General features: G+C 40.2%; 2 protein-coding genes and 1 long non-coding RNA gene across 3 annotated transcripts; 1 reads left to right on the top strand and 2 right to left on the bottom strand.

The window, feature by feature from the left end:
• Nucleotides 1-18924: 18924 nt before the first annotated feature.
• Nucleotides 18925-37507, bottom strand: CHMP1B (charged multivesicular body protein 1B). Its single transcript, XM_037908764.2, has 8 exons — nucleotides 37233-37507; nucleotides 30707-30804; nucleotides 27102-27248; nucleotides 24014-24082; nucleotides 23825-23932; nucleotides 22960-23003; nucleotides 21661-21733; nucleotides 18925-20805 (listed from the first exon to the last, which is right to left on the bottom strand). Exons 1-8 carry the CDS (start codon nucleotides 37246-37248, stop codon nucleotides 20761-20763), a joined length of 600 nt encoding a protein of 199 aa, XP_037764692.1. The 5' UTR covers nucleotides 37249-37507; the 3' UTR covers nucleotides 18925-20760.
• An 11219-nt stretch (nucleotides 37508-48726) lies between these two features.
• On the bottom strand, nucleotides 48727-60001 carry LOC122461714. The gene is made up of 3 exons (XR_006283826.1): nucleotides 59711-60001; nucleotides 59467-59601; nucleotides 48727-50440 (listed from the first exon to the last, which is right to left on the bottom strand). It is a non-coding gene; the product is annotated as an uncharacterized LOC122461714 (long non-coding RNA).
• A 9290-nt stretch (nucleotides 60002-69291) lies between these two features.
• Nucleotides 69292-92432, top strand: TENT5D (terminal nucleotidyltransferase 5D). The gene is made up of 3 exons (XM_043522931.1): nucleotides 69292-69622; nucleotides 78790-78912; nucleotides 86986-92432. Exon 3 carries the CDS (start codon nucleotides 87005-87007, stop codon nucleotides 88178-88180), a length of 1176 nt encoding a protein of 391 aa, XP_043378866.1. The 5' UTR covers nucleotides 69292-69622; nucleotides 78790-78912; nucleotides 86986-87004; the 3' UTR covers nucleotides 88181-92432.
• The last annotated feature ends 20035 nt before the right edge of the window (nucleotides 92433-112467 follow it).

Here is a 112467-nt window from a genome sequence, read left to right as displayed (position 1 = left end):
CATCTCTTCTGCAGACATCAGCATTTGGCTATAATTTTTACTCGCTGTCATTTATCATTATTTTGGAAATAAGAGACAGTGAGGCATTTTTCATACAGAACATTTTGCTGCATCCTGAATATTAATCTTACACAGTAAAGCAGAATGGAAGTTGATAGGAGGAGATTTCCAAAGGCACAAAATGGGAGTAAGGCTCCCAGCTTTCTATGCCATACTAAATATTCTATGGCTAAAATTGGTCCAGCTACTCCCAGGCACTCACCTGAATTTAAGGTGTAATACTATCTTTCACTTACAGTATATAATTCTACTTTTATGATTGAGAAATCATTTCAGTTTTATATGGTTAGTTAACAAACATCTGTCAGTGTATGAAGTAAAATAAACACAAAAACATCCATGTATAACTATGACTTGTCTATTGAGTGACTGACTCAATTATATGGTTACATGTGAGTAAAAATCATAGGCGCCGACTCCATGGGTGCTCCAGGGCTGGAGCACCGATGGAAAAATATTAGCAGGTGCTTAGCACCCATGGCAGGCAGCTCCCCAACAGCACCTCCCACCAGCGGCCTTGCCAATCAACTCTTCTCTGTCCCTCCCAGTGCCTCCTGCCTGCTGCTATCAGCTGTTCCGTAGCAGGAAGGAGATGGGGGGAGGGGAGGAGGAGCAGGGATGGGGCGTGCTCGGGGGAGAGGGCAGAACTGGGCGGGAAGAGGTGGGGTGGGAGTGAGGGCTTGGGGGAAGGGCTAGAGTGGGGGCAGGGCCTGGGGCTGAGCAGGGGTTGAGCACCCCAGGCAAAGGAAAAAGTCGCCTCTGTGCATGGCACTGAATCTACATACTAGAGGGACCTATTTCATGTCAAGTGTACCTACAACTGCATGAAACACGTCCCCCACCCCCCTTTGAACAAGCATGCTTTCTGGTTTATGAATTCTGCAACTGCCAAAAAAAAGCCTACCGTGCGCCCAATTAAAATCTGTCTATCCAAATTAGGGTTGTAGTTCTCTTAAAGTGGCTTTAGCTTTAGATCACAACAGCCTACATAATTTCTTCACTATGAGAAAGGTTTAGAGTCAGCGCACTAATACTGTACTACAAAGAAACTCTTCATTTGAATCGGTCTGAGAGACATACCCAACTCTACGGAAAGAGTTTAAGTAGTTGCCTCTCGAGTGGCATGCCACATAAATTTAAAGGACACCAACAGTGCAATTTAAAAAATATACTATTCTTAAATCAACCTCTGCTATGCAGTATGGACCGGATTCAGCAAAGCACTTGAGTAAATTTAAACAGGGCATGAGTCATCCCATTGACTGTAACGGGACAACTCTCCTACTTAAAGTTACACACTTACTTACGTGCTTTGTTGGATCCAAGGCTTAAGGGCAATTCCTAGCCCCGATATGACTGGCGGGAACTCTGACTTGGCTGGAGTTACAGCTACTTACACCAAGATTGAACTGGCCTGATTAACTTACATGTATGATTTAGGGTCTCGCCTCCTGAAGGATTTCTAAATGCTTTCCAAATACAGACCTGTCCCAGCACCATTATTCCCTTCTGGAGTGCAGCATGGGAACCATACAAAGCCACTACACAATAGTTTTTAAGAGGGACAGTGTAGTATAATTGCTATCTAATTAAAATGGTCGGAGAGGTTTTGTTCAGTGGCCCTTATTAAACATTGCTACAGCATTCTATAGTAATGGCCCACAAGACAGCCCTCTCACTGTTATAAGAAATAGTGCTTTGGACCATTAAAGTAGAAGCTGAAAAACAGCACATCCAGCAGCACAGAGTCTGTAATACTATAGGAGAGCATCGGTGTAGTACTAGCTCAGAAAAAATAATCACCAACGTTATTGTTTACAACATAGGGATTTTCTTAAAGAATCCCATCAAAGGACTGATTTGACCAGCTCCAATAAGTTTATGAGATCTGACTTGACAAGATCACTGGAGACTTACATATTTCTTCCATGGCTTGTTACACAATGTGCCAAATTCTAAGAACTTGTCTGTGATAAAAAAAAGGCAAATAGTCAAATAAGCTCACACTAATTTTGGAACATGCATCTGCTACCAGTTTTGGCTGGTGATGTGTCATATCCGAAAGGTGATTAATTATTTGTATGAATGGATGGGTGGATATTTTATTACTATTGTTAGGATGGGAAATTTAGGCTATGTCCACACTAGCACTTTTGTCAATAAAACTTTTGTTGGTCGGGGTTGTGAAAAAAACACCCCATGACCGATATAAGTTTCACCAACAGAAGCACCAGTGTGGTCAGCGAGTGCTATGTCAGTGGGAGATGCTCTCCTGCCAACACAGATACCGCTGCTCATTGTGGGTGGTTTAATTATGCCACTGGGAGAGCTCTCTCCCATTGGCATAGGGTGGCTACATGGATTCCTTACAGTGGCGTAGCTGCAACGGTACAGCTGTGAGATCTCTACTGTGGACATAGCCTTAGACTATGGGCGAATGTAAAGATCATGTGTGACTAAGCGATCCTTTTGGCTGAGATGACGGAGTTCCTGTGCTTCACAAACTGTGCCTTTTATTGTTTGTTTTTATATGGCATCCTGACAACCCTTTCCATTTCTTTAGTACTGTAAAGCTGATATCAAAGGATTATGATCAGAGGGTTGCTATTTGATAGGGTCCAGGAAGATTTGCATATTGACTTTAAGGCCAGAAGAAACCACCACGAGCCTTTTGCCTGGCTTTCTGCATGTTTCAGGCCACAGAACCTCACCCACCCACTCCTGGTTAATTGACTTTGGTCTTGGAAATTCAATGTTGTTTGAAAACACGTATTATTATATTGATCATTTATATCACCGTAGGGTCAGTAACTTGTGGGTCCCATTGTGGTAGGCATCATACAGTACATAACAATCCCTCCCCCAAAGAGTTTTCATTCAAGCATTGTTGGTGCACACAGCGGATGTGGTGGCATGAGAGGAGGGTGTTTTGGCAGTCCCTTTCTCTCTCTCTATATGTCTGCAGGCCTGATCCAACTTCCCAAGTAAACTGGAAACACTTTCATTAACTTCTGTTGCATTAGCTCAGGTGCTATGCACCTAATAAGGTTGACTTAATTTAGTTCAATGGGTAAGGTCTATGTAGAATTGGCACAGTCATTAGGAATCCCCTAATAACAATAAAAGCTGATCATAAGTAACCAATACAATCTTATCAGTGTAATTTCTTACACATTTTCTTTATGCATTTTCCTATCTTCTAAAGGAGAGCAGAAATTACAGGCAACCAAACAAAAACCCAACCCAACCAACAAATATCAGCTTCACATAAGCCAGGTACCATCACTTAAAACACAGAGTCTTTAGCATGGGATTGGTCCTATCACCTGACTAATCATATCTAAAAAGAAGAAAATTATATGATCAAATATAATAAAAATGAGTGGAAATGAGTTGAATTGCTTTGTTGAGTTTAGTGACCCTTCAAATATAGGAGTGTTTGGATACCATTAGGGTTGGATTAAGACTAAGTATAACTCAAATCAATACAAAAATGTTTTCGTAGGTTGATGCTGGGGTAAAATAATTAGGGATGCCTTCTTCCAAGCACAGGATCCAGATTTTGTGACCATTTCAGTCTTTCTTTAAGCTACTATGGGATGTTCTGGGGATAGACAGGTCCCTAGATTAATCACATATTCATGTGCCACCTACCCCCTAGTGGTGGTTTACTCAGATCGTATGCCTTAGACCAGGGATTGGCAACCTTTGGCATGCGGCCCACCAGGGTAAGCCCCCTGGCGGACCAAACCTGTTTGTTTACCTGCCGCGTCTGCAGGTTTGGCCAATCGCAGCTCCCACTGGCTGTGGTTCACCGTTCCAGGCCAACAGGGGCTGCATGAAGCGGCGCGGGCTGAAGGATGTGCTGGCCGCCGCTTCCCACAACCCCCATTGGCCTGGAACAGCGAACCGTGGGCCAGTGGGAGCTGTGATCGGCCGAACCTGCGGACGCTGCAGGTAAACAAACCAACCCAGCCCACCAGGGGGCTTACCCTGGCAGGCTGCGTGCCAAAGATTGCCAATCCCTGCCTTAGACTAACAGTGTATCACTGCTGAAGTATTCTATAGTTAACAAGAAGACACCGAATAGTGCACATTGCTTTGTCTGCATTAATCTATTTACACTGTAATTTTTCAACTGCTTTTAATGGCTGGTTCAGCTGGAAGCAACTAGTTGTATAAATTAAAGCCACATTTCTCACTTTTGTGTGCTGGAGGAGTTGTGGCATGTTTTGCCCCAGGATAGACAGCACTAAAAAAATACATTAAACCCTACTGAGGGACCCAATTCCAATATTTTTTGCCTGTGCTCACGTACAGCCTTCCTTTAAACCCCAATACTTGGATGGACTTCAAGGGGGGTGGTATGTTCTAAATTGTATTCTGAAGCACAGATGTCAACAGTGCATGGACTCATGCTGTTGGGAAGGTAGGATTTAGTTGGACTAAGAGTTTCAAATTGGGACCCGGGGCTGAGTGTTGCAACACCTAACTTTTAGGTACCTAGAAAATCACAGAAAGAATACTGAGATCCACAAAGCCTGAGTTAGGCACCAGGCTCCCTATGCAATGAACAGGGAGAGACAGGCAACTAAGAATGCAATCCACAAAAAGCCTGCAAGCTAGGCAGGGAGCCGCCTAAGCTAGCGAATGGGAGATGCTGACAGGAGCGGCATGTCCAAAGCCCCACCCCCTCACAGAAATAGTTGCTTAAGTCTGAGCCGCTGCAGGGAGATGCCTATCTCTGCTAGTTATCCACAAAATGGGAACTCCTCTTCTGAAGTCAGATGGCTTAGATGCCTAAGTCATTCCTTGCTAGACTGAGTCAGGTGCTTGTCTCACTCCACACAACAGGCTGATGATGGTGGTAGTGGTCACCTTATAACTTTTATCCCAGTGGTTTGAGCACTCACCTGAGATATCAGAGATCCCTGTTCAAATCCTCTCTCTCCCTCTCCCTGAAGAGGGAATTGAACCTGGGTTTCCCACATGGTAAGTGAGTGCTTTAACCCTGGGGATCAAAGTTCTAAGGTGGGCACTACTGAGACACTTCTGCTGGCACTCGAGTGAGTCACCTTGTTGCCACCTACTTCCAGTGTGAGGGAGTCTTGCCCATACTAGCTGGGTGTTAGCTCCCTAACACAACCAGCCTGGCCTCCACTCAAGCACTGCCCCCTGGGCTACACCAGCCCAGTATTTCCCTGCAGGTTGACAATAGAAATCTCAGCTTGGAGCCCCAAACCTTTCCTTCTCTACATATCACTGATAGGTCATTTAATGTTCTTGCTCACAGACTGTGTCAGATCATCCAGACACCGTTCCCTGAGTAGCCTGATTTGGGTAAAGTTTCTTGGCAGGGCTCTACCTTATGTTTAGGGGAATTCAAAAGTGGCAAAAAAGCTTTGCACAAATTAGGCAGGGTGAGAAATATTGAATAAGTATATTTTCCCCAGCAAAGGGAAGAATGGAATTTGGAGGGAAATGTCTCTTTTTCACTGGAACAAGGAAGTGTTGAATTATTTAAATGCATCCATGTTAACCTGGCTTTTCCTAAGCTACCAAAGAGACCGGTCTCATCTACACTTTTGGCAGTGTGGCTTCAAGAAGTCAGAATTCCTTCTTTTCCTCAGACCTCAGGAAAAGGTAACCCAGGAGTAAATCCTCCACAAGGAGATCTGAGGCCTGATAGCACTTATTGTTCACACTTCTGCAGACATTCTAAATCTCAGCATGTATTTCCTGTGCAGACTGTCCTATAACGTACATGGCTGAGGTTGTTAGAGGCAACCCCAACATTTGGAAGAGCTAGCCTAGGCCTTATTCACTTGTATAGCACAGACAATAAACCCAGCCTGCATCATAAAAATAAAGACATTCCTTGCCAGGAACAGTTTACAGTCTAAGGGAGACACCTACAGAAGGTGGGACTTGCTGGAAAACTAAAAAAGAAGGAATGACATAGAAGACAAACACAGACAGCCTGATTCAGCTCTCACTCATACACCATTGACCGTCAGGGAGTTATCTGTATAATTGGGCCCACAGTCTAACAGGTATCTCTAACTCTGACTTTTGATTACACAAGTAATTAAACTAAATATTTAAGGAACTAGGATTACATTAGTTATTACACCAGTTCACAGATATGGAGCCAGTTTGAAAAGTAAAGGAGTACTTGTGGCACCTTAGAGACTAACAAATTTATTTGAGCATAAGCTTTCATGAGCTACAGCTCACTTCATCGGATGTGACATCAATTTGTCTCAACTTTATTTGAGAAGCATAAAGGCCAGGATGAAAAGGCAATAGCTGAAAGGAAAACTGTGATAATTTAGAAGAAAATTCACTCAATGCATTTAACCTCTCTTCTGCTCATGCAGTATCCATTAACAGACTGAAATTTCCTCAGATGTATTCATTACTTAATTAATAACTCTTATCATAGAATCTCAGGGTTGGAAGGGACCTCAGGAGGTCATCTAGTCCAACCCCCTGCTCAAAGCAGGACCAATCTCCAATTTTTGGACCAGATCCCTAAATGGCCCCCTCAAGGATTGAACTCACAACCCTGGGTTTAGCAAGCCAATGTTCAAACTACTGAGCTATTCCCCTTTTGAATATTTTATTCTGCAGATGGATCATGAAAATCCAAAATTCAAGCTATAGCCCTTCATCAGGATTGGTCAGAGAAGGCACATGATATTATTTCTGTTCCCTGGTTAGATGAGCGCACTGACATCCCAGTGCAAAATATTTGCTCATGTAAATTTATCATTCAGCTACTGCAAATACACATGCACAAATCTGAAATTTCCTTTGTGCATGTTTTTTGGCCAGTAAAACAGAATCACTTAAATGAACAGAAAGGGGGGTGTCAAATATGCACAAAGCAAATTTATTTAAAAATTTAAAATAGTCACTGAACAATAAAAACGGACAGACCTTTGCAATCAAATCAAGATGATGGATCAATTTCTGCTCTTGGTTACAGTAGCACAACCCCAGTGACTTTTGTGGAGTTGGGAACGCACAGGTGTAGCTGACAGCAGAATCTGGTCCAATATCTATTAACATGAAAAACAAAATGCTTTGTGTTAACTGTACTTCTAAACTAATCTGCTCTGTCTCAGTATTTCTAATGCACCTATCACTATATTATTTAGGTGCCATGAACTTTATTCCTAAAAAAGACCAAGTGTATGTGCACGCAGCCTGGTAGCTTATAGCTACATGCACAATTTTGACTCCATAAAACCAACTGTACTGATACATTTCCAAAGTTTTAGGCATGAAGCTTGCAACTGTTGACACAATTCCCATTTAAGTCAATGGGAGGCTTAAGTTGTCAACCTCATAGTAGTCTTCACTGAAGTCAGGAATTCAAAAAGATTTGGGATGACACATCTTCCAGATAATTTAAATGTCCAAAATGGTCTTCTTCCACTGATAGGTCTGTCTTCTCAACGACGTGTCTATACTTTCCCTTGCTAGGTATAAAATCTGATCTGTTTGTGTTGCACTTTCTATAGCAAAAATGTGCGTTATGTGTCATTGCTGCAAGACTCTGTGCCCAACTTGAGAGACTGGAGGAATAGTACTGCTGCTTCTTTAACCCCGGAAAAGATAACACACAGAGTTAAACGCTTTCCCAGGTCCTTTGGAAATAATATGGGACCTGTAGATGGAGGTTTAAGGCAACACTACCATTTGCCCAGAGACTTAAATATCAAGTGAACTAACCTATTTATCACCAGTGAATTACACCAAATCAACAGTGTAACACACTAAGTATGCTCAACTGGGACCCCTAGGCACTATGATAATACAAATAATAGATAACCTTGCAGACTGGTTGTCCTTGTGAACTATTCATGCACTGGAACTTTGTTACATACAATGGTACACTGTCCTATTTGATACAATGACAGCCAATACAACTATTTATTGAATAGGGGGCAAAGATTAAAAGGGAAAAGAGCATCCCTTCAGAAAAGGGAGAGAGGGAGAGTACCAGGCAGTAGAAAAGCAGAGGATATGTCAGATAGAAGGGCCATCTTGTGTCTCCATTGTGTAATTTAGGGCCTGATCATGCATGCAAACATTTGACGCTTCAGTAATTTTATTAATGTGAGATGTGACTGTTCATGTGAGTTAAGTGACATTTGTTTGCAGGATCAAGCCCTAACACTACAAATTTATCTCACCCTTATAGAATCATAAGACTAGAAGGGACCTCAAGAGGTCAGATAATCCAGTTCCCTGCACTCATGGCAGGATTAAGTATAGAAAAGTCTGACAGGTTGTCATTTTCTGTTCAACATAAGCTATAGAAAAATTTTAACAAAACTAGAGAATTTAACACACAATTTTTTCTTTTCTATAGAATTCTACGGGATCGTTTTCAAAAAACAAAAACAAAACCCTACAGAAAGGTAAAGAAAGTAAATTCTTTAGGTTTAAGATGAACTTCTATAAAACCTTATTGGTTTCATCTGTATGAAATTCTATAGGTCTTTCCCTAAAAGCTATAGGCCAGCCTAAGGGGGACTCATGCAAATTGTGTGTGCCCAAAACCATATTTTAATGGAGGGGATGATACTAAGGAGGGGGCAGGAGCAGATCTAGGGGGTATGTGGCAAATCAGTGATCTGTAACTTCTACCCCACACCTTAGAACAGCTTTCTGCAGTTCCACGGATGAAAGACCCCTGAGGAAGGTTGTAGAGTGCCCACACAGTGGCTTCTGGGGGAACCAGGACTGAGTGCAAAGGTAAAGGAGAAGCCTGCATGCCCCCTCTTGGGTGCACATTTAGCCTGAAGCAGAATTTGACCCTATGCATGTAACAATTTTATAAGAAAGGATTTGTTTAAAAAGTTACATTTATTTCTAGAGCTGGTCAGAAAATAGCAGTTTTTTCCCCCCTGAAAATTTGCAGTCAAAAATTGGATTTTTTTAATAGAAAAAGTGCTGAAAACATAAAAAATTTCCATTTTCACTTGAGAATTTTCAGCCTTTCAGTTTTCTAGCTAAAAATTGAAAAAAAGCGGACACTTTGTGCCAAAAATTCTATTCAATCAACACTTAAATTTGCCATCTAAAAAATCTGACAGAAAAATTTTAGCCAGTGTTACTAATTTCCAATACACCTATTGCTTTATCCCAAGTGCTTATAACCTCTATAATGCAATGGTGGAATCTTTGAAAAGCTGACCAGATTCCCTCAGGTAGCTGGATAAATAATGCGTGAGTTAGAAACTGATCAAGGGATTTGGCAAAAGGTAAGGTAAAGATTAGTTCTGTGTTTTTATTTTTTGTAAAATCAGTATTAGAGAGTCACAGCTTTGCGTGTCCTTCTTCCAATTTAATAGCACCTTACTCCACAGATAGACTCAGTGACTGGAGTGGGATCACTCAGTTAAGGCACTCTTCAACGTAAGGGTACTAGAAATAAATAATCATACATTTATGATGCTAAAAATGTAACATTGAGGCATAGGTTGCTGTTGTGCTCTGTTACTTTTGTTTCCTATTTTGTTTCTCGCAGTATCTTTGAATTCTCTGCCTTTTATCAGTTTATGTCACAAACCCAAAGTTCTGAAAATGGTTATTTTTTGGGTATTTAATTGTTCTTTCAATAGCATCTGTATCCCATTACATGCTTTAGCTGAGTAGTGCACAGAATCATGTTGCAGTGAGGCAAAGGTCAGGGTAATCGTCATCTCCTTATTTTGTAATAGGTGGATTATTCAGATAAACAGCCATCCAAAGAGAGTGAACATTTTTCTGAGGATCTACAGAAAGGATTGTCAGTGTATCACATCAGCAGAAAAGGTAATTTATTCCAACTGGCTCTTTGGTACCTGCACATCTCTAACTAAAATAAAAAGCCAGCAGATGTTATTTCTTGCAGCTTGGTGCTGCATTGCAATAGGACTGGTACCTCACAACTGTGTCTCACTTTTAATATACTGCCCAGCATCAGTCAAGCAGTTTGGAAGCATCCTATATCAGTTCTGCAAAACAGAGCTTAAACGATTTACTGTCAGATTCTTTCAGCTCCTGTTAGGCTCCTGTTTTTCTTTTATGTGTGGTAGCAGAGGTCAGCAGCAGTAAGAGATGTATGCTTTCACTTTGTCTCACATTTGTTGCTGTCATTCTAATCCTGCCCAGGTCCCCAAGGAGCAACAGGATGTGTTCATGCTCAAAACCTTATATGCTAATTGATTTTAGGGAACCCATTAATCAGTTTAATTTAGTAGATCACCCACTAGGTTTGCTGTTCATTGTCAAAGGTAATTTAATTAAAACTCCAGAAGTGTGACTAACTATTCAGCCTTAAATATGTTTACCAGCTGCCTTGCAGTAACTTCCCCATGCTATTGTGACTGTGAACCAATCCTAACATAATATATGACCAAGTCATATACTATAATTAACTAATATATATATATATATATACACACACACACACACACCAGCTTTATAATGATACTGAAAAATAAGTTCAACTACTTTCTGGAGTATGTAATAAAATTCCATGTCTACACCTAGACAGTTACAGTGGAGAATAAAGCCTCAGAAAAAATAAAAGGCTAGCAAATGTTATGATAATTGAATTAACTGAGTGCCTATAAATTATATCCTTTAAAAAGAATCAAAGTTTTAAAGCCTCTGGAAATATATGGTATTTCCTGAGGCACATTTTAAAATAGTATCTGATCTTATAACTATTTGGCTCTGAATTTATTGTGAAATTGCTCAACATGAATTTCTCTCAACAGGGGAATGTTTTGTAAACAAGATATTAAAGCACCTGTGAAATGATGTTTCTATTTAAAGAAGGAAAAAATTAAATGGCTTTCTGAATTGCTTCCGGCTGACAAATCACGTTTTGACTTTTCACGTGTGTTTGTATCAGTCACGACATATATGGCTTTGTAGGAATTAAATGCTCACCAGTGATTCCATACTATGACCTGAGACAAAATAGTGAATCTGCCTAAGAGATTAAAGAAAAACAATCTGAAAACCTCAGGTAAACAAAACACACATCCCCTAACCTTTTACCTTCCGAGACCTAGGTTCACATCCCACTAGGTCACAAGCAAACAGGGAGCCTATAGTCTGTTTGACTCATATGAGTGGAGATTTTATATTCACTATAAGACTGTTACACAGGTTAGTATAATTGACAGTCTCTGCTCATGGGGAACCCTGTAGGGACAAGGACATAATAGGCTAGGAATGGGCTGCTTTGGCACCATTCTCTAAGACAACTTGCAGTCAACCACCTGCAGCATGGCCAGGTTACCCTCCTAAATCTAATTTAGGTGCACAGTTACTGACCCAACACCTCCTATATGCTGGTGCTTAAAGCCCCAGTTCTACAATTTGTTCCATATGGGCAAACCAGTGCCTCGACAAGGACTTCTACCTGGGCTTAGGGGTTTGCTTATGTGGAATTAACTGCAGAATCAGAGTCTAAATATGTATTTACAAGACTAGTTTAGGAAGCCTTTTAAAAAAAAATCTTGGCCAGTATGATTCAAGTCAGTGTTATTAGTTCATTCCTTAAACACATGCTTAATGGCTATCCTGAAGAGGGGCATTCTCCTGAATTGAGGCCTTTTAGGAGTGGAACTATTTAAAATTTCACTACTGGCAAACTCTGAGCAAAATCATATTTTCATGAAAAACCTCAGATTTCACTGTTTCCTATGAAATTGAGAAGCAGTTTTTACAAGACAGCTGCTTTGCCTTGGAAAGCTGAATTCTGCACCCAAAATGGTGGTATTTTCTGGGGAAATTGTGACATTGCACTTGAAGCAAGCTTGTAAAACAATTGTGCTTTGTTCTAAGATGGAAGTTTGCCATTTGTTGCCCAGGTCATTCTGTCTTTACTGGTGGAAATGGGCCAAAATTCACAAATTTTCACAAAAAAGTCAGCTTCCACACACACAATTTCACAGCGCTAAATGGATGGACTTGCACAGCTCTCGATCAGAGCAAAAGAGTATGAGCCACATTTATCCCAATCTTGCAATCATTCTCAGACTGATTTTATACCCACAATCTTATTAATCTATAATAATACTTCATACATGGAGAATCTCAAAGCACTCCACAAATAATAAGCCTTAGAATACCCCTCTCAAAAGGGCAGACTGGCACAAAGGTTAAGGGATGCACTTGTTACAAAACAAGCTAGAAGTGGAACTGAGGACGCCTGTCTCCTAATCTTCATCATCTAAAAGTATCCCTGTTTATCTGAATCCCACACCTATTCTTGCAGCTTCTGAAAATGGGATTTCAGTATATGAAGAGGGGGAAAAAGGAGAAGGTGGATGTTACCTCTGTTCTCCCAAGCTCCTCAAAACTAGTTTTGTTCCTGTTCTGTTCAGATGCAGAAGAAGGGAGGAGAAAAGACAGATAGAGAGCAAATAAGGAAACAATGGGATGAAAACTAAAGAGACCAGGAAGGCAAGGGCCAAAGAGGCTGACAGACATGTGCCACCCACAGGAAAAAGATAGTGAAGAGTTAAATGTTTATAGGTGAAGTCTAGCAATTAAGGCCAGATCAATATGGCTAAGAATCCTCTTGTATGGCTCACCTTGCCATATGGGGCTTAAATTATTATTTTGTATGTAATAGCTGGACTATGAAAATATCCAGTTTCCCTTTTGTCAAGAGAAATCTATTTAGGTGGTCACCAGAATATATAGCCCCCACCTAGAGCTTTAGAATACCTGTGTATTTATTACCAGGAAATTATAGATGGCAAATGTCAAAGGCTGTGTTGGAACACTAAATTATTTAGCCATCGTACTATTTAGCAATCGTACTCTCTCTTCACTATCTTTTTCCTGTGGGTAGCACATGTCTGTCAGCCTCTTTGGCCCTTGCCTTCCAGATCTCTTTAGTGTTCATCCCCTTGTTTCCTTATTCACTCCCTATTTGTCTTTTCTCCTCCCTTCTTCAGTCTCTGAACAGAACAGCTCATTACTGGGCGAGGACCTTGAGAGAGCAGAGGTAACATCCACCTCCCCCTTTTTTTTCCTCTTCATAGGCTACTCACTGCTAAGTTGAAAGGAAAAGTGCATAACACTGAATTTGTCTTTTCATGGTACAAACTTACCTTCTTCTAAGGGTATCAAAGAATGAAGCCAATCTTAAATCAGTACTGGCCTTGGTTGTACAGTATGCTCTTGAGATTTTAGTGAGACTATTGTTCTTGCTTTTAAGCACACAACAGTTTCTTTTTCTTTAATATATAAACATAGCCCTTTTATCTTTGCAGATCTATGTGATTTTTCTTTTGGGGATATTTCTAAATGTCATTTTGCATTGAGTAGATCTAATAATGATATGGTGTTTGGACAATTATGGCAGTGTAACCGGATAATCAATGACTTTGATATGTAGTTTCTGCCAAAGATCAGACTTTTTTGTTATTGAATATCCTCCTCCTTTCTTCTGGCATTAATAAATTAAGGCACCTGCTGTACAAATCAATAGAAGTCTGGAAAATCATCATCACTTAAGTGCTGAAACAATGCCCATTACAAAAAAGCGAGCAGGGTACATGGGACTTTAAAAGAGATTATATTTTTCAAGTTATTGGAGGAAAGGTTGACTTTACTTTTATGGACTTCATCAACTTCCAGGTCATATCAATTAGTTACAGCATTCTCCTGTAGACTGGAACTAATTTACAACACTCATGATGGAAATGTCTGCTTTTCCTGTGAGTTTCAAATCAAATGTTAGGACTTTATACAGATAATCGAAACTTTCCAGAAAATAACTAATTTTAGTCATTATCATTCCAGCAGTAACCTGTTTTGCAGCAACTGATAAAAAAATTCCATCACTACATTGACAAGGGCTAAGTGAATACCTACAGAGGAAAATATAAATCCCCATCTAAAAATTTTGAAAAGAATTTTTAAAAAAAACTAAAAAAACATTGGAAGTTCTTTTGAGTGCTTTCTTAACATTCCCTATCCCACTGCTGCGCTGTTCTAATATTAACTCAAAATGTTGGCTCACAAAATTCCATTAATTAGTAAGATAATTATATCAAGCAGAAAAGTATGGTCCTAGCATATCCCGTTTATGTAAGTTTTATGTTTCAGGGTTTTGCAAAATGATTGTTTCATCCTAATATAGAACTGGATCTTCCCAACAGACACCCACCTGTTTTGATTAAAAGGAGTGAAATACTGTCATACTCAGAAATAATTATTTTGATGTAAGGAAAAGGCTGAAAATGGACTCTGACCATATGCAAGACAAAATGTGGTTACATACCTGAACAGAACGGTCCACAACCATAAGAGAAAGCACTTTTGTAGAACACAGGTACAGTTTAAGTCAATCTGGTGCTTTTAAGAGCCTAAGTCCCATTGGTTTTCTATCTTTAAACTGTACGTCATTGCTGATTCAGCATGACTTGCTTAATGAAGAAGAGTAAAGGTCAAACTAAAGCCTGTTAAACTCAGTTATTGCATCTCCCTCCAAGTTAAAAAGGTTCAATTGACAATTGAAATTAGTTGCAGATTGCCCAGACAGGTCTTTCCCTTTATTTGAATGGTAATGGAGAGCTGCTTCCGATACAAGTAAGGCCACTGACCCTTCTTGTGGTCTTCCTGAAAAAAATACATCAGTTGACAAAAAATAAAAAGCATTGCACAGCTCACTCCATGGAGCTAAAACTAAACCTTTGCATGTGATAAATGCAAACACTAAAGAACAAATACAGTACATGTATAGACTTGGAGAACACTTGAACCAACAGCAAATGGGCACATTCTGCCTCCAACTAGTTTTAAAATGAAAAATCTATTTTAACATAGGTGACGCTTTCAAGCAAGAATATAATCATGCTTGCAGTATATACAATTGACTCAGCAAACATGCATGCATATTTCCTTACATAATAAGGATTGTCTAAAGTGTATTGTCACAGGTTAAAAGGATAAACTAGAGGGCAGCCAAAATATATTTCTAACCAGCTCTGATCAGCGTATCATTTAATCAAAGATTACACTTCAAAAATTCCATCAGCCCCTTTCGACCAGAAATATCTAGATCTCCAAGGCACAACTTAACTCCCTAGCTTCGGGCAAGCAAGGAAACAGCAAGGAAAAAACCAAAAATTTAATCTTGGACAAAAACAAACATTTTAAATAAATACAAATTACTTAAAGCATTATGCAACATATTTGCTGTTTGTATTTTGTATAATATTTTGGTGTTAATTGAAGAAAGAATAGTAAAAAGTGTAACTGCCTGTTTAACTTTGATACTATCAAGTAGGTTATGGCCCAGAGTTGATGTACAGTAGCTTTAATTGGTAAGAAACTGGAGGACAATGCACTCTGAACCATGTGTCTTTAGTTTGACATAACCATTTGCGTAGGACCCATGCAAAAATCAAAACCTTAGGCTCCCTCTACTGGTGCTTAAGCAACAAAGGAAAGAAAAGTTAAAAGCCAAATTGCTTTGCAGACAGACACCCCCACACCCCCAATGGCTTTCATATGGAGGACAAAAATCAATAGCAATTATCTCCCCTTCTGTCTTATGAGGAGGTTCTAAAAACAATGGAAACATTAAAAGCACAATTCCGTCCAGAATGATGGACGAAGTATTAATCACCTGATCAAAGCATCATAATTTATTATGAGAAATGTTTAAACTCTATGATGTTAGTTTTCATTTTTTATGTTTAATCATTCATAAGTAATCCCTCAAATGTAAGCACCATGCCTTTTGGGATGACGCCTACTTAACTCCTTCAGTTCTTACATTGAGATCCAGAAGAGCTTGATTTCCAAATTCTTTTCCGAGAGGAGAAACAAATACTTAAGGATATTCATGACATGATGAAATTTGTCTAGATACATATGCTGAGACAAGCTACAGTGAATAAAATTGTAAGGCTTGGGGCATGTTTGTTGTGCTACTGACATTTAATACTATTTTCTACTCCCAGTTATTGCAAATTGCGATTTTTTTTTTAAATGTCAGCATCAAAATGAAATGTGGCAGAGGTACAATCATCCGTCTCTCTCGTAAAATTTCAGCTTCAGTTTTCCATGTAATTGTGCTCTCTATTGAACAAATCCCACTATCTTCTGGCTGTACTGATCACCACACATACAATATCTACATCTAACCCAACACAATATCCATGCCTAACATAATTTTACCCCACTGCAGCCTGGGGGTACACTGGACGTTTATAAATATGATCAGACAAAAACATTGATGTGTCGGACGCTTAAAAAATAAATAAATCAAGCATAAATTGGAAAACCCCAGATATACAAAGGGACATACAATGCCCAGCACACCACCACCTAACTTTTAGGCCCTAGAAAAATCACTGGAGCAACAATGGGATCCATAAAAGCTGAGTTAGGCACATAGGCTCCATTTACAATGAATGGGAAGAGACATGTGCCTAAGAATGAGATCCACAAAAGCCAGCATGCTAAGTGGGGAACAACCTAACTTAGCCAATGGGAGATGCCAATGAGGGATGTGTCCCGAAACCTGCCCTTCTTAAAAAGTTTGGTGTCTGAGTCTGGACTGCAGGGTGGCACCTATCTCTGGTTACAATTCACAATCAGGATCCACAATCCATTCTCCTGGAACACTTGATGATGAATTTATTCCACTGGCACAAGATTCTTTTGTGATCTGAAATAGGCTGAATGCATTGTCATCCACTCCCCCCAACTATGAAGATCAGCCCAAGTTTGTTCCCACTATATGCTCCCACTATAAATTCTTACTTGGAACAGAAATGAAAGACCTTTTATTGGATATTTGAGTCTCCCATGCAAAACAGCACCAAAATATACTGAGCCTCTATAAAAACCTCAATAAATAAGCCTAATTCCATAATATGGAAAAAACCCACCTTGCTTTAACTTAAATTCATTAACATTCAGTTTTAAGCACTTCCAGGGACCCATTAGAAATAGAAAATCCACTAGTGCTAAACATTTCTGGATCCAAATCCCGTGTCATATACACATGCACTTGTGCTTACTAGGAGATAAGGAATAATGCCATTTTCCCAACATAGGGCAGAACATCTATACACCGAAGATGCTAAATATAAGGCAGGGCTGAAATCCTGACCCCACTAACGTGAATGAAGTTTTGACATTAAGGTCAGTGGGACAAGGATTTCATTCTACGCATTGAAAATACACACTTGCTGCTCAAATCAGCAAAGCATGGCCACTTCATACAATGGGGCCACAATTGAGCAGCACCAGTGCTAAATGGTGATCTAAATCATCCCTCAGATCTACTTACCTATTATGAATTGCTTTGAATAAAAAAAAATGACATGGGGAAGACTCTGCTAAGCATTTTGGAAAGGTTGGTTAGCACAGCTCTTTGGAGGACTTGAGAGCCATAAACATGTTCATCTAGCACATGTTGTCTGTGTTCATCCTAGCAAAAGAAAAATATTTAATTGGCTGCTACCTGTAGTTACAATCATTTCTTCATCCATTTTTGAAAAGCTACAGAAAGCTAAACACATTCACTTCACAAGGTAAAATGCAACATGCTCAAACAGCGAAATCAGAGAACGTGTTACTTGCTTCCTGGCTAACTTAAGAAAAGCCAGGAAGCCAGGAAAAGTTTAACATCAGCAACAGACTGAAGAGATTTAATAGTGGGGTTTAATGCAGGCAGAATAGGGTGAAGAACTGACTGATTCCAGGGATCCAGACCAAGCTGATAAATGTAACTGATTTAAAATGTCATTCCGAAGAAACTGAAAAAACTATTTAGCCCATTTTGATTCGTCTTTCCTACAATGTTATTCTGCTCATCCACAGACACGATGGACACAGTGTAAGAACTTAGATATAATGTACCTTGTGTTCAGCTGTCAATATCTTGTTTGGGACTTATGAACTGTTTTAATTCCTCCCAGATACACAGTTATCTCCAACATACTTTCAAGGCTATTTTAATTTTCAAAGCAGCTTTCTTTGAATGAGGAGGACAAGGAGAGGTAACAGTGCAAGTCTAACAGAACATTTTCATATGTTCTGTAAACTGTTATGTGAAAGATGAGACAATGTCTTCCAAAACACTGATTTTTAAGACATTTTGTTTAATAAAATGATTAGTCCTAGTGTAGTTCAAAAAAGAGCAGCCAGACTGCTACTGACATTCAGCCTTGACATTATTTCACACTAAACTGATGTTGTTTGATAAATTGGTAAATGTGCCTACTGCAAAAAACACTCAGAAAGCCAATACAGTTTCTAATCCCCGAAGTTCATTTCATGCTGATGAAAGGTGCCAGATTAACAGATTTAAAGACCTAATTCCTCTGTTTAGAGGCAGAACGGTTAGAACACATGGAGCTACAGTGCAGCGACTAGCATGCCAGGAAATTTTTTCTGAAGGGGTCGCTTTTATGAATGATAATAGTCCAGCATAATCAGTTAGTGGACTTTTTGAGACTGCCAATTAATGCCCATGGTGCTAAATTTTTTGTGAACACATGGATAGTTCAACCAAAAGCTGCACTGAGCTCACCAAGTCATTTTGCATTAAGGGAAAAACAGCCATCAGATAATGATGTTTGGTCATTATAGACCTGAGAGGGAAGAATCTCCATATTGCATTATCCAACTCCTGCCCACACAAACCGGATCTTTAGTTCCTACAACTTTGTTGGGGGGAAGATGTTTACATGTTTAGTAGGAATGCATAAGAATAAAAATGTTAAAGGTCACTCCTCATTTTCCAATCTCTCTGGGATATTTTAAAAAGAAAAATTATTTCATTACTGAAAGTAGCAAATAAAGTTAAAGGCTAACTTAGATTAAAAACCATCTGTTTCCTATTTTAATTATTCAAATTGGAGGCATTCACAGTTTGATAAATATATACAATGCATTAACATTACAGCAAGTGATACACATCAAATTGATAACCATTAGACAGTCAAAATAATTTATTCATGGAAAATAAAGATCAATCCATATTCCAGGAATTATTTTTCCCTGCTTTGATCTCTACATCAACAACCTAGGACTATAAACTGTACTTTATATAGATGACTAAGAGGACTGTTTTAATAAGATGAAAATACCACTTGGTGGACTATCTCAAAGTCAGTAAACTTTCAGTGTCATAGCAAGTACATCCCAAGAAACCTATGGATCCAAGATTGTTGCTTTGACCAACAGCAGTTTACCTTATTGCATGCAGATTTAACTATTCTTCACTGAGAATAAGGTTATATTTCAGTGAAGAATATTTTGTATGAACACTGAATGCTCAGTTATGTATCCTCTTGTGAAAGCCTCTAACTGTACTTGGAATACCTTTGTTATTTGAACAATTTCATAAATGGATTGGGTTTTCAGGATGGGTTTATATATTTATATATTTACAGAGAAATCCTGTTTGAATTATATAAAGATTTTTGCAACATTAGAAAGACCACAGCTATGTGAACCCTGCACGTCTGTCAGTAAAAAACTACTTCTAAAAATCGAATAAACCTCACTATAGCTTATTGTAATGAAGAGGTGTCACTACAACAAAAGAAGCTATAAAGTCATTAGGAGCCTAAGTACAGAGGTTTTTTAAAAAAAATCTGAAGAGTAAAATTTTGGCATAAATCACTGTTTTTCATAACATCACAGGTAGTTCTAACTAGAAATTTTTCTAATTATTTCTGTGAATTAGGACTGCATGAAGAGTTTGATACTTCTGACAACATTAGACTGAAGTTCATAGTAAGCAAGAATATATTTGAATTGGTTTACTTTTGAAGTGGATAATAAAGTCTAAAATAGGCTACCACCTATCATAGCAAAAACATTACAAAGTGTGTTGGTGTTACATCTGCAAAATGCAGTCTATATTCTTACAGACTACAAGGATGACAGTTCAAAAATATTTTAACATGCATGCTTTACTCAACATAATATGAAGTCACTTTGCTTGACTAATATACATATATCAAACAATCTAGACAAAAATATTGAAAAATAAATTGTATTCCTCCTGTACTGAAGTGACGGTACTATACAAGTTCCCAGTTAGGTGAAAACAGCTTTTGGTAGCGAATTTTTAACCGGCCCGTTAAGATGCTCTGCAAGTAATGTCGTTTTAAAAGACCATAAAACCAGATTCAAGTCCGACTATATGTTTTAATATGCTTATTAACAAAGACAACACGTCCACCTGTGTATTCCATGAATTTTGCTGTGTAAGCAAGTCAACTGCAACCATCATCTGAATTGCATGCATCAGTTCCCCAACTGTACATGTTTTTCATAATCTAAAAAACCCACTTTATAATTTAAAATATTATATATCACGTTATTAGTGTTTAGCTTTTCCTTCAACTAGAATGAGCCAACATTATTAGTTGACTTAGAATTTTAGCTTGGTTCTGTGAAAAGATAATTGCAAAAATATACCCCCAACTTCAAAATGTACTGTACAGACCTAGAAAAACATTAAAGGGCTGTGATACCTTTGAATTTCTTAATGTATTTAGAAAGGACAGCAAGCCAAAAGTGAAGTATCATATAATACAAATATTTAGACATCCAGGGGATACTGCATACAGCGTAAGAGGTATACATAGTGAATGCTTTGGAAACATATACAGAGATCCGCAGCTTTGACTACTTAAGTTAAACTTGATCACGTAGGCGCGCCAGTCTCTGTGACAGTTCATCCTGCAGAACATCAGAATAAAAAGTTATATTCATTGCTATGTATTAGTTTTAAAATAAAAGATAAATGCAAAGACTTGTACTATCCAAGGTCACACCACAAACACAACAGTAAATAAGACAGAAGCAAGAGCCAGATAAGAATTTGCATTTCTAGGAGACAAGTGTTAATTGACTCCACTGTAACTGAGTCATTTGGTTGCATCCTCAAATGAACCAAGCTCAAGCTCAGCATGGATGAGAAGTTGAAGTAGGATGGTGGCTCTACACCACCTTGTACCTCTGCCATTCCCAGAACCAGCCAATGGCCAAATCAGACCTTAGTGCAAGCCGGAACTGCCATCTAACATACTTTGCCCTAAAGGATCATTCACCAGTGCAGGATCACTGAAGCACATTACTCTAAAAGCTAAGCCCCTCAAATCTTCCTCCGCCAGAGCAAGGGGTGTTAACAGCTATGCCAGTTTTACCTCTGCTGAGGATTTGCGCAGGAACAGAGGAATCCTGAGCTGCTCATTCAGAGCTATTTAAGGCCCCTTTGCACTAGTTCAGAAACGTAGGGGACCTTAGCAAGAGAAGAGGACCTGACCCAGTATATACATTGGATGCCCCAGTTAGTGAACAGGGGAAAAGAAAGTATGTGCACAACTTGTAAACTCATTAAAACACAAACACCTTATGCCTGCAAGTAAACCTTGTTTTAATTACATATTGCATTTATTTTGATAAAAATAAAACTAATTTATTATATGGTCCTGGAAGTTTGCAAATAAATTTCAATTTTAAATATTACATACAATAGTAACCCTTCTACATAAACGTGACATATGATTAGAAAAATTACAAAGCAATATTTACCTGCTCTGCTGAAGCAACACTTGTGCCAACAGAACCAGTTTGCCCCTGGGGTAGTTCCATGTTCAGATCAAGGCTACAATTAAAAACATTAGACAAATATATATCACAAAAATAAATATAGCAACAGACTGCAGCAGGGTGCACATTAATTGACAAATAGTGTTCTATATAGCGTGTGGCCATCAGTGTCTCAAATACAACCTGATACTTTGTACTCCAGTTAATTAGCCAAGCTTGATCAGGAAAGCGGGGTGATCACCAAGCAAAGAGTTTGTCTAACAGTTAACAGCAATAATTTCTGGGACAATTAGCAAAATTTCTGTTTACTGGGGATGCTTTTGGATAGTACCAATGGATTAAGCAGGGCTCAGACTGGTGATAAGGTATCAAATTCTAACATCACAGTTTTAATACAAAATCTGTCAAATAAAGGTCACCCAGTAGTAGTATGGTGCACTAATTCTCCATCCCTCCCTTATCCCCAGCAAAGCCCAGTCCAGCAGCAGGGACATTGTTTTCGTGCCCATGGGGCAGTGGATTTATGGCAACAAAGCAGTAACACCAGCTCCTGCCTTACAAAGAAGGCATGGAAGGGGTGTAAGCGGAACACAGGATAAAGGACTGGAAGGGACCTCCTGGGTCATCAAGTCCAGTCCCCTGCTATCACTGGCAATACTATCAACTCAAATTAAACAAATTAGATATACAGTATATAAAAAAGCAGTGTTGACTGATCACCTAGTTGCACTATCCTGGGCTCAAACATTTTTTAGTATTAAACCAGATGCCCCTCACTGCCTTTTTAAAGGCTGACAGCACAATAGTGTTAAACGTTTGTACTTTAAAATGTTATGTAGCCTTGCCCTCACTCATTTCTATTGTAAGATCACTATAAAGAAATGGATCATGCTGAGATAGTTAAACCTATCTAGAGTGCACTTCATGCATGTATGAAGAGGTTTAACTATCTCAGCACGGTCCATTTCTATAAAGTGATTTTATGACAGAAATTAGCTGTTCTAGTTCTAGACTTTAGCATAAATAATCATCCCAAAACTACGTGGTGGTTTATAATCTCAATCCATTTTCACTCATGAAGACTTGAGCCATGATATCTAGAGGTGAAAGCTCGGCATATATACAGCCACTGGATTATTTAGTTCCACAAGACTAGCACATTTGTAGTGAGGGAAATCTGATAGTTAATTTAATTAAAATCAAGTTTAAGAGCCAGACGCGATTTCCCTTAAGATACACAAATATTACTACTTTTCAATATTTTTTATATTATATACTCACCCTGCTTCATCTGCCATTTCCTGCAGAAGCGTATCCACTTGGTTCTAAAACAGGAAATCAAAACTGAATCAGTTTCTGTTATTGTATTTAATATAAGATTAACAGTATGATTTGTAATGAGCAAAAATTCTACTGTCTTAATAAAACTGATTTAGAAAGGAGGATCTGTGGATTTTGAACATTTATAGTCTTCACCACTAGAGGGAGCTACAGGAATTCAGAATACAAGGAGCACATCTCATACTATGGCTGCCATGCATGTCAGCTCTCCAAGTTCAATTACTGATCTGTAATATTTCCAAATATGATTAAGTCTAACCTTGACTGGACAAATCACATCTACTTGAATATCACAACTACAGAAATGTTACTATAGTCATGACAAATTATGAAATAATTCCTTTATCAGGGCACAGGAAGCATCTTCCCCCACAGCAGACTTCTTTATATAATCCTTCAAACAAAAACTATTTTACTCTTTTGGGAACCATGCTTTTTTAATTGTGATATAGCTGATGTCGGTATGTTTGACTAAATAAATGTTTATTAAAAGTTAGTCAAAAGGTCCATAAATTTCAAAGGAAAGGCAAAAAATGTCATGCTATACCACCACTCAAACACATTAGTTGTAAAAGGGGAGCTTGAGACAGTATACATACCATGTACATTTTGTATCGGAGCATTTAGCAGCTCAAACTATTCTTTTGCTCACAAAGTAGCACAAATATTTCTCAAGTTAAACTGAGAATGCCCCTACTCCTGTTATATCTTTCAAAATGCAGAAGGTATAGAAGAGAAAGTGATAATATCTGTGTACAGTTGAGTAACATGGTATTTTACTTGCTGCAATATCAGTTATTCTTACTTGTGGTGTTGTTAACGTAGTAGTATTACTCATTGTGTCTTCCATCTGTGCCGTCTGAACATCTAGTGTTTCAAACTGATGCTCAAATTTGTCCATTAAGGCAGATATCTGAAAATAAACAAATACTGTCACAGCAAAAGTATAAAACTGAATTTATACCTCTGAATTCCAAATTAAATGTACGTCTACCTTTTCCAGGTTCATGCTCTTCAATGTAGCATCCATAGATTTAACTACGCCTGCCATTGACTTTGTTACCTAAAAAAGATAAAGTAAAAGATATAAACCTATAACAAAAATCACATAATAAACAATCATTAGTTTGGTTAACCCCTTCTGTTTTTAAGTAAACTTGTCTGTTCTCATCTCTGTCCAAAGAACTTTTACAATTTTGTAATAGTGGCGTTACACAGCTGTTTTCAGGTCTATCAGCTTTTTACTGTAAATAAACCCTCCTTTTCAGAAGTTTACAGTTTAGCTGTAAAAAAAAATGCTCTGGGCTGAATCTCTAGAAATAAAGACATTTCACAAACAACAGGGAACTGAAATCTATATAGCATTTTTTGAGTTATGATTGTAGTGATAACTGGGGCCTAGTAAGCCTACCCCGGCCGTGAGTAATGGTGAGAAAGTGGATAAAAATTCAGAACATGTCAAAACAGCCTAACAAATGAATTTTGAGGGTAAAAGATGTAAAAGGGAGACCAACAGACTTTCAACAAAAAGGTCTACTAATATAACTCAAGCTCTGCGTTAAATTCATACTTGGTAAACATGAAACCAATGGACCAAAGTTGTTGTCTTGGAAATTAGGCCTAATTGGTGAACAAAATAATAAGAGGATGGGCTATTCCATCCACTGATTCCTTTTGGTGTCCTCAAAAAGAGAGCTGGAGACGTGAGGGATGTAGACGCTGACTGACAAAGACGAGAGAAGGGGAAGGAGCTAGCTTTATCATCATGGCTGCCACTCCCACTATCTCCTGGAATCCCAGGAGTTACTGTCATACCACTGGGCTTTCACTGTCCTGACCACACCAGGCCCAAAAGAGAGGGACTCAGATGACACTGTCACCTCCACTGTCTCCAGCTAACTTCCAAATGCCATCCAGGATGTGAGATGGTCAACCCTTATCTCCCCCACTCCTGTCTCCTTTTCTCCACCTTATTTCTTCTCTTTCTTAGCCTCCCTTTTCCCTTCTGACTAATAAGATTCTGGCTTAGCAGGCCAAGACCACACATTTCACAACACTGCTGTCAGTCTGTGACCAGAAAGAATCAGCTAAATGTGATGCCCTACACAGTCCACTGCTGGTACAAGTTTGCCAGGCCTTGATAAGACCTTCGGCTGTGCATGTTTTTCCAGCAATGAGGATGCAAGCAAAAGTCAACACCAGAGACAGAAACTGCAGTTTCTATCTTTAATGTTTTGTTTTCCCTGTGTGTGTTTGTCTTCTGTGTCTTAAAGGAAGCAGGATCAGACTAACAGCATCAACAGCTCCAGGACCCTCTCAACTAAGAGTATGTCTACACTACCCATGTTACAGCACTGTTGCAGCGGCACTGTGACGTGGGCACTGTAGACACACTTTATCGCTGGGGAAGAGCTCTCCTGGCGATAAAAAAACAACACCCCAAACGGGCGGTGGTCGCTTTATCGCCGGGAGCCACACTGTCTATACAGGCGCTTTTCAGCGCTAAAACGTTTGTTGCTCGGGGGGTGTTTTTTCACAACCCTGAATGACAAAAGTTTTAGTGCTGAAAGTAGCAGCGTAGACAAAGCCTAAAATCTCTTTTCCCTAAAAAGGAGAGTTATTACCATTTTTAATATCATCCAAAAGACTTTCCAACAAAGGGTTTTTTTTCCTTTCAAAACTCTCTCCAGACACAGGGAAAGGAAACAAGGCACATTAAAATAAAAACCTTACTTAATACTTTACATTTCAAATGCTTCAGCTGATTTTCCTACTTTTCTGTTTCTTTTGAATAGTTGTTTTTTTAAACTGTAGTGGTGTGTCTGCCATGGTATTAAGCAGGCTTAGGTCTCTGTACACCAAACTCTGTTTAACATTGTTTAATATTGGACATGTTAACACCTTTAAATCTTTGAGCCCATATAGTCTATCTAAACTAATACAACAGGATGCAATAAAAACAAGCCCACCACAAACAAGCCCATGAATCTTTAAAAATCTAATTTTTAAAGAAGCTTTTCAGGCCTTTGGTCCGCAATAATAATCTCATGTTCCTTTTCTTCCAAAAGATAACTGTTACATACTTCAATGGCAGATGAAATAATTCTTATATATTTGAAGTGTAGCCACATCTGGAGTATTTAACAGTGAAGAGGAACATTGCACAACAGTAAGAAAAAACAAAAACAGCATATGACAAACTGCACAGGGAATTTAGGTTACATGGCATGTTTACCTTAAAAGGTTTTTCTAAGCCACTTATTTTCAACAGTATAAACAAGAAATAACATCACTACTTCATACCATAGCGTCTTTACTGACCATAGATGCTCAGGATCTCCATTTAATTCCTCATCTTAAAGATAGTGATGCTACAAAATGGGCTGCAGGGCACTGATTCAGTACAGACAGGTAAAAAATCATTTAATTAATTTCCTACAGTACTTACAATTTCCTTGGATCTCCCACCCAAATGCTATCTAATAAGATTGTAAACTAAAGTAACAGGACTGCAGAAATATCCTTGACAGTCTATTTTAAAAATGCGGTCACTAGACAGGTCATTGTGAGCTGGGACCATAAAACGTAAGTGTACTTGTGTCTAAAAGATTCTAAACTATTGTTATGTAGCTATTTTGCATACTCCATAGTAGCTCAAAACAAATACTTTCTATATGCCTTTTTGGAAACCCACAAGAAATCAATTTATCAAGTACATCTACTTGTAAAATGGAAGGGACAATTATCTTTAAAAATTTGTGACACAAGACATTGATTTAAATTAAGATACATTGGTTAGCTAATAGGAAACCTTTGTTTCCTGTGAGTACTAGGAGAAACATGCAACAATGGCATCAATACCATATGAAGGATGGTGGCATTAACCCAACTAATTAATTCATAATTCTCACAAGCCAATGCTTCATACACAATTTAGTTTACTGTGGGCCACAGTTGAAGACTGCCAAGCCATCCCAGTAAGCTTTCACCGTTTTAGGGATAGAATTAAGACAGTTTAAAGGAGAATCAGGGGCCTTATCTTTCTGTAGAGTTTATATATGGAAGTATGAAAACATGCTTACCTTGCCCATTGTTACTGCAGTTTGAACTCTTGCTGCTACTGCATCTACCCTGGCACTCATGCGCAAGAAATTGATTGCTTGATTCTTTTGTCGGATTGCGTTTTCTGCATGTATTCTTGCAACTTCAGTATTACCCTTCTGGATTGCCTGTTTAAATAAAAACAAACTATTGCTAACCCTTCTTAGCAATAATTACCCAGCAGCGGTAAGACTTCAAAAAACTTACACCTGCAAAACAAGTGAACTCTAGGTCCAATTCAACTCCCATTCAAGTCAACGGAAAGGTTGTAATTGACTTGGATGTGAACTAGATGGCGTCTTCTATGCATATGAAAGTATGCCTGAAACTTTCAGCTACTTCCCAGAGCCTCAACACCAGTAAGTCTATGAAACAGATGTATTATGGAGTAGCATTCTGGATTTATATGCTCACAAATATCTAACCTTTAAAATACATTAAGCACCCAGTTTTTCATCAAAATTCATACTTCTAGTGCTACTAAAACAAGTAAGTGTTAAGATGAATAAGTATACCTCATTACAGTATCTTTCTGTTTATGAAATCAGAACAAAAAGTATCTCTCCGTCATTGTGTATATAGTGGATGCCACTTAACAGCAATCCATATAGTAACAACTTTTAACAGCAACATTTTGCCAGGAACCAATCCCATCCCATTGATTTTAAGGTTAATAGGATTCGGATACTGGCAACAGGCAGGCCATTTAGTAACAACTTTATTTTTTTGGAAGAAAGACCCTGGCTGCAGGCAGGTTTATGGGGTAAGGGAAATCCCACAAACCTGCCTGTGGCCAGGGACCCACTGTCCACACCGAAGGTAAAGGGCTGCGGCACCCACATCCCCACCCAATGGGATCTCCTGTCATTGCAGGCTGAGAGGGGATGCTGCAGGCAGGGTAGCAGCAGATGCTGGGGCTTTTCATGGGGAGTGGGGGTGCTGAGGTCCCCTAGCGTGGCATGGTACCTACCTCCCCCTGCATGCTCTGATTGCACCCGGCTCTCAGCACATCCCAGAGCTCCCTTCCCCAGGCTGTAGCCCCACAGCCAGGTTTACAGGGCTGCAGCCACAGAAGGAAGCTCTGGGAATGCTGAGCACCAGTTACAGGCAGGCAAAGGTTGCTTGCCCCAGTGCTTCCTTCCTTAGCTGCAGCCCCACAAACATGCCTTTCCCTTGTTGGCCACTCTTGGATAACAGTAAGTTGCTAATAAGCAGAACCCATTGTATATGAAGTGCTTTAGATGTTCAAAGCACTGCAAACCCATTAATCCTATCATTATAACCCAACATTACAGGTTAACCTTAACACTGTTCTTTTAGTTATGAGAAAACTACTGCAGAGAAATGCAAAGGCAGAGCTGGAAGTCAAGGTATTGGCTCCCATAATCCATGTTACCTGTGTCAAACAGGGAAAAGAAAGTCTCTGCTTGGAGATTAAAAGAGTCTCCCAATAACAACAAAAAAGCCAGTCCAGCAGCAATGAAATAGGAAGCTGGACTCCATTCCTTATTATTCTCATAGATCAACAGAACTGACAATTAAATTCAAACTGAAAGATCAAATTCTGCCCTCAGTTATATCCATGTAATCTGCATTGAAGAGACAGAATTTAGTAAGCAAGATCTATTACTAATAATGAGCCAGAGACTTTAGGAAACACTAAAAAACCTTCCTCTTTGAAAAGGCCTTTCCACCATATGAGCAGTCAACACTGACACCCCTTTCTACCCAAAACACCCACCTAATTAAAAAAAATTTTAAAACTCTCATAAATCAACCTAAAAAAGGTAAATTTTAAATGAAAATTAAAAACTCTACCCAAAGCAAAGTTTTTACCTCAAACTGGAAGAAGTGCCAAAGACTCCATGAAGTCCATTTGGGACTTCTCTATTGATTTTACATGGAAGGTGCTCTATGATGATGTGCAATGATATAATACCTTAAGCTAGATATACCAGAAAAGAATTCACAGTAAGTTTCAGATCCCAAGTGAGTTTGCAAGACTAGTATTTAGTACAGTACTGAGAAAATCCGATACACAAACACATGCAACTTTAGTACAAAACACACTTTCAGATGTTAAGTGAAATTTATCTTTAACATGTCTTTAACTGTTTATTTTTTTCTTGTTGTTTACAGTCCGGTGACAATACAAAGAATGTAAAAATTCTAAAAATAATGTATTAATCTAGTTCATCATTCTATACTACATTTTAAAGGGGAGTTAGAAATGGGACAAAAATGGGTTTGTGTCCTTTTTGCTTCTTTACAATATTAAGAAGTCCTGAAAGGTTTTCCTGCACTTATTTCTTTCATCTGAAATTCAGCTTGTCTCACTTGAATTTTATGGACTGGAAAATTAATGGAATTATGATATGAGACCAGAAACTAAAAGCAGAGCAACTAAACTTTGAGTTTTTAGCCAGACCATTTAAAGTTTTCCTCAAGACCTATTTAACACCAATAGGTAACATGCACTTGGGAGAAGAGAGGCTTCATTGAAGAGTCAACACTCCTAGCGCTTCAAATAAGAACTGTGGGACCTCTCAGTCCACATAAGATGCTCAAAAAGATCTCCAGAAGTTGATGTTCCTTTTATTGAAAAGGTAACAACGAGCAGAAAAACTTCAGGCTAACTTTAAGCAGCAAAAGGATATGAACCCTATTTTAAAAATCTTCTTCATAGGTCACATTTAATAGTATATGATAAACATTAAGATAATTTAGAGAAACACTGTCAAGGAAAAAATTAACTGCACTACAAGAACACAGCATACATATTTTAAAGAAAAAGTTATGAAACATTCCATTTCAGTGTTAACAAATATGTACAATATTTTAAGAATATAAAAAATACTATGACAAAGGGCATGTCTTCACTACAATCTTAAACTGATGTAGGTTAGGTTGACTTACAGCCACCGCAGTAATTACTTACAGCCAACAGCCAATGTAAGGATTGCAGTGTCTACAGACACCACATCACTCTAACTACACTGACATACGCCTCTTGTGGAGGTGGAGTTATTATGTCGGTGTAGTAGGGCACTTAGGGCTTGTCTACATTACCCACTGCAGCGATCGATCCAGCGGGGGTCGATTTATTGCATCTAGTCTGGACGTGATAAATCGACCACCGAGCGCTCTCCCGTCGTCTCCAGTACTCCACCAGGGCGAAAGGTGCAGGTGGAGTCAATGGGAGAGCGTCAGCCATCAACTTACCGTGGTGTCTTCACTGCAGTAAGTAGACCTAAGTATGTCGACTTCAGCTACGTGAAGCATAACTTAGATCGATCACCCTTCTCCCCCCTAATGTAGACCAGGCCTTACATTGGTAGGACCAAGGCTGTAGTGCAGACACTGACATAATTAGGCTGACATAAGCTGCCTTACTGTGTAGTGTAGACCAGGCCACAGTCACAAATATGTTACAGCCAATAGGACATAGTATGTTGCCAATCTATATACGCTTCCTGTTTTATTACAATGCACACCAGGAAAACCATTACAAAGTACAAGTTAAGGACCTGCCTCACATAAAATATAAAAATTAAGTATATACACACAATGTTGTTTCATTACTTACCTTCTTAATTTTAGCCTTTTCAATCTTTTCTTCTTTATCACATTTTTTTGCATTCCTGCTGAGCTCTTTGGCAGCAAACTTCAAGTTAAACAGGTGTTCTGCAATGCATATTAAGGATCTACAAAATACTAGCAATACTTAAAATATGAACGTCACTTTCCATTGGATCTAGTAGCCCACTACATGCATACTGTATTTCCTTCTGCAAATTTTAATATTGGTAGGTCAGCCCCTTTAATTTGCATGAAACTGAAACCGAGCAAACAAAGATGTGGTTTTTTGTTCTTTTTAATTTTACATTGCCCATGTTCCTTTGTCATCTTAGCTTAAAACCATAGTTTGGACACTTGTTTTTTAAAAAACAAGTTCAGAATCAAAATTAGCTCACTTTGATGAAAGACCCAATTCAAGTAGTTAACAGGAATAAAAAATGCTGGTCTTTAGAACATGTGTGCATACAGATAGGGTGATTCTGAAGTCCTGGGAATCTGGAGAGAATGACAGTTTTATCGTGGACTTCAAAGGGAGCAGAGTTGTCGCAACGCTAAGCACTTCTGAAAATTCCATCCCTAGCATTCACACAACATCTATATAGTTTTAACTTCAAAACCCTAAGATGCTACCTCCTGCTCCAAGGAATGGTATGGTGCCACAAACCCACAGAGAACAATCAAAAAGGTTCAGCTTAAAATTACGGCAAATTTGAGATGAAAAACAAAGCTACCATGACACTCTTTTTCAGCTCACCCATCTCCCTATCAGGTAGGGAGAAAAATTAGAAATCTTACCCACCATATGTGCTATAAAACCTGGCCAGGACAAGGTGAGGCTTTACAACATGCTTCAGTTATAAATTCTTTACTCTTACTAGATGACAATAGATCATTTTGTCACATGTGCTGTTTAATGGAATACCATTGCCCATAAGTACCCTACTAACCAAATATCAAAAATTCATCACATGTAAATAAGAAATTGTTCTCTGGTATAAATAAATGTTTATAAGTCCCTGGAAGGATGAATATTTTCCTTTTAGGAGGCAAAGAATGATTTTTCTGAAACCATGTGTGTATTATTTCTATGTAATTCTTCACCCTAACATCCACTCATCAGTTGGCCCACTGACCACTAGTGAACAATCTTTTCTTTGTTAATAAGAAATGTGAACTAGGCTAAACATTAATGCAATGATAATTTTCTGCAGAACTGTAGGATTTCACACACACCCCCCCAAACCACATACTCGGCATCAAAGTTGCATAGATGACCCTGGCTTGAAGGTGAATATGAAAAAAAGATTTAACAACTGACTTCACCATGATGACTCACATTTGTAATAGAGAGGTGTATAAGTTTGGTGTGCAAGGCCCTACAATGTCACTGTACCATCACATATTCAAAGTTTGAACATCATGGGAATATTGATTAAATCATAAATCCAATTAAAGGTGAGCTGCAAAGGAAAAAAAGATAGCTGTACTTTGTTTCTGATGTGTAAAAAAGGCCTTGAAAAATTTCTCCACCAAGAAAAGCACTCTGTTTTTACATTTGCATTTTAGGTCCTGACTGGGCTGGAAGACAGACATCACAAGAGAATGAAAACGGTGGGAACAAAAAGAGAAGGGACATTTAATCAGAGTGGTTAAAATTGTTTTGTTTTTGTCGACACCTATTTAGCTTCCCTGTCTAATATTTTAAGTAAAAGAATCTTTAACACGTTCATGTTTGTTTCTTTTTTTTGTTTGTCTGTTTTTAAAAACACTTGTCAATTGAGTTGTGGAGCTCACAAATATTTTTATATCTCTCAAGTGCCCTCCAACAAAACAAGGGAAAAACTAGACTTTATATTCCTGATATTTCTAAGGAAAAACTCAAACGGAGGGGGAGGGGAGCGAAGCATTTAATGAAAGCCATTACAGATCTTCTTTCTGCATCATTATCATAGCAGCAAAAAAGGGACCAAGCTTACTTTAAAAAAAAAAAAAATCCTTTGTAGGCCACTTAAAACATGTTTATTACACCATTAAGACACTGGTTCTACAAACGAAGATTAACAGTTAAAATAAGGTGTTTGTATAAAGATAAAACCTGTTCTACTTCAAACACTCAGTGGGCTCAGGATGCAGGAGAGGGTCAGGGTGCAGGAGGGGTGCGGAGTGCGGCAGGGGGTTCAGGACAGGGGGTCGGGGTGCAGAAGGGGTGCGGCAGGGGGTTCAGGTGCAGGAGGGGTGCGGGTCCAGCCCAGAATGCACCAGGGGCAGGGCAGACTCCCCGCCTGCCTGCCCTGCCCCCGGGCCACTCTGAGAAGCGGCCAGAACCTGGGGGGGGACACACGACAACAGGGGTCTCTGTGTTGCCCTGGCCGCACCTCCAGGCACCACCCCACACAGCTCCCATTGGCTGGGAACGGGGAACAGCGGCCAATGGGAGCTTTGGGGGAGGTACCTGGAGGCACGGCCAGGGCAACACACAGACCCCTGTGCCCCCCCTCCCCAGGTCCCGGCCGCTTCCCGGAGCAGCGCGGGGGCAGGGCGGGCAGGCAGACGGGGAGCCTGCCCTGTCCCCGGTGCGCGCTGGGCCAGGCCGGAGCCGCTCTAGGTAAACGCTGGGGGGATAGGGTGGCCGTGGGGAGCTGGCGGGCCTCAGAAAATAACCCCGCGGGCTGCGTGTTTGAGAACCCTGGCCTAGGGACTGATAATATGCTATAAAGTATTTCATCTCTAGATTGCCAACTACAATCCAGCTCAGGTCAATGATCAGAACGACCATGTAAAGTATTACATCACTTCCTTAAATCGATGGCTTTGAGTCATTGTGACACACACCAGGATTTTATTTTTAAACTTCCTCAATTACTCTCAATGTTTCTACATTAGATAGCACAATACATCATCTGTTGCCTCACAGCTCTTTCATGCCATGGCACACTTGCGCCAACCTTTAAACGTACTTGTCTCAATATAGGATAACTCAAATGAAACCAGACTTCTTATATTCACCATAATTTATTTAGAAACCTGTTCTAAGGATGTTGACAAGATGAAATGTTTGAACTACAGATGAGGACACTGCTGAGCCAAACTTATAGAAAAAAATCGTTAAAGGTAAGATCATTTTATATACCAGGGAAAAGTTTATTCTATTTTTGTTTATAAAGGACGTTAAGTATGATATCTTATTACCAGGAATGAAAAAAAGAAAAAGGCCAATTCCTGGCTCCTGCTACAGCCTCAAAGCCAGATGATCCATCCAGCTAACAATTCCTGTTGTGTGAGGAAAACCCCAATTGACATAAAGCTAGAGTAACTGGCTCTATGTCATCCCTGTCTCAGACTCTGGCATAGGGCATGACCAGAGTGCTATGGCATTTCAGCTATTCCTGGCTCACAGAACAGCTCTTTGGTGCTGCTGGCAGTCAGGTGCAAGTTTGCACCATGGACTGAATGGGCATCCCCCAGCCCAACCAGGATTGGGGGAATGAAAGTGTGATGTAAAGACACCTTTGCTACTCTCCCTGTCCCTCCACTAAAGTACAGTGCTAAGTGGATATTGATCCGACCCATTACATAAAACAAGTCAGACTTGAAATGGGAAGGAAATCTGAAGAGTGGTAAGATCGAATGGAAGAGAGACTTTAGATATAAGAAATCTCTCACTACAAACACATAAAACATTAAGATAAAAAATATATCCTTGTAAACAAAATAACTTTCACCCTCTTCACATCCCACTTCTGGGGGGGTGGGGGGGAGCGCAAAAGAAGTCCTTTCTTCTCCCATCTAGCAGGTTTATTTCCCTTGAAAGAATGGAATTATTCACTTCTTTCCACCTATAATCTGTATTAGGGCTGTTGATCAGTTAACTCACATGACTAACTCAAAAAAAGTAATCGTGATTAATGACAGTTTTAATCACATTGTTAAACAACAGAATACCGATTGAAATTTATTAAATATTTTTGGATGTTTTTCTACATTTTCAAATAGATTGATTTCAATTACAACACAGAATACAAAGTGTACACTGCTCCCTTTATATTATTATTTTTTATTACAAATATTTTCACTGTAAAAATGATAAACAAAACAGTATTTTTCAATTCACTTCATACAAGTACTGTAGTGCCGTCTCTTTATCATGAAAGTGCAACTTACAAATGTAGATTTCTTTTTGGTTACATAACTGCACTTAAAAACAAAACAATGCAAAACTTTAGCGCCTACAAGTCCACTCAGTCCTACTTCTCATTCAGCCAATCGCTAAGACAAACAAGTTTGTTTACATTCATGGAAGATAATGCTGCCCACTTCTTGTTTACACTGTCACCAGAAAGTGAGAACAGGCATTCGCATGGGATTTTTGTAGTCAGCATTGCAAGATATTTACGTGCCAGATACGCTAAAAATTCATATGCCCCTATATGCTCTGGCCACTATTCCAGAGGACAAACTTCCATGTTGATGACGCTCGTTAAAAAAAAATGTGTTAATTGAATTTGTCATTGAACTCTTTGGGGAGAACTGTATGTCTCCGGCTCTATTTTACCCACATTCTGCCATATATTTTATGTTATAGCAGTCTCAGATGATGACTCAGCACATGTTCATTTTCAGAACACTTTCACTGCAGATTTCAAAAAACACAAAAAAGGTACCAACGTGAGATTTCTAAAGATCGCTACAGCACTCAACCCAAGGTTTAAGAATCTGAAGTTCCTTCCAAAATCTGAGAGGGATGAGCTGTGGAGCATGCTTTCAGAAGTCTTAAAAGAGCAACACTCCAATGTGGAAACTACAGAACCCGACCCAGCAAAAAAAAAAAAAAAAAAAAATCAACCTTCTGCCAGTGGCATCTGACTCAGATGATGAAAATGAAATCTGTCGGTCTGCACTGCTCTGAATTGTTATCGAGCAGAACCAGTCATCAGCATGGACACATGTCCTCTGGAATGGCGGCTGAAACATAAAGGGACATATGAATCTTTAGCACATCTGGCATGTAAATATCTTGCGATGCTGGCTACAACAGTGCCGTGAGAACACTTGTTCTCACTTTCAGGTGACACTGTGAACAAGATGTGGGCAACATTATCTCCTGTAAATGTAAACAAACTTGTTTGTCTGAGCAATTGGCTGAACAAGAAATAGGACTGAGTGGACTTGTAGGCTCTAAAGTTTTACATTGTTTTATTTTTGAATGCAATTTTTTTTTGCATAATTCTACATTTGTAAGTTCAACTTTCATGATAAAGAGATTGCACTATAGTACTTGTATTAGGTGAACTGAAAAATACTATTTCTTTTGTTTTTTTAGAGTGCAAATATTTGCAATAAAAATAATATAAAGTGAGCACTGTGCTTTGTATTCTGTGTTATAATTGAAAGCAATATTTGAAAATGTAGAAAACATCCAAAAATATTTAAATAAATGGTATTCTATTATTGTATAAACAGCGTGATTAATCAGGATTAATTTTTTTAATCACTTGTATCCAAGAATAAAACAATATAATTTCTGTCACGGTACTAAGAGAAAATGAGCAGTTTATAATTAAACCATTGCCTTCATCATGTCTTACAATGAAGGAAATTATCAGTTTCTACTATGGATCATTTCAAGATTCTTCCAGTTTCCCACATATTCCAAGATCAAAACAAAACTGGATGAAACACTGCACTCTGAGCACTTGCTTTGACATCCACCCTGTATCACATGCCTCCAGCAGGTGTGGCATGGTAAAAGGAGATGGTCTGAGCCCATGTCAAGGCTTGAATGAATATTTTGCTTTCATGCTGAAATAAAACACTGGGCTATGGGAACCCAGAAATGGTCACACGGTTCAGGCCACTCCCTGCAACGCAGCCAGCCCCTCTTCGGGGTGGGAGAAGTTGACAGTCTAGCAAATGGCAGTGCTCAGTGCCAGCCCATCGCCTGTCTGGTGAGGAAGGGGTTTGGTGTGTCTGTCACTCAATGGAGTCCTTACAGTCAACAACAGTGCCAGGCCCCAACTCAAAGGGAGGAGTGGACAGCCCCCCCCCCACTCCCGATAGGGCCCTTTCCTCCCAAGGGGGATCTCCCAGGTGGGGGGGGGGGGGATGGGCCCTTCCCCCCCCCCGAGGGGAAACTCCCAGCTCTCGGCGGGGGGTGGGGATGGGCCCTTCCCCCCCGAGGAGAAACTCCCAGCTCTCGGCGGGGGGTGGGGATGGGCCCTTCCCCCCCGAGGAGAAACTCCCAGCTCTCGGCGGGGGGTGGGGATGGGCCCTTCCCCCCCGAGGAGAAACTCCCAGCTCTCGGCGGAGGGGGGGTGTGGTGGGCCCTTCCCCCCCAGGGGAAACTCCCATCTCTCGGCGGGGGGGGGGGGGGGAATGGGGTAGGAAATGGGCCCTTCCTCCCCCAGGGGGTCCTGCCAGCTCTCCGGGACCCATCTTGCTGGGGCCCCGTGTGGGGCAGGGCCGGGGCTGCAGACACTCGGGGACCCTGCCCGCGCCTCCTTCCCGGGCGCGCTGCCCTGCGGCCCAAAGGATACTCTCCATGCTGGACATGGCGGCAGCGGCTCCTCGGGCCCGACCCGGCCGGCGAAGGGGGACGCTCTGGATCGCAGCTCCGCGCTACCAGTTTCTCGGGGGGTTGTTGGGAGCCGACTTCCGCCTTCCCCGCCCCGAGCGGCGTCTCGCGCAGGGAGGGCGGGACTCCGAGCCCTTCCGCGGCGGCGCCTGAGCGGTGGGGTGGAGGGAACGCGCGCGCGCCACGGCTGGGGGAGGAGACGGAGCGGAGATCCCCGGATGAGAGTGCGCCGAGGCTGGCGTGCTGGGGCTGCGTGCGCGCGAAACTCTCGCCCGGCGGTGTGTGGGTGCCGGGGGGCGCCTCGCTGGTGCGGCTGCCGCCGCCCTGCTCTATCCCGACAGCCCCCTTCCCACTACCTGGGCTGTCGCGGCACACACGCTGTCCCCTCTCCCCCAGTGGTCTGCCCTGACACACCTGGGTGCCCCCAAGGCCGGTGCTGGGACACGGCCACACACACACAACCCCCTCCCCATCTGTCCCCGCTCACACACAATTTAAAGGGAGGGGGCCACCCAGGCACCCTGAATAACTAAGTACAGCGAGGTTGCAGAGGTGCAGCTCCCACCTCATGCTGGATCCCTTTTTTTCAGGCGACTTTAAACACTAAAAACCCACACACACCCTACGCCGCCTCCCCATTCTTTCCCTGACTGAAGGTCTCTTCCTCAACTACAGCTTGAATTAGGGAAGGGGTCGCCTCTAGTCAGCCTTTTGGATAGTACTAACTGTCTCTCCACTTTATCTGGCAAGTCCTCTCGCTGGGACATCAAGCTGCCTGGCACTGGAAATCGACTCACTGTTGTAATGGGCCTCTTCCATTTCTCATGCTGTTACCTAATGTAAAAAATATCCATGCAGGTTCATGCTAAGCTCTTGGGGTTTGATCATGCAAAGTACTGAACATTCAGGACTAGAGGGGAGTGAAAATTTCCATCCAAACGTTTTTCCACAAAAAAAATGAAGATTTGGATTGACAAACATTTTGTGAATTCACGTCACTTTCACCAAATTAATTTTAGTCAAACAGTGCCTCTAAAGTTTAGTTTTGACAGATTTCATTTGTTTTAGTCAAAATGACTTCATTTTAAAATTTCCTTCAATTTTATTAAAAATGTTTTTAAAAGCTCAAAATTAAAATATTAATTTCAGGTCTAATCCAATGTTTTGTTTGACCTGCAACAATTTTTTCAACTTTTCAGTTTGCTTAATATGTCGAAAGAAAAGGAGTACTTGTGGCACCTTAGAGACTAACCAATTTATTTGAGCATAAGCTTTTGTGAGCTACAGCTCACTTCATCGGATGCATTTCCACTGAATGGAAACTTTTTTTATTTTACAGAACTGCCAGCAAACCAAAAAAAAAAAAAAAATCAGTTATTTGCACAGCTCTAATCAGTATCCAATCCACCAAAGCACTTAAGCATTTGCTTAATTTTAAGGCAATGGGTCTTTTTATGTACCTAAAGGTTTAAGTCCTTCACGGGATCAAACCCTGAGTGCTCAGCACCTTGCAGGATCTAATCCAAAGGAGTTCTGTTGTAACATGGATAATAGTAGGCATATGATATGTTGTGCTGAGTTCGCTTTAATGTGATGGTTCTTTCTAAATATGCCATTCAGTATCATTAGAAAACATACCATCTTTCTGCCCTTACTTCTGTTCTCATCCACCTTCCATTTAAAAATAATGGCTCTACTCATTTTGTTTATTTATGAAGCTAGTTAAATTAATAGATACACACTTTAAAACAAAACCAGTTTAGCTCTAATGTCCTGTGACCCTTGCGGTCCCCTATGATTCTATGGCCATGTAGGGCACTTCTAGGCCAATTGTACTCATAGACCCAGAGAACATCAGTAGCCTCAAATTCACCAGCTATTTCATGCAGAACAGCCACTGGCATACTTCGTGGAATAAGATGTAAGTAACCTTTAAAGGGGTGGGGGAAAAGAAAACACACACATGGTTGACTAAATGATTAATGTCCATGGGAAATACTTATTAAAAAGTTTCTACTTCTTAGATCGATGAGTTTGTTTTTTATGAATTATATAGCATTAAAAATGTACATGGTGCTGTACAGAAAAAAAAATCACAGGGTCTCTGTCTGAGGAACTTGCGATCTAGAACGCCGATACTGCAGATACACATGCCTGAACTTAGCATTGTGCATCAATGTCAATGGGTCTACTCTGAATATGCAAAGTTAAAATTGAGGGATACTGATTTATACTAGTTGAGAATTTGACCTATAATTTTCACAATATCAGAGAGGCATTTACAAAAGTCAAACTTTTATTTGTTTTGCTAGAAGACCATATAACAGTAACCAGACAAAGTATACATTTTTCGTCCGGAAAAAGGATTAGCTGAACAAATTTTGACTAAATTGTTTGTTATTATTTGTTTTCAGGATATGGTGTTTCATTTGAAATGTAATATCTTTTTATAATGCCTTTTTAGTGGTAACTTTTTTAAAAAATGGATGGGACAATAACAGAAAATTCTGATATGCTGGGGAAAATATGGTGAAAGCTTTAAACAATAAATGTGTCTGCTACTGCTGCCAATAGCAAACGGAACAGGTGTAATGAAAATGCAATGGAATACAATATATGTAACTGATTGAAGTTAACCATAAACTTAATTTTTGTAAGTTATACTGAAGAAGGACAACTCCACTGGTCGTGTTGCTGTGAAATAAATCCCACATCATCATTTTCTCTAGCCATGGAGTTTTTGCATTTGAGCAGATTTGCCATTTTTGCAATTTTCTACAATGTGATTTGAATATGCTGGAAAAATAGCATCTAAAGTAGACACATTTATAACAAATGAACAAATTCCTGAAAAAATTGTTTGTGATATTTGTTTGAATAAAGTTTTGAATTATCTTTGGCTGTCTTCACTCCTCTGTGTTTGCTTTCCAAGAACATATTCCCCAGCAGAAAGGTTTGTGGAAACAGTGGACCAAATTTTCTGATGCTGTAAAATGGTACACTTCCATTAAAGTCAATGGAGCCGCACCAATTTACCCCAGCAGAAAATCTGAATCAATGAATTTTGGCTGAATATCAGTGAATATTCCTGGAAAGTGAAGTTCATGTTCAAAATGTGAATCTTTGCACCAGAAAGCTTATTATGAGAGTTATGGTCATCTATACAGGGACCAGAAACAATACTATGTGACCTGTATAGGTCCAATATAACTAGCCAACACTGAATTTGATTATCACATGTTCATATCTACAAATCATGAATTGTCAGTTGAAATTATTCAGTGAATAAATATGAATAAAGAATAAGACTCCAATCCTGTAAACTGCTCTGTGAAGACACCTACGTAGAGCCCAGTTGAAGTCATTCTTATAGAGCAAGTTATAGGATCAAGGCCTTTATTTGCAAAAAGCAGTGTTTCTCAACAACAAAAGGAAAATTCACTGAACGCATTATTCATTGCTGTCAAGGCTGAATCCTCACTCTGTCACTCTGAGTGCAGAAGGTAGGGGCCCGGAAGGATTCTAAAAATTAATACTGGCCACTCCAGGCTTGTATTACACTCCCAAGGTTACAGTTTCTCTCTGACCTTGACTTGGTAAACACTGCCACCACCCAAATGCAAATAACCCCCTTTGAACTCAGGAAGGAGCACTTGGGAATTCCTCCCTGTGGGGTATCCTCAAGCCCTTCCACCACCACCACCCCCCCCCCTCTGGGGAAGAGCTCAGAAAGAAAACAAAGGAAATTAGCTGTGGCTACCAGCTAATCAAACAACATGCACAAACCTCTTAGGACACCAAAAATTCAATCCTGTTCTTAAAAAAGGTAAATTTTATTAAAAACAAAAAGGAAAAAAATACATCTGGAATTTAGGATTTGCTAGATTTTAAAAGAGCAATTCCAAAATTAAGCACACAAACTAGCTTTCTTGGGGGTTTAGCTTAAAGGTTACAAGCAAACAAAAGCATCAGGGGTTAGCACAGAGGAGATCCACAAGCCAAAATAAGAAATAAACCTGATTGAGTCTAACTAAACATTCCCTATCCAAATAATTTCTTCTAGGTATGGAAGATACTTTTTCATACCTGGTTCAAATATTGCACAGCATTTTTGCTTATAGCATTACTGCTCCATCCCCCTCCAACCCAGAGAACAACAGACAGAGGGAAAGTTTTTTTCCCCAATTTTAAAAGTTCTAGCCTTCCCATTGGCTCTTTTAGTCAGGTGCCCACTCCTTTTCTTTTACCTGTGGACTTGTTAACCCTTTACAGGTAAAGCAAGCAGAGAACAGATACCAAGAAGGATTTTACAGCTAACTTACTGGCTGGGTGTTCATAAAAGGGAGCTACTCTCCCACTTCATTTATTACAATTGCACATTACTTTCTCATTCTTAATAGGTATATGGCCATCCAGAGATACCAAAACCACATACCTGCAAAACTCCCAGAACAGAAGCTACTTAGAATATCTTCCTAGCCTTTAAAAATGCTATCAGTATCTATATACTATTTTCAATGTTCACCATGTCTGCTCATGGTCACCTTGTCCAACTATCCTGATGAAACCATTGGGTCAGTTTAAAAATGGAAACTAGCATAGCAGATGGCAGGCAAGTCGTCTTGAATGGATTCTGTAAATATACTGAAGAAGAAAATAAAAGTATTTTTAATAGACTTGAGACAATGGGGGGTACTCTGGCTTTGCTGACTTCAGTGGAGTCGGGATTTTATCTAATGCTCAGTTGGCACAAATTATCATAGCTTCATTGATGTCAGTTGAGCTATGACAATTTACATAAATTGAGGATCTGGCAGCAGACTTGTATGAAAGACCTTTACTTTAAAATGTTACGTTCTCTTTCAAGCTAGATAGTAGTTTCAGGATTTTACTGCACCAAGAAGAGGGAAATCAAGGGCTATGCTTAGGATAAATAGGCGTACCACACGATTAACTTTCCATACATGGGGCTTGATCTGACACTCACTAAAGTAAATGCAAAAGCTGTTGACTCTAGTGGTGCAGGATCAGGGCCATGAGTCAAATGCCATCGCTATAATGGCATCTGACACAAAACTGTATATCCATCAGGTTTGTCAAAAAGTTAATTCAAGTTTTGCAGGCTTGATTGTTTCTTCACAAGTAGAGCTAATCAAAAATATATTGCTAACACATGTAAACATGTTACAGGGTTGCTTGAACTGGAAAGAACCAATGGGAGTTCTTATGCTCACTCACTAGTTATTACAGGTAATAGTTTGTAAAATCATGAAAAGCTTTTTTTTGGTAAATTATGACAAAATTGAGTTATTTTCTTGACTTGTCTTCCTGAATCACCCTAATATCTTGAAATTCTGAGTCTTCTGAAGTTATATCTTTCAGTCAAAAATGTTTATTTAAGTAAGTGCTATGGACATTTTTAGCATATACAGTGCTTTCTATTTTGGAAACTTAAAAAGTTGAAGTAATTCTGATATTGCTCCATCCCTTCTCTGTTTTCAGTTTTTATTGACAATACAATTTATTTTGTGTACATGTGAATTGTGACTTATTTTGTGTTATTATGGGTGCTATGAACAAAATAAATAAATAATACAATAATAATACAATTTGCATGTTATCTGCTTGGTAATTTTGAGAAACAAAATTGACAAGCTAGGCTGCATTAGAGGATGAACTAGATACAGGGATCGGCAACCTTTGGCCCGTGGCCCGCCAGGGTAAGCCCCCTAGTGGGCCAGGCTGGTTTGTTTATCTGCAGCATCTGCATCTTCGGCCGATCGCAGCGTCCACTGGCCGCGCTTCACGGCTCCAGGGCAATGGGGGCTGCGGGAAGCGGCGCGGGCCGAGGGATGTGCTGGTCGCCTTTGGACTGTGTGGAGTTTAAGGAGCCCTGTGAAGGAGAAGACAGGACTGGGAAACTGCAGAGGCACACTTGGGGGTGATGAAAGGATGCAATGAGTGGTCTCACCATGCTGCATAGGTGTTGTTATCCTCATTTTATATAAAGAGAAACTAAGGCACAGATCTATTAAACAAGTTGGCAGAGGTCACATGCTAAGCAAGAGAAAGAACTGAAAATAAAATCCCAGAGTATTGACACTAGCCCCCCCCCACACACACAAAAGGTATATTTCTCTACTATGTATGTATTTAGAAACAGATATGCAGTTTGTTAGACTCACAGCAAACAAATCATATATGTGCACTGTTTCCTATTGATGGGTCCCATATTGCAGTTTCTAGTCCAGAAAAAGTTCCACTATATTCAATGGCTTTTCCTTAATGCATAAAGGTTGCATTATCAGGACGAGTGCACACATGCATTGGTTTGTCTACTGTGAATCTAACAGCAGATTGCAAAGAGGAGAGGACTGATTTGAATTACAATAATTAATCAATACAATTAAATTGTCACTCTTATCAGTCATGCATGAAGAACTAAGGAAAGTGAATGTGGAAAAAGAAAACTAGATGGATTCAAACCAGCAGACTAGAGGGAATAAGCATACATACAATATAGACATCCCTGAAAACTCAAAGGGAACATTGTGGAAATCATTGTGATGATTAAGACATACTTTTATTCAGCAACTGGCAGGAAAATGGTAATATAAGGCTTCATGTCAAGTTGTTTTTAACATCCATAAATAACAAGACATTTAAATAATACAAACATTTGGAATAATGGGATTTTTTTTTTAAACCAGCACATTATAGCATCTCAGAGGCAAAGAACTGGCTGCATAAAGCTGAATTATTTTGGATATTTAAGTTAGTCAGACAGTTTAGCCTCCTCAGTCTTCTCTAATAGGGAACACTGGCACAAGAAATTTCAATTTTTGCCCACTTCCTACTTTACTAGTTGCTGCAATATTCATTACAGCAGATGGTCTCAAACAAATGCAGTTATACCTGAAAATTGCGTATGGTAGGAAACAATGAGGACACACCAGAAAATGGCTAAAGGCCACAGAGCGTTCAGTTCTGTTTAATAAAGTTAGTAGCTAAGTGCAACTGGTCCGGGCTGAAAGTGAGGAGATGATAGCAATGCACTTTTTGTACTCAGATAAATTGACCGTCCTAACTATATAGGCCCATCTAAGCCCTAAATTTTCAATGGCCTGTAGTTCCAAGTTAATTTCTGCACCAGGAATTCCCTAATCTCAAATTGAGTCAAGGAACTCCCATAGATTCAATCACCATCAGTGTGGGATGGTGGACAATAAGGATGATTTAATTGGCATTTTGCTCCAATCAGGATTGAGGCCCCATTAATCTATGCTCTTTACAGACACAGATGTTGATGTAATACATTGTTTTAGCACTTGACCATGCCGTCTTCTAGTGTTACCCCAGTAACTGACAGCCTGCTCTTTACTCACAGTTAAAATACTCCCTTAGCTCAAGAGGAAAAGGCACTCTAAGATGTCCAGGGATGGGCGGGTGGGAGGGGGAGTGAATTGCTTCCCTTTCCCATGTGCAGAGGTAGCTCCATGCCCATAGGGCCTCTTCTATGCATGGATCTGCAAAGGATGATACTGGGAAGAGTACATGTTGGAGTTTTACAGAGTTGCTTGCTAATGTTTGTTAAATCTTGGAAAAAGCAACTGTGAGAGAAAAGATGCAGAACTGGAAAAATAAATTCGGGAACAGGAAAAATCTGATTATGTGCTTTATGAGGCAAATTGATCATGCAGGTGAGGTATATTTTGGCACAGCTGGTAGTAATTTAATAACAAGCATCATAATGATCAAAAATCCCAAGGTGCCTATCAGGAGCACTAAGCTGTGTTCCTTTAAAAAACAAACAAACAAACCAAAAAAACAGTCCTATAGATATCCATTTAAATAGTTCATGTAGCCATCCAGAATACTGATGACAGCCCTCTTGACAAACAATGAATAGCTTTTCTTATAAATGAAAAGTACTGTAAATACCTTTACATTCTGATCCATAATCCTAACACAAACATGAATCACTTTGTTGCCAAACAGTTGACAGCCACGGACTCCATTGACTTTAATATGACCTCATGGATGTGACTGAGGGCAGAACTTGATCCTTAGAACCCAATCCGGCAAATACTACCAGAAGGAGGGCTTGATGCAAAGTTATCCTGTGGCACTTTCCCCCAGAGAACACACCCATCACAAGATGCCCTCTATGAAGGGCACAGAGCCAGCTGTGCACCCCCTCTGCCCTCTTCTCACACAAGGACGCAGTGCAGAGAGCATTCCAGGGTGATCTGGAGAGGGCAAGAAAGCGAGTGCACAGGGTAACATTTCTCAGCAATTCTGTGCCACTGCAACCGCTCTTAAGGGCCACTGCAGTAGGGATACAAGTTAGAGCAACCTTCAGAACTTCCCAAGCCCAAGATAGTTCCCAAACTGGCACCCCATTCACAGCAGCCTCAGAATAGGGGAAATACATCCCCCCCTCCCTCTATTCCTGTACCAGTCCTAATGCACCTGCAGGGCCAAATTACCCTGATGGTTCTTGCTAATGGGGTAATCACACCAGTGTTAACGGATCCAGTCCTGCAAACACTTACGAACATGACTAATTGAGAGCAATAGGGCCTCTCACATGAGTGAAGTCACTTGCAGGCAAAAGTGTCTACAGGATACTTCTTAGAGTTGTTTGCCAATTTTTAAAGATTTTTTTCACGAGAAAATGCTGATTCATCAAAACTGAAACTGTTCCTGGGAAAGGGTTGGCTTTGAAAAAAATTGAAAATTGTCACAACATCCCCCACTGACATTTTCCAAATGAAAAAGTTCCATTTTTTTCAGGTCAAAACATCTTTTCATTTTGAAATTTCAGTTACTTTATATTTTAACAATTTCAAATATAAAATCAATGAACTGGTGAACTCTCAGCACTTTGGAGGGTTGGGCCCTTAAAAATTAACAGTCTGATCCTGCCCCACGGAAGTCCAATGGAGTTCTATATTGGATTTTAAATATTAAGGACAATGAAATAAAGTTGGGGTTTACAAATCAATCACTTATGTGTAACATTTTCAAAAGCTGTTGAAAGTCAATGGCCCTTAGGCTCTTAAGTCACCTGGGGATGTTTGAAAAAATTTACCTTAGATTTACTAGTGCAAGCCTACCGATCATCATTCTGAGCCTACTATGTCAAAAGCTGAATCACTTCCAGTAAAACTACAGCTCATTTATTATCCCTCATTACAACCAGGAGTGCATAGACAGTTTAAAAAGAAACTGAGCTAGAGCACCAGTCTGGGAACAAAACAATCACATAGTTCCCTGAGTCAGAGGTGACTTCAAAGGAGGAAAAAATATATTTTTTCTTTTTTGGTAGGGGGTGACTGAAGGACTCTTTCCTCAAAAATATTTAAGGCTTTTAAAAAAACGCTAGTACTCCAGAACCTTAGAAGGCTCTTTGGACAACTGAACAACTTTAACACTTATGACAAATAACAATAATATAAAACTTCATTAATTGAGAGGGGAAACAATTTTTTTACATAGTTGTATTACATTAAAATAAAGACCAGAGCTGATGTGGCTCGTTAGAAAGGCCAACATGGAAAAAAGTGCAAAATTATTCTTTTAAAAAAGGAAATATGTTGTCTAGAGATTTATTCCCCCCTCACTGACAGACTAGCAGGTGATTTGTAGAACCAGGAATGAACATATGTAAGAGGTTACATAATTGTAGTCAAGTACAATTGGGTACCAGTATGTGTGTGTGTGTTGAACATGGATGGACTAAAAGGCCCATGAATGTTAAACTCTGAGCCCCACTGTGCCTGGCTTGGCAAGGCCAAGAAGGCACAAGGAACCTCTCCCACCACATACTCCATGCAAGGTCTGCATCCTAAATCCTAGTCCTTGCCCTCAGGGAGTGCTGTGCAACCACTTCAGAAGTCTAATCTTCACTTGCTGGCTATCTCTTGAATTAAAGGAAGGAGGACTTTGGCCTCAGTCCCCACCATCATAGTCAACAGCGCTGGCCCTGTACAGCAGAGAAGGGCTGATGACCTTTTCCAAAGGTGGCACACAGGCTACACTCTAAGGCATTACACCTTGGATGCACATAGTGCTCCCCAGAACTTCCCCAACAGCGACTCCTCTGTATTCATCATACTACCTCCACAGATCTCACTGTTGGAAGCCAAGGCAAGCTTAATCCAGCCATAACCAAAGCAAAATTGAGACAAATCCAGCTCCATCCTCCTTGAGTGCAGAAGCTTCCAGGGCAGTGGAACTGGTACACTACTGCAGTGCAGGAGTGGGGCTGGAAGCATGGAGCAGGAGGGGTTGGGGCATGGGTAGGTTAGCGGGATAGGCGAGGTTGGCTGACCTGCTCCCACCATATTTTCTCCATTCAGGGGATGATATAATGGCCTACAAAAAAAGTTACTTCATCTATTAGGCTGAGCTAGCACTAGCCTCCACGGTACAACTCCACAGCTACTTTAAGGATTTCAGGGAGGATTTCTCCCCAGTGGCTAGACCAGTGGCTTGCACTGAGTGCTGGGCAGAGGATTTGGCCCAGTACGTACAGAGTCCTGTTAATAACTATAATGACGTCAGTAAGATGCAAATGATCAATTAGCTATCAGTTGGTCAAGTGATTAATAAATCACTATTTTAAACAGGAAAAAGCTATTGTTTCATCTCCTTTATTATACAAATGAATTATTGATGGCCAGGTAACAGCTGAAGAGTTTTAAGAAGTAATTACAGTGCTAATGAACCAGGTGCAGCCGTTACTTTTGTCTCCCTTCTTTAGCGCTACTGTTATAATTTCCCAGCCTGCTGTCTCCTCTGTTAATGTCAAGCGAAAGACACTGTAAATCTAAGCTGACTAAAATTAGCCAATTTTTAAGTGTCAGTAAATGTTAATTTCCAATCATTTATTTAACATTTCTTTGAAAAAGAAAAAGTGGTGTGTGTTTCTAAAAGACATTTTAAGACCGTTTAAACTGGTTTCTTCACAGAAATGGAGTATGTCCTGCACCTTAACTACAGGAAGAGTCAAATGATCTGTATTCTACTTCCAGAATTCTCAGGACCTGATTTCAATGCTGGGTTCCCTCAGCTCCTGTTGACTTCAGTTAGAGTTATGGGTACTCAGAGCCTCTGGAAAACCAAGCCCTAGGGATAAGATCCACAAAGGCACTTAGGCACCTAAGTCCCATTTTTAGGCACCACTGCGATACACAGAACTCCCACTTGGCTATTGTCTAACCCTGTACGCACCTAAACTCATTTAGCGCTTACATTTTTGTAGTAAAAGTTCACTAGGCACCTATATACCTGCCTCTGCGCACGTGCACTATTGCCTCCCTCTGGTATAGTGTACTAAAATTGCCATCGTGACACTTATTATGAATGTTTACAGTCTTATTACTTACTACTTCAAAGGAGTCAATTCTTTGCATTTAAACAACAAACAAAAGGATGACACACACTCACTCCTAAAGATCTATTTTGGCAATTAAATGTTTCTATTAAAGGAAACTACAGATTTGTGATGATGTACATACAGTCAGTTGCTGGGAATGTTGACAAGTGAGAATCTTTATGACTCAGTCAAAACAATATCTCAGCTTCCCATAAAATAATCACCACATGAATAATATCTGAAAATCTGTAGGACCACTTTCAGTGAAATAATGGAGCATTTGGGTTGTACTCTGTCAATACAAAAATAAATACTGAATTGGAAATGTGTCACACAGGACAGCTGCACAGCTCAGCTCTCCTTTGCATCCTTAGAGTGAGTTACATATTGGGTTCAATTCTCTGATTCAGTGCCAGCCCTGTCCCAGTATTAATTAGAGAAGCTAAGGCTGGTTGAGAATCAGTGTAATGGAGTGCTGCCGCATGTGTCTCCCGCACCATGCTCCCTACACCAGGGTTGGGGGTGGCGAGCCTGCTGGCTGAGCAGGCTCCACCAGCATTATTGTAGAAGGGAGCTTGCCTCTGAAAGGGAAAGTCTTCACTGGCCATATCTGGCCACTTTGCATTGTCTGAGCAGTGAAAAAGACAGATTTGGGCCATTACATTATGTGACAGAGACTATGAGGATGGGTCAGTGAATGGGAGAATGACACTTTCACCTGTAGGTTACCAGTCCAAATCCAGCCCCATTCAAAAATGAATTAAAGTTATTCTCATTGGTGGAAGATATGAGATGAACAGAGCTGTATAAACTTTTCATTTAAAATCATGCCCATCTTGCCTGCTTTTGTTACAAATCGGAGCCCAGTTTGCTAAAAATTGCATGAACATAGGCCTAGGTTATGATTTTGTTTGAAGCTTAGTTTGCATGGGTTTTCACATGAAACTGGGCCTGTTTAGTTTTCATTCGGGGGGGTTGATTAAACCTGAAAGTCAAGGTGAAACTCCAAGGGTGTGAGCCCATTGAACAGAGACCAAAACTGAAAGCTTCGTATGAACCATGCTTCTCAGTCCTTAAAACTGCCAGCATGAGACACATGCCATTGAAATGTGTAAAAAGTGACCAAAATGTGGGCATGCATTTCATTTCATGTTGCACCATAATTTAAAGATTACATTAAAATTTGATTTATACAGTGAGAAAACAGCCTTAAAACAAGTAAGGCAGTTTTGCAATCTGTACCAAATTAATTGCATCAGGTTGTGGGGAACAACTGTTTACAGATTGCAGACCTGGTTGACTTGATTCAAGGTGAGAAAGCAGCCTTAACACACATTTCAGACAAAAAATACTGCTTATGGTGTGATGCACAAAGAAATACATTTGTTTCACTTTGGGGTCATTTGGGAGGCCCTGCTAGGGGAGAGGTTCCTGCTCTGCAGGTGTCTCATGGGGCACCAGAGGAAAAAGTCTGGAGGGGGAAAGTAAGGACCTGCTGTAACTGTCTCCAAAGTCAATTAGTACAGCCAACCCCTTCAACCCAGTGACATGCAGTTAATTCCAGCTGCCTCGTCCCACATTATTGCTGACTGTCCTTCTCCCACCCCCCAAAATTAAAACAGCCCCAACCCTTACTTTAGGGCTGGTGCAAATGTTGCACTGCATACTGTAGCCTGTGAGCCTTCAATCTGCTGCTCCTTTCCAGGGAGATGGTGGAGAAGCTGGTCCTGCTGCTGCTGCAGTTTTTCTAGGCTCCTTGCTCAGTTCTCCTCCTGAGACACAGAAGCCTGGACGGGAGGAAATAGAAAGAGCCCTCCATCTCAGAGCCAGATCTTCTCATTCCTCCCTGCCCTCTCATGAATAGGGAGTCAGTCTAGCTGCTTCACCCTTTCTCCTACCTAAAATCTAATATCAGTTCCTGGGCAACTCTCTTATCTGGTGGAGGGAGCGGGAAGATAGAGACAGGAACGCTAGGAGAGCTGCAGCAACAGGAACATTTCCCCCCCTCTCTCCAGCCAGCCAGCATCCGTTCCTGGGGAACACAGGAGAGAATGCTGTGCATCAGAGAAAAACAGCAATGTAAGATGCCCTACAGTTGAGAGCTCTGGGCAGGAATCTCTGCAAATCACAGATGAGTTTTGCTCAGCTCTAGACATGAACTGGTGGTTTCAACCTCTCAAAATTACCATCACAGTTGTCATTTGTTGACACTTTTGTTGTTTGGAGTTAAAAAAAAAATAAAACCACCTGACAGTAGTGCAGGGAAGCCTGCTGTACTGTTATTAATGCTCTGCCAGCTCTGTGACTCAAGAGGATGTGCATCATCAGGACTGTCAATCCAATACCTTTCACAAGTTAATTCACTTAGCATTTAAAATATGGAAAACATGTTATCTCAAAACTGATCAAAGTACTTCAGAATTTGTCAGGGTGGTTCCTTCAGTAAAAGATTGTCTTTTGCTCTGTATGTCACTCTTGACTATTCTTTTCAGTTGTGATTGCTACAGTAGTTCATACAACACAGTAAATTGTCACAAGATGCATGAAATGTTTTTAAATACATGGATACCCCTGAAGAGACAACCTACTGTATATGCTTTGCTGTTTTTCTGGGCCATTTCTCTATTAGAGACACTATATAATCTGGTCCAAGATTTTCCAATTTGTAAATGTGGAAACCACTACTGTTTCTGTCTACTCAGAATGACTCATGAGTTGCTGATGTCATGCATAGGAGAGGGAAATGGGCTCTGAAGTCAGTGTGAGCATCACAGTTGCATACCTGTCAAGTCATATTGATCTTCCATTTGATTACAAATGGAGTCACCCAGGGTCAAGTTTTACCCTAACTTACATCTGATGGAACTCAGTGACTCTAGTAGGGCTACACTGGATATGACTCAGAGCAGAGTCTGTCCCCCAGCTACTAGCACATATGCTGCTCATATGGAGAACTTTGTAAAGGACTGTCTTAATTCTTTTCTTCTCCTTACAAAACGGTAGTTGGCACGTGGATTATTCAGATGGGAAAAGCTGAAGTTTTTATCTTAGGTACTTGTTCCAAATAAACACTAAGAGTCAACAATCAGTCAGTCCTTCACATATCTTTTTCTTTACTCTTCCTACTTTCTTCTTATACCCTTCCTTTTCTTTGACTGTTACTTCTCCCTACCAATATCAATTTATCTCATTCCCTTTCCTTCTGAAGGAGAGAGGAAGGAGGAGAATTGACAGGAGTCAAGCAATCTACAGGGTGAAAAGCACTATGGATAGGTGTAGTCATCCATAGTGTTCCAAAGGTTATATTCCTTGCAGTGTTTTTATAGTGTTCCTGAATTAGAATCTTGTTACACACATTAGAACTTTGATCATTAAAGGGAGGGGCATGAGGTGTCTCTCACATGACTTAATTGTAGCCACCAATCTGCTCTCCACAGCCTTTTAGAACAGTTTTTAAATGTATCTTTCTCCCTCTGTCATTTAATTCTGATATCCAGTGAACGTATGTTACCGTCTGGCACTCAAGAAAGCACAATTGCTTTGTACGCACAATTGCTATTGGTTCATGCATTAAACCACCACAATGTTGACTTTGAACAATAGCAGGAAAGGAACAATTGGCATGGTGGTGGTGAAAATGGTGCCATGTACTGTGAAAATATTTTGGAGACCTTTAAAGAGGGGCTTATATCACCAATCAAACATTGTTCAAGTAGAACAGAGAAAATTTGAGAGGATTCAAGTGGGACTACTCATATTGCAGTAACAGAAGATTCTAGAGATACTATCCTATTAAGACAAATATGGATACATATTAAAGAAAGCCCATCAGCAATGGATATATTTTGGTTATTCTACTTCTGACAGAATGTTCCACGGGTAGTTGTGAAGTTACACAGATTGGCAGCTTTAAAAATCCCACCCCAGAGCATTTGAAAATCCCACACAGCACAGTTTACAGTTTAGGTGTCCTGACACTTATTTTAAAAATCCAGTTTTCAGTTGCTTATAACTTTAGCAAACCTATACTCTTTGGGATGAAGTTTCCTATGCTGGGAGTCTGCCTCAGGCCAAATTCTTTTAAAAAGTTTCAGCTAAAATGATTTAGTTGTTTCCAACAGGGAGATTAGAGAAAAACACGTTTCGCCCAATAAACCTTACTGTTTCACTGAGAAGCTTTAGTGCCTCAAACCTCTGGAGCAGGGACTTGAAATTTGGCAGAGGGGTTACCCTCATGTCATGGACATGACTTGTCGTTCCTGTGAAAATTCATCTGAACTTGCTCAAGTTAAAAAAAATCTGAAAAATCTCAATTCACACATACTTAGTACTTTTCAAAGAACTGAGCTGCCAAATTCTAATGAGTTTCCATATACATTGAGCATGCTATAGCCCTCCACCGCATCCAGGCTACAAATGCACCACTACCACCCGCAGACCAATGGAGCATGCCCCCTCCTAAGGATGGGGGTGAGCAGGACATTCTCTACAATTGTTCCTCTGGACTGCCAGGGTGCCACTGTGGTATTGGGCACTGGAACTGAGAGCAGGGAGACTTTCTTGTACTCTCAGTGCTCCCCCTGCTGGTGCCCAGACACGGTGGAAGCAGCTGGATTTGAATGTCAATGGGTGAAGAATGGGAGTAAAGGGGGCGGATAAGAACCAGGGTAAAGAGGGTTACGAGTGGGGGCTGAGAGGTGAGGACAGGTACAGGAGAAAATAGAAACATGGGGAAGTACAGAGTGGAGGGGAAGGCAGGAGTCATAGGGCAGAAGGATAGGAGCAGGGGGACAGGGTCAGGAGTTGCGTGAGTGATGTGGACAGGCAGGAGCTGAGGAGGGGATGGTGACAGGGGAGTTGGGAATAGATGCAGGGGACAGAGAGAGATTGGGGAAAACATGGCCAGAAGGGTCTGTAGCCACAACAGCACACTCCCCTCCCAAACCTGGAGCTAAACTAATTATTTATGAGACGCAACATTCCTTTGCTGTCTAGCAAATAGATGTGACTACCAGTGCTGTGTTTCCATACCCCTCTAGAGACAGCTCCACATAGAAGACAACAGCCTTCTTCTGCTACCAGCTACCGTTAGCCTAAGTAGTACAGGACAAGGCTGTGAACATGAAGAACCCAACCCTGTTGATTACCCATGTGGGGGGTCAATATGGGTTCACAATGCAAAATTTAAAGATTAATTTTTGATAGGAAATTACATTTTAAAAAAAACTATGTTAAAAGAACACTGAGATTGCAAAGTCCAGGCACTCAAAAGTTTGGCAATGCCAGAATTAAAGCTGCCTGTACAATGTTAATTCAGCCTCCTTGAGCGTTTGCATTAGGATACAGTCTTTAGTTACATGCACTTATAGAAGCAGGCCAAATTAAGGTTCCATATGCAGCCTTAATACTGGTATTTACAAACTTCTGAGTGTGTGATTTTGTGACCTTAAAGTTCTTTGAACATGAGGTTTGAGGTTTTGGTTGGGGTGAGACACATACAGACATAACAGAATCTGTTCATAAAATCCAGACAAGCCTCTGATGAACATGACAGATGATACAATGAACCCCTGAGTTTCTCACTCTGCCTATTTGAGACTGCCAAACATTCAAAGCTAATAAGGTATCCAAGTTCTGTACTCTGAAATATTTCTACCTTTTGACAAAAATAGCCTCATCTACTCTCATAAGAAAGGAGAGAACAGTGCAGTGCTCTGTCAGTGTTTACACCAAGTGGTATGCACATGCCACCAAACATCAAGTGATAAACTGCATTAGGTGTTACTCGTTACTTAATTTTCTTTAAAAAAAAATTGGTAAGACCATATTTTGAAGTTTTAGGAAAATGATTGCCTTGCTTCTGTAAGAAGCTATGTCTTCTTACTCAAAACCAGAGCAAGTAGCATTGATTGTTAGAGCCACAAGATCAAGTACTTTGTCAATTATACGGAAATAAGGAGAAAATTCAAAATGGGGCTATTTTGGCTTAGTGGGGATTGTGTGATCTTTTACTGAGTTCTCATCTGCACAAAATTAGTCAGAATATTGGGTTTTACTTTGAGTTTCAGATTCAAACAAACCCCCAAACACAAAGTGAAACTCAGCTGAAACACTAACATTCATCTAGTTTTAATGTGAAATTTATATCACCACAAGGTTCGCACGAATGTTCAAGAAACTTAGCAAACCTTTCAACTAATCTGGACTGAGTTTTGAATTTTTACCTAAATCAGACATTGAGAGTTTCATGTAGTTGGGTTTCATAACAAAAATGTTGCACAACTCTAGCTGGAAGCAACTATGGAATATCAATAATTGCTTGCAGATAACCAACATGCTGAAAGTTGTTTGCAGACTTTTTTCAGCAAATAATATCAAGAATATCGTAAACTGCTTGTGGAGAAGCAGCAAGGAGAAAAAGAAACTAAGCTGGTCAAATCAATTTATATGTATTATTTGCTCAGGTCTGATCATATCCTACCTGACCAAATAAATATTTACATATTTCTAACACTAAACATGAGAACAGTTATTGAAACACCCTGTGCCAGGAACAAATTCAAATTAATCTTGAAGACCTTGCTAAGTGCTAGATTGCTCACTGTTTGCAAGGAACCGTGCTAGCAGTGCAGATACAAAGATGCACTGCAGAGACAATGGCCAGAGCCATTCTGCCTGTGGGATGCTGTGGCTGGCACAATGTTTCTGAGGATACTGGAGGCAGTGATGCTGGAAGTGACTCTTATATCTTCTTTTGGAGATGCAGTATGCACTGTTCCTCATCTCTGCCTCAGTCAGCTCAGACCCTGGCAACACCCCAATTTAATCTACCCTTTCAGGGCAGTAACACATCTGGCCTCAATCACAATTGCTATACCTTGATCCCAGGGCAACAAGATTAATGGGTAAGATCATCATGTGGCATCTTCACATACCCATGCTGGGGAACCAAAATCTGGCCCAAAATCATTCGATTTAGAGGAAGATTTGGAAACTGTCAGTGATGATGAAGATTTAACCCGACTTTAACTGCGGTTTTGCAACTACTTGATTTTATGAATACTCATATTGTACTGGATGTTGCATGAAGGAGATATAAGTGTCACGTTTGAGTGTGCCTCCAATAAAGGATTTAGAGTACAGGACCTTGCCAATTACTTCACATACTCTGGAGCCTGTCACGCTGAAGTTCAGCTATAAAGACTTGTTTTCTTCTTCTCCTTGTCCTGCAAGGGTTGGTTTGTACTATGAGTATGGACTGAACTTAGATTATATTTCACAAGTTTTCTTAACAATTCTTGTTCTAGTCCTGCAGTCAAACATACAGCCTTGCAGAAGAATTACAGGTTATATTTGTATATTTTATTTAAGCAGAACACTTTACAATCTGCTGCAAGATGGAATCTCACATACAATACTCTATCCAGGAGATCAGCCACAGGTTCCCTAACAGATCTCCCTTATCAGTGTTGCTTTCTTGTCCTGGCCTCATTCCACGTAGCCTCCAATCTTCCTTCTGTTTACTGGTCCAATTCTTTGAATTCATTCTCCTGTTGCAGCTCTCTCATTACAGAGCAGGATGAGATCCATGTATGGGGCAGATTATCCGACAGACTTCTGACACCTTCCTCTGAAGCATGTGGTGCTGAACACTCTCTGAGACAGAATACTTGAATAGTTGGACCTCACATCTGATCCATTATGGGAATTCTTATGTTCCTATGTCCTCTAGGGGCATCCATTTATTGTGCATCTAGAAAGTCTACTAGAAGACCAGAGACCCTGAAAGAGAGTTGCCAGAGCATAGGAGGGTGTTGAAGACAGGAATCTGCAAGGGACTGTGGGTATGCAGACACGGGAAGGAAGCTGCTCGAGGCTTTGCACTCATATCTGTCAATGCTAAAAAAGCCCTCAAAAGCATCACTATTTCTTCCAGTTACTGTAGGGCCAAATTGTTAACCCTTTACTCCAGCAAAGCTTCCATTGACTTCATCTGAGTAAGGAATGCAGGATATTGCCCATAATAAGTAAATAAGGCATACTCTACATACAGTTTTTGTACCAGAATATTTTTCAGTTGAGGGTGTGATTGTATACTGATCTAGTTATACCAGTACAACCCCTGATATGGATGCTGTATATTGGTATAAAGGTACATTATACCCATGTAGCTTATTGTCCTTCCCTTATAAGAATAAGCTATACCAGTATAAGGCACCTTTATATTGCTTCAACTTTGTCCACACTAGGGAAGTTGTATTGTGCTCACTGTGACATTACACCCCATATTCTTCATAGAAACATTGTTATGACATATGGCAATACTAAGATATGTTTCATGCAAGATGGGTCATGTGAGGTATCACTGAAAAGGTTATGATCTATTGAATGTGTTTATCCAAGTTGTATGCATGTATCATTTCTGTTTCTGAGGTTAGGAATATTAACTTTGTAACAATTACAACTGTGTGTATTTGGGGGAACGCCCACTAGACAGTAGGCAATCAGCTTGAATGAGCCATTTAACAAGGACAATAGAACTTTGAAGATACTAATCTTCCACCATCCTGAAGAGCTTCCTGGGATGTTGCTTTGACACTGCAGGGCCATCTGATGATGTCACCTGGCACAGAATACCACCTTGGACACTGCTAGTATTTTTCCACTGGAAACAAAGGGTTCCTGCCTTATGTAAATTCTATTTAAGGATGGGGAGTGAGGCAATCAGGACGCTTCTCCATTGCCTCCTTGTCCAAGAAGGAAGATTGCTAAAAACACCTGAAAGGAAAGGCAGGTGCTGAGTCCAGGCTGAGACAGAAGTCCAGTCTATAAAGAGAAATAACTGGCTCTCTAAACTACAGAAACTCTACAACCTTCCTAAAACAACATTTAGGGTAAGAAATTACATTTTGTAACCTGTTTCTTGAGTGTATTAAGCTTAATTTGCGTGTTTTGTTTTATTTGCTTAGGAATCAGCTTTGTTCTGTTTGCTATTTCTTATAATCATTTAAAATTTACCTTTTGTAGTTAATAAACTTATGTCTTTTTTTGTGTAATTCATATCGGGGGGGGGGGGGGAAGCTCTCCACATTGAGGAAGGGGGGCAAATTTTTATGAGCTTGCGCTGTGCAGATCTTTCTGTACAATATTATTTTGGGTTTACAGTCCAAAGGAGGTATGCACGTGAGTTCTGGGTACATTTCCGAGCTGAATCCTACCTCACAAAGATGATTTCAGTCTGTGTCTGCAGCTGGACATGTGCTAGAGAAGACTTGAGCGCCTGGCCCAGCAAGGACAGGGTGAGGAAGCCCAGGCTGGTAGAATGGGCAGGCTCAGTGAAACCCCAGCACATCAGGTGGCATCCCGCATGTGGGGGTTCAACCCATCACACTAACTATCCCGTATAATTAAAGCAGTACAACTTTTGTGTTTAGACAAGCTCTAAGTAAAACTTTTATTTTTATTTCAGTGTGTGGTTAAGAGAAGGTTGGACATAACACTAGAACCAAGGGCACGGATTAGACTATCTAATTGATCTCAGTGTGGACAGTGAATAGGACAAAGGATTAGGAATTGGGAACCATTAGGTTGTTGTGTGACTGTAGTCAAAGCAAAGACTCTCGGTGCTCAATTTCCCCCTCTAAAATGGGCAGAGTGATACTCACCCACCTCTGTAATGTGCTTTGAGGACTATCGACGAAAAGTACGACAGAAGTGCTGAGTATTATTATTACTATTTACCAGTTCTAATTTGTACATTGATATGACAAAAATGTGATTTGACCAACAAATGCCATTGTATATAAAGATCACTCATACAGATCAATATTCTTTTAAACATTTTACTTGTATAAAATATTCTGTGTCTGTGTTTAACTTTGTGCACACTTTAGTCAAATCATGGTTACAGGAGCACTTAGTCACTTTGAATACAGTGTCATTGCAGAGTATATAAATTGTTTTACAGTAAACACATCACAGCCATTTCATATTTAACTCGTATTATCTTGGAGGAATGAAATCATACTGACAGTCTAGTTATACTTATTCAATAGGGACCCAATCCTAAACAGAAAAGCTTTGTCTACTTGAAATCCTGCTGCAGCTTGTTGGAGCTCAGGACAAGAATCTTCAGACCCTACATGTGATGCTCATCTAGAATACTCAAGTACTTGGCTGGCAGACAGATCTTGCTGGATATTGGGGGCCAGGCAGTGCTTAATTTGTTGCAGGGCTTGCCCGGGCTGAGCCCTGGCTCTAGGCTTAGCACTTCACAGCCCCAGTACCTCTGGGCTTGCTGTGTCAGTTACAAAAGTTTTTTTTTTTTTTTAAATGCTTGAGCCCAGGCATCTCTTTCATTATAAATTAAGCATTGGGGCCAGGGTACTAGAAACACCTGCTGCTTCTTACTGTGTGTAGTTTGCGCTGTGCAGATTTGCACTATACTTGGAACCATGGCTTGCTTTCCCATGTGCAGGCAACATACCCATTTTTCATCCCCCTCATGTTTCCTTGTACACTCCTGTGACATAAAAGTCATTTATTTAGCACACAGGGGGCTGGGGAATTCTACTTCACAGATTCCCTACAGATGGGAGGTTCCCCCACCACCATTACCCAAAGAATTGTTTATTTTCAATTGCATTTTGACCTGGGCTGACTGCAAAAAGCAGTTAAGGATTTAGCCTGAGGTGAGTAAATCTCAGTTACTTAGCATACATACTAGGCTTCATGCTGACTATAATTTTGGATGTTAATACAGTTCCTTCAGCTGAAAAAGGCGATTAATTCAAAAAGCAGGGATTGTCATTACCTGCTCTGCCAGTTGTTCAGTAGTTTTCTTAAGAAACTCTTCAACCCCCTTGTAAACAGGGTCACTCCCTCCCCAGCATCCACTCATGGTCCAGGGTGGCTCAGTTTCCCCTTCTCTCAGAGCATCGTAATAAGACTATAGAGAGTTCAAAAGTATAAGACAAAGTTCCCTTTCCTGGGGTTTACTTTAAGTCCAAAGGAAAGTCTCTTTTGCCCAGTCCCCGGCAAGGCCTAGTTCCTCCTACCTGGTTCTCTGCTATCTTCTCTTCCTCACAAAGGAGCCCCACAATCTCCTCAAGGCTGTTTTAATCCCAGTCAGCTGCAGCCCTCACTTAGCTGATTGTCTTCCTCTTTGTTTTATTCCTCTCCAAACTGAAAGAGGCCAGCAGGCACCCACCCCCTTCCCTTCAGGCACCTTCTCAGTATCAGTCTGCACCCTTCTCTCTCAAAGCCCATTCCTTTTCTATGCTTGGCCTGATTTGGCCACCTGACCCTCCTCATTCTCCCTACTTGGGGAGGAAAGTTGGTTATGTGACAGGTGGGGCTGAGCCCATCTCCCCTTAAATGGGCCAGCCACCATTTGACAACCCACTATGAGGCTCTGATACTTTTTGGCCAATAGGATGAATGCAGAATTAGAGTTTTGTGGCCAAATTTTGCCCTCATTTACACCCAGCCAACTTGATTGACTTCACTGGGTTTTTACAAATTTTCATGTGTATAATTAAGAGGAGGATTTGGCCCTCGGAATATGCACACATATATATGCTAATACATACTGTGTACTGACTGTGTGTCAGTGAACTTCCAGATTTATTGTTTCTCAAGGTAAACACTGACTTCAGTTACACCTTGGTCAATATTTACGCCTCAGATCAATAAATATTGATGCTCTCTTCCACAGAAGTCAATATCTGCTTAAAATATACGTGGCAAAGGAAATCAGTAAAAGCAAATCAAAATCATTAATAAACATTGCATCATAAGTGAGGTCTGTCCCGCCCAAAATAAGGGATATTTCTCACAGGCACAGATAATAAAGTAACAGAATTGTTTCCCCCTAATATTTTATTATTATTTTAAAGATGACATTAGTATATTTGATTGAATTGGAGCTTCTTAATGTGGCAAAAGTTAGAGGCATTCACTTAACTACTGTACAAACGCTGGGCCAGATCCTCCAGTTTGGCTGAGCTATAATCAGTACATGATTAGAGGGCAGAAGAATCCAATCCTGTGGCCATCCTAGTTCCAATCCACTTCCTAGCATGTTAGAAGCCTTCAGGCTTCTCTGTTTTACAGCATCTGCCAATAGCCCCCCAGATGCAGCTACAACAGCTAGGGACCAGGTGGATGCGGGAATATCCCAACATGACTCATACTTCCTCAGGTATGTCTCGTGTGCCAGGAGCCAAGAGAAGGCAAGACAACTCTATGTTGCCCAAGGACTCTCCTATGCAAGGGGAATCATCCAGTGGCTGGTTAATCTGAGTTTATAGCTGCTTGGCATTGCTGTAGCAGCACAAAAACAACTGGAGCATACTAACAGGTTTCAGAGTAACAGCCATGTTAGTCTGTATTCGCAAAAAGAAAAGGAGTACTTGTGGCACCTTAGAGACTAACCAATTTATTTGAGCATAAGCTTTCGTGAGCTACAGCTCACTTCATCGGATGCATACTGTGGAAAGTGTAGATGATCTTTTTATACACACAAGCATGAAAAAATACCTCCTCCCACCCCACTCTCCTGCTGGTAATAGCTTATCTAAAGTGATCACTCTCCTTACAATGTGTATGATAATCAAGGTGGGCCATTTCCAGCACAAATCCAGGGTTTAACAAGAACATCTGGGGGGGGGGGGGGGGCGGTAGGAAAAAACAAGGGGAAATAGGTTACCTTGCATAATGACTTAGCCACTCCCAGTCTCTATTCAAGCCTAAGCTAATTGTATCCAATTTGCAAATGAATTCCAATTCAACAGTTTCTCGCTGGAGTCTGGATTTGAAGTTTTTTTGTTGTAATATAGCAACTTTCATATCTGTAAGCGTGTGACCAGAGAGATTGAAGTGTTCTCCGACTAGTTTATGAATGTTATAATTCTTGATATCTGATTTGTGTCCATTTATTCTTTTACGTAGAGACTGACCAGTTTGACCAATATACATGGCAGAGGGGCATTGCTGGCACATGATGGCATATATTACATTGGTGGATGTGCAGGTGAACGAGCCTCTGGTTAGTCTCTAAGGTGCCACAAGTACTTCTTTTCTTTTTGGAGCATACTAGTAAACCTAGCCCAGAGTCTGCAACAAGCTGTTTACTCTTTAACAAACATTTATGCTTCCTGTCAGTGGTTTTGTGTGGTCCAGAAATATTGTGTGAAGCAAACAAGGACAACCAACAGAAAGCTCTACATCCCCTCTATGCCACATAGCTATGCTCTAAGAGAGCTCCATCCATGATAACTTTGGAGGGAATATTGGAAAGGTGTGGTATTGTATTTAGGTTTAGGAGTGACCAACAGAAACCTAACTCTGTAGCTCCAATATCTATGCAGGGAGATAGCAGTGACATCAGAGTGACTCCACAGTCAAGCCACAGCATGCTGGGCAGGATTTCACCTATTTCCCCAGCTGTTACAGGACCTCCTTTGCACAAAACCAAATTCCTTGAGCTTTGCATAAGGAAGACGATTTACCCCTAATAACCCAAAACAACCAGAGCAAAACATTTATGTCTATGCAGTCCCATTTCCTGCCATGTGGCTGCACAGTTCTAAATCAGACCAAAATTTGACTGTGAATGTTTTAGTAAAAAAATTTATGGAAATCTCTCAGATTTCTTGAGTGTTATTGTTTTTCTCTGGAATTAATATTTTGAAATTAAGAGGAGATTAGAGGTCCAAGCATTTCTATACTTGGTCTCAGATAGAACAGCTCTCCAATTGTCCCATCACAGGTGGATAATAGTTTGCACTGAACTCAAATTCAGCTGCTGAGGACGTATTCTATTTACATATGCAGTCAAATTAGTTTAAATTGCTCCAGATTTCAGCATTGTTAATGTTTGAAGAGGTAAGCAATAGCACTTTGCTGATCATAATACTGTACTATTTAAATCAAAACATGACGCAGGATTTTCTTCTTTCATGTAACCAATTAAGTTTATATGCTGTGTTGTGCACATTGCACTGGACTATGTGTTTCCAATACTGTCTAATGTTGCTATGGGCTGTATTTAGAAGGATAATCAGATTTATGACCCCAGATTCTTTCCTGTTTCTCAAGACATCCCAGAGCAAATGAAGCAGAACTGAACTCACTGATTTGCATTATCAGCTTCTTCCCCACTTTACTAAAGTCTACATAGTCATGATACCCAGCTCATTCTCAACAGTATACAGCCTGACAACAAGGGGTATTGTTAAAGTTAAGTTTAAAAATTGTAATTATGTGTGCCTCTGTGAAATCCAAGAGATGGAACAGAGAGAGAAATGTCCCGGAGCCAATCCTCCATCTTGGGCTCCTCACTTGAATCACAGTACAGGGAACCATATCTTCTGTTACATCATTCATCCCGTTTCTGAATAAGATTTCGCTTCTCATTACTGTCAGGGGATTCCCCTACTCTCTTTCAAACAGCACTGTCAATTCTGTTCAAACTGGACTAGACTAAAGACAGCACATCTTTGAATAGACATCTATTGTATTAATGTTTTTCATACAGAACCTACCAATTTAAATTCCCTTTAAAATTAAACCTTACACATATGCCTCTTTAAACTGCCTTATAGTGTGTTGCCTATCACATCTGCAAAACCTGCTCTGTATAGGGCTTGGAATGTGTCCCCCCACCCCTTACAATTTAGAAGCTAATTTCAAACTAAAATTACAATAGCAAATTGCTTATACACACACTTTTCTGAGCAAAAGTTGAAAATACTGTTTTTTAAATCTGAGAGTTTCAAACTTTTCCCCTTCAGCATAGTGACAAAACTCTAGCTACTTACAATGGAAAGCTTGAGCCTCTGGGCAGGAAAAGACTTGAGACAAAGAGTTTAATTGTTATCATAAGAACATATGAATGGCCATATTGGTCAGACCAATGGTCCATCTAGCCCCATATCCTGACTTCTGAGAGTGGCCAATGCCAGACGCTTCAGAGAGAATGAACAGAACAGGGCAATTATCCATCCCCTGTCATCCAATTGCTGCAGGTAGCAGTCAGAAGCTTAGGGACACCTGAGTAAGGGGTTGTGTCCCCGACCATCTTGGCTAATAGCCAGTGATAGACCTATCCTCCATGACTTTATCCAATTCTTTTTTTGAAATCCAGTTATAGTTTTGGCCTTCACAACATGCCCTGGCAATGAGTGCCACATGTTGACTGTGCATTGTATGAAGTACTTCCTTTTGTTTGTTTTAAACCGTATGCCTATTCATTTCATTGGGTGACCCCTGGTTCTTGTGTTATGTGAAGGGGTAACTAACCCTTCCTATCACAGGGTGAGACTTACCCCTGCAGCACCTCCTGCTGGTTTCTCAGGGAATTAGTTCTTCCAGCCTCCAGAGCACCCTCTGCAGGCCAGTGTCTTGCTGCTGCTGGCCCCCATGTCCCTCCAAGACCTCAGTATCCCTTTTACCAAGGGTGCTGCCCCCTGGCAAGACCCCCACAGTCTCTGGGTCTCCCCTTCCCAGGGAACCCCCACCCACTATCCCCACCTCACCTCAGTCTTTGGCTACTGCCACTCACTGCTGAGCCCCCGCACATTGGGGCGGGCTGCAGCATATAAGCCAATCATCACAGGCAATGGGGGGTTTGGACCTGCTGCCTCTGCCTACCTGTGGGCTGCCCTGTTTCAACCCCAGTATCCTATCTTAGGCCATCTGCCAGGCCTGCAGCCTAGGGCTTTTCCAGTCTGGAAGCTCCTCTGGCCTTCCCCAGTCCTACTTCACCTCAGGTACCCTAGCATGTACCCCAGCAGCCAGGCCCATCTCCCTCTACAGCTAGAGAAGACTATCTGCTCCTGGCCCACTGCCCTCTCATAAGAGCCAGCTGAGCCCTGATTGAGAGTGTGGCCACAGCTGAGCCTGCTTCCCCAATCAGCCTGGGAACTGCTTGCTCCCAGCCACCGCCCGCTCCTGGGCTGTTTACACTGTTACACTTCCTTATTCACTTTCTCTACTCCATTCATGATTGTATAGACTTCTATCATATCCCCCTTCATCAGCTCTTTCCAAGCTGAATAGTCCCAGTCTTTTTAATCTCTCATCATGCCACTCTCGTTCTTGCTATTGCTCTAAGCAGCAGTAGCGGAAAAACCAACCTGAATTTTAAAAGCACATACATTTAAAATGAACTGAAAGATAGCCCTAACCCTTCCCCCTTTCTACCTGAGGTGCATACAAAAAACAAACAAACAAACAAACATAAAAGGGAATGTGCAAAACTCATCCTTTTCTCTTCATCCTGAAAAGCAAAACTTTACAGAAGTCCAATCAGGTAATAGGAGTTGTAGAAACTCTAAACCTAGGGGAGAGCACTTCTTCCACTCTCATTAAGAGAGACGTGCACATTAAATGGTCCCCTGCTACTCACTCTGACTGAGTGAGAGCCGATTATCACACAGTGCCTCATATATATACATACCCAGATATTGAGCAGGAAAGGAAAGTGAAAATTGTCCTTTGGAATTTGAGTTTAGGGCTCTCAGAAATAGAGGGTCTGCTATAGCAACAGGGAAAGCATAGAATGGGACGACAGCACAGTGTGGAATCTGGTGACATCATTGTGGTGGTCTGGAAAGGACCAGCTCTTTGATTTGTGTTTGGAAGCATTTTGTGGAGCAGCAAAGTGAATGTCTAAAGTTGCAATCTGGAAGCTGCATTTGTTTTTTCTTGTATTAACTTAGCAGTCAGGTCATAGATTTATTTCCTCTTACAACAATTTTTTGAACAGAGAATACATCATATTACATAGAATCTTGCAGCTTCTGAAGTAAAATGTACTTCGGTGGTGGAATTTTTAAAAGGTAACAAGATAAACTAATTTCTTCCACTATAGTTATGCATAATATATAGAGAGAGGCCTGTTATATAACCAAGAGCTAAACACACTTGAGCACTATGGAAATTCAGATCAGGATCTGACCTTTACATTTTGGCCCTCTCTCTACAATACAAAATTCCCACATCTAAATCCTCAAAAAATATGGGAAAATTTGAAACTTGGACTGGGTCCAAAGTTTTGCAACTAGTGACGATGTTTAGCACAACATAAGTGTTTTTATGTCAACAAAGATATTACTCTACATTAAATTATCCTCAGTGCAGGTACATTATTATGGGCTTTGAGCTGTGTATTCATAAAAACAGTCTGAAGATATAATTTCAAGCTTCTGTGGGAAACTGGCTGAACATCCAAAATTTTATTCAGCAAGAAATCAACGATCCTTTGTCACTTTGCCAAATGATGACTAAGCTGAGGTTATAATAATTGATATAAACAACAAAGATTCAGAGCTAGATTCTTGCACTCTAAGTCAGAGTGAGTAGTAATTTACTCCATAAGTAGTCCCACTCAGTCAATGGAAATTAAGCACATGCTTAAAACTAAGCATGTGCTTAAATGTTTTGCTATTTTGGGATAGACTTAAGCATGTGCTTTCCTGAATCAGAGCCAGAGTGAAGGGAGAGGACAGAAACCCAGATTTTAAAGTGACATTTCTTTTACATAACTCCATTCTGCAGTGGTGTGCTAAACACTGTTGCAGTGGAGAACTCAAGCTTGGGGGCTTGTCTTTAGAATCCTCGTTTCCAAAACAAACATAAAGCAATTATGGGTGAAATCCTGGCTCCAATGAAGTGAATGGCAAAACGCCAGTGACTTCAGTAGAGCCAGGATTTCATCCTGTGAATATATTACCCCGTGATTTAATGCCCTCTCTCATGTTTGTATTGTTTCTAAAACATGTGGATAGCTGCTATTCCTTTGAATACCTCCCCTGACAGGTCTGTTCATGGTGACATCAAGGATGAGCTGTGGGGCTGTATATTTATCTCCTCTACAATGCTTAAGGAGGTAAAGGCACATTGCCAAGATATACAGCTCCGCCTGGCTGACATCATAATTAGACCTGTCAGTCATCCAGAGAAAGCCCAGCTCTGTATCTTTAGTGGAGTCCTCTCTTTGAGCCACCTGACATTTCTGGCACCTGCCTAATTATAGTTAAATAATAAATAAATACATAAGTGAATAATATTTAGTCTTTATTTAACACTTTCTTATTTTCAAAGTGCAGGAAAACCATTAACTAATTAATCTGACTGATTAATCACTTGATTGCTATGGGAGATAATTGGGTTATGCAGAGCTACAGGCTTCCTTCTGATGAGGCGGTTGGTTTGAGGGGGCATGTGGAATAACTGCTGTGCCAATGTTTTGTTTATTTAGGGCTACTTAACTTCCAGCCAGGCTTCAACAGGCCAGCTACTGCAGAGCCAATTTATTGGAAAACAGAGCTGTTAAAACCAAGAATTGCTTTAAATTTCAGTTTTAAGAGCATCTGAAAGCAATCAAACATCTCATTTTAATTTGTTTTCATGGGGACAACTGCAAAATATAAAGTAATGAAAGGTACTTATTGTTTATTTGCGACAGCTTAAAGATTTAAAGAAGGCCATTCCCAAGAAATATTTTAAATTCCTGGACAATTATGCAGTTTTACTGCAACAGCACTTATCACTGGATGAGCAAAACTGTTTTTGAAAGGGAAGGAGACATTGATTTTGTTTGTTAAGGGCCCTAAAAAGTAGCAGCTGATCTGGAGATTTTATGTTAAAAGTGTGCCAGATTTCATTGCAAAGGACTGTACAGCTCCTGAGATATAAGATGAAAATGATGAGTCTGTACTATGCCCAAGAGCCAGCCAAAGAGTGGATAAAGTGTCTACCAATGCGTAGTAGTCCAATATATTATTTAAGTAGTTATAATAAAATATGGTTTAATATATCGTTGAAACCTTTTCCCCAAGTATGTCCATTGGTATGAGTTACTGCAGCACTAAATCTGCCTTTTTTCAAAATCAATCACGATATAAGTCTTAGCCATTTTAGTTGCCTGTAGCTCAACAAGCAAACTAAGGAGATGCACAACAACAGAATTGAGACATTTAATATTACAATAACAGATACAGATGATTAAAAAAAATCACAAACACTGTAACCTCATTCAGTGTAGATTTTATTCCAGTCAATTTAAGTAATTGATCAAAGATAATAAAATGTAAAAGCTCACTGCTGGAAGTCTGATTTTTATAATCTGCCATTTGCAACTGAAACCAAACAAGTCACATTTTATATTACATCAAAAGGGGGCATATCCTGCATGTATAGAGGGGCCCTCTTACAGCAAAGCCAATGCGGGGCAAGATCCACTCGGACATAGGGTGCAAGATTTTGGGAGGCCATGCAGGAGATCACCTCTCTGAGAGGAAGGATTCTCTTATGGCCAAGTAACTGCCCAGGGACTTGGGATACCTGTGTTCAGCTCCTGACTCTGACACAGATTTCCTGTGTGAGTTTGGTCAAGACACTGGGTCTCTCTAGGCCTCAATCCCCCAACTGTAAAATTGGGGTAATGATATTGCCTTTCTCGGGCTCTCTCTCTATCTTGTCTATTTAGATTGTAAATTCTTTGGGACAGGGATTGTCTCTTGTGTGTACAATGACTAGCGTAATGGGCTAAAGGACCTATTGAGGTCCCTTCCAGTCCTACATGTCTATGATTCAGTGAAAAGTCCTTATAAAGGCCCTTTGCCCCCTGTGAGGAATTTCAGCAGCAGCAGCCAAGGAAAATAAACCTTTACATTTTAAAATTAAGTTTATAAGAGATACATTAGCTAAGGATAGATAGGGGCTTAAGAAAGTTTTGTGGTTATCAATGCAGCAAGATCTGTCAAATGAAAACTTGCCCAGTCTGAAGTTCCTTTCTCATCTCTCTACTGATCTTTTTTGGAAGCTGTGCTGGGTCCTGGTTTTAGCTAAAATGAGCAAGCACACCAAGCAGACTTGTCTTTGCTATTCCCAGCTTTCTCCAATCAACCCAGCACCCTTTCTGGATCAGAACAGCAGCTAAATAGTTACAAATCATTCCCCATTAAGAAATTTAATACCATGAACTGGCAAATATCCGTGTCCCGCTGAGGGTCACACAGCACTGTAACTCCTGCAGCCCTCCTTTACTCCCGATGCCTGACAAGGAAGTGTGGGCGGAGGCAGGACTGCGCGATTCGTGTGTTTCATTCATTATTTTCCAAGCTGCGTCCGCCTGAAGCCTTCGTCGGTTTTCCCTGGGGCCAGATCCTGACACGGGGCAATGTGAATGCATAAGGCACACGGGAGCCTTTGCACCGTAAAGCCAACGCTGCAGAGAGGCAGGAGAGAGAGAGAATAACTATGGGGAGGAGAACTTGGGGGTGGGGGGCGGTTCCGCTGCTGTTTATTCTGGGTAGGAGCCAGCCACCGCCCGCCCCCCCAGCCCCCAACAGGCGGGAACTCAGGTTCTTGCGGGAGTAACAGCCGCGTAGTATGCCCGCGAGAGCCGCCCCCACCCCGCGGAGCTAGCCATGGCAGCGCTCGGGAGGGGGGGCTGAGGGGCTCAGCGCTGCAGCCCGCCCTGGGGCGCGAGAGGCGGGCGCGCGGGGTGCCCGAGCCGGGCGGAGGGCTCGCGCTGGGCGGTGCCAGGGGGCGGGCCCGGGCGCGGCAGCCGAGCAGGGGCTGCCCTGGCACGCGCAGGTCCCCGCCACCTTAAATTGTGTGACGCCGAGTTGCCATGGCCACGGGTTTACGCTACAAGGGCTGATCCGGGGGAGGGGGCGGTGGCTCATTTCAGCACCAGGCTGGCCGCGGACAGCAGCGGCGGCTCAGGCTCGGCGACTCTCCGCTTCTCCCCCCGCGGGCTCCGCTTCAGCGCTGGGGGACGGCGCGTCCCTGCGCCTGTGCTTGTCTCTCCCCGCCGGGCGCCCTCGGCGGCGCAGGCTGAGCCAGCCCCGAGCGGCGCGGACGGGGCGGTGAGGGGCGCGCCTCCCTCGCCCGGAGACCGTGGGGAGGAAGAGGGAGAGAGGACGGAGCGAGAAGGGGGCGCAGCTTCCAGCCCGGTGAGTCCCGGCGGCCGCCGCGTGCGTGTCGGTGCCGTAGCGCCCCTGAGCGCTGCGGGGACGCTGATCTCACAGGATCCCGGCGTGCTCGTGGGGTCCCTGGGTGCTGAGGGATCCTGAGCTCTGCGGGCTCCCTCTGGTGCTGCAGGGTCCCTGGGTGCTGAGGGATCCTGAGCTCTGCGGGCTCCCTCTGGTGCTGCAGGGTCCCTGGGTGCTCGAAGAGTCCTTGGGTGCCGAGGGATCCTGAGTTCTATAGGCTCCCTCTGGTGCTATAGCGTCCCTGGATGCTCTAGGCTCCCTGCGTGATAAGAGATCCTGAGCTCTATAGGCTCCGTGGTGCACTAGGCTCCCTGGCTGCTATCCCTTTACCTTTGATGTTATAGATTCCCGTGCACCTGGCATTCCCGAGTCGTACTTTGTACTACAGGTGCCTTCTGGGGCCATAGGGACCCTTGGGCTTTTCTTTCTTTCGCAAGAGTGGGCGGGGTTGTGGGCAGATGGCACGCAGGACAGCAGAGCAGGTAATGGTGCTTCGTGCCGGCTGCTTCGTGCCGGCTGCTGCTCACCCCAGCTCCTGCCTGCACAAGCTGGAGACACAGTGTGCACCGCTGGTTTGGGTTCATTGCTCTATACTTTCTATTTTGGGAGTAAGGGAGGATTAGAAATAGGGGTCAATGGGGAGCCCACTGGTTTATTTGGAGTGAAGCAGCAAGTGAAATTTCTTCCCTTCCTCCCCCAACGCTCAACATAAACTGTTCTGTAGATCTAATTGTTCAATAACTTCGCTGCCCCAAGGAACTATGTTTCCTTCGTGCTTTGTATTGTAGTGATGTATTTTATCATTCGCTTAAATATTACAACAAGCTATTCGCTTTGGTCTCTACTTTCAAGACCATTGTGTAACTTCTCCCATACTAAGGATTTCACAAATAAATCACTGGTTAAAATGATTTTCCTCACTGGAAAGCAAGGGATCTGTTGATTTTAAAAAAAAATTTTTGTAATCATAACCAATTGAAGCTGGCACCTGGCATAAACAATAGGAGACCAACAGTTAAAAATTTAGGAAATGATAGTCCCCTTTGGATAGGAGGGTGAAAACAGCCTCCCAGCTATTTACACGATGTTTAGATCTTATCTGGTCATGGTGTGTACAGTCTCCTGGTTTTGGTTTTTAACTCAAAACTAGATCCATCAGCTTGCCCAGAGGAATCATCACTTGCCCAGAACTCATTCATCTGTAATCTAGTGTTGGTCCCCGGATAGGAGAGAGACAAGGTGGGTGAGGTAATATCTTTGATTGGAACAACTTCAGTTAGTTTAAGAAACAAAAGCTACTTGTGAAGAGCTCTGTGGAGCTCCAAAGCTTGTCTGTTTTACCAACAGAAGTTGGTGTAATCAAAGATATTACCTCACCCACCTTGTCTATCTACTATCTACTTAAATGATTCCTGTCACTTTAGTGTCTCAGTGTTTCTAAATAGGAATAGAACACTAGTTGAGTTTATAGTAGCATTTAAGAACTCAGACTTAAAAATAATCCTGTTGTAGATGTGAATTTAACTGATAAATTAGCTTATAACCTATGAACCAGATTCTGATCTCAGTTACACTAGTGTAAAATCCAGAGTAACTACATGACTTTGGGGTCTAGTGTGTGTCACTACAGCGGATTAAATAATGCAAAAAGTGAATTATGAATATTTTTGTGAATGAATGTGGCAGATTTGCTTTGCTGCAATTTGTTGGGATTTATCATTCACTGCATATTAGTAGTGGTTTATTTGTGGACATTTGGATAAATCCCAAAAGTTTTATGAATTTTGGCACAAATGATAATTTCCCCAAAAAATCATACTGGAAGTGTGCTGTTCACTATTCATTATCCATCCAACTAGGAAGTAGAAATCATACCATGTGACTTAGGTGGTAAATCACACAGTACAAATAAATTGCAAATAGTGTAAATAGCAACCAATGTTGTTATTAATTATTTAGCATTCGTGATGTGTTAAGCCCTTTCAGAAAGGGACAGTCCCTACCCCAAGGAGCTCAGGGTCTGTCGTTGGACAGACAGACAATGGATTGCAATTTGTTCACAGAAACTATCTGGTGATGACTTCTAAATAAGGAATGCATTTGCAGAAATCAAGGTTGGCTCACAAACAACCTGTGATGAGAAAAAGATGGGGGCTATACATTTGTTACATAATTCCTTCACAACAACAAAAAATAAACTGGGACTCCTTATCTCCTTCTGCCCAGCCCTGCCAATACATCTTTTTATGGTACATTTTTAACTCTTAAAACTAAACATGCTTATTATTCCATCATAAGGAAGATGGTTTATTAAACAAGCATATGCTTTGTATTCTGTGCTTTATTCCAAAGAACAGGTTTTTCAGGACTGATTTAAAAAAACACAATGTAGTTGTCAGTAGTGACATGGATCACTGTTAACTCAGAAAATGAATGAGAAATCAAAGTGAATGGATAGTGGGGACTCCCTGACTAAGATTTAAACTGTGTGTTCTTGAACTTTAAAGTCATATTGTGATTTGGACTACATGCCATACAGATGGGTAAGAACCCCACCTCTTACACTCTTGTGTAGCTGTCCAAACTATGCACCTAGCTAGCACACAGAAGGAAGGGCCTGATACAAAGCCCATTGAAGTCACTGGGAGTCTTTCCATTGAATTCAGGGCGTTTTGAACCAAACCAAGCCAAGCCGTAAGTGGATGCCGAGCAGGTATGGCGGGGTGACTGGATGGAGCTTGGGCAACAATTTTCTGGCCAGCACAGCTGAAACAGCATGAGTGATGGTGGGCAAGTTCTGTAATTTCCTGTTGGTATATATCAGCATCAAATTACTACCCCTTGACACAGAGATGGAATTGTGCCTCAAAGGGGTGTATCTGAGGCATGAAGCCTCACAGGTGCAGCTCACACACGATCCTTGCTCTGGTCTGTGTCTAAAAGCAATTTTTTTCTGTGCATTGTGTTTTGTTGCCTCATAGTGGCATAAATTATACAGTGTTATATACTGTATGGAGAGCAATTATTCAAATGATACAAATGAAAGTAATGTAATGACTGTCCTCATGGGCAGAGGAATGAACCTAGAACTTCCAAAGCTAAAAGTAAGACTACTACTTCAGTTAAGAAGGAACTCCAGTCGTGAGTATCTAGAGTAGGCTCATGTCCACTACTGACCAACCATTACAGAGGGACAAGTAACATACCAAGTAGTGTTACAGACATCAAAAATGGAGCAAATCACCTGATTAATTATATTAAAGTTACCTTAAAGTTTACTTATTTGTGTGTAAGGCAAGCAGGATTTATATCAATATATTCAAAAGATATTAAAATTCTAGTTCCTACACACAACAATAGTGACATTCAGTATTCTCTGTGCTTACTTTCCTCCAACATCTGTGTTCTGGGGACAGATTCTGCCCTCAGTTACACTGGTGTAAATCCAGAGTAGTTCTGTTGGTTTCAAAGACATTACTTCAGATTTTCAATAGAGCAGAAAGATGATCATATTCTGCTCTCAGCTATACTCATGGAACTCCTTTGAAATAAATGAAGCTGCCTGGATGTAGCAATAGAATGAATTTGTTCCCTCAGGTTTTTTCAGTCTTTGGGCATAATGGGGTGAGGTATGGTGAAAGTTGTCAATAGACACTTTGTGTAATACCCTGCCACCCCTCACTCATGCTGAGTACTACATTATTCTGCGGATCCCATTGAATCCATTGGGACTACTTGTGGAGAGAAGCAATAGTCAGCATGTATAAAGGTGACATTATCTGTTGTATGTCCAGTGTTGATTAACAGTTTGCCATTTAAATATATTGTATATGGAAACCAAACAGTTCAGCGTCTACAACTTCTATGAATTTCAAACATGTTATCACAATACATAATAAAGAAAACAAAAAAGAAAGAGGATCTGTTTTCTAGTTCTTACTCAGAATAAAACTCCTGTACAAGCGTTGCCTGTATTAGGACTGTATGATTTGGCTAATGTTAAATGAAAGGCAGTATATAAGGAAAACAAAAACAAAACACACTCTCTCGTTTGATTTGTTTTATCTTTCTGTGTGTGGAACTCCCATTGACTTTGGTAGGAGTTCTGCATATGGGGTTTGCTGATGCTCCCATTGAAGTCAATGGTAATCCGCTGTAGTCAATGGTATACCTTCCATTGGATTAATGGTGCAGGATCAAGCCCATGGAGCCTTTATAGGATTTGGAACCAAATATTGGGCCAAATTTGGCTCTTGCACCATGGGCAAACAAAATGTATGCATGGTTCTGTGGTGTTGAACAGGATCTAGGGGACAGATCTGTTGCATTATGGTAAAATGTTTGATCATGAACAATTTTGGACCAAATTCTGCTCTTAGGACCCATGTAATCCCACTGATTTCCAAGGAGCAGCATGGGTGTTCGAACAGAGTGTGTCCCCCGCCTCGCTGTGTCTATTGTTTTTTCTCATGTTTCATATATTTTACTCAGTATTTAAGCTGACTCCTTTTCATTAGCCAGAATGAGTTTGTAACTACACAAAGGTCTATTGCAAGCATCAATGCAGGGACAGGAGACAAAAATTCAGGGACCTTTCAAGAAAAAACAGGTTTATTTACATCAGTTATCACAGGGTATCAGCAGTTTACCCACAGGCCACTGATCTACAAAACTAGAATGTAGCATATAAAATATCTGTAAAACTAGCATTTACAAATATTGAATATCAATAAATAGAATTCCACTGATAAAATAGAATTTAGTAGTATTATTGTTGTTTTTATTCAAAGTATCTGGCTGCAGACACTGTTTCTTCTACCAAATATCAACAAAAGGCTGTGATTTTTCTATACAATACTACAGAGCTAGTATTACAGTGTTAGTGACAATGTTAGCTGATCTTTTTCTACATTGTTCTCTTTCTCTACATCTGTACCTGGCATACAGGGCCTGGCTTTTGGACATCCAAATGCCATGGTGATTCCTCTTTTTATAAATTTGGGTGATAGGAAGCTTGAATAACACTATCTTAGAAGTTGATGTCATCAACTGCATGGCATTCAACATCCATTATTGATGGCAGCATGAAACTGATGAACACACACATCTGTGCTAGGCTTCACATTTTTCCTTGGTTCATCAGTTTTACTGTCTTTCAGCAGTGTGGCAATAACGTCATCAGTGACATTTCATCCTTCTTTCAGCATGGAAAAACAGCAATACTATGATCTTGTGGTTGCGGCATTGTTCCTTCTTCCTGATATGATTTGAATGAAATGATGCAGTTTACTTTATTATAGAATTGTAGAAAAAACTTGTTCTCTTGCTGAATGAGACTTCTTTAATTACAAAAGAGCTATGTTATGTGAAGTGCTGTAGGGGAGTTTTACTGATGCAAAATTAAGAATAAACTCTTGTACAGCAGATACTTAAATTAGTAAAATATTTCATGTATTATGTCCACTTCAAAAATGTAGCTTATAAAGTAAATGTAGCATTAAAAGGAAAGTCCAGTATTACATTTTGTAGTCATGGAATAGTATTTGTAATTTGGAAAATATAAACATGAATTCATAATTTATTAGTAGTTCTAGTAATTATATATAAATTATGTGTAAATATATATGTATGTATGTATGTAATTATAGTATTATATAAAAAATCCCAAACAACTGAAGGCAAATTTACCCATGAAGAGGAAACTAATTTTATGAGTAATCAGTTATGCAAGATGTACCCTGTTATAGGTTCCAGGACTACATTACTTTAGGGCTCTGAAATTATCTTCAAAAATACTTAAATTAAAAGCTTGTTACAGCAGTAACAGCCAAATTAAAGAAGCTCTGTTTAATAAAGATATGTTGACATCCCACTGTGGTCTGAAGTGAGCTTACTTTAGCATTCAGATGGTTTTGTTATATATTTAAATAGCATCAACATTTTGTAAACTAATTTTTATCACTAGGAGAAATCATCACAATGTGAACAGATATTTTAAAGGTGAATAAAATAAGTTTCTGCTTATTAGACACAACAGTTGTTGTTATGCTTTTATACAGCAGTGGTTTTGTTGTTTCAATAATGATAATGAATTAACTTTTAAAAAAACATCTTTCATCACAAAGGATTCCAGAACGCTTAAAAAACCTACACACACTATGCATAGAGTATACACAGAAATTATTTCTTCTGTCATGAAATGCAGCTAATTCTGGGGTGGATCTTAGAATAGGAAGTGAAGACAAATTAGATAGGCAGAATGCAACTTCCTAAATTAGAATTTAGACAGAACAACATGTTTAACGCAACTAGGAGATCTTTATGGACTCCAAGTGGCTGTGTCCTTAGTTTTACATCTCATCCAAAGCCCCTTGGCTTTGTACCCTCCTCCCTCCTTTGTCTTCAGTAGTCCAAATTTGATAACATTCAGGGCACACTGCAAAGCTCACATCCCCCCCCACCCCCCCAATCACTTGAAAAGGAGAGATAATTATGAGGATGGTTAATAGATGGAAAAGGAGGATTGTTTCAGTCTGTAATTTGCCTGCGTTTGCTGGAGATTAGTCATACTGATGGGTATTTTTGATATGAGAATTTTAAATTGAGTCATGGTGCTGGAGAGAAAGGATAGGTTTTACTTTGTATTAATCTAAAGAAATAAATACAATTGTTGCACTTAGAAACTGAGGCACAGAAAGATAAAAGGCCGGAATTTTTGAAACCGGCCACTGATTTTGAATGCCTCAATTTCTGGGTACTCAATTTGAGACAGACGGGATGAGCAGCCATAACTCCAGCAGAAGTTAATAGGAGCTGCAGGAGCTTAACAGTTCTGAAAATCTGTGCCACCATGTCTCAAAGTGGATACCCAGGCATGGAGAGTCAGCAGTTTAACAAACTGACTGCATGTGACCTGCCCCACAGTGGGTCAACTGTAGATCAGAGAACAGAACACTAGAAACCCAATCCCATGTTTTACCTACTGGGCCATTCTCATTGTCACAATGTTCTATCAATCGTTATGTATACAGGACTTTAGAATTAGGTCTAAAATGCATGTGTCTCTACTTTGTCATAATCACAGCCCAAATTTTGTATTCAAGAATCAAAAGTATTCTTTTTGAGATAACAAAACCAAACTTTGCCTATGGCAGCTTCTGAATATTTATTAATTTTGAAAAATATTGGGAACAATATGAGTGTAGAATAGTTAAGGGATACACTGTCTTTCTCTGCAGCATATGAATCAGCAATAGACCACTACTGAGATCAATATCCAAAGAACAGCTTAAGCATTTAGCCTCAGATGTTGCTTTTATGAGCATACTACAGAATAAGAAAATTTGCATGTTTCATAGCAAAACTCTGTCCTACCTTGTGAATATTCCCTAAATGCCACAATGGCAACCCCAAAGTTCTAGTGCAATATCAGTTCTATCATCATGAAATATCCATCATCTCTCATTCCTGCACAAACACACAGCCATACCTCACTGTTGAAAATACTCATTGATGTGAAATTTCTCCATTTATTTTTTACAGTGATTATTTTTGAGGATGGGTATTTTGCTATGCTCTCTAGTTGGTCTGACCAACTCTGCTCTCTCAGAGTTGGCAGGGAAAGGAGGTTCTGAGCAGGACTCCTGGACAGTATTTCCCAGGGATAGCGAGAGCTTGTAACCATCATCTCCTAGGCTCCCTGGGCCTCAGCTGCTGCGTTTTTTCTGCAGCTGCCAGCCTACACTTCTGCCTTCTTTCACTCTCTGTCTGCAAACTGGATTCCTGCTCTGGCTCCTTTTCTGCGCTGCCAGGCTCCATGGAATAATACAGGGAGTGTGCACTGTAATTAGCTGACCATTGTGAAGAGCTGGAGAGCAAAAGGGAGCTGCAGGCAGATCCAGGGTAAGGAGACAGAAAACAAAATGTCAGGCTCCTGACTGCAGCTAACTGGCATATTCTGCAGCCAAAATCTGAGTTCTGTGGCGTCTTCGAAAAACCCACAAGGCCCTAATTGAAATTAATAAGGCAGCTCACACCTCACAGAGCAATTATTTTGGGCTCTTTGCAGACTCAGGTAGACATCACTGCCTCAGTTTACAGTCAGTTCATGTTTTCAAGGTTCTCTCTGCAATCATAAAGATTAGAAACAAATATTTTTTTAAATAAAAGTGGAGATTGTGGCTCATACTTCTGTGGAAAGGAATAAATTCTGTGGTTGCAGGATCACAGAATCCCTAGAGCCCTTCTTGTGATGGATTGTGGGTACTTGCTGTTTCTTAGAGTTTATACACATTGGGACATATATAGCTGGAATAACTGAGTGTTGGAGGAAAGATTAAAAATGATCAGATTGTCAGTGTTTCTTGAAATAAGCTCTTGGGGGCATGGAACACCTTTTTGTTCTGTGTACATACAACACCTAGGACACTGAGGTCTTGGTCTGTGACTAGGGCTCCTTAGTGCTGCAGTAATACAAATGTTAAATAATAATAACAAATGTTAAATAGTAATTGTATATAAAAGGGATTTTTGTGATCACACATATATAGTGTTAATAAAAATTCCTTATAGTTTATGCAGAGCTGGCCATAAGTCCATGCAACACACGCAGTTGCATGGAGTTCCCACTTATGCCATTTATGCTTGTCTTAAATGAATTGGTTGCTGTCTGGCTTGCCAAGGGAATGAGAGCCCTCTGTGATTCGCAGACATCTTTGGAAAATGTACATAACCTGCTCTGCATTTGTGAAAGGAAAATATTTAATTTTGCTGGGGTTGTTATTGGTTCTAATTCTTCGCTTGTATAATTCCACAGTGTCTCTGTTAATTTGTTTATAAGTAATAATTCTTTAATCCCTCGGAGAAATAGTAAAATATTAATGCCTTGCAAGTTACTGCCTGAGTAAATACACTGGCAGAGGATTAAGAATGACCTGAAGCTCAAATTCTTTCTAAGTACTGCTCTATTTTCCCATTCATAGCTCTTACCTTATCATTTATGACTTACAAGGCTATTGTCATGATTGCAGCGCTGTCAAGCCATAATGCATGATTTATTATGTACAGCAGGTGACTAGTAGTTAACATTTAATCTAAAAAAGACTGTAATTGTTTGTTTTTTCCTGCAGCTTTCCCTGGGTGGTTCATGTTTTTATCGGTGACAAGATGACGATTCATATTTTTACCAAAGGACCCAGTGAGTCATCTTATTAACTCTACTGAAGTACATGATTGGCAATATTCCTACCACAGTAAGTCTCTATTTGTTTCCATTCTCCTGGAAACATGGTACCATAATTTAGTGAGCCTGTAGTATGCATTCAAGAGTAAAAGTATTTTTCTTTACATAATGTAGTAAGTGTCATTATAAGTTAATAGAAATGATCATAGCCAAAAGTAGATCTAATGCTGGGCATTCTACCTTAGTTTTTAACTTAGCAGTAGATGTTATATTACAAGAGAAAGTTGTGCTATAAGCCACATTCTTTATCAGGAATCATATATGTTGGTGTACCTTGCATGCTATGTAGGGAAGAAGTTAAATGGAAAAACGACTATACTACATGAAAGGGATTACTTAGGTATAATGGCATACAATATGTAACCTGAAAGTAGATCCGCATGCAGCTAAAAAAGAATGTTCTGCAACATGATAGAAAGATTGAGGGGAAAAAAGAAATAATCTGTGTGAAACCAGCAACATGAATTGCAAGTTAGTGCTGCATGCACAAAGCAAGCTCCTCATTACTCATCTGTTAACCCCTTCTGCCAACCACCTGTTCAGTCCTTTGGACAGCATTTTGTATGATTTTGTTCACCTTAAGCTGTGGGATTCCCTTTCCCAAATCCACAGCTTTGTGCCAGGGTATATTACCACTGCTCCTATGATTCACAGTTCTGGAAACTGATGTACGTGGGAAAGTGCATGTGTGCATGACAGTGCTGCTTTTCCAATAGCTTTCATCTGGTTGGGAGAAAGATGAGGCACATTTTATTTGGTTATGCTCCTGTTCCTCTTTTGAATACTCACTTGTTCTATCCTTGAAGGTGATATGCTGTAGTACAGCCTGAAGTACTTGGTTGCTGTTGAGGTTTACTTGCTGTGCCATGCAACCTTTTCTCACAGGAGAACAGATGGCCCGGAGTTACTGTTTGTTATTTCAGAGTAACTAGATGGTAACTGTACTGATTTATGGCAACTCGTGCATAATCTCAGGATAAGAAGGCAAATAATCTCCTCACTGCACCCATTAACATTATCTTAATGGAAAAGATCTTGAAAACCAAGATTATATTGGGGCTGGTCAGAAGATTTCCCTACTTGGGGTGCCTCATCTCTGCTCCATTATTGCTTAAACTTCGCTCATGCACACTTGTGCTGTGAATAGAAATGCATACTTGCCAATGCTGGCGTAGTTCCTGAAGTCAATGCAGATTACTTCAAGAAAGGTTCCTACCTAATGGAGAAACGTGTCTTTAAATTAGCTATACAGTTAAACAAAATGGCACGGAAGTTATTAGCTATGGAGATAGCCAGTGTACGGTGAACCAAAACACAGAACTAGGGAAAAAATCACAATATTATAGAATAGAGCAAGGCTAATTAATGTAGCTGATGAGACATTTGAATGTAATCTATGACAGGTCTCACAGTGACTTGTGTCAAGTGCAGAAAAAAAGTAAAGATAAATGGAGCATCAAAATATTCAATGTGCTTGTTTGTATACTTAGTGTTGATAAAAGCTAGGAGATCAAAATAGAGCAAGCATATCTTTACAAAAATTGTTTTGGATGTGTTCTGTTTGAAAATGTTAGCATATTATAAACCCCCTGAAAATACTTTGAAACAGTAAGATAGATCATATAAAAAGAGGATGTTAAAAAGTTTATAGTCAAAACATGACTGAAATTGGAAGAGAATGTCCTCCAGATTTTAAATATCTAGATTTCTTTGGAAGTTTATGAAGTAGACACCGCTTGTCAGCAAGGTTTTCTTTTTCCATATCTATTTTTTTGGTGGAACTTGCTTGTACCTGAGGACTACGTAGTGTAGAACTAACTATTTGCCACTGTAGAACTAAATTCAAATTCTCTAACAGGGGGCCTGATTCAAAGCTCATTGAAATCAATGGAGGTTTATCCATTCACTTCAATGGACTTTAGATCAGGCCTTTAATATACACTTAGTGGAAATGTGTTTGAAGGTCTCATACCCACCCCTGGAAATATTTTTTCCACATTACAAACCATTTATCACTTGGAATGATTTATGCTGTCTACTCAAGGATAGCCCAGAACTTGAATCAGTTACTTGGGAGAAAAATTAAACGTCTCCAACACAAATATTCAAAGACTTCTCCTTTCTTTCACTGTAATGCTTCTAGTCAGCATGTAGCCCTCCATTGTTCACCTAGAGTTTTTAAAAGAGGAATACATTGAATGTAAAACATATGAGATGCTTTCACATTCAGAAAATTTTTGCAAAGTTAAATTCTTTGTCATGGTGCAGGAGGGGATAGCTAGAGATGTAGGGCTGTGGAAATCTGATGGCTATGTAGCTCTCTTCCTTAAAAGTTACAAACTGGTAAAAAATATTATTAGAATTTGGAAATTCTCATCCATGACAGCATTTCACAAGACCTTTTATATTGCTCCACTGAAATAAGATTTTCTATCTAAAATATTTCCCATGGGAATGTAAGAAATTATGCTGTCACCCAATTTAAATCCAGCCCAGGGTACTGGGATTTGAGAAGGATTGTGGAGGGAGGATCACAGTTTTCATTATAACAGATTTTAGTAAATATTATAAATGTGCAATGATAGCCACATAGGGAATGAATATGAAGAAGGGCAATTTCTTTAGTATTCATGTTGAATACTGTCTACCCTAAACTCATACAGGTGTACAGCGTTTATCTACGTAGGAGGTCAGACAAGATCAGAATGGTCCCTTCTGGCCTTGGAATCTACGAATCTATATATGTCACACTAAACTAAGGGGAAGTTTGGGCTGTGTGAGGACTATGGGATTGAGTCTAACACATGAAAAAAGTCTTTTCAGCATCAGTTTAAGAAAACAAACAAAATACTAACCTATTTAGGTCCTGCTTTAGCAAGGTATTTAAGCAAGTGCTTAAAACATCAAGCATATGACTAGTTCCACTGATTTAAATAGGACTGGTCACACATTTAAAGTTACGTATGTGCTTAGATAGCTTGCTGAATTGGGGCCCCTTACAAGCAATATTAAAAATAAAAATAAATGCTTTAGCAACCACCCAAAACTGTACCTAAGTTTACAAGTTACCTGAAATTTTTCAAATATATAGATTGTATATAACTGAAGAGAGGGGAAGGGGAACATCAATATTCATGTGCTGTCACTGTGGATTAGAAAATAAAATGAAGCAAGGAAATGTTACAATAACATCATTACAATTTGCTGATACTTTGTTTTCCCGAAAGAAAATGGGAGGATTTTCCTTATCAGTGGAGGGGCTTATCTCTTGATCCATCAGTGATGTGCTTGTTCAGTTGTCAGACATCCTCAATAAAGCTACTGCTTTCCATTACAGAGCTAGTCAAACAGCTCATATTTCATATGCACCCAGAGGATGAGCTTCAAATAACCAGTCCATTTTTTAAAGTCAGTCAAGTCCCTTTCTTCACCTTAAATGGAATTTAAGAAACAAAGTTCTCTAAGCAAAAGTGCTTCGTGCTTTCTTCTATAAGGACCTAATCATGCAAACATTTACACACATGCTTAACTTTAAATATGTACATAGCCCCACTGAAGTCAATAGGATTACTCACTGCTTATGTGTCAGTTAAGTTTTCCTCTTTGGGGGAAGGTTTGGAGGTTATTTGTTACCCACAGAACATTGGCAGCTGTTATACCTGGATGAACTGGAATACTGTATGTTAAAAAAAATTAAAATATTGTACTTACCAGTATAATGGTAACAGAGTAACAGCCGTGTTAGTCTGTATTCGCAAAAAGAAAAGGAGTACTTGTGGCACCTTAGAGACTAACCAATTTATTTGAGCATAAGCTTTTGTGAGCTACAGCTCACTTCATCGGATGCATACTGTGGAAAGTGTAGAAGATCTTTTTATACACACAAAGCATGAAAAAATACCTCCCCCAACCCCACTCTCCTGCTGGTAATAGCTGATCTAAAGTGATCACTCTCCTTACAATGTGTATGATAATCAAGTTGGGCCATTTCCAGCACAAATCCAAGTCCCCCCCCCCACCCCCCCCACACACACACAAACCCACTCTCCTGTTGGTAATAGCTTATCTAAAGTGACCACTCTCCTTACAATGTGTATGATAATCAAGGTGGGCCATTTCCAGAACAAATCCAGGGTTTAACAAGAACGTCGGGGGGGGGGGGGTAGGAAAAAACAAGGGGAAATAGGTTACCTTGCATAATGACTTAGGCTTGAATAGAGACTGGGAGTGGCTAAGTTAATTGTATCCAATTTGCAAATGAATTCCAATTCAGCAGTCTCTCGCTGGAGTCTGGATTTGAAGTTTTTTTGTTGTAATATCGCAACTTTCATGTCTGTAATCGCGTGACCAGAGAGATTGAAGTGTTCTCCGACTGGTTTATGAATGTTATAATTCTTGACATCTGATTTGTGTCCATTTATTCTTTTACGTAGAGACTGTCCAGTTTGACCAATGTACATGGCAGAGGGGCATTGCTGGCACATGATGGCATATATCACATTGGTGGATGTGCGGTGAATGAGCCTCTGATAGTGTGGCTGATGTTATTAGGCCCTGTGATGGTGTCCCCTGAATAGATATGTGGGCACAGTTGGCAACGGGCTTTGTTGCAAGGATAGGTTCCTGGGTTAGTGGTTCTGTTGTGTGGTATGTGGTTGCTGGTGAGTATTTGCTTCAGGTTGGGGGGCTGTCTTTAGGCAAGGACTGGCCTGTCTCCCAAGATTTGTGAGAGTGTTGGGTCATCCTTCAGGATAGGTTGTAGATCCTTAATAATGCGTTGGAGGGGTTTTAGTTGGGGGCTGAAGGTGGCGGTTAGTGGCGTTCTGTTATTTTCTTTGTTAGGCCTGTCCCGTAGTAGGTGACTTCTGGGAACTCTTCTGGCTCTATCAGTCTGTTTCTTCACTTCCGCAGGTGGGTATTGTAGTTGTAAGAGTGCTTGATAGAGATCTTGTAGGTGTTTGTCTCTGTCTGATTGTCTGGCTATGTAGACTCTACTACAGGACAGCAATGCCCCTCTGCCATGTACATTGGTCAAACTGGACAGTCTCTATGTAAAAGAATAAATGGACACAAATCAGATGTCAAGAATTATAACAGTCATAAACCAGTCGGAGAACACTTCAATCTCTCTGGTCACGCGATTACAGACATGAAAGTTGCGATATTACAACAAAAAAACTTCAAATCCAGACTCCAGCGAGAGACTGCTGAATTGGAATTCATTTGCAAATTGGATACAATTAACTTAGGCTTGAATAGAGACTGGGAGTGGCTAAGTCATTATGCAAGGTAACCTATTTCCCCTTGTTTTTTCCTACCCCCCACCCCTCCTCAGACGTTCTTGTTAAACCCTGGATTTGTGCTGGAAATGGCCCACCTTGATTATCATACACATTGTAAGGAGAGTGGTCACTTTAGATAAGCTATTACCAACAGGAGAGTGGGTTTGTGTGTGGGGAGGGACGACGACTTGGATTTGTGCTGGAAATGGCCCAACTTGATTATCATACACATTGTAAGGAGAGTGATCACTTTAGATAAGCTATTACCAGCAGGAGAGTGGGGTTGGGGGAGGTATTTTTTCATGCTTTGTGTGTATAAAAAGATCTTCTACACTTTCCACAGTATGCATCCGATGAAGTGAGCTGTAGCTCACAAAAGCTTATGCTCAAATAAATTGGTTAGTCTCTAAGGTGCCACAAGTACTCCTTTTCTTTTTAGTATAATGGTAAAACATTCTTTTTCTTTTACAAAATCTTTATAGTTACACTTTAAAGTCTTCCTGTCTGTTATTTAATAGTGACCTTTTGGTTCTAAGCTCCAACAATTTAATGTATCAACTTAATAAAATATCCATGTTACAATGAACACCTACTAATCCAAAAGTCATTGTAACGAAGGAATTTGGTATTTTACTTTTAGAAGAAGTTCGATTAATTACACTGCCACCAAGAAACATCAGTTTTGTTTATATATAGTGCTCAGGTATATTGTAAGAGTTGTCTTCCTTATCCTTCTATTGTGTTGCAGTAATGTGTTTTGAAAGTAGTCACATTAAACTCATTTATTACTGTTTATAATTATAATTATAAACAGCTGACACAATTTAAGGAACAAATTTCAAAATATGAATATCTTCAGTTTAACATAAACCTATACAAGCTAATCATCCACAAAACCAAGGGCAGTGTATTCTAAAAACAAGACTTCAACTGCTTGTGCAGTATAGGAGTAAAAATTACATTGCATGTACAGGAAAATACAATAGCTTCCACTAACCAAAGCCAATTTTTAGTACTTATCTAAACCTACGTCCATAAGATGTCTGAGCAACAAGCTCTCACATGGTGGGGAATTTCTAGTGCTCATTCCTGAATATTTGGATAGTCTCATGAGTGAGCATATTAACAAAAGATCGCATCCTCTCTTGGGCTGTGCAGGAGGGTCCATCCATCTTTCCATCACCCAGTGAGTCAGAGCAAACACAGCCTCAATATGCAGCTTCAGACTCAACACACTGAGTCAGAGCCCAAACATTGAGTTTAATTGAAAAGTTATCAACAAATCACAGTATCAATGCATGAGTTATGATGGGAGTTATGGAAGAGTGATGAAAAATGGTATGACCTTTAAGGGAGAAGATTGATAGCGTTTCAGCAATAAAACTCCTTTACTAAGTACGTTTTTGGTGGTTAACTGCTGCAGAGGAGTTGAGGAGGCTTAGGCAGGCAACAGGGGAATCATCACAAAATGGCATTAGTATTTATTTAGTAGCGGAGTAATAGATTCTGGGGGAAAAGGTTAGAAATGTGGAGAGTATTTTCCACTCAGTAATAATAATATTTAGGTTAGTAATTGGTAATGTTAAGATAGTGACTCTCGCCTTACATATTGGAAGTCTAACACTCAACTGTGAATTTTTTTCACTTTGTAGTTTCTTGAATGCAGTTCTTCACTACTTATGTAATTACTATAATTACACCTAATTATCTAATTGTGTAACTGTGTTTAATTACATTTGTAGTGTACATACTTACCCTCTCAAAATGAGAGTATTTAATTACATAAAACCCATATGAAACTTCATGAAAATAATGTTTTGGACATGTTCAGTTAGCAGTATCTTAAGCACAACATTTTGTTTTGTTTTTTTCAACTTTTTCGAATTATAATCCTAAACCAATTAATCCACAGACTGGTCTAACTGCCTGCTTATCTTAATATAAAGATGTAAAAGCAAAAAATTAAAAAAAAATAAAAATTAAGTTTGCTAAAGTCATGATTTCACCCAGTGCCTTTTATACTGATTTCCAGTCACAAATATTGGAGACTGACTTGAGAGGCTTCCAGAAAGGTTCTACTTAATGGCAAACCTCAATGCAAACCAGAGGTGGGTTCATTATCTGCGAACCAGAACTTGCAAGGTCTGCACAGTGCTGCCAGACAGTTAATTGGATAGGTCAGATAGACTTGCCCAGAGATTCCTCAGCATCCAGCTCTTAAGCCATAATGAAAGAAAAGAAAAAATATGAGATGCTGTGCACCCCTGCATTTAGAAGACTACAACAACAAATGCATTAGAAATACTGAGGTAGATACATGAAGATCAATATTTTGCATTATTTCTGTTTTTGTTAAATAATTCACTTCAGCAGTTCCATGTGTATATGGATGCTTTTTATTCAGGACTACAGAACTGAACTTGCCCATTTAATTCTGGAGGTTGAAAACTGTACTGAATTTAATTGTAACAACCAGGAAGCTCACATTGTTAATCTGTGAGTGGTTTTGCACTGAATCATATACTGTTTCCTAAATTTACTTCAGAGTATTTTAGTTACTGGACTAAACAATAATATAATGTTATTGGATAGGGTTAAACCTTGAGAAAATCCAAATTCAACTATGGCCAATGAAATGCAATGGTTTAGTCAGATATCCAGCTCATGGTATAGCTCAATGTAAAATGTATTACTTTCTCATTGTGCCTTCTACAGGTAAGATGTGTGTTTGTCATGGCATATGACAGGCTTTTGTGTATCCCTAATGTTTTCCTCTTAATATTTCCGTTGTTTTTTCCTAGTTAACCAACTGACTTCACAATGACTGAGGATTTAGATCACAGATTCAGTAGTCTCACTTGGGATCAGATAAAAATACTGGATCAAGTATTAACTGAGGTAATACCCATTCATGGAAGAGGAAATTTTCCAACACTAGAGGTAAAGCCAAAGGATATCATTCATGTCGTAAAGGAGCAGCTTACTGAGAAGCAAATCACTGTTAGAGACATCCGCCTGAATGGTTCAACAGCTAGTCACATCCTTGTGAAACAGAATGGAACTAGCTACAAAGACCTGGACATCATTTTTGGTGTTGAACTACCAAGTGAACAAGAATTTCAGGTTGTTAAGGAGGCAGTTCTGAATTGCCTACTGGACTTTTTACCAAAATGTGTCAATAAAGAAAAGATCACTGCTCAGACTATGAAAGATGCATATGTGCAAAAGATGGTCAAAGTGTCCACTGATCATGACCGCTGGAGCCTCATCTCATTGTCAAACAACAGTGGGAAGAATGTAGAACTAAAATTTGTAAACTCACTCAGACGACAGTTTGAATTTAGCGTCGACTCCTTTCAAATAATACTGGACTCCATGTTAAATGTTTACAGTGATACGGAATGTGAATTGAGAGAAGACTTACATCCCACCATTATTGCAGAGAGCATGTATGGAGACTTCAATGAGGCAATGGACCATTTAAAATACAAACTTATTTCCACAAGGAATCCTGAAGAAATCAGAGGTGGAGGCCTTCTGAAATACAGCAACCTTCTGGTTCGTGACTTTAAGCCAGCAGATGAGGCTGAAATTAAATCTTTAGAACGTTATATGTGTTCCAGATTCTTCATTGATTTTCCTGATGTGGCTGAGCAGCAAAGGAAAATTGAGTCCTATTTGCGCAACCATTTCATTGGGGAAGAAAAGAGCAAGTATGACTACCTGATGACTCTGCGTGGAGTTGTAAATGAGAGCACAGTCTGTCTCATGGGACATGAACGACGACAAACTCTAAACATGATTACAATTCTCGCTTTAAAAGTACTTGGAGAACAAAACATCATCCCCAATGCAGCCAACGTAACATGCTACTATCAGCCCGCTCCATATATCAGTGACAGGAACTTCAGCAATTACTATGTTGCTCATGGACAGCCACCTATCCTCTATCAGCCATATCCATTTCATATACAAATGCAAAGTGGAATGGTTTAGTAAAAGTTAGCCTCCTCACTGCCCACCCCGCTCCCGCACTTGTCCAAAATAAAGGCCTCGTTACAGCAAGTATTACATCACTCAGTTTCATTTTTTGTGCAGATTGCCAGTGGTCTTTAATCAGTCAGGGCTGAAACCGTCAGTAAGCACATCATGAAATAATTTATGTATATGTAAAATCACTGGCCATTATTCAACAAGTTTATGATGACCGTCATATGTTCTTAAAGCAGATATACTCTGTGACTGAGCTGTCTATCCCTTTTGGCCAAAAAGAGAAAGATATTAACAATTCTAATTGTACCAAGTGCCATACACAGTTGTTCTAGGTTCTAAACCATTCATTAGCATAACTTAAATAGTGCAGCTGGAAAAAATATGCTACTAAGATACAGAACTTAAAGTTGTTCAGTAGAAACACCTGATTTAAAGATGATAGATTTAGAAAACATTGATATTATGGATATATTGAACCTACAGGGCCAAATTTGTTCCTCAGTTTCACTCATATAACTCTGCTAAAGTCTATTTTGCAATGCAGACTGTAAAATCATTTTTGGAATTTGCATTGATTGACTGAAATGATGAAATACCCTCATAGGTTAAGTGTTTCTCTACGGGCTCCATTCTGCAAGATGATGAACACTTCTCACCTCTCATTAAGGACATTAGCAGTTGAGGTCATTCACCAGAGTGCTCAGCACCTTGCAGGATCATTCCAGATTGCAGCCCTATCCTGTATTTCTTGTGCACCCGTTGATTTCAGTAGGAAATTTGAGTGTGCATGTAATGCAGCATTGGGCCCTGAGTCTGAACTACAGATACCGAAGATTGTATAAGCAGGTGATTTAATTATTCTGCACAGTTAGTTATGAAAAGTATATTAAAAGCATGAGGAAGAAATTGAACATTCAGCATGTGGAAGCTTTCTTTCTATACATATTTGATACTGACCAGGGAAAAAAAAGTAAGCGTAAATATAGAGCGTATGGTAATAATGAAAACAAACAAACAAAACCCCACCAGAACAGTACTGTGTCATTTTGAAGTGATTTTAAAAAAGTGTTCTTAGTTCTTGCATTTGATATGACATTTTATACTAGAAATGTCCTGTATACATTTAGATGTGCGTGCACATATACTAATAGCAAATTAAAATCTTGTTCATGATCAGGAAATAAAACATTAGTTGCAAGTTTTTGTGTGTGTGTTTACCAAAGATAAGTTTTAAACATGTCACTTAAGTGCCTCCTAGCACCAATTGTTCCATGAAAGCTGTAATGCATTCTAGAATTGGTCATGCTGGATAGCTCCTGAAAAAAAAGAAAGAAATAATAAAGAAAATAAAGAAAATTTAAATTTCTGTCTATCTTCCATATATATATGGAAAGCTGAAACATATGCTGTTGGAACTCCACCCGTGGGTTATCTAATGTATCCTATACTTACAATGGGTCTGATCCTGCACCAGTGAGGTAAATGGGAGTTTTGCCATTCACTTCATGGTGCGCAGGATTGGGGCTAATTAACCTGATCCTGTTCCCAGTGAAACTAACTGAGTTTTGCCAATGACTCAAGTGGAAGCAGGAGCAGGAATTGAAAAAAAAAATCACTAATTACAAAAACATTTAGAGTGGATACTGTTACAAAGTTAAAGCTGTTAGTCAACATCAGGTTTTCTTATTTCTGATGCTTCATATGTCACTCCGCCATATCAAGAGCTCATGATGTTACAGGATGTAGCATCATTTCACATCATGCCACGTTGGCTGACCATTATATTTTAAAGTGTTGACTATATTTTACCTGTATACAGACAACTCCCAGGTCTTAGAAAAATATCTCCTGTGTGCAAAATGTTTGATTTATTTTACATAGAAATATGCTACGTATTGGTATGTTAACTCAAACATTTCCAAATTTATATTTTCTAAAATCTATGATCATTTGCTTGCCAATGAAATGTAACTCTGCTTACTGACACTAAAATGTCTGTAGAGTAGAACATAAACAGCTGTTTTTTAAACAAGATTTTGCTGAATCTCAGCACTTGGGCTAGCCCCTTTCTGTATAATGTAGAGCAATATAAAAACTACTCAATAATATGGAATGATGCATGTGACATGATTGTGCAAAGGAAGAAGGGTGCAATAATCCACTTAGAGGCAAATTAATCATGTGATCTCCATCATGAATACATTATTTATTATCTGTTACTTTTCTTGATTTATCAAATATGCCCTATTGATTGTCTCAGGGCACATTTCATTTCACTTCCCCCACTATGCTCATAGATTTCTTATCCTGTCACTTGTGTAAACTGTACTTAAAAAAATTGGCAGTTTAAATTTCTGTCTTATTGTATTTGGTAAGGTTATATGGCACTTAAGCACTTGCAGAAAATTTCCCCTGGTAAAACACCAGGTAATCCACATACCTGGTGTAGTAAATTTTTATTGATTCCGCTAGATAAAATATTGAATCTGTAATTTTATTCTGCTTTTCACCAAAATAAACAGCACCATATAACCCCATGTAAACTCATTTAGACATGACCCTGATAATACTTATGGTCAGGCTTTAACTTTCAGCACATTTATAGTGTCATTAACTTCAGTGTGACCACTCACAAGGGTAATGTTAGGCACAGCTGGGATTTTCAAAGTCGAAAAGAGTTAGCCATGTAAATCTCATGGAATTTCAATGGGAGTTGGACCCCTTTCCTTGGGTTCTTCTGAAAATATCAGTCCACATGCGTAGGTGATTGCAGGACTGGGGGTCTTAACATGATAATGTTACACTAACTTATCAAGAAACCCTCAAACCTCCTTGGCCATTACTAGAATTTTGTGGAGAAATGTTGTGACCTTCTGAAGAACCAGAAAACAGGTCTGCCAAGAAGGAGAGGTTTCTTACAGCCCGTGCAAACCCAACCCACCATTAACTGGGGAAACATTTCAGAATGTTAGCAGTTTTTACTAACAAGCAGACGCATTATAAATGTGACGTCTGTGTCTAGTAGGATTATAATACTTATTTGAGTAGTGGAGATCTCATTGTGAAAAGTACAGCCTATAACGAAATAGCTGAGGATGTGCATAAAGCAATCACATAACAACGGCTCAGATTTATTTTTTTTAATTCTGACACATTTCTGTTTATAAATTCATCCGGATTATAAAATGAGTTCCTGAACCAAAGCCTATTGAAGTTAATGGAATTAGTTAAATTGACTTCAATGGGCTTTGTTTCAGGTTCTAAGAAAACACAAAGGACGTACTATAGTACCTACAGGTAAATGTACAAAGACACCAATATGCAAAAATGTCTCAGGTATAATTAAACCCTTTTAATTTATTGAAAAGGTCTTGTATTTCTTACCTAGAGGTAGTCTTTCAATTTTGGAGGTTATTGGAGGGTAATAATTTGATATATACACACGCACACAATTACAAAATGTAACTTTTTAAACATTTCATTGAATAAATTACATTGATATTTAGCAGCGGTATGGACCTGGAGATTTTTTTAAAGGTAGTACTGATTCTGTAAATTAATTTAAAACAGGGATGTGATATTTTTAGACTGCTGCTTGCAAAACGTTGACATCAACCTGAAAGATACTATACTGTAACTTCTTCTCCAGTTCTTATCTATTTTACAATGTGCACATAAAAATCTCTACAGAGTTAATTCTAAGAGACTTTTTTCAGTACCAGTATCCTGAGCTACATGTTTACATTATTTCTTGTTACAATGTTGCAATCTGTTTAATAATTATAATGATGACTGGAAATTGTAATGCTGATTTTATTTAATCATACTAAAAACTTCTCAAAGTTTACAGCTTAAAGTAACCTGATGTCAGCACATAAGTGTAAAGGTTTTAAGTGCTTTCTTAAAAAAATATATCATTTGAATTTTGTGTTAAATTGTAAAAGGTCCATTTGAAGCATATATGTTCTGGTATTTTGTTTAAATTGTAATTTGTGAGCTTTATGCTCAACACATTACAAGGTTTTTTGTGATGGATAAAAAGGTGTGAAATTGTTCTCTGTTATGATGTTATGTTGTCTGTTGTGTTACATTGATCCTACAAATGTGTAAAAAGTAAAACTAATTGGCCTGATTTGCCACTGAATTATTCCAAGTTCACACGTGTGTAAATCTATTGACATCAGTGGAGACGGGGTGGCAGAATCAGGGGGGAAGGGGACTAGCTCCCATATAAACTCGTACCTACCCAGGGAGGTGGTGAGCAGAGGCGACAGCAGCACCCCAGAGGGGCTGGAGCAGCTGCCACTGTGCCTGCAATTGTGCTGGGGAGCAAGGAATGGGACCCAGAGGGGCTGGAATGGGACTGTCGTTGCCAGCCTGGTCTAAGATTCCCTCCCCTACCATTCTCAGTACCTCCCCATGCTCCCCCTCCTAGCTCTCCACAAACACATACCCTCCATTTACAGGAAGCTTCTGCCCCCGCTGAATGGAGTTACACCAACACATAACTGGAGTAACATACTGGTGAATCAGGCACATTTGTATATAGAAATATTCCTGAGAAAAGAACAGCAAAAACAGTTTAGGCAGATCAATGCGCCCAGAATTCCTACAGATGATTTCTTGTTTGGTCAGTGTGTTTTTCTACTAATAGATTAGTATCCAGAAACAAACTGTCATAGTGAGGAAGTATTTCATGTAATGTGTCATGTGAAGTTGTTGAAAAAATATTGTAATACTAAAAATTTGTACTAATCACACAAATTTGTAGGTTATGAGTCCTCAGTGTTGATGAGTGCCTTTGGGTATCAGGGGAAAGAGCATTAAAAACAACCTTCTGTTTATTCTAGATGCATGGTTTGCTTGTAAAGAGACATTCATTATTTTGTACAAAAATGTCACCTTTAGCATGAAGACATCTCAGTGTGGAGTGGATGCATGGCAGTGAGATTGACATATTACAGCTAAAAAATGCCATTATGGTTACTTAGGTCAATAAACCACAAACCCAATTTTGCCATTGATCCACACTCAGAATTACCATTGATTTAAATGAGTTGCATGTACAGACTAACAGGCCCTAAAGTACCATATTTGTCATAAATTATAACAGCTTTATAGCAGTCATTAAAGCATCTTACATCACAAATTCACATTTTAAGTGCCTAAATACATATTTACCTAAAAAAGCCATGATTGTCTAGGGGCTAAATAATACATGCATCAAAATACATATTTAACTGGGTAATTTATTTGATATTACATATGCTTAAATGCATATTTTAACCTAGTGTGAATACATGTTTATGTAAGCCTAAGTACATATTTACCCAAGACACTAGAATGGCTCTGAAGGAACTAAGGGTCTTATCTAACACCTATTGACTTTGGATCAGGCCCTAAGTTACTTGTGTAAATTCTGCACTTTCCAAAAAGCAAACACATTTCACTGAATTTAATATGTGTTGCATTTAATTATTCCTCCTTTGTCCTCATCCTGCATTCCATACTCAAGTAAAACTCCCTTTCGAGGTCAAGGGAGAGACTTAAATGGTAGTTTTACCTGAGTAAAGCCTGCAGGATTGGGCCTGTATCTCAGGGGTGCTGGAACAATTAGTATAGCAGGGTGCTGAGAGCCATTGAACCAAAGTGTAAACCCTGTATATGATGGAAACCACTTCCAGCCAGGGGGTGCAGGAGCATGTTCTACACCCCTAGTTCCAGCACCTATGCTCCCTGTCTCCCACTGTTCAGTTTTAAGCAGCCTACAACAGATGGAGGCCTCTTAGCAAAATACACCATTAAGATCTGATAGGTGAGCAGGATTTTGGACCATTAATTATTTACTATGAATAAAATGAATTCATTCTGATTGTACCTCATAACAAACCGTAGGCAATAATAAACATTCGTTCTTTTGGGTCAATAGGACGTCTGGTCATACAAATGCCATCAATATAAATGAATGTATGAAATGCAGGCATGCCGTCCTATGCTCCTGTTCTAACTTAGTGTAGGTGGGTACCTTCCTGTCCTCCATGTTTTAGTGATGAATCTAGTTTCCCCTCCCAGATTTTTCAAGGTCATCTCTCCGAGTAGTATAGAAAGACAATACAATTGCTAGCAGGATCCTCATCTGTCCCTGTGTGATACCATGGCAGCTTAGATCACTGAGGCATTCCAGCGAGCATTACTACTTGTTTGCTTGTGAGGGAAAATTCTAATCTTAACTGTGAAATTTATTCCCCCCTTGGTTTATCTTGGCTCCCTCTTGAAGTCATGTTGCAAGGTTTATCAAATATCCCAAGCTTTTTCTAGGCAGAAGAGGAGGAGACTTAGTGGCCGCATGGTTCTGAGAAGCTAATGGGAGAGCTTTGTGGGGGATCCAGTAGGGTTTGGTAAAGGGTTTATTTTTTTTAAATCTTGGGCTGATTTGTTTTCATTTTATAATATTTGTACTTGTGCCTAGAGCACATGAATTCCTTAAAAAATGTACATCAATAAAATAATCAGTTTCTGAGAGGGCTAGCCTGGAGGGATCAATGGAGCTACACCGATATGCACCAGCTAAGAATTTTGCCCATATACTTTTCAAATAAAGAGAAGCTGCAATCCCCTGTGAAGTTAAATAGAGAGTACAAGACAAGCAGGGATTAATTTGGGGGATGCTATTTAAACCTGATTTATCTGGGCAAGTAAGTGGCTTAAATGCTTCCTCTTGTTAGTTACTCTGGTGTACCGTTGTACTATTATTTTCTTTGCAAGAACTGGCCAAATGCACTATAATAAGAAATTGTTTCAGGACACAGATTTGTTTATGTTGTACATGGCTATTGTAATTTTCGAAGACATTTAGCAGTGGCCTAACTCTGTTCCTACCAAGGCTAATAGAAAAAAGTCCTATTGATTTCACTGGGAAAAAGTTAAGCCAATACTGAACACTTCTGAAATTCCCACCTGATATACATGAAACCCCCTGAAGCTACAAAGCAGAAACTTAGATTTTTAGTCACCAAGACTGATTAGAAATAATAAATCAAATTATAGAAAGCACATGGAATACTACTTAAGCTCTCTGGTTGGCTTTGATCTATCAACTGAATAAAAAGATTATATGTATGATGATACACAATTAAAAATGGTTATACAATACTGATTTCTGCCAACTCTAATATATTATCTTTAGGTATTATTAGCTTATTCATTTAAATAAGTTGATGCAGATTCATATTGCACAACATAGCTTTCCAGAACAACACTTGAAAAGCCAGTTTCTATTGTCAGCGCGTTCAAGAAGCATTGTTGTGTTTCATTCTCATGCCAGGATCAGGCAAACGCGGGTATTCTGTCAGATGGTGGTGTTCAGAAATTCTGCTCACAGCCCTCAGACAGGACTCATGTGACACTAAAAGCAATGCCAGATATTGCTGAGTATAAAGAGTCCAACTGCACAACCCTTACGTTGGTGAGCACTTACTCATGTGAGCAAACAGTGGGGCTGCTCACCTGACTGAGCACTCTTCTGTGTGACAGCAGGAAACACACTACCCAAGTGTGACTTTGTCTCCATCTACGGGCTGAACCATGTAAAGAGTTTTACTGCCTTCAAGCTACCATGCCTGATTATTTTCATTCCACTGGTAGAAGCTGATGCTTTTAGTCCAGAGGTCCTAGGTTCAGGCCCCACTCACTACCCTATCAGGGGTATTCTTACATAAAACTTGACACTCTAACGTTAAATGATCTGATATAGGTTGAAATTCACCTGAGAAATTAGGCTTTGTGTGGGGAATTTTGTAGGAGTAGATATGAAAGTCATACTCCCAACCTGAAGGCCCTTCTATAACAGTTATCTCAGCCTGTGGCTGGAATAATTATTGCTGCTCTCTACATCCTCAGCAACGAGTCGTGTGACTACTAAATGCTTTAAATGCAGATCAAATAGGGCCTTCCCTGGGATTCCTCAAATACCTCTCCACAGCTGCTCTCATTGGGTCAACACTGGACCCCGCACAGCACAGAATACAAGGGGGTTAGAGGCACTTCTCAGATATTTTCACTGCCTAGCCCACCCTCCTGCAGAGGACTAAAGCAGGGCTGGAGTGGTGAGCAGGAACTTTGTATGGATAATTTTTAAAAATCATCTGGTTTTAGAATAGAAGCCTCCCTCTGCTTGCAGAAGCTCTGGATCAGCAGACGGGCAACACACTGTTTGCTTTTTCTCTGCTTCCTGCGGGCTCACAGTAAAATGGAATTAACATGACATGAAGTGATAGCCCTAGTGACAGAGCTCAAACTCCAGGGTGGATTTGTTTATTTGATTTGTGCATTGTTTGCTGTCTACTACAGCACACACTGAACTCATTCACATACGGCAGGGGCTTCCTGCCTACTTTAGGTCTGGTTGATCCAATTCAACTGGCTATTTAATAAAAGATGTGGTCTGTCATGTGTCTGTGTTTATTTTGTGGCCCAGCCAAGGATCGTGGCCCATGTTACATCCCAGACAATGCTGTTTTTGGCAACAGGTGTCAAGTGTAGAGCAGATGCATTTTCATGTTTCTTTCTAATCTGAGAATACACAGACACCATGTTACCTTTGCTACAGAAATTTTGAAATATTCTAAGAAAGCCCCCTCTACTACCAAATGTGTAATGAGATTAAATGAACCTTGAGCAAACTGGAGATGGAACAGATGAAAAGTGAAATAAAATTCCTCCATTTGGGAAATTAGGTAATTCTCCTCTCTGCTCTAATGTTGCCTCTTAAGTTTTGAATCAAAATTCTCCTTAGCATTTTGCCATTGATGCTCACTGCTCATTTTGGATTAGTCCTAGATAGCTCAGCCCTGCATATAATTTTTGGAAAGTTCAATTTTACGGTTAACAGATAACGTGTAATATCATACAAACAGTTGAAGGGTCAGTTTTGTGATAATTTATTTTAAACATAGAAACATAAGAACATATGAACGGCCACACTGGGTCAGACCAAAGGTCTACCCAGCCCAGCATCCTGTCCGCCGACAGCAGCCAATGCCAGGTGCCCCAGAAGGAGTGAACCCAACAGGCAATGATTAAGTGATCTCTATCCTGCCATCCACCTTCACCCTCTGACAAACAGAGGCTACGGACACAATTCCTTACGCATCCTGGCTAATAGCCATTAACGGACTTAACTTCCATGAATTTATCTAGTTCTCTTTTAAACCCTGTTATAGTCTGAGCCTTCACAACCTCCTCAAGCAAGGAGTTCCACAGGTTGACTGTGTGCTGTGTGAAGAAGAACTTCCTTTTATTTGTTTTAAACCTGGTGTCCATTAATTTCATTTGGTGGCCCCTAGTTCTTATATTATGGGAACAAGTAAATAACTTTTCCTCATTCACTTTCTCCACACCACTCATGATTTTATATACCTCTCTCATATCCCCCCTTCGTCTCCTCTTTTCCAAGATGAAAAGTCCTAGTCTCTTTAATCTCTCCTCATATGGGACCCATTCCAAACCCCTAATTATTTTAGTTGCCCTTCTCTGAACCTTTTCTAATGCCCGTATATCTTTTTTGAGATGAGGAGACCACATCTGTACGCAGTATTCAAGATGTGGGCGTACCATGGATTTATATAAGCGTGTGACAGGGCAAGGGTAAACCCCTTTAAGGCCCTGCCAAAATGCTGGCTGCAGCCTGCTCTCTGGCCAGGAGGCCAGGTGTAGAGATGCAAGGAGCCCAGCTGCAAGCCCTAAGGAGGGCTGGCTCAGAGGAACATGCTGAGCTAAGTGCTGACAGCTGGGCTGAGGCATGAGAGGGCTATAAAAGCCCTGGACAAACCTCAGTGAGGAGGCTAGCCTGGGAGGAGACAGGAGGGTAGTATTGCTCTCTCCTTACCAAAGAAGGAAGCCTCAAAAGCCAGGAGACCCTGGGGAGGGTCTGTGGGGCACTAGCTGCTGGGGGACCTGGAAGCTGCACAAACACTGTAAATAAAGACACTTGGGTGATCCAGCAAAAGAAGGTGTGGAAGATTCTTTATTATACCAGCCTAAACGCAGCGTGCAGGCTCAAGAGGGAGAAAGCCTGCGGGGACCCTGTGACAAAGGGCAATAAGATATTCTCCGTCTTATTCTCTATCCCTTTTTTATGGATTCCTAACATCCTGTTTGCTTTTTTGACTGCTGCTGCACACTGTGTGGACGTCTTCAGAGAACTATCCACAATGACTCCAAGATCTCTTTCCTGATTAGTTGTAGCTAAATTAGCCCCCATCGTACTGTATGTATAGTTGGGGTTATTTGTTTTTCATGACTTAGGTACTCTTATTACCTCTTGCAGTGTCACCCACCCACAATCTTTTAGACTTGTTCAATACAATGCACAAACTGCTTGAAATAAGTGTTGCAACTATTATTTTGTTGGATGGAAGGAATTTTCAAATAAAATTACTGAGATACATGCCAGCCACATAACTGAGTTCATATCATTTCCACTACTGAATGCCTGGTTGTAATAGAGAGAAAATACTTCCAAACAAATGGGTCATACTCTACCCTTGATTTTTGCACAAAACTCCAATGACTTTAACAGTCATAGTCATAGAGTTTAAGACCAGAAGGGACCACCAGATCATCTAGTGGCCTCTTCAATCCTCTGTCTGTGTGAAATCAGGGAAGAATGTCTCTGAGTCAGAATAAATAATTTTTTACATTTTTAATCAGAGATGGTAAAAAATTCAACATATTTTTCAATGAAAAATTGGAAAACTTGTGAAAAATCTCCCCTTCTCATTTTCTGACCAGGTGATTACAAAATATTTCAACAAATTATAGGGAAAAATAATGAACATTTCTCTCCAGTTATTAAGCCAGCTTTGTTTATACTACATTAACCAACAGGTCCAACAAGTATAATTACAACAGCCACTAGTGCTTAGCCATTTCCTACCCTACACTTCAGATAAACAGTATTTGGAGCAGAAGTGGGGGAAATGGAAAGCAACCCAGAGAAGAGGGTTTTTTTTTCCTTTAAAATCCCACTTAATAAATTCCCAATGAATCCAACATATAGAATCTAAGCAAATGATATTAGAAGAAAGATGACTAAGCGGTTTGGGATTTGGTGCCAGGGACAGCAGTGCAACATCATAATAGATTTTGAAGCTGGACATTCAACTATGTATTATAAAGAAACTCTGGGGAACTGGGTCCACATCATTCACATATATACTGATACATTAAAGTGACAATATTCAGGACAATAAATTAGTGAACTGCCATTGCTGCATTACTACAAGCTTGCCAATCAGTCACCAGCTAATAATCCCCTCTCTCATTATATACACCAATTCTTTAACCCATCCATTCTCCATTTGCCTGGAGAGGCAGAACTTCAACCTCAGAGGCTTACAATTCCAGGCACTGGTTGGCCAATTTGCAGGCAGAGAATTTCAAAGCCAATGCGCCTTCACAGAGAATGCCCTGCCAGCTGCTCCCTTCCATTTATAACAAACTCTTGCAACTCACATAACCTCAACTGCAGTAACACAGCACAGAGCGAAATGTCACTCAGGTAATCAGATCCCAAAGCAATTCAGGCTATTTTAGGTTACACTGAAAGCTGTTTCCATCTCAGAATTTGGCCCTTGAACTGTGTTTTAATTAGGATCATCCTGAGTCCTAACCTTATTTGAACTTCTTCCTATAAATATGGAGATCTGAGGCCTTCTTTATTAAGCTCCAAGCATGGAACTCCTCTTGATGTTCTGCTTGAAAAGAGCTTGCAGGAATGGCTTCCACAAGGAGGCCCCGTTAACTAGGAAAGCTTTAACACTTTATATGGTTGGCAGAGAGGTAGTCTAAAATATAACACTGAGTTGGGATTTTTGATAATTAAAATCAAACAACAACACTACAGGTGCCTTCACAGATAATGTCTGATGAGGGGCAGACAAGAAAAAAATATTTTGCTAGTTCTGGCTGCAGCTACGTTTTTTCTAACCTCCACATATGGGATTCTCTTTCAGTCTTATAATGGTTTTCCTGTAAATGAACATCCAGTATTGATGCAGATCTACTCCTCATTAGATTTGTTTTGCTTTCTGGACAAGACAAGAACATTATGTTGCCCATATGTTCATTTATTTACTTTTCAGATTCCATTGCAGCTGTCACTGTTGCTGGTTTTTTCAGTCCATTTTGTGGTGAATTATGCATAATAAACAAACAAATAAATAATAATAATAAATGGGCACTATGGTAATACGAATATAATAATAATGATAGTGCACATGCATATGAGACCACAGTCTCTCTGTGTGTGCATATATAAAAAAAAAACTTCTCTCTACATACTACCACACAAAGATGAGCAAAACAAAAGGAGTCAGGAGACTTATTGTTTTAAACAGTATATTGAAGACTTCCAGGCACTGTCCCTTATTCATTTTCAGTCTGAGGATACATAGTTTGCTAACAGTTGATAGGTCTCAGTAATCTCTTGGCAGCAACCTGTACATTCCCACTCACATGAATAGACTCATTCACCTCAGTTAATTCCATGAGTAAGAGCTATGCATGTGACTAAGGTTATGCAGGCCCTGTACATACCTTTCTCTCATGAGACTCTGACCATGTCATTTCCTTTTATCAATCTCTTTGATGGCTGCTCCTCATCCTCCATGTCGAGTTCAAATTCCTCATCCTCACCTTCAACTTCAAGGCACAACTCCATTCCTAGATTCCAAGGCCTGTAATCATCTTGTCTGACCTCCTGTGTAACACAGGCCCTACAACTTGCCTAAGACAGATCTTTCAGAAAAACATCCAGTGTTGGTTTTAAAATTGTCAGAATCCACCACAACCTTTGGTAAATTGTTCCAATGGTTAATTATTCTCACTGTTAAATTATGCCTTATTGCCAGTCTGAATTTGTCTAGCTTCAATTTCAATCCTTTGAAACATCTTATTCTTTTCTCTGCTAGATTGAAGTGCCCATTATCAAATATTTGTTCCCCGTGTAGATACTGTGACAAAGTCCCTCCTCTGCCTTGGTGGGTCCCACGCTTATTGGCGGATTTGCTCACCTCAGGGATTCACGGCAGCCCTCAGTCTGGCCACTTTTGCTAGTGGCTCAAACCTGCCATTCACTCAGCTAACCTCATCACTGGCCAGCATGGGGAAAAGGAAGAAGAACATCCCTGCAGTCTCTGCTGATCCACCTAGTGGGTCGGGGGACAGGCCAGGGACTTTCCCCTCTGGTGAGACCCACAGTCCAGGTCAACTCCTCCTGTATCCAATAGGGAGTTGCGGGGATGGGGGGAACCCGGGCCCGCCCTCTACTCCGGGTTCCAGCCCAGGGCCCTGTGGATCACAGCTGACTACAGTGTTTTTTGTAACACCTGTGACAGCTACCACTCCCTGGGCTACTTCCCCATGGCCTCCTCCCAACACCTTCTGTATCCTCACCAGTTAATTCACACACACTGGTGTGTACACTGGTCCCTTGGGGACAGGAGACCTGGCATTTCTGTGAGTGTTCAGTGGAGAAGGGGCTGGACACTACAGGGGAGAACTTAAAAGGTGCCCAGGGACTGGGGTGCATCTTTTTTAACCTGCAAGGCAAAGTAAGGGCTGGCATAGCCCAAAGGAGAGCATGTGGGTAGTTAACAAGCTGTTGGCATCAGGGAGCTGGTACCAGGCTAATCTGATTGAGCTTTTGGGACCATATCCCGCATGGGGATGAGTACCCTCAACTTCCACTGAAGTCAAACTGGAAGTGAGCATGAGAGATGAAGGCAGAATTCCAAGCAGCAGTAATTTTCTTGCAGGAATTGAAAGGATGGGTAATTCACCCAGTGTGACATACAGCTTGTTGTCAAATCAGCTGGCTTGCTCAGATACCAGCTGACATTCTAAGCAAGTTAAAGAGCTCAGATGTGCTTTGTAAGAGTTTTAACAAAACATTTTAGGTCTCCCTTCAGGACTATTTCCATTACATTTTTAATAACCAGCATGAAGCACTTGGCAGTGATCACAACAAAGCTACATTTAGACCAATGATAAATAAGAAGCAGGACTATTGTTGTTTTATTCGTGTCCTTTATATTGCATTTCTGAAGACATGTCAAATAAACTAATACATTAATTTCAATGTAATCAACTGCATAATAGTTTACAGATGTTAACGCTGATGGGTGGGTTGTAATTTATTTGTATCAGAGTGAGCTGTGGATTACAGATTTCAGTCACATAACGTAGCTACTCTTCACCTTTTTCTGTGAATCATTCCACTGGCTAGGTAGGGATGTGGAACATTTTATAAACTAAGAACAAGAATTGTGTGGAAGTTCAGTCTTATTTGTGACCCAGGCAGTACATTAGAACTGAAGGAATAATTTCCAATGATTAATTTATTCAGCAAGTTTAGGCCCCAATTCAGGATAGCATTTGCTTAAATTCCATGACTGAAAGCCAACTCCAACTGGAAGCCAATGAGTTTCACCCATTGCTAAATAAAAACTAACCAGTTTAATAAATGTTGAGAATATTTTGAATTGTTCCTTTTAACACTGGGGATTTCTGTTCACAAAGCACATTGGGATCCTTTGTGATGAAAGGATATAGTGCAATATAAGACATTATTATTATTATTATTTATTAATATATACTAACTTCACCAAAGAGTCTTCTGTCACTCTGATATAATGTAGTCAGACACATATAATGTAGTGAGACACAAAAGAGCTTCTGACACTTTTACTGATTGGGGGTTGAATGCATGTTGATTTACTGTCACCATCGAATAGAATTTTAGCTCAGATGAAATTTTTTTTAGATGGCACAGAGTAAAATTTGAAATTAAATGAGACAAGTTTGTAATCAGCAGTGCTATTACCAAGACCACATCCTTTTTATTCACATTTTGATTGATCACTGATTTTACAGTACTTTAAAAAACAGAACTTATTTTATTAGTTCTCCTTCCATGAGAGAAAGAGAGAATGGAGACCACATCATGGACCATAGCTTGACCTTCTGATACACAGGAATAACAAACCTCTTGACTCTATAGTCACCTGACTGATCCTGGTGTGGAAGGGAGCATGGGGGCAGCTCCACAGGCAGGACCCAAGCAGCTGCTCCTAACATTGAGGTCCCTGTCTTCTCTCAACCATTCCATTACGGACTCTGCCCTGGTCTTTCCATGACAGGGCCTGTGATATTCTAGTACCAAAGCTGCAGAAACTAACACCTACAGAACTATGTCAAAGGAGACAGGGATGGTTGAGACAGAGTGCTCCCCTGGTGGGAGGGAGGTGGTCGAAGGATGCCATGCTGTTCCACCTGTCCCTTATGGGACTAACCCTACTGGCTGCCAGCACCATTCCTATACTGCTGCATGACCTCTATGGGGCTCTGAGCAGCTGAGTGTCAGCTTTAAAAGGAGGTGTCTTAACAGATGGAGAAGCTAAGCAAATGCCCCATCCCATCATGGAAGAAAGCAGGAGAGAGAGTTGGGTTGTGCTTTGTTTTTGGCTTGGGTAGCCTCAGTAAGAGAGAGAAAAGGTTTGCCAGGTACCATAGAATATTGGTGCCATAGAGACATCAAGCTTGCTACAAAAGTTATGGATCCATAGAATCATGGTCTTACCACCTTTATTGTATGGTAGTGAAACGTAGGCACAGGGGAAGGCTGAAAAGCAGTGGATTGAGATTTCTGCTTTTCATTGTCTTTGTCAGCTGCTCCATATTAAGTGAGAGAACGTAACCCAAGAACCCCCCAGTGCCAACTGGCAATTGAATTACAAGGATATCCTGATTTTGTTATGTACATTCTGGTTCACCAAACAATGTCACGTGAGGTCTTAAATGAAAGCCAGGGTCACACTGGTCATCTACATTGTTGTTAAATGTATGTAAAGATACTATATAAGGAACTATGTATGTACATTGAAAATATGTTCTTAGATTCTGTATCACAACAAGGTGGAGAAACATGCTTCCTATCAGACAAAGGACATTCATTGACTTGTCTCTCTGTTGGCAAATAGTTTAAGCATTTTAAGCTAACACAGTGGAGGCACATTTACAGACGAAGTCAATGGAGAGAGATGAAGTCTACAAGGAAGAGCACACATCAGGGGAAGAGACTCTTATCTCAGCATACACTTCAAAAGTTTGCTGGACTATACTTGGGGAACAAAGAAAACACCTGGTCATTCTGCACCTAGGAAGTAGACAGTACATTTACACTCATGAAAATGGGCTCACAACCAACCTCAGTTGAAACACTGAAGAGGAAATGGGGGTAAGATTAACTTCTTTAGACAAGAGGTTAGCCTGTTAAGTCTCTAGAAAATGTGTTATGATTTTATTTTATACATAATCTTTTGTTTCCTTTATCCTTATTCAGTAGCTTTTGAATCTTTGATAATAAACTTATTGTGGTTTTCACTATAAATATATTTCAGTTCTGTGGTGTTAAGCAAGGAGTGGATACTGAGTTAATTCACACAAACTGGTGTGTACACTGGTCCGCTGGGGACAGCAGACCTGGTATTTCTGTGAGGATTCAGTGGAGAAGGGGCTGGACACTACAGGGGAGAACTTAAAAGGTGCCCAGGGACTGGGGTGCATCTTTTTTAACCTGCAAGGCAAAGTAAGGGCTGGCATAGCCCAAAGGAGAGCGTGTGGGTGGTTAACAGGCTGTTGGTATCAGGGAGCTGACACCCAGCCAAGCACAAGCAAGTCTCCCTGATGCAGGGAGTAACAAAGTAAATCTCCGTCCTGGGCACCCTGAGAACCATCATATGGAACAAGATCAGTACTGAGGATATTCATAGCTAAACCCACCAACTGCACTGGTCAGCTCTGGTTCAGTTTTGTCAGCTTTCTTAGTACAGACATATTAGGACGGAAGACAAATGAATTACAAAGTGCGTTTATCAAAGAATTCTGTTACCTGGCTGGTGATCACATGAGTGCCAAAAGCTTGGGTGGTGCCATAAGATTACCGATGATGGACATAAACTGAACATCTAGCCAGACCATCCAAAGAACCTAGCTACAGATTGATCTGGGTGGTGCTCGATCTGCAAAGATGCTACATCCCTTCAGGATACTCCTTGATGATAGTGATGATGATAGAATACTAGTGTTTTCTCTCACTTAGAGGTGCTTTGCTTTTTCCATAGTTAGAATGTGCCAAATCTTGTTAACCCACAGCTGTGTCGTATCTAAAGAGGGATGTCTAGCATTTGCAGCTATAGTTAATCAAGCTGCCAGCAATAAGTGACCTTTCTGAATGTCTCTTGCATGGAGACATTCTCTCCCTGTAACAAAGTGCATAGTTCAGGTGGAATCTTCTTGTTCCCAAAGATCATATATTTAAAAATTATTCACCCAGAATTAAGGATTACTGGGCATTTTCATCAAATATAGCTAAAGTCTCCCTCTGTTCCCTAAGCATCTATTACTGCAGAAACATGCCTCCCTAAATAACAGCAGAATTACTGTAGCATTTTAATAGTACATTTCTCAATGTCCCACCTATACATTAGTGCTTTTCCACATTGTTTTCTATTGGCTTCCTGTGATAGCTTCCCCAAAATCAGTCTCCACCCATATAATACATGCTCCTGGACAGAGACGCCGGTAAGATCTTTGTAAAACATGGGTGCTAGTATCTTAGATCCTGCTTTGGGCTACCTGCGTGTTTGCTCTCTGTGTATTACACCTTTATTTGTTAAAAGCCATTTGGCCAGTTATGTGGTCAAATCTGCCCAGCCAAATGGTTAGATTTGGGAGCACAAATAGCATAATACTCAGATGTCCTGAGCTTTCAAATGCTGCTTACTTGTGCAAATCATATGCTCTTTGAGGCAAGGACTGATTTTTTTGTTGTGTGCAAGTACAGCACCTAGCACAACAGGGTCTTTGGGCATTACCTCAATAAATAAATAATAATACCTAATCTTTTGGGTAGATGAATTCTTGGACCCACAAAATCGCATATACAGAAACTTTGTTTCAACTACTGGGACAGGTCTCTGAGAATTTTGCCAGTAAAAGTCAATTTAAAAAAAAAGTTATTCAGAAATCATTTGTTCTTGGGTGTTGTGTGTGAGCGAACAGGCATACCCAAGAAATCAAAACAAACAAACATGCAAAATTAGGAAGATCAATGAAAAGAAAGCCATCCAAAGTCAATGTCATACATACAATGGTGTGTATTTCTAAATCACAAATATCGGCCCCAATCTCGCCCTGTCAGCGATGCAGGCAGAATACTGCATCCCCACAGTGCCCCTTGACTTCAAGGGCTCTGCATGCAAGCACAGCACTCAACCTTCAGGATTGGGGCTTTATTATTACTATTATTGCTGTTTTAAATGTCCAGTCCTAGTAGTGTTTTTAACCAGTGACATAAAAGGCCTTTTTAATTAAGATGGATGAAAGAAACGAACACAAAAAGAAGAAAATGCCTGCCCATACATTCCAGGGAATTCTGCCCACACCCATGTATCTGTGATCTTTTACCAACATAGCTTATGTAGCTGCATAGTTAGGAAAACAGAACCATTCAAGTGTACATATTTACAGACCTTTAAAAATGCATATTAAGACCAGTTTGACTGTACTGGAACTATTAAAGTCAGTCATTTCAATCCCTCTTCTATGGTGGCTAATAGATATTAATTCTGCTGAGGGCTCCTTTGTAGCTGTTACGGTTTGATCCATCAATGTATCTGAACCATGTTCACACTAAGACTAGGGACAAAATCCTCTGGAACATTCTGAGGCACACAAAGCATGTGCTCATTAGGCTAGCTGTGACTTTTATTCATTGTGTAGGTGCGCTGCCCCAGCAGCAGTACTGGGAAGGAATCCTATCTCACTGGCACTTGGTTCACTCCTGTTCCCTTCTTGTTCCATAGTGGGGAGTCACTTGCTGCTGGAGCATACAAACGGAGGATTACTACCTTCTCTGCCACAGCCAGCGCAGCCAGCCAAGGCTCCACCCATTGCTCATCCAGCCTCTGCTGTCTGCTCAGGGAAGGAGTAACAGGTGCACAGAATCTTCTCTCTTCTCCAAGCCCAGACCCAGGGTCGAGGGAGGACATGCAGAGCTGAGCGGGAGGCTTATTCCCTTGCCTTCCTGCACAATTCAAGAGGCAGCAGCACTCATAGCAAGAACATTTGAAAGTAAGAGATTGGTGTTTTTCATTTTTTTTCCAGTTTCCCAAAAGCAAGAGCCAGCCTCAGAAAGCAATGTCTTTTAAGGGTTAGTTTAACAAGAAAATCTTGTTTGAATTGCGTGGACACAGCAGAAAGCTCTGAAACTTCTGCTTTATATATTTTGGGCACACTAGTAATGCAAAATAATCTAATCTCCTCCCCCTACACCCATTTCCTACCAAAACTTTAATGCAGCTTGACCCCTTGCCTGTCTGTGGAGTTATTGTTTATGAACATTCTACCATCTAGCATGTTAAAAGCATTTATATTGAAAATCTGTGACTCTTAAGTTGAAAATACACATCAAAATTTTCAATTGTGGGTGCCTAAAGTTAGGCTCCTAAATTTACACTTAGACTCCTCAGTTAGAAGTGGCCTGATTTTCAGAGTTCACTTATAATTAGCTGTGAAGGAGCGGGATAAAACTGAAAGATTTTACTTGATGTTTGCACAGGCCAGAGAGAATTTAAAAAAAAAAAGTGAGATTTGGCTGCTGGGAAATAATTTAATAGATTGCAAGGCTGCTTATTAGCGCTAATCATAATGTGATTGAATTGCCCTCACAATCATACTGGCTATGTCCATTTAAAATGCCTCTTGGTACTTGCTCTGCCTTGCTCTTGCAAGATGGAGATTTTGCTTACACATATACTTCTGATATATGATGCTCCCTGTTAAAAATTTGCACGTGGACTCATTGTTACAGTTCAGGGTAGCTGTGCCTGTATTACCCCGTACGGTCCAGCAAGGGTATCCACCCTGAGGCTTTCAGCTTCTCAGCCATTGCCTTTCTTGGATGGAGATCTGTGTCTCTCTCCTTTCTGTCCAGTATTTCCAGGCTGACCAGTTCCCGGCCTTCACTGTGTGATTCCCAGCAAACGACAGGCTCCCTACGCAGACCTGCTTTGCTTTTGTCCTCCCAGAGACGATACACGTGTAATTGCTGCAGTTATAAGTTACCACCCAGCTCTTTCTAAGCAAGCATATTTTATTCTCAAGGTAAAAGCACTACAGAGAACACATATTACAAACAATAAAAGAACCTACACACATGCTAACAAGCTTTCCAGAGAACACCCACCTCACTCCAACAAGTGCTCTTGCAGGAGCAGTCCTTCAGCCACCACCCAGGGCTTTTCTTGTGCTTTCAGGTTCATCAGCCCTTTGCTCTGAACAACAAACCAGTCTTATGGGGCCTCAGTGGGCCAAAGTCCTTCTAATCCTTCCCTAAGGATTAGGACCCTCTGTAGACTGGAGTTCCTGTCCCTTTTCTGGATCAGAAAGAATGCCTTGAGTCAGCTTAGGCTATTTATTCAAAAGTTCTTCCTTTGTCGGTTGGTCCCTGGAGAGACCCTAGTTTGGGTCTTTGAACGGTCTTCATGGAACAGGTGATCAGCAGACAAAAGCACCCGCCCCCCGGCAGCAAAAACTTCAAAGGTGGATTCCATTGATGGGGGTTTGCAATCACCTCCCCCCAGTACTTCCTAGGAATTCCACTCCCCATGTATTGTCCCAAAAGATCAGTTGTATCTATATGAATATCAGTCAGATAGAATTATCAAAGGGAGGTCTGCCCACAGCAATCCTCATAAGCAAGTTTCATAGCATGGATCAATTAGGTATCTTGTCTGGATGACCAATAGCAGGAGCAGATCTGTGGTCAACTTGACATCTTCATTCAGTTACCTTAAAACCATTATTTCCTTTAGTTTTTTTTTAAAGGAGAAGCTGTCTACACAGAAGAGACTGTCACAACCAGATATACAGCATTGAAAATCCCATGAAGGAAGTGAAGTGCCCAGCAGTACTGTGTAGAGAATATGTCTTCTTCTAAACCTGTATAGTACATGGAACATTTTGGGCACTGCAGTGAATAATAAAAACTTTACCTTTCCACTATACAGGATGATCTCTCCTTTATTTTCACATCTGCTCTCAGGCTTTCACACAATACTTGTTTCTTTCCTAACAGAAGGCAGTTGGCCACACGAGCAGATTCTAGGGAATGTATGCCTGAGAAAGGCCAATAACAGTCAATAGCAATGACAGGCCAGTTTTGGAGAGATTTCACACTTCAGCCTAAATATCAACAGAACATAAACTGGAAATGTTTTTAAAAAAAATCAAATCTGAGATGCTTTTTTCCGGCTAGCTGATCCATCACGGGCCTGCTGAGCTGGCCGTGATATGGAATCGCACTGCAACAAGGGGAACTAAAGTTGTTTTTGTCTCATTGCTCTTGCCTACACAAGGCTTTTTTGCCAAAAAAAATTCCCTCCATTGCTACCCCAAGTTTAGCTCCACAGTGGTGACAACAGTGGGAGCACTAGTGTAGACTAGACATGGGTGGCCACCACAGCAGCATGTTGGACAGACCTGCTGGGTGCTAAAAATGACCAATCTGCTGGGGGAGCTGCACTGGTGATAGCAACAATGGGACACTTGTAACAAAAGAACTTAATGTAGACAGTCCCATAGTCTGAGAAGGGCTCACAGGCATGCAGGGAGAGCAAGCAGCCCTTAGAAAACCATTTCATGTTTCCCCTTGTTTAATTGGCCAGCATGGAGGAAGAGTATGGGGGAGGGATAGTTCAGTGGTTTAATCATTGGCCTGCTAAACCCAGGGTTGTGAGTTCAGTCCTTGAGGGGGCCCATTTAGGGATCTGGGACAAAAATTGGGGATTGGTCCTGCTTTGAGCAGGGGGTTGGACTAGATGACCTCCTGAGGTCCCTTCCAACCCTGATATTCTATGATCCCATCTTCTCTCAGGTCCCTTCTTGGGATCTTAACTTCCCTTTGAAGGTCAGGAGATTACAGGGCCTGCAGTTGCAACTGACCTTTATACAGAGGGTCGAGAAGTTGCCTTTTGTCTTCCCTTCTTCACACAGTTGCTCAAAAGCCAGGCACAATCTGGCTTTTAATGCTTGAAATTAGGGTTGTCAAGTGTTTAAAAAATTAATTGTGATTAATTGCACCATTAATAATACCATTTATTTAAATATTTTTGGATGTTTTCTACATTTTCAAATATATTGATCTCAATTACCACACCGAATACCAAATGTACAGTGCTCACTTTATATTATTTTTATTACAAATATTTGCACAATAAAAAACAAAAGAAATAGTATTTTTCAATTAATCTAATACAAATAATATAGTGTAATCTCTTTATCATGAAAGTTGAATTTACAAATGTAGTATTATGTACAAAAAAATAACTGCACTCAAAAATAAAACAATGTAAAACTTTAGAGCCTACATGTCCATTCAGTCCTACTTCTTGTTCAGCCAATAGCTCAAACAAGTTTGTTTACATTTGTAGGAGACAATGCTGCCCGCTTCTTGTTTACAGTGTCACCTGAAAGTGAGAACAGGCGTTTGCATGGCACTGTTGTAGCCAGCATCGCAAGATACGTGCCAGATGTGCTAAAGATTCATATGTCCCTTCATGCTTCATGCCCCCACCATTCTAGGGGACATGACGGGTTCTGCTTGATAACGATCCAAAGTAGTATGGACCAACAAATATTCATTTTTATCATCTGAGTCAGATGCCACCAGCAGAAGTTTGATTTTCTTTTTTGGTGGTTCAGTTCTGTAGTTTCCGCATCAGAGTGTTGCTCTTTTAAGACTTCTGAAAACATGCTCCACACCTCATCCCTCTCAGATTTTGGAAAGCACTTCAGATTCTTACAACTTGGGTCGAATGCTATGGCTATCTTTAGAAAGCTCACATTGGTACCTTCTTTGCATTTTGTCAAATCTTCAGTAAAAGTGTTCTTAAAACAAACAACATGTGCTGGGTCATCATCCGAGACTGCTATAACTTGAAATATCCGGCAGAATGCGGGTAAAATAGATCAGGAGACACACAATTCTCCCCCAAGGAGTTCAGTCACTACTTTAATTAATGCATTTTTTTTTAAACAAGCATCATCATCATGGAAGCATGTCCTCTAGAACAGTGGCTGAAGCATGAAGGGGCACATGGATGTTTAGCATATCTGGCATGTAAATACGTTGCAATGCCAGCTATAAAAGTACCATGCAAACGCCTGTTCTCACTTTCAGGTGGCATAAATAAGAAGCGGGCAGTATTATGTCCCGTAAATGTAAACAAACTTGTTTGTCTTAGCGATTGGCTGAACAAGAAGTAGGACTGAATGGACTTGTAGGCTTTAAAGTTTTACATTGTTTTGCTTTTTGAGTGTAGTTACATAACCAAAAAAAAATCTACATTTGTAAGTTGCACTTTCACGATAAAGAGATGGCACTACAGTACTTGTATGAGGTGAATTGAAAAATACTATTTCTTTTGTTTATCATTCTTACAGTGCAAATATTTGTAATAAAAAATATAAAGAGCAGTGTACACTTTGTATTCTGTGTTGTAATTGAAATCAATCTATTTGAAAATGTAGAATAACATCCAAAAATATTTAATAAATTTCAATTGGTATTCTATTGCTTAACAATGCGTTTAAAAGTGTGATTAATCGTGACTAATTTTTTAAGCATGATTAATTTTTTTGAGTTAATCGCATGAGTTAACTGCGATTAATCAACAGGCCTACTTGAAATTGATTGTTAAATGTCATCACGTAGATCTAAAATAAGGAATCACCATTTTTATTACATCATAGACTGTTCATTTTATTTTAATTGGCAGATTTAGTTAAGAAAAATCCAACTCCATTTATTTCAGATGAGAACCTTCTCAGTGAATAGCACCTTGATATAATAAAGCATGGAGATGAGGGGGGAAAAGAGTGACAGGGAGATGGTGCGGAAGGAGAAGGACTGTTTTCCTTTTGGGTGGGCAATGGCAGGTTAATTTGTGGTCAGATTCTCCAGAAGGGAGCAGGAGATGGCTTTGGGATTAAAGCACAGGATGGGAGTTTTGGAATAAATCACTTAGGCCTGATCCTCGAATCATGCATGTGAAGTAACTGCTCCCTTTGGCAGGCAAAGCAAAGGGGTAAGTGCTTGCACAATCAGGGACTTAAACTCTGTGGCTCACTTTCCCTATGTGTGAAATGTAGACAATGACACCTACTTT

Source organism: Chelonia mydas, chromosome 9, assembly GCF_015237465.2.
Source record: "Chelonia mydas isolate rCheMyd1 chromosome 9, rCheMyd1.pri.v2, whole genome shotgun sequence".
In the NCBI taxonomy this organism is placed as follows: domain Eukaryota; kingdom Metazoa; phylum Chordata; order Testudines; family Cheloniidae; genus Chelonia; species Chelonia mydas.
This window is presented reverse-complemented; position numbering and strand designations above follow the sequence as displayed.

Coding starts and splice junctions, on each gene's coding strand:
- CHMP1B (XM_037908764.2), bottom strand. Junction 27,249..30,706: donor AAAAGGCTAAAATTAAGAAG/GTAAGTAATGAA, acceptor TTATTTAAACAG/GCAATCCAGAAGGGTAATAC. Junction 24,083..27,101: donor CTGCAGTAACAATGGGCAAG/GTAAGCATGTTT, acceptor TATCTTTTTTAG/GTAACAAAGTCAATGGCAGG.
- TENT5D (XM_043522931.1), top strand. CDS start 87,005: ATGACTGAGGATTTAGATCACAGATTCAGTAGTCTCACTTGGGATCAG.